The sequence below is a fragment of the Plectropomus leopardus genome, chromosome 3 (assembly GCF_026936395.1).
Source record: "Plectropomus leopardus strain MGB_pleo_1.0 chromosome 3, ASM2693639v1, whole genome shotgun sequence".
Classification (NCBI taxonomy): Eukaryota; Metazoa; Chordata; class Actinopteri; order Perciformes; family Serranidae; genus Plectropomus; species Plectropomus leopardus.
Genome location: NC_142178.1, coordinates 2404418 through 2526313, shown reverse-complemented (window position 1 = coordinate 2526313; position 121896 = coordinate 2404418). Strand labels below are relative to the sequence as shown.

The window sequence follows — 121896 nt, the reverse complement described above, 5'->3', positions numbered from 1 at the left end:
AAGATTACTTGTTAAATATGTCTACACCATTCCACACTAAAACATAAGAGACTTCTGATCAAATGAAATATGTGACTGTTTATTGTACGGTATGTCGTCACAAATGAAATTTGCTTTGATTTTGTTGAAAGATCATATTATATTTTTGTAAATTATTGTATATTTTTGTAAATTATTGTATTTTTTTTTTTTTACGAATGTGTCTATTATAACATTTCTTGCCAAATATGTCTACAACATTCCGAGATTTTTTTCTCACTAAAACATAAGAGACTTCTGATAAAATGGATTATGTGAGTGTTGTGCGGCGTGACGTCACAAGTTAAATTCGCCTGAACCCGCAGAGAGCAGCCTGTCCTGACCCGGGGGTCCTTGACTGTCCCACATGGAAACACACAGGACATAGAGCTCTTTAAACCCATCTGTCGCGGAGTCACTACGGCCCTTCAGCATGAATACAAACCATAGCTGTTACCGTGTGGTGAGAACGGAGCCGTCCACACACACACACACACACACACACACACACACACACACACACACACACACACACACACAGACAGAGACAGAGACAGAGCAAACTGTCACTCGGCAGCCAGCTAACGTCAAGTTTCTGCCCGTTAAGCGGAGTTGTTGAGCGGCGGGGCGGGAGGAAGAGTTTGACGGTGAGTGAGCTGACACACATTAGCCAGCATTAGCCGCACGCTTAACTGTGTTTCATTTCTGACAGTTTGTTTTTCTCACAGCGCTAACTTAGCCAGCTAATGTTGGCGCTGTTCAGTTTCTGTTTCTCTTCACTTTGCCTCTTGTGTGCGACGTAATCTCTAAAATGACGGCTCCTGGGACGTGACCAACAGAACAGAATTTATTAGCCAGCTCGGCATGCTAATGTCAGAAACTTTATGTACCGTAAATGATGCAGCAGCTGGCCAGTGAGTCGTTGATGAGATCAGCAAAGAGCGAAGGTACGTGACTTCATCTTTCTCTTGTCTGACATTTGTCTGCATATTTTAGCAAACAGCAAGCCAACTGTGGGATCATATTTAGGTTCATTAATGAGCTGTTTCCACAAGCAAACAGACTTTTTGACTACACACTGAAGCTACGCTGGATAGCCAGTGAGTGCATTTAATAGCTAGACTGGATATATATGCTATCTGTATGATATCTATAATTCAGTTATTCTTACTCAAAAAGGACACTAGAAATTAGGTGTTGACTGATACTGGTTTTCCAGGGCCGATTTTCAGTAGTTAATGAGGCCGATAACCAAAAATTGGAATCGATATATTCTAAATTCTAAATATTGACAGAAAGGTTTTCATTTAATTGTAAATGCAGAACAAACTCCAACAAAAAACTATGTTTGAATGCCTTTAGCAAATGTTTTTATTAGAAACTGAAAAAATCAACATTATATACAGAAAGTTCTAGCAACTTTTTTTTTAAATTAAGTCAAATGGAAATTAGAAAAAAAAGAATAAATAGAAATAGCTCCCTGAGGGTTTACAAAGTAAAAGTTAATTCTTTGCTGACACTTTCTCTGCACTTTTTAATTAATAAATTTTATTGGTGATCATTAAAATAAAATGCAGATTCAGATAATTGGCAAAATGCCAAATATCGGCCCCAATAATTGACCAGGCCAATGTAATGTAATGTGATATGTTAACAGTACAAAAAACATTTTTTTGTGTTTATAGAGAATTGTTATCCTAACTTTAAGAAAAATGTTCTGGGAACTAAAAGAATACTTGGAAGTGAAAACATTATAACCCAAAAATTGATAGCCTGGATCACTTTTGACTATCAGAAGTAATGGACATTTAATTTTAGATAACCACACTGTCATTTTGGATTTCCAGAATGAACATTCTGGATTTCTGCAAGAGAATTCTTACTTCACTTATCTATCGTCCAATTTATCAGCTCTGGTTCTTGAACTGGGTCCGTTCAGGATTCTTTGAACCTTGGTGCTATTTGGTGAACCAGCCTGCGTTCCACCAGTTGTGAGTGGAGCCATTGTAATCATGGATGTGTCATCGATTGAGGGCACTGCACAATATTCAAAGACAGTAAACATTAGTGAGAAAATGGCCGATAACATTGATCACTTGCGAGCTTTTGTTCTGTTATTACAGATATTTGCTACTTCCCCAAAAACAAGCATGGATCAACCATAAATAAGACCACTGTATGCTGTCTTGACGATTTCTCACTTGACTTCTCCATCGTTGCATTCTCCATTCTTTCTGCCCAACCTGTAGAATGTGACACAACCATAGTTTGTGGTTCCGTCTCAGAACAAACGCCACCGGCCGCCTCGCCTCGGCTGTAAATTACACACGACCTGTTGGATACTTGTGGCTCTGTTTGTGCATTTATAAAACAATACCACACTGTTGTATTGCTTATTAGCCATGCAGTTCGCCTTGGATTTAGTGCTGTGCTAGGCTACTCTTAAAAATGCCAGAATGTGTCATATTGAAAAATGCTGGTTTAGCTGGTTTGCATAAAATCAAACTGCTCGTACACCAGACTGGCAAAATCGGAAATCAGCTCAACTCTACTTAAATGCTCATTGGGCCAAACATGAACATTTTCTGATCCAATTGTAGTTTCCAAGATGACTCTTGCCAAGGCTGTAGATGTTATCCGTACATTAACGTGTTGGTGTTGTCAGAGAAAAGTTTGTACAAGACAGTTTGCCGCCATTTTTCCACCACACTGAAGCATCTAAATTTTGGGGTTTGGGAACTGCAGAGAATTGCTACACAACTTCATTAATATTGTAGAACATTGTAGATTTGTAGTGGAACTTGCCCATGAGTGTGTGTGTGTGTGTGTATGGACTGGGAGAATGTGAGGTAAATCCAGTGCTTCATGCTTGACAGTTATTTGCCCGTTGTGTCATCATTGTGTCTGTCTGCATGTGAGTGTTGGTAAAGGGCAGGGCACAAGGCATGGCGTTGTATCTTTACCAACAGCCCCAGTTACTTGGAACAAAAGCGCTGTTGTTGAAAGATCATGTGACTCTCTCTCTGTGTGTGTGTGTGTGTGTGTGTGTTCCACCCTTGTCATGTGATCTGAGCTCAGGGCAGGGTCTGAGAAGTGCTGACTTGCTCTGAGAGGTTCCTTCCACACAGGGAACAGGCAGACAGTGAGCATGCAGCCATACAGAGGAGATGGATGGCCAGATAGATGGACGGATGGAGGACAGAGAGGATTTGTGGGAAAAAATCATAGACGGGCAGAAAGAGAGAGAGAGAGAGAGAGAAAGAGAGAGAGAGAGAGAGAGAAAGGTGCAGAAAAAGTCCTGTTTCTTTCTCTTACCCCGACATAAAGCACCATAACTCCTTCATTCTCTTCATCTCTCTGTGGATTTTTAAAGTGCAAGATGCAAGCCTGCATTTTGCCTGACATCAACTTTTCTTCGGCAAGGCAAGTTTTGAATTTTCCCTTTTTAGTTTGGATGCGTTTGTTGGGATTACGTAGTGGGAAAGTTGGCCTGTGAGGATGACTCTGCTGTATTTTGTTAAGTCTTGACTTGAGACTGCAACTGACTCATCGTGAAGCAGAACATTTGGGGAAGAATCAAGCTACTTGTTTGCTTCAAAGGTTAAAAGTGACCAAAATTTGACAATTTTACATGGAGCTGTAGCTTTTATCCAAAATGACTTGTGAAATATTTTTAATTCATTAAATACCAGCAGTAAGACTAGCAGCTAACACTATGCGAAAGTCACACTAACTGCTTTGAAATGATTAAATACATTTCCTTGTAATGTGCTAGGTATCTGCTTTTAGTTTTTAAATTAAATAGCTTGCAGTGCAATAATCATGCAGCCTCTTGACTCATGTACGTTTGAGCTGAGAAACCACAAGGCAGCCACGTGTTTGCAGCAGTTAAGCAGGTTCTGCACTTATTTAAACCAATTCAACCTGCAAGTCCTGCTTGAGAGACTCAACTCCTGACAGATCTTGGGTGTGTGCGGGTGTGTGGGTGTGTGTGCGCACGCATGTGATTAACCCATTTTGGAAGTCTGCCTGCTGTTTGCATGTTTCACATTCCATATGAGCCTGCACATTGTGTTGTGCAGTTATGTTGGAGGGTCTGTATTTGTCCACTTAGTTGGATGTTCTCAGAATATTTGGGTGGAAATAAAGTACAGATAGAAAGGAAACAAAAAGGAATAGCATTGAAGAGAGACAGCATACACGGTGCTGCAGTGAGAGGTTATTGCCATACCGACTTATGCTGTCATTTCAGTGCCAGATCATTCTGTTGACCAAGTGAAAACATAAAGGACCCTGCACTTTGACCCCCTTTTCACTCAATCTCTCTCTGACTTAGATGGGCCTCACAGATTACAAAACCCAGTGTGTTACAATCTCCAACTCTTTCATGAGCTTACATAATAACGTCTGTCAGTTTAATGGCAAAATAACGGCACACAGTGCAGCACATGCTCACACCTTTCTTGGTTAGTCTGTTTCTGTGCCAGTGAGCAAAGGGCTTGAATGAAATATTTAAATAAATTAGGACTGAAGAATGAGAAGAAGAAGAGAGGGAGGAGCTAGTTTACTTAATACTCAGAAAATGTGACTGGTAGCATAAAGTTCTCTGTCCTGATTTCCTAGGATTTTATCTTTGAAAAGTGGGATTGTTTTATAAGGCTAAGTGATATGAAGAAAATAAAATATCCCAATATTTTTCACCAGATATCTCAATATCGATGTTGTGACAATATTGTCTTGTTGACTGTTGGTGCTTTCCAGGGCTGCCCCTTGAAAGCCAGAGATTCAAATCATCGGTCGGAGACCCCTTAGTCAACTGAGATTGCTTCAAGTTGAACAGTCTTGTCTTTTTTTTTTTTATTTATTTTTTTTTTTTGGCTACTCGGTGTGCTGTGCAATGTAGTTCTGGGGACGTTTTGGTCTCCAGATTTTGCTGTGGAGTGAGTGCTCTTGACTGTCACATTACTCTTTGGTAGAGGCTGCAGCGTAGGTGATGCAGCGGCACAGAGAAGAAGAGACTCTGCACTGAGATAATATTATCTACTCTGCTCTGCTTAAAAATGGTGAACTTACAGCTTACACCAGCAAAATAAGATAAAGTTGAATATTTATATTTAACAGGCAAATTTGATTAGACTTTCATAGAATATTTACAATAACATTACAATAACATTTTTGTTTCATTATCATCAGCACTGTGGATGTAATGAGTAAGTAATACATGGGTAAAGGCAAATAATAGAACAGCTAGAACAGTCTGCTAAGTTCAGAAATCACTTTACTGTAATGCAGACTTTTAATCCAGGAAGAGACAACACAGGATATTACGATATCCAAATCTAAGAAGATATCTAGTCTCATATCACATTATCGATATAATATTAATAAATTGACAAGTCCTGGGGTCATAGAGATTTACAGTTGGAGTTTCACACATTCTTTTATTTGTGGCAGCCCGCTATAATATCGGCATTCAGTGCCCAGATTCTATATATTTTTTGAACGCACCCCGCCTGCTCTCTGTCAATTCAATTCAATTCAGTTTGCTTTATTAGCACGAACATTTGTAAAACAATATTGCCGAAGCCTCAGATACAATTATATGATGATATAAATAAATACAAGAAAACAAATCAAATAATGATATTCAAATCAACAGCAATCCATTGGATAAAGAATAAATTCATAAATAAAAAAGAGCAAGAACTTTTTGTTGTGTGTGTGTGTGTGTATGTGTGTGTGTGTGGTATGTCTACTGTATATAGACATAACAAAAAAAAATTAAAACAAAAAATGAGACGTGCAGGAGAAATGAAGTATAAATGCCATATCAGGTTGCTGTTCAGGCTGTCCCGTAGACTGTGACATGCACCAACATACCTGACTGCCTCTGTGACACAGACACTGTTTTCCCCCAGTAGATACTGAGTTTTTATCTGCTCAGTGAGAGCATAAAATCTTGGCATTTACATTTAATTTGTGTGAAGAACTTTGTTCCAATATAATATGTGCTATAGTGTAGCAGGAAATGTGTGTCTGTCTCCACCTCTCCCTGTGGACAGAGAAGACACAGCCTGTCTTCACGAGGCAGCCAGGTCTGTGTCTGCTGCTCTCTATAGCCAAGCTGTGACCACTGAGTCTGTACATAGTCAATGTCTTTCTCAGTTTCTGATCAGTCACGCTGCTCAGACAGTCGGCCACCGTGTATTGTCTGTTTAGAGCCAAATAGCACTGAAGTTTGCTTTGAGTATTTGGGATGGATGTCCAATAGTTAATGTAATGTTCTCTAATTTGGTAGGGCCAGACTGTGTGAGGGCTGTCCTGAGGCCGTGTGCCGTTAGAGGAGGTGAGCCTCAGCATTAGCTAGCTGAGGAGACTCTTCTCTATGTTCTCCTCTTGGCAATGAAGGGCTTTGTAGTGGGAGGAGTTGAGCTCGCTTGCTTTAAGGTGTTTGTAGAATTTGATGGCTCTTTTTTGAATCTTAATTAAAAGGGGAGATTGTCCTAGTTCAGCCCTGCAGCCATTGTTGGGCATATCCCTGTGGACATTGAGGATGCTCTTACAGAACTCTGTGTGTAGGGTTTCAGTTGGGTGTTTTGATTTACAAGAGTACCTCATACTTCACTACCATACAGAATTATTGGTTCAATAATGGATTGGAATATTTTGAGCCATATTCTGATGGGTACATTAATGTTTGAAGACTTTTTATAGCATAGAAGGCTCTTCTCCCCTTGTCTCTGAGATCATTCAGGGCCAGATTGAAATGTCCTGTAGAGGTAATGTTTAGCCCCAAATATGTGTAGTTGTGTGTGTGTTCGATGTCGGTTGAGCCCAGAAAAAAACCTATTTGGGTTTCCCTGACGTCTGGGTCGTTTCTGGAAGACCATAACCCTAGACTTCTCCAGGTGAACTGTCAGGGCCCAGGACTGACAGAAGTTTTGCATATTATCCAGTTGCTATTGTAAGGCCTCTTTAGATGGAGCCAGCAACATGAGATCATCTGCAAAGAGCAGGCATTTAATCTGTGAGTCAGAAAGGGTGAGGCCGGGGATATCTGATTGTTCTACTGATTTTGCCAGATCATCAATATAAATAACAAACAGGGTGGGGCCGAGACTGCAGCCCTGTTTCACCCCTCTACTTTGGAGAAAGAAATCTGTTTCCATATTACCACATATTATTATTTTCACAGCACATTTATTATTTCTATATGTTGTTTTAATTATATCATAGATTCCTCCCCACACCTTTTCCAATTAATTTCAGGAACAGACCATGATGCCAAATTGAGTCAAATGCTTTTTTGAAATATCTCTCTCCCTCTCTTTCAGCCATGTGTAAACAGTCACTTCAAGTGCCAAAGTGCACTTTGGCACAAACTAGACCATTTGTTAATTCAGAACACTGTTTCAGGTTTCAAACAAATTCATTTAGTTGTGGGGATCCGGCACAATATCAGCATTTGCCACCACATATTTATTTTCTATTTAGGAGCACTGTTGCAATATTTACATACCATTTGGTTATTCAGAGCATTGCACTCTCGGAGTGCAGAGCATAGTCAGGGCACAGATGGAGCAGCAGGACCGCAGGAGAAGTAAAACTTAACCAAACCCTCTATATCTTAGAACAGCGTTCTCACCTAGTGTTGTCTCTGTTTTCACAAACTGCTTTAGATGAATAATGAGGATATAAGGAGTTTGGATGGGGTCGCCACACAAATCTATGAAAGAGCAAGACAGAGCTAATGTTACACAGCTCATTTCTGACAAAGCATCAAGGATCAGCTCTCATACAGTGGATGTACTAATCATGAACAGCCTTTTTGTTATGCCTCTGCGTCTGTGAAAGCCGAAGCCGGAGGCATTATGTTCTCAGGTTGTCTATACATACGTATGCACATCTGGTGCATTCTAGTCATACAAAGTGCAAGGTAGATATATTAGATATTATTAAAATTTGTCCTTAAATCCTGCTACATCTTCAAGGGAGTCGAGGGAGTAGTTAATGAGTCTCACATACTGTAGCTGCTCTGTGGTCTGGTGGTTCTGCAGCGGATACCTCTGTATCTTTTTCCAGATGGCAGCAGGGTGAACAGACTGTAGCTGGGGTGGCTGCTGTCTTTCAGTATCCTTTGGGCTCTGTGCAGACACCTCACTTCACCGAGGTCACTGATGCTCTGTAGATGGGAACCAGTGATGTTCTGGGCAGTTTTAATCACTGCTGTAGAGCCTTCCTGTCCTGGACCATGCACAAACCACGACAGTTTGTGATGTTTCTGGTCAGTATGCTTTCTATTGCTCCTCTGTTGAAATTAAGCAGGATCTCGCTCTGGAATTTAGCCTTCCTAAGTTTCCGTAGGAAGTCGAGCCTTTTCTGTGCTTTTTTAACCTCGGTGGTGATGTGTGATGACCAAGACAGGTTCTCACTGATAGTGATTCCAAGGAACCTATAGCTGTTCACCTGCTCCACCTCAGCTCCACTGATGTAGACAGGGGTGTGTGTCTTTGCCTCCTTCTTTCTAAAATCAACAATCAGCTCCTTGGTTTTATTGACGTTGAGCAGTAGGTTGTTCTCTGTGCACCACTCTGCAAGATTGGTGATTTCCTCCTGGTATGAACCCTCATCGTTGTTTGTAATACAGCCGATGATGGTGGTGTCGTCCGCATACTTCACAATAGAGTGCTCCTGATGTCTGGGAGTGCAGTCATGGGTGTATAGTGTGAACAGGAGGGGTCATAGGTCAAAGGCCAAGGTGAGCTCAGCTGTCTCATTCTTCTGAAGGCAATATCTTAAGAACACTTTGATGGAATTTCTTCGAAATTCACTTGGACTCAAGAATTACCTGAGCAAAATCTGGTGGTCAAAGGTCAAGACGACTTCATAAAACATGTTTTTGGCCGTAACTGAAGAATTCATACTCTCAAATTTAACACTTAAGCAAAAAAAAAAAAAAAAAGGTACAGCACCCAGTCCACTGTCACAGGGAGAGCTGCAGCAAGTCAAGTCAAGTCAGTTTTATTTATATAGCCCATTATCACAAAACAAGGTTTGCCTCAGAGGGCTTTACAGTGTACGACATCCCTCTGCCCTTAGACCCTCACATCACCCAAGGAAAAACTCCCCAAAAAGAACCCCTGTAACGGGGAAAAAAAAAAGAGGAAGAAACCTCAGGAAGAGCGGTAGAGGATAGTGAGGGATCCCTCTTCCAGGACGGACAGACGAGCAATAGATGCCGTAAATAGCAAGTGAAATACAATCATGGCAAAAAAGGAAAGAGAAAGAGAGGGGGAGAGGGGGGGATGGGCGGGGCACAGAACAATAGAAACAGATGCATGTCATATTACAATAATGGTAGGTGTGAAATTAGTAATTGCTCTCTATGATGATGTTGATAGAGATGATAACAGTCTCATGCATATGTGAAAGGGAGTTGTCCAAAGGCAAGATCACAGCATCGGCGCAACCAGGACCAGACTACGATCAGGGCGGCGGGGGCACAGAATCCGTACAGCCACAGCACGAGCACAACCAAAGGCAGGGTCGCAGCATCAGCACAGCTATCACCACGGTCAGGCACAGTCAAGGTTACGGCCAGGATCCAGGGAAACTAGGAAACAAGGGAGCAGGAACGCTCCCGAGAGGCAATGGGAATAGCGTAGTGCAGTTCAACAGACCCAGGCTCCGTAATCGCGAGCCCCAGGTGGTGAGAGTACCACATGGCTATCACAGAGCTAAGTTAAGCTTGCACATGGCAATGCAGTAAACAGACATGCATGATTTCTGATGGCAGCATTGAGAGAAGGAAAGGAGCTCAGCATATCAGAGGAAGTCCCCCGGCAGGTTAAACCTATGTCAGCCTAACTATGGGCTGGACCAGGCAACCTGAGCCAGCCCTAATTATAAGCTTTATCAAAGAGGAAGGTCTTAAGTCTACCCTTAAAAGTTGAAACGGTGTCTGCCTCCCTGACCGAAAATGGAAGATGGTTCCATAGGAGAGGAGCATGGTAACTGAAGGCTCTGGTTCCTAACCTACTTTTGGAAATTTTGGGAATCACAAGTAACCCTGCGTTTTCAGAGCGCAGTGATCTTGAGGGTTGGTAAGGAACTATGAGCTGTGACAGATAGGATGGAGCCTGACCATTTAGAGCTTTATAAGTAAGGAGGAGGATTTTAAATTCAATCCTGGATTTCACAGGGAGCCAGTGCAAAGAAGCTCTGATGTAAAGATCCACCAGCGTAAAAATATTTAAATTCCCAGAAGATCATTGGCCAATTCATCCCTTAAAAAACACAGTAAAGTCAGAGTAGTTGGAGCGTCATGCAGTTTGTGAATAACTCCCTCCCTGTGAGGCTGCAGTCCCTTTGTCTTATATCCTGTCGTCCCCCTGCAGAGCAGTGCAGAACAGGGACTGAGGGACCTTTGGCTCTCAGCAGCTGTTACCATGGCTCCAGCCTGTCCCACCCAGATCCTCCATTGTACACACACTGTGTGCATGTTTGAGCCACTGACTTGGCTTCCTGTAATAGCAGACAAGCACTTCCTGCAGGCCAAAGCTAGAGGGAAGGAGATGGACGAGATACCAGAAATCCCAGACTTTTCTGAGAATCCGAGTCTATAATTGGGACAGATGAAAGAAGGTGTTGTTGCATTGTTTATTTTGTAAATAATTGTTTAGGGTGTTGAGCATGAGCTGTGAAGATTTGTCAGTGTTCCAATAAAACTTTTATGTAAGTAAAGCAGCTGGACTTCATTGTTTGACATTGTGGAAAATTATTCTTCTTAGCTTTCTTGCCAAAAGTTAGGTGAGAAAATTTATGTCACTCTCACTTCCGAACACTAAATACAAAGGCACAGCCAATAACCAGTTAGTTTAGCCCTTACCTCTGAAGCTCATGTATCATCGGCAAGAAAGCAAATGAGCATATTTTTCCAAAGGTCCATTATTTTTAATAATCCCCGCAGCAACATTTTCTGCAGGAGAGAATTAAAGCTCTATAGTCACAGCTTGATAACAGAAGCTCTGGAAGTGTCAGATACTTATTGCCTTCATCACAGACATGACACAGGGCAAACAGTGGGACATAGCTGGACTTCTGTTGACATAACACTCACCCTTGACAAAATTAAATAAAATCACAGTTTTGTTTACTGAGTGTGTCTTGCCTCTCCAGGTGCCCTCATTCACCAAACTGGTGGAGTCCCTCAGACGGAGGTGCTGTGTGGTGTATCACCGGCTGTGACCGCTGATCCCTGAGGAGCATGAGTTATGACCTCAGTGGTGCTGGTCGACAGTGGCGGGACGGCGGTGGAGTATGTCACAGCTGAGGAGGAGCCACAGCAGGTGAGTCTGACACAGTCTACATGTTCACGGTCCTTTTTCAAAAAGAGGTTTGATGCCTCTGCTGGTGACAGCTGTAGCTGGAACCATTATGTTTTCGAGTTGTCCGTCTGTCTGTCCGTCCATCTGTCCTCTTCTCATGAACGCCTTAGGAGAATTTCTCCAAATTTGAGACTCAGCGATGAACTGATTATATTTTGGTGGTCATAGATCAAAGGACAAGGTCAGTGTGACCTTGTCGGACTGTCATTTAAACATGAGACAGTTCACCACAGTTTCAAAAATAAATAAATGTCAAATCAGCGAGAACCTGACCTTATTCAAGCCCCGAGGGAATAGTGAGAACCTACAGGCCGGCCCGTAATCAGAGCTCTAGACTTCTCTTTTTACCCTCTTTGATCCGGAGCTCATTCTTACACCTCTGCTCCTCAGCATAGTGGAGCATTAACTGTACATTTATGTGTAAACATGAGGAAAGTCCTGTCAGCAGGTTAGAGCAACACTGTTGTTTTCTGCCACTGCAAGAATTGCCGTCTCATTTGTCACGCTTCACAGAGGAGATAACGGCGAACAGTCTGACGTCTCAAGCAAAAGTCCGTTTTCCCCTGTCTTCACATCAACACTGAAAATGCACTTTTTAAAAATCTTTATCCTGGACAGTGTTTTACAATGGTTCGTTTTCAATGACCTAAAATTCAGTTTGCGCTGGACAAAAGGCCAAAACGCAAAGAAAAAGCTTTGTTTTCAAATGTCCTTGTGTACATGTGGACTGGGCCTCAGACCAAGCACAAGAACCACCAACTGCAGCTCACTACAGAATCGGGCCGTTTTATTATCCATATCTGTCTTATTCTCTTATGGAAAACTGCTCTTTTTCATCCCCCAATCACTTTTCCTTGCAGGAGAGAGAGTGTGAGGAGGAGCAGGAGTTTGAAGTAGAGGAAGAAGGGGAGTGTGAAGCTGAGGAGGCCTGTGAGGACGTACAAGATGGAAACGAGGCTGAGGACTACCCAGCAGTCATAGTGGAGGAGGTGCCCGGTGCCTGCCTGGCCGAGGAGCAGGGATACTCAGCCCAGGTGTTTGTGTATGATGACGAGGCCTACCTGGTGCAGGAAATGGGCGATGAGCTGGAGGTGCAGACAGTAGGAGAGGCAGGTGAGATCTAAATATTTCCAGTATTTGACAGAAATTGTGCTACCTCATAATCTTCCTTTTGGAGCTGTAGGTAAGTGCATCAAATGACTATCATAAATCATCTTTTTTTCACTAAATATTTCACATTCACCCCACTCCCGAACCTGTTTTGCCCTTTTAACCAAAGGAGCCAACAACTCTTCTCCAGTGTTTCTTTTCTGCAATACAGTATATACTGTAATTACTGCTGAGCACAGTTCCTCAGGGTTTATACAAGGCACTTGAGGTATATGAAGTACTTGATTTTGACACTTAAAATTTAAGTGTTGGAATACCTTAAAAAACCTTTTTATACTTATACTATACTTTTATACTTGGATATGAATAAGAGGAGAAGAGAGATATTAATTATTTTATGAAATGTATTAGATCAATCTTTTTAACTAGGAGGCTAAAAATGTCCGAGCTTGCAATGATTTTCTAATGCTGTATGAGTGGATAATGGGGTCAGTGTGTTACGGAAGCATACAACCATTATCAGGTAATAACATGTAGTTTCTTATTTTTTATTTATTTATCTATTTGTTTGTTTATTTATTTATTGGTGCTTTATTTGATTTCACAGAAATAGAAAGATTATAGTTCATTATACAAAAATGAGTGCTTGAAAATGAGTTCTTGAAAAGGTACTTGAAAGTCCTTGGATTTGGCTTGCTCCTGTCTGTATGAACCGTGGTTACTGTTTTCTGTGGCTCTCTAAGTTTTCATATTATTAGGAAAAGAGGATATTTAGCTGCTGTTTGTATATTAATATTGTTATATAAACAAATTGGTTCTGGACTTTTATGTCAGTTTTGCTTTGATATTTTGCTTACCATGAAGAGCCATTCACACAGGTGTAAAGATTTATGCACTGACATATTTTCAGCTGGTGCTGTGGCCAGAGCTCTCAGTCAGAGGGCTTCATCTTTAAACTTGCTGCCTCTTACTACTGACTTCAGCAAGTCAAAGGCCACTCATTCTTTGTATCAGGCCGTCACCTTTAAATGGTTTTGTGGTGTGTCTGTAGTCTGTGGTGCCATTTTTTACCTAATGTTTTCCAGGTATATTACAGCCATTACGGCATATAGTTAAGCCTTAGGGCCTTGCTTTATATCATACGCACTCACACAAAATGCGATTTTGAAATCAAGCTTTAAAAAATATAACACATTAATATTATTTTCTACTTAAACTGAGTCAATTTTTAACCAATATAGGTCCTCAGAATTCAGAATTCTAACCCTTTAAATGCCAGGATTTTATCATGATGCCACTATGTTTTTAGATTTAAAAAAAACACCAAAAAAATTATTTTCAATATACCACATGTAAAGTAGATCTTTTTTTAAAAATTATTATTACAGCCTAGGATATGTCAATGAATATTAGCAACATTAATTTTTATACATTATCTTTTGTGCAGTGTCAAATATTTACACTCACACCTCTGCACACAAAATGCGCTTTTCAGAATCAGGCTATAAAAAATATACAATAATTTGATTTTCTACTTTCACTTTTTTAAAACCAACAGTTAGGTTAGGTAACATCAGGTTTAAATGTCTTTTTGTTTTTGTTTTTATGATGACAGTCTGGGATATATCAATAATTAGCAGCAACATTGATTGTGTCAGTGTAGCTAGTGGAAATAGCATGTATTTTCTCCATATGCCAAATATGGTAAAAATGACATCATCAGGTAGAAAACAGTAAAATTGACAAATTCCAAGGCAAAAGCCCAGAATGACACCCAGAAATAATACGATGCATGTTTTTATGCTCTGATGGCTGTGGGATCAAAAATGTCCGTCTGAATGGGTTTCAATGGAGCTTTTTCTGACCTTAACAGTCTGAATGTAACAGTTTAGTTTCCACAGTGTATTTTAGACGTATTGTAGGAGCTGAGCTGGAAATTCACAGATTAAACAAAAATACACAGTCTGGTCAAAACATATGCCATATGCATGAACACAGCCAAAATTATCAAAAAAATGAAGAATGAAAAGCACTTAAAGTGTGCCAAACAGGCCCTAAGGGTTAAAAGTGTGTGAGTTCATTTGAATTTAGATCCAAGATCTATTTATCCGTTTCATAAACTCATCTTAAAAAGTGCTGCTGTGATTTGCTGTGAATGGGCCGACTATGATTCTGCAGCCACAGTCTGACTCACAAAGCTGTGAGGGTTACTGGCCTCTGTGCTCAAACACTGCCACCCTGTGGGTATTTTTTCAGACAGTAACTGCTACATGAAGAGCTGAGGTTTCCAGTGTTAACTCCCTTATCATCCATTAATGCTGTAGTTATGGTGACTAGTTTCTAATCCAGCACAGTGATCAGAAGTCTGAAACACAATAAGAGACTGAGACAATATTGTCATGAACCGATGAAAGCTGCATTCACTCACACTGTCCCAAATTACATCCCCACACACCATTTTCACATCATCTAACTTAAAAGTATCTGCTTAATATACAGTGTATATAATATATGTCCCACTATAAAAGCATGTGTCGTCTTTTTATGTAATCTATTGCATTCAATTAATTCATGAATTCATGTCTGTTTGTCATAGAGACAAAAACACGACACCAAATATTCACAGATTGAAAAGGCTTTAGATGTAGAAACCTCACTACAGCAAGAAGCATTTCCACTGTTCAAGTGCTGACTGTGTGAAGCTCAGCAGGAGGTCAAAATTCTGCCCACTGTCCGTCAGTCAAACAAGAGTTGGGTCGGGTCATGACTTAACGTTTCTGATTCAGTTTAGGAAACACACTAATGTTGCCTCAGAACATCAGTTATATTTCACACAAAGTTATAGCTAACCTAAACAATATTCTCTAAAATATATTCTCTTTAGTGGTTATTTAGTTAAAATCGATCAGTAATCTTTTAAAGGAATTCTTCACCTGCCAAGTGATCATCTGTAAATCAGTGAGTCATGCTGTGTTACAGTGAATTTGCCTCCATGGAAAGCGGCGCACATATTGATTTATTGATTTATTGAGGACCCGTTCGACAACAGCAAACTATATCAAGACATCGGTTCACAAACGGTCACACAACTCGGACAATGTCATCAAAGTGTCATTTACCTAATTGTATACTCAGTAATTTAGGAAAGCATGCGTTTTCACTTAAACATCACAATTTAAACTGAACAGAAAGTGAATGATATCTCTGCTCTCTTAAAAACCAGGCTCTAATACTTCAGGTTTTTTTTTTTGTTTTTTTTATCCAAAATGCATGTGTCTGTGAAGTACTCAGCATCTGACTGGATAAAGGAGACTTGGATTACAGTGCATGAGCTGTGTGACAGTTTGTAAATTGGTGTTTTGATTTAGTTTGCTGTTATTAAATGTGAATCTCAATAATTCAGTAAATCAGTGCTTACCATTTTCCGTGGAAGCATACAAGAAAAACAAAGTTTGAATTAAAGGTAACACACATTTTTTGCAGGTGATGTATTCCTTTAATCACATATCTAAACTTAGCCCTTAATAGTTTATGGTATATTTCTCACAGGTAAAAAGTCATGCATGATGAGCCATTTTATGACATATACTGTAATAGGTTCGTTTATTAATTTGGAGAGTACTGTCTGTGTACCCATTTCCTATTTGTTTTGATTTTTACTTTCCCTTTTTGTGCTGATTTTCAGGTAATTGTCCTATACTTTTTAACTAATTTTTTGCACATCTTTCTTATTTACAATATTGTTACTACCCTTAAAGAATTTTTCAGGTCATATTTTAACTTTACTTTTTAAAAAAAAAAAAAAATCAAAAAATCCCGGGTAAAACTCTCGTACATTTGACTAATATCTTGTACATTTTTGGATCATTTCTTACGAAGTTGCTCATTGCCTTCTCCCCTTTCCTGATTTTAAAATAAAAAGGCAAATAAGCTGAGGTTTCAATGGCATAAACAGAGCAACAATAAGTCGATACGTTGCGAAAAACGCAGTTTTGTTGTGTAATATTCTCTTTAACGTTGAGTTTACGGTAGTTGAAAAGACTGTTATATCAGTCCATGTTTCTTGACGTCGTTGCTACGTCAGTGAGGGAGGGCGAAGGAAGGATTTCCTGTGCTCGGCTGCGGAGTGATACCTTCCTGCTGCTGTAGTGTGTCTCGTTGAATTCGAAGAGATTTCCCATTAGCGGCGGAGTGATCTGTGCTAGTGGCTTCCTATACAATTCAGTGAAAAGTCAATGTGAATCTGCAGCAAGGGGAAAACATGGCGACTTCGCAGCATGAGGGACACGCAAACCTCGATCTTCTCATCCGAGCCGGTAACGTATCTCTATGTGATTGTAACCTCGAGCCGGGAGCTCACTTAAACTCGCGGCTCGCGTTTTTAACCTCGACCGCTGCGCTCAGTGCTCTCTGTAGTGTGCCGAAGTAATGGGAGGGCAACCAGGAAGTGATCACCTTGGACGCAACCTGCATGGCGTTGCTACACGGTTTACCAAACCCGATTTAAGAGGGGGAAATCGTTGGCAGGGATCGCCAGTCTGCACGAATAGATAGATATGTGCAAGAATTGTGTTGTGCATGTCGGAGTGGGTTGTTTCCTCCCACAGTGTGCGGGAGAATAACGGTTTACAGATCGGCTCTGCATAACCAGGAAGTGTGAAGATGTTTTCTCTCCTACGTATTTGCCACGCTGTCTGAGTAGGAAGGACATGTGGGTTTATTTTTACTGGCGTACATTTGTTGCGCTCTGTCAGACATCGCTTCAGTTAGTATCATGACTGTAGTATGTTGTGGTTTTAAACTGCGTCTGACTTGAGTTTGTTCCGTTAGTGGGAATAGTGCAGGAACAAGTCTGCACACATTAGCCCTCAGTACCACCTTGTTAGACCTAAAAAGTCATGCCTGCCATAGTGTTACATTTTGGTGAGTTTTACATGTTGTGAACACATTTGTCACATGTCCACAGTCATAGGTGTGTGTATTTGTGTGTCTTTGTGCTTCCGTTGTGGTGTTGTGCAGCGGCTGCTTCACGCGTGGGACGGCCTAGCTCTCACCGTGCTGAAGTTCGATTCCGATTTGTAGCTGCATTAGTTAAGGGGGGCGTAGTTTGCAAGGCTTTCTGCACCTCCCACCGAGCTGAAAGCATGGTAAAAGTTTTAATTAAATTCTCACCGCTGTCTGCAACACACTTTCACGTTTGTGGAAATAGGAAAATTTCACTGCTCTTTATTTATTTATTTATTTTTTAAACGTGTAGACCACATGGAACTAGGTCTAGATGTAAAATCTCTGTAAAAGCCCCAGACCTGTCTGATTGTCTGACAGCCCCAAAGGAAAGAGACCTAAGTGGCATGATTATTTTTATTTTTTGTTGTTTTGTTTCTATCTCTTTCTAACTGATGTATTTTTTATTTACTTCTATTCTTCAATGTAAAGTGATGAGATTTATCTTGGGTCTACTGGTTTATTTTATGAATAATGAAATTATTGCTTTGTACAGTTTTGTAATACCAAAAGACATGTTTTAAGAAAAAAACTGTTGGAAAATAATAATTTTAAAGGGATCAAATATGAAGTAGATTATCAAATAGAGGCTGAAGATCATTATCATAATACGTTTTTAGTTTCGCAAAACTTTATCCCATCTGAAAAAGCATAATAAGGACATTTCACTGCATTCTTCACATGTCCAGATCAAAACTCTCAATACTTATTTTAAAGGTTTATGATTTCTGGATCAGAATATTTATAAGAAGTTGAATATTACTTAAAACACAGTACCAGATTTGTGAAAATGCAAAAGAGACATTTCACTGCTTTTTTCACTTGTATATCACACTGAACCACATACAGAGCAAAACCCACTATACTGAGATGCACTGGATTATCCCTGACATGCCAAAGATTGGTTAAAAAAAATGGTTTCAAATTTTCTTAAGATTTATTTTGTATGTAAAATTGCAATAAAGGGACAGTGCAGTGCTTTTCCCAAACACACGTAGACCACATTTAACCACTGAAAACACATGGATATGGGTCATATCTGGAGATTGTGGAAAGATGCAGTGAAATCTCACTTTTTTGTATTTTCACAAGTGGATTAAGGTTCCACGAATACAAAGCAGTGTTTTAAATAATCATTAGCCTTTTAGGAATATTACAGTCCAGATTTTATAAGCCTGAGTAAAGTGGGTTTTGGCCTGGACTTCAGCGTTGTCTACATGTGAAAATGCATTGAAATCTCCTATTTTTGCATTTTCACAAATAGAAAAAGATATTTCTCAAATGTGAAAGTGGGGTTCAGACGACGTCGAGGCTTTATTTTAAACGTCCAACATGTTCTCACTACAGTAGGAGGTGCAAAAAGCGGGAGGATCAGTCAATTAAACAATGCAAGCTACGTCCCTCTTAACTTTCCCCTTAACTGATGAATCTGAGGCGAACTTCAGCTCCGTCTCGCTCTCTCGCTTTCTTCTCTCAGTTGTTTCATGTGCGGCCTCAGCCTTCGACCACACCGACCCCCAGATTTACTCTCTTGGTGACTTGACTCGCGTTTTAGTAGTTTCTGAACAACATATTGTGATAACAACGCGTCGTTCTCATCTCTGTCCCTCTGTTCGTTAATTTCTAAGTATTTAGAGATGTTTCGATGGCGGAAGCATTGTGTATGGAGAGGGCGCGGTGTGTTGGTGATTGACAGGCCCGTCAGTCCAATCAGCGTGCGTGCTGGATAATAGCAGCAGCGGCAGTCCAACCAGATTTTAACGGGGGCGGGGTTTTGCTCTGAGAATGAGCCAATGGGAGGCGAGGCGGGTGTTGAGTGACGAGGACTTGTGAGCTTCTTCGAAGAGAACTGGAGGGAAAGGATGAGGACTGTAAACACGGAAGTCATCAGAGGCGGCACTACTTTTTGTCGGACTTGCTGCTATTCTTGGCGCCGTTGCAGAGAAGTTTAGATTTATAAAGACATTATCCTAACTTGTGAAAATATTATATTGTAATACTTTTATATATGCAAACTTATTTTCTTTGTTTGCACTTATGCATTATTTAATAACTAAGAATGGATGAAAATATTTAATAAGAATGAATGGATGAAAATCCTAACAATTTTGGACAGACGAGATATATGCAAAGTGTCTCTTTGTTGTTATGTAGGTGAAGCCCAGCTGCAGCTCTTTGACCTCACACCTTTTGTTCCAGCACTGCTGCCTGTTTCAAGGGCAGCCTGTGGTCGAGCTGTCCTTTCCTGTGTGACGGCTCCCAGCAGGTCCTGTGTGTTTGTGAGGCGGATTGAATGAATGGGACAATCTAAAGATAGCCGTTTCTCCCCTACACCAGGCCTGTTGACTCAGTGAGATAGCCAAACATGGACAGGACGGGGTGCAACGGGATCCTGTGATTCCCACCAGTGATTGACAGAGACAGCAGGTGCCCTGGGTTCCTTCTCAGGGTCCCACATGGGGCCGCATACCATTTTCCCTGAGGCTGAATCCCATTTTTTATCTACAGATCATAATATCTTTATTGTGCAGTGCCTTGCTGTACTTGATGCAGTAAATAAGGACGACATTCCTCATGTCACTTTAGAGTGTCCACAACCAGTCTTGTAATTTCAAACAGAATCCAGTGCAGTGTTAAAACTGTCCTGATAACCACTTAACCCTTTGAAACATAAGCAAATTGGCTAGATTTATTTCAGAAACATGGGAAACAAGGCAATCAGCAACAAATTAAGAAGTGACCCAGAAACTAACTTAAAATTATTTTTTAAAAAAAACAACAAGAAAGTTACCTGAAAATTAGCACAAAAAAGTTTAAAATAAATAAACACATAAGAAAGGAGAAGAAAGACACAAAAAAGAATACGTATTTTGTTTTGGGGGTTTTTAAACATGCAAACAAGACTTGGAAAAAGTGCCAAAACTATTGTAATAACTCTGTAATATAGTTTTAAGTAAATAAATCAAAATAAAAATAGCTTGATATATATGTCACCTTTAAAAACAGAGTTTACAATGTGCTTTGAAACCCCCCCTTTGCTTCTGTTTTGGCCTGTTTGGCCAAAGCAGAAGCAAAAAGGGGACTTCTTGCAGAGGCAAAGTATCCGTAAGAGCAAAATAATATTGTCGAATTTTGGCGAGACAAAAGAGTGAAAAATTACAAAACAAAAATCATATTAACAACTCATACCAATAAGAGTGAATGCAGTTCAAAGAATGTAAGCAGTAAGCATTCTTGTAAGCAGTGAGTTAAAAGAAGTTACTGATTCTGCCAACCTCATCTCCTTGGGCAGATATGTAGTTCTTACCTTTCTTTTTTCTTTTTCCCTTGACATTTTCCCCTAGCTTTTAAAAAAAAAATTCTAAATGTACTAATTTCTTGCAATTTGTTGATCATTTCTTACCAGTTTGCTCATTACCTTTTCCCCCATGTTTTTTAAAGAAATTGCACCATTTTGCTGCAGCATTAAAGGGTTAAATGTCTGTGAAAATTGATGTTGCTCCAGGTTTCAAAAAGAGGCATTTACTGCTTAAGTTGTACCTTACCGCACGTTGCACCGTGTTTACTGAAATCACCATTTTATTTTGGGAATTTGTCTTTCTGCAGGGGCACCATGTAGTTGTGTAGCTGCAGTGTGTTAATAGTGTGATAGAGTTGCTAACAGTTGGTAGCAATATTTTATTATTTTTCTTGGGGATAATATTTAAGTTGACCATTAATATGCAGTATGTCCTTAACCAAGGTGATGTAATGTTGAAGTGCTCTTGAGCAGCATGCTGGTTTTCCATGTGGGGATTATTGACGTGTAGCTTATGTATTTTGGTAAGACAAGTTCCAAAGGGTGCAAGCCCTCTAACTTAATGTTTCTTTCACTTTCTGTGTGTGTGTGTGTGTTTCAGTGGAGGCGTCTGTCCATGGCACCAGTATTCACTGCTCTGATAAGACCATTGAGGCTGCAGAGGCTCTGCTCCGCATGGATTCACCTTCCAGCCTTAGAGAGGACCGCAGCCCAGGTAACACACACCAACCAATAATCCCCCAAAACACAGATGAGAATCACTTACACTTGTTTAATCGAGTGGAATGGGTTGTAATAGATTGTATTATTACAAAATATAACTCAAAATGTCATTGTGTTCCTCTGAAACAACCTGCTCTGCTGTAAATGCATCCCCTCTGTGTTAGTCTTAGTTTTATTTGATTTAACTCAATGAAATGTATACTTTCATATATTGTTTCATTTTTATGTTGTCCTTTTTTGTCTTCTAAAAATGAAATTAAATAATAGTATTAATAATAATAATAATAATTATTATTATTATATATTTTTAAATGGACAAGAAAGACAACACTAAAATTAAACAACAACAACAATGATGATTATTATTAATAATAAGCAATTATTATCATTATTACATTTTGTAAGAGACCCTGTGTCAGGGAATGTTCTTTTATTTTGGAAAAAAGGAAACACTAAATAAAATGTAAAGAAAAAAAATGCTTGAAACTCATATGTGTTATGTTAAGAAATAGCTAAACATAATTGTATTCATTTGTATGATGGTGTGTGATGTGGTTGGGGTGTTATTTTTGGTGCAGTTTGAACATGCAGAAAGTATCTAGTTTTAATATTTTTCTTAAAGCTCCAAAAAGAGTGTTGAGGAGGTTTGGTAACCTTTACAGATGGTTTTCTAACCTTCTTGATTAATCCATATCAATAAGCACCATATAACCAACGAGATGCTTGTTGGTACTGTAGCCCGCACCTGCCTAATAAAGGGCCAAACATATGAAATAAAAATTTTAAACTTGTTATTAAAACTTGAAAATGCAGCCTCAGAGCAAAATTCTAACTCTTTTCTCTTCATTTCCTTCGTCCAGAGACCTATGTCCCGCCCTGTATAGTGACGCCAGATTTCCTTCATGCTGCCATGCGTCCCGACATGATTGCAGAGACGGAGGTGGAGATCTCGACAGAGGAGTGCTGTGAGGAAGAGGATGAGGAGATGGTCAGCCTGCTGGAAGAACCAGATCCAGGCCAAGAGCCTGTCAGGAAGAGGAAAGGTACTCACAAGAAGCTTGCAGTTTGTGTTTGTTTCACAGAATTTGTCTATAATTAGGAAAGTTACCCCCTGCAAGTCCAAAGCTGTGGAATAGCACACAGGATTATTTAAAACTCTTTCTCTATTCTGTGCAGTAGGCCTGCTGTCAGCATCATATTGTGCAGTGTGGGGAGCTGAGCTTTGGAAAAAGGCTAAATCTGACAGCTCTGTAATGAACCTCACACAACAGGCCACATATCTCAATCCAAAACCCTGAGTAACTCTGTTATTTACAGTTGTTTATGTATGAGCACCATCTAGTGGTGGACTCTTCACCGTTGAAATTCAATCTCACAAGTCAGTGATTTAGTGATCAAAGCGTATGAAGTTGTCTTTTTGGAAATGTTTCCATGTTACAGCAGGAAGGAAGCCAAAGACGCATCAGTCAGCTATTTCCAACGGCTCACTGGACCTCGGCATCAAGAAGAAGCCCAGAGAGGGGAAAGGTAGCTCATGTTACTGCAGCTAACAGACACAGAGAGAACATAGATGCTATTATCATGTATGCAGCACAGAGTGGGGTTACTCTTCAGCATTGCATGACGGATTCTTGGTTTCCAGCAGGCAGCACCACCTACCTGTGGGAGTTCCTGTTGGACCTCCTCCAGGACAAGAACACCTGTCCCAGGTACATTAAGTGGACCCAGAGAGAGAAGGGCATCTTCAAACTGGTCGACTCGAAGGCCGTGTCCAAATTGTGGGGCAAACACAAGAACAAGCCAGACATGAACTATGAGACCATGGGACGGGCACTCAGGTGAGCTGTGTGTCTGTGTGTGTGTCTGTGTCTGTGTGTGTGTGTGTGTGTGTGTGTGTGTGTGTGTGTGTGTGTGTGTGTGAGAGAGAGAGAGAGAGAGAGAGAGAGAGAGAGAGAGAGAGAGAGAGAGAGAGAGTGTGTGTGAGATTCCTGTTTATTTTCATGCCTCCGTGGCGCGGACAGCCATGGTCCCAGGAGTTATTTTTGCAGGTTGTCCGTCCATCCATCAAAAATGCCATATTTTAAGAACACTTTTGAGGAATTTCTACACAGTTAGGGCAGACCTCCACTTGATCTCAAGGATGAACTGATAAGATTTTGGTGGTTAAAGGTCAAGGTTATTGTGACCGAATCCCTTTATCCATCTTTTTTTTTTTTTTTTTTTTAATTTGGCACAAACAGTCATGGACTCAGCTATGAGCTGATTAAATTTTGGTGGTTGAAGGTCACTGTAACCTTGCATCCATTTCATTCTCATGAACATGAAAGAAGGCCTTGAGGGAGTTTCCTTAAATTTGCCCCAAAACTCACAAACATTTTTGGCCATAATTCAAGAATTCGTAAGCTAATTATGACAAACTTTCACACAGAATATAATGATGAAGTGATGGCATTTTATATCCAAAAGGTCAAATGTCTGTGACATCAGAATATTCTGCAAAAATACTTTTCTGTCCATTACTCAAGATTGTAACTCAAAAACAGAAGCCAAGACATTGATGATATTCAGTGATATTCTGAATTGGTGACAGTAATCAGTAAACTGTGCTGATTGTAGAGATCTGTGCTGTCGGGGGAAGATGTGTGTGAAGCATCCATGTTTTCACTGACATTGATGTGAAGTGTAACTGCACCCTTGACTGGTTTATGGAGACAACTGTCAGGTGGTAATTCTAGTGTCATATTTGTATTTTGTAGTAACGATTGTCCTTTTTCCTCAGATATTACTACCAGCGCGGCATCCTTGCTAAGGTGGAGGGCCAGCGGCTGGTGTACCAGTTCAAAGAGATGCCCAAAAACATCGTCATCATCGATGATGACAAAGCAGACATGCCCTCCCCCGAGGATCTGATCGCCACTGAGACTGTATCCTATGAGCGAGTTCCGCCTCCATCAGACATGCTGCTGCAGGCAAGCGGGCTGTCATCCTCAAAGAAGCCGAACATCCTGAGGGGTGGGAACAGGGCCAATGTGGTCCATGCCTCGGTCCCCAGCAAGACAGCAGCAGGAGGAGGCGCAGCGATGATGGCAGGGGCACAGAGAGTCGTGTCATCGGATGGAAGTCAGACTCAGCAGTCTCACACGGCCATCATCCCCACTGCCACCGGGCCCAGGTCAGACCCCTGCAGACCAGGACCTCCATTTAAAGGCTCCGTCTTCTGTTAAACTGTCCCTCCAGGATTTTAAGATGGCAATAATTAATGTATATTCAGCCAGTTCCTGTGAGTTCTGTGGGACCTTTCAACTTTGTCCAATCTCTGGAACGTTACTGCAAATTAGACAGTTTAAAAAGAGTACTGTGTCATTTCACTGTAGAGCTGCTGCAGTGTATTGATTCACTAAGCCCCTCTCTCTGTTTATCATGAAACTACTGCTGCAGGCCGGAGGTCTGTGACTGGAGTCACAAGGCGGGTTGAAAAATACTCCCATTTATCACAAAAAGTTTTTATACTCACATTTTAAGCGATTTGAAAAAGCCAGATTTCACAAAACTGCAATGGAAACACTTTTTTGGCTTTTCTAGGTCACATGATGCTATGTCTATGTGCCTGTCAGTAGGAACTGGCTCCCTCATGATGCAGCAGGAGCTACAAGAGCTGTTACTGCATCACATAACTCTTCAAAAGTTGAGCGGATCATTCACAAGTTTTGAATCTATAATTCCTCTGTGAAATCGTGGACTATCACCTCCCAGAAATCCCTCATATGTGGCTCTCATGAATGAAGGGCTCGCCTTTCCATTATCGCTCCATAACACGCCTATGTGGCCTTGGATTGTAAATAATGACGTTTGTGAGGTGGCTGCAATAGAAATAAAGCTGCTAATGTTTTAGCATCCATCACCATGCTTCTTAGAATGTTATCACCAGAGGAGTCACAGAACATCACTCAGTGGAAATGCAGTCATCTGCCACTGACACTCAGTGGCATTTATTTACAGGTTAAACGACAGTTGAGCTGTTTTCCTGTCAGTGTGAGATTAACGGCTCATTGGCAGATGTGAACTGCTGCTGTGGGGCCAAGCAGTAAAATTTGACGAGTAGCGATGAGGTCAGGTCGCGTTGTGTTAGCTTGTGCTGAGAGGGGCAGAGAGAGCAGGAGGGGAGCACAGAGGAGTTGGCTCTGTTGAACAGCTGATCATTTGTAACAATGTGCTCCAAATCCGAGACAGCATCCAAACTGTTTTTACAATTTCCCCTATCCTCGACAATTTCATTGCAAAAAAACACCTATAAACATCGAAACATGCGTCACAGTTTTTTAGAAAAGCTGCAGTGAAATTGGGTATTTCAAGCAGCAACAATCTCAAAAAACAGCCCACAAAATCCTGGAGGGACTGATTCAAAATGCTGATTCAAATATTGACGTTTTCATACAGTAAATATTGACCTTTGACTCAGTCTTACCTCTTGCTACAGGACAGTGCGGGTGGCGATGCAGGTGCCTGTTGTCATGACGACATCACTGGGTCAGAAGATCTCCACTGTTGCTGTGCAGCAGCCGACAGGAACAATGGGGGCAGCTGGCCACACCTCCCTCCTCACCAACACCTCAGCTGGTAACACCAACTCCCAACAGAAGGTGTGTAGTGTAAACCGACTCACTGACAGGCAGCTTCACGTCACAGCAGAGGATTTGTACTAATACTAACTCCAGCAGCTGTAGATGAAGCCGCCTGCAGTTTCCCCATCATACCAAAGACTTTTTAATCGGTTCCATCGTCAGTTCCCTGTCATTGGGAGACTGACCCCCTTTAAAAGGTCTTAAAATGAGTCTCCGATCGACTTCAGACCGCTCTGAAACGAACCAAAGTTTGGTTGGGTGCGGTTCGCTTTATTAGTGCAATGTGAACACAAAGCACTCTGGGTTTGTTTTGCTCTTTGCCGTCGTGTGTCAACCTTCTAGCCTTCTCATCACATGCCATGGCACTGGGACGCTCGAAAAAACAAACAGACAGACCCATGCTGACTAGTAGCGCCAGCAAGGAGGCGGACGAGCAGGAGTTTGATCTGCGGGTGATTCTGCAGATATAATGAGGAGCACATAAGGTGGCAACAGGCGACAACGCACCTCTAATCTTCAGTTAAGATGAAAGAGAGGGGCTTCATAAACACAGAGCGCAGAAAAACGATGTCAACGTACTTTATGACACACCCCTATTAGGGTCGCCAAAGCTTCACAGGAGGTCGTGAGGCCTTCTTGAGTTTAAGAAGTGTAAGAAAATTTGATGGATGGATGGATAGATGGATGCAGATCGATTGATGCAGATAGATGTATATAGTGTGAACAGAAAGGGGACTGAGGCCCCATCAGAGCTCAGGTGGACCAAAGTGAGAACTAGGTCTTCTTTCCAATGACTTGACAATGTGAACACACAAGAAAAAGTCCCTTTCTGTCAGTCCCCTTTTTGGTCCACTTTTTGGTCCACTTTAAGAGGACTGAGTTTGGTTCTTTGAAAGAGGACTCAATGTATGAGCAGCCTTAGATTGGACTTAGTGAATTCCTGTCCAGGCTTACAGAACAATCAAGGAAACTGTTCACATGCACCATTCTTGGTTTGTCGTCTTTCTTTGTTAACCTTCATGAACTCTTTAACGTATTTTTTTGCGCAGGTTGTGATCCAGACCATCCCCACCATGGTCCCAGCCACAGCGGAGAACGGAGACAAGATCACTGTCCAGCTGGCCAAGATCATTACCATCCCGGCCCACCAGTTAACTCAGTGTCAGCTCCAGACCTCTACGGGCTCAAACAAGTCCAGCGTCGGGGGGTCCCCAGCGGGCATCAGCCTCCTTGGGAGCCCCCTGACGGTCCGGACCCTGGCACCAGTCAATGTCGCCCCGGGAACACAAGTGATGAGGCTCACTGTGCCGACGCAGACACAACAACAGACTCTGGTGGTGTCTCAGCCTGGTAGCGGGGCGGGAGTAGTAACGGTATCGACAGCCAATCATCCGGTGACAGCACAGCCTCGGATAATCAGCGGCATCATTAACGCTTCCGAGCTGGTGATCGGAGCACCAGCAGCCGGGGGGGTCACCGTGGAGAAGCTGAAGGCTGCAGGAGTACCGGTCCAAAGTGTGCCGGTACCAGTGGCAGTCCAGCAAAACCAGATGAACCCAAAACCTGCCAAGAGTGTCCAGACAGAGGCCGTTGATGCTGAGGTGGTGATCAAACTGGAAACACCCGGCGTGACGATAAAGACTGAAGAGCCCGAGTGTTAAAACGCTCCTCCCTCTCTGCCAGAGACAGTTACTTTGTACATGTCTGACATCTTTTTTTACTCTTGTAATAACCAGCAGCAGTCTGTGAGACTTTAAAGACTCCTGAAGGCCTATTTCTTAGTCCTGAACCGTCTTCTTCTGATCACAGCCAGTCCTCAGAACCACACTGAAACCTCTGCGAGCGACGTGGATGGAGGTCAGAGCGCTCCTGCTTCACAGACTGCAAGGGGACTTGTTGGGAAAAGGTAAAGGGACCAACCCTGATCACTACAGTTTCTGCCTTCTAAAACAGATCACTCCACTCACTGAACTCCACCTGGGAAAAAGAAAAGAAAAGTCCCTCGAAAATCCACAAAAAAGCTGAAACACTACAACACAAAGGCAAATAATTACAACTACCTGCATCTTCAACTCAACTCAAAAAAATCAGTGATGGATGTACTGAAGCTTTTGTAGAGACCATTTGTTTATAATTTTGCCTCTATAGATGTGAAAACCAGCAACTTATTTTTTTTTTTTTACTTATATCACTGTGCAGATCAAGAGTGTGAGGTGCTACATGAGTGCTCAAAGAGTGAGAGAGACAGAAAGCTGAGCTGGGAGAAGCTCTGACAAGTTATCAGACAGGAAACAGTCATATATATATATATAAATATATATCGACGATATATACAGTTTACGGAGCTAAAGTTAACAGAACAGCCTTAGATTTTAATTTTGACTTTGTTTTTTTGTGTATTATCTGAACAGTAAGCTGATATTTCTTTGTGTTTTGATACCTTGTACCAAGCACAGTATTATTGAAACTAGATAACAAATTTTTGTATTCTTACGAGTTCCTGTGTCTCTCTGAGGCTGTTAAAGGCTCCTGTAGACGAAGACAGCAGCATGATGCAGATCAGTGGGCTGACGGTGTGTTTGTACTCCAGCGTCAAGGCTTAAGATCGAGCCTTAATGGACTAAATGATCTCGGCTATTGCTCAATTCTTTTTTTTTTTTTTTTTTTTAAATGAAAGAAGTTTGTTCTTTTCACAACCCAACACAGAAGAAACGTGACTCGGAGCTGGTGCATGCTGCCGTGTCGTGATAAAAAGAATCCAAATAGGAATGTGCGTGTATGTGTGTCAGGTCGACAATTCAATGAAGCAATTATTTTAATAATTAAAAGAGAGGCATTAAAAATTATACGTTTTTGCTAAATGTATGCAAAAAAAAAAGAAACCCACTTTGGATCCCAGGTCACTTTAGTTTAAACAAAGGGTCAATTTGCCAGCAGACTTTTTTTCCCCTGCCTTTTTGGCCCTGCCCAAACATTTCATTCTTATTTTTATCTAAAGAGGGAAGATGGAGAGAAAGGTTCTTGTGTTCAGACTGAACTGTTTGTATATTCAACATTTGAACTATATTCTATTTTGTTGTACTCTTGTTTCAAAGTGTATTAAAGTAGATTTTACTGAAATATAAAAAGACATTTGAAACATGAGACATTTCACATCTTTTTTTATGTCTCAGATTTATTCTTGTTTTTCTCTGGTGTGTGTGTGAGTGTGTGTGCTTCTGATTTTACTTACTTTGGCCATCTTGGGAATGTCATTCAGTTACTTAAAACCAGTACTGATTTATGTTGTCCAACTCCAAATGTCAGCAGTTGTTAAAGTTAAAACCTGATTGGGAGTATCAGTAACATTTTCCCAACATACCAGAAACACACTAAAGTGCAGACAGTTGCTGTGGTTACTCTGCACAATGTGCTTTTCTGCTGCTTCAGTTCCAGCAGCTGTTGTTTGATTGGTAAGGCAGACAAAGATAAATCAGGGTGCCAATCAGCAGGGCGTCCTGCAGCTCAAAAGATGCTCATGAACACACGAGGAAAGAACAATTGCACAATCCTCAAAATCAGAAATGTTTCACAAGTCTGAAAAGAGTCTTTTTGTGTGTGACACTGTGACACTGTATACTGTACACAGTGCAAATGAGAAGAGGAATGTGAGCTGACCCATGAGGCAGTGTGGTGCTCTGATGCTGTGAGGGACAGCCTAACAGCAGCAGCTGTGCCACTGTCGGAGTCCTCTGCACAGTCTGTGCTGTTAAACACACCTGAAGACAACTTCCACAGTTCAGCAGTGACTAGATCACCTAAAATGATCACAAACACATCTGTTGCACATTGACCTTGCACGCTGTGTGTGTGTGTGTGTGTGTGTGTGTGTGTGTGTGTGTGTGTGTGTGTGTGTGTGTGTGTGTTTGCATGTTTGTCACAGCAGTTGGTGGCGCTGCAGATCAGACTGTAATGTTGATACCAGTGTTCACACAGCAGCTGATTAAACTTAACTCCAAACCAAATATTTGAGCTGTCAGCCTGAGCTGGAGTGCAGTGGGATTCCTAACAGCAGTTTTTAGGAATGGCAGTTCCATTTTGACTCATATAAGAACACTAACTGCGCTTCACCTTAATTACAAACACACACTTCCTGGATAACTGGGATTTTGACTGTGTTGATCAAAGATTAAAAAAAAAAAAAGATCTGGAAAATTCAACAACCAGGTGTCAGCCACCCCACTTGTAATTTATCTTTATTATATTTTTAACTATTTATTGCTTTTGTATTGCACAGTGTTCTTGTACATTTGTAAAGCCAATTAAGTATTTAGTATTTCTTTATATTTTTCTAAGAATTTAGGCCTTCCTTCCACAAAACTCACATCTACTGTCACCTGAGCGAAGGCTGGAAAACCCCACAAGAGCTGGCTGTGCAAAGTGGACTGAGCCGCCTGGGACTGTTGGAGGGGTTTGTCAGGGGCAGTGTTGGGAGTAACGCATTACTAAAGTAACGCCATTACAGTAATGCATTACTTCTTGCAGTCACGCTGTAATAATTTTTAATTCTTTTGAGAATTAGAAGAGTATTCCCTGTTGCTGGAATTCGATGGTTGAGATGACCGCAGAGACGGAATCCACATCTGTCAGATGGACATATTCACTATTTTCAGTTTGTCAGAGTAAATAATGCGGAATCGTTCCGTAGTTTAAGGTGAAATGTGATCAATACAGGACGCAATATGTCCCGTATTTCTGTACACATCCTTCTCTAACTCACAAACTATGTTTTCACGTGCTTGGAAAGACATGAGAATTATAAAACCAAAATAGTTTCACGCGACATTGCGGAGAACTATTAAATCAGAAGCTGCAGGAGAGACTGACACTGAATAACAGGCCTATCACCAGCCGCATCGTTGCCATGGTTACGGAGACTCAGACGCCCGGTTTTTAAAAATGTCATCGAGTGCGCCCATAAAAAAGATGCTGTCCGTCAACGGAACAGAAAGACAAACGGACTACACCCCGGTCAGAGGAAAAGAGTACAAGGTAAACTAATGTGACTGAGCAGGAGCACCGGGAGCGCGCGCTCTGACCCGCAGACTGCCGCTGGATCAAGTTATACGAGGGTCCATTTGCGCTGTTAAAATGCTGTTGGTATTTGTGTCCGTTTCACGCTCTTCAGACCTGTCGATGAGAAACAGCTGTTCTGTTGGAGATTTGTAAACCTGAAGTTTGTTTTTGCCGTACGCCTGTCATTACGCGCGACCATTACGCACGGAGGAGCACATCACATGTGGCTGTAAACCATCTTTAAGGTGAGACCACAATCATCATTAAAGAACGTCAGACAGATTATTGACTATTGACAGCTCTCATATTGACAGACTTCCAAAATTGATGCACACTTCAGGATAAAATCAAAAGATCATTAATATGGAAATAATGGCTCAAATGTGAGCTAAATTAAAATAATGATAATAACATTCATCACACATAGGCTCAATGATTATTTAGGTTAGCCTGAGTAAGTTTATGATGGCATCTCCAAGTAATAGTTAAGTCACGGCAGTGTAAACTGAAAAAAAAATCAGTGATATTAGGTTCACCAACATCTGATTAGGTTCACAACACACTGATTGTGCGCGTGTGCGTGCGTGAGCGTGTGTGTTGGTTTTTATGAAGTTGATTGGAGAGGCACTTTTTCTGTTGGTTTTGTTCTGAAGAGCGTGAATAGTCTTTCTTTCTTTATTTCTATCTTTTGGACGATATACTATAGTATGGTGTTTTTTATGCCATTTTAGTCGACATGTTATTTTGAACAACATATTATACTGTGACTTTTTTATGCTTTTTTGGATGGCATACAATACTATAATGTGTTTTTGATATTTTGGACAAAATGCAATACTGTGATGTATTTATGCAATTTTGGATGACATACTATAGTATGGCGTTTTTATGCCATTTGAGACGACAGCGTGTTTGTCCTCCAGCGTCAAGGCTCGGGATTCAGACTTAATGGACTAAATGATCTCGGCTATTGTTCAATTCTTTTTTTTTTTTTTTTTTAAGAAGTTCGTCCGTTTCACAACCCAACACAGAAATCGTGACTCGGAGCTGATGCCTGCTGCCGTGTCGTGATAAAAAGAATCCAAATAGGAATGTGTGTGAATATGTGTGAGGTCAACACTTAATTGAAGCATTTATTTTAATAATTAAAAGAGAGGCATTGAAAATTATAAGTTTTTGCAAAAGGATGCAAAAAGGTCAATTTGCTAGCATTGTATGTCTTTTTCGGAAAACATACAATACGAAGATGATTTTGTGTTATTTTGGAGAAATTACACTACTATGACGTTTTTATCCAATTTTGGACGACATACGACATGTTGTATGACGTTTAAATGCTATTTTCGATGAAAAACTATACTATGACGTTTTTATGCCATTTTGGACATTCTATGACATTTTTTCTGCTATTTTGGACGACATACCATGCTATGATATTTTTATACAACAGTTAGTTCCGACCACATCACTGGGACTGATAACTTTTAACTCTGTATCACTCCGCTTCACGGCCGTTCAAAGTTCAAAATCTGTTACTTAGTGTGAGAGTGAAAGTGGGATCTGTTCATAGGATGGTGTTAGCATAGGTTCAAACAGCTAGTTGGCACAGTTCACGTAGCTGTCAGTTGGTCAGGTTGAGGGAGGAGAGAAGAAGAGAGGAGAGAGAAAGGAGTGGAGCAAGAAAGGACGGGAATTTTAAAGTGTCTTGAGCTGACTGTACATGCATTGAAGTTACTTAAAGTTATGAGGAAGCCCGGGAGGGGGCAGCTGTGACAGACGGGTTTTGGTAAACTTTCGTTAACTGTGAGTAAGCCGGATGTTACAGATGTTACAAAGATGTGCAGTGAGACAGGGACACACTCGTCTGACACTATCCACAGCGTAAGAGACACTTACACGCACACACGCACACACACACACACACACACACACACACACACACACACGCTGTCTGATACGAGGTGACGGCGATCACGGCAGTGAGTGGACACACGCTGGAGCGACGAACTGTCTGATCAAACTAGTTCATCTGAATCTCACAGGCCGCCAAAGTGTCTGTTATCAGACTCTGATTTCACTGAAAACACAGAGATAAATGTTCATGATACAAAGCCGCTGCTCTGTGCAGAACATGAAGACCGAGCTAACACAGATTACCAAGCAGCGTGCAGAAAAATGTTTATGCGTTGCTGAGCAACAGCTGGCACGTCCAGTAGCCGCGGAACTATTTGTGTCGTTGAGGCCAAAAAAGATCATTAAATAAACAAACAAATCTTCATTTGTTGTTGCTTTTTACTATTAACAAATAAAATACGCTTGTAGAACTGTTGTATACGTTTCTATCCAGTTTTGGACGACATATTATAGTATGATGTTTTTATACCATTTTGGACAACATACTATAGTACACTGTTTCTCAGATGGGGCTACGCGTACCCCTGGGGGTACGTGGAGGTACTCCAGGGGGTACGTGAGATTAAAAAATCTATATTTTCAAAAATAGCAGTCATGCATAACCTGAATTTTGTACCCAATAATTAATTTAAATATCTTCTAAAAAACAGACACTCCCCAAACAAGGATCGTTTGACAAAACCTGTCAAATGCCATCACCTGTCAATCAATCACTTGCTGCCGTCAAGATAAAAAAAAAGGGAGTCGTGATTGAAATGTAGCAGCAATGAAAACACAGAGACAAGTGACAAAGAAGGCGAAACCAGAACTGACGAAATACCGTCAGTATGCAGATGATTACGTTTTAATGGGATTCATGAGTTCATTCATTCAGTCATTTTCTGTAACCGCTTGTCCTCGTAAGGGTCGCGGGGGGGCTGGAGCCAATCCCAGCTGTCATCGGGCAGAAGGCGGGGTACACCCTGGACAGGTTGCCAGACTATCGCAGGACTGACGGATTCATGAGTTGCAACCTCCAAATTTGAAAGTGTTTTTCAGTGACAATGTTGATTATTAAACCAGACACTGATGGCACAGTGCTGTGTTGTACCTCTTTCTTTTCTACCAAAAATGTTTTGCGCTGGTCAGGGGGTGCTTGGCTGAAAAAAATAATTCAAAGGGGGTACATTACAGAAAAAAGTTTGAGAAACATTGCTATAGTATGGTGTTTTTATACTATTTTGGACAACAAACTACACTTTGATGTTTTTTTTTAGACTACATTGAGTATGATGTTTTTATTCCATTTTGGACAAAATACTAAGGTATTTCACTTTTATGCTGTTTTGGACAACATACAATACTATGATGCTTTTATACCATTTTGGATGACATAATATACTATGATGTTTTTATATAATTCTGGACAGCCTGCCATACTATGACATTTTCATGGTATTTGGACAACACATGATACACGTTTTTTTGCTAAAGTTTTTGCAAAAGGATGCAAAAAGGTCAATTTGCTAGCATTGTATGTCTTTTTCGGAAAACATACAATACGAAGATGATTTTGTGTTATTTTGGAGAAATTACACTACTATGACGTTTTTATCCAATTTTGGACGACATACGACATGTTGTATGACGTTTAAATGCTATTTTCGATGAAAAACTATACTATGACGTTTTTATGCCATTTTGGACATTCTATGACATTTTTTCTGCTATTTTGGACGACATACCATGCTATGATATTTTTATACAACAGTTAGTTCCGACCACATCACTGGGACTGATAACTTTTAACTCTGTATCACTCCGCTTCACGGCCGTTCAAAGTTCAAAATCTGTTACTTAGTGTGAGAGTGAAAGTGGGATCTGTTCATAGGATGGTGTTAGCATAGGTTCAAACAGCTAGTTGGCACAGTTCACGTAGCTGTCAGTTGGTCAGGTTGAGGGAGGAGAGAAGAAGAGAGGAGAGAGAAAGGAGTGGAGCAAGAAAGGACGGGAATTTTAAAGTGTCTTGAGCTGACTGTACATGCATTGAAGTTACTAAAAGTTATGAGGAAGTCCAGGAGGGGGCAGCTGTGACAGACGGGTTTTGGTAAACTTTCGTTAACTGTGAGTAAGCCGGATGTTACAGATGTTACAAAGATGTGCAGTGAGACAGGGACACACTCGTCTGACACTATCCACAGCGTAAGAGACACTTACACGCACACACGCACACACACACACACACACACACACACACACACACACGCTGTCTGATACGAGGTGACGGCGATCACGGCAGTGAGTGGACACACGCTGGAGCGACGAACTGTCTGATCAAACTAGTTCATCTGAATCTCACAGGCCGCCAAAGTGTCTGTTATCAGACTCTGATTTCACTGAAAACACAGAGATAAATGTTCATGATACAAAGCCGCTGCTCTGTGCAGAACATGAAGACCGAGCTAACACAGATTACCAAGCAGCGTGCAGAAAAATGTTTATGCGTTGCTGAGCAACAGCTGGCACGTCCAGTAGCCGCGGAACTATTTGTGTCGTTGAGGCCAAAAAAGATCATTAAATAAACAAACAAATCTTCATTTGTTGTTGCTTTTTACTATTAACAAATAAAATACGCTTGTAGAACTGTTGTATACGTTTCTATCCAGTTTTGGACGACATATTATAGTATGATGTTTTTATACCATTTTGGACAACATACTATAGTACACTGTTTCTCAGATGGGGCTACGCGTACCCCTGGGGATACGTGGAGGTACTCCAGGGGGTACGTGAGATTAAAAAATCTATATTTTCAAAAATAGCAGTCATGCATAACCTGAATTTTGTACCCAATAATTAATTTAAATATCTTCTAAAAAACAGACACTCACCAAACAAGGATCGTTTGACAAAACCTGTCAAATGCCATCACCTGTCAATCAATCACTTGCTGCCGTCAAGATAAAAAAAAAGGGAGTCGTGATTGAAATGTAGCAGCAATGAAAACACAGAGACAAGTGACAAAGAAGGCGAAACCAGAACTGACGAAATACCGTCAGTATGCAGATGATTACGTTTTAATGGGATTCATGAGTTCATTCATTCAGTCATTTTCTGTAACCGCTTGTCCTCGTAAGGGTCGCGGGGGGGCTGGAGCCAATCCCAGCTGTCATCGGGCAGAAGGCGGGGTACACCCTGGACAGGTTGCCAGACTATCGCAGGACTGACGGATTCATGAGTTGCAACCTCCAAATTTGAAAGTGTTTTTCAGTGACAATGTTGATTATTAAACCAGACACTGATGGCACAGTGCTGTGTTGTACCTCTTTCTTTTCTACCAAAAATGTTTTGCGCTGGTCAGGGGATGCTTGGCTGAAAAAAATAATTCAAAGGGGGTACATTACAGAAAAAAGTTTGAGAAACATTGCTATAGTATGGTGTTTTTATACTATTTTGGACAACAAACTACACTTTGATGTTTTTTTTAGACTACATTGAGTATGATGTTTTTATTCCATTTTGGACAAAATACTAAGGTATTTCACTTTTATGCTGTTTTGGACAACATACAATACTATGATGCTTTTATACCATTTTGGATGACATAATATACTATGATGTTTTTATATAATTCTGGACAGCCTGCCATACTATGACATTTTCATGGTATTTGGACAACACATGATACACGTTTTTTTGCTATTTTGGATGACATACTATTCTATGATGTTTTTATGCTATTTTGGAAGACATGGTATTCTGTGACATTTTATACAGTTTTGGACGATACACTAAACTATGACACTTTAATGTATTTCGATGACATACTATAGTATGACCTTTTATGCAATTTTTGACAAAATACTGTACTATGACGTTTTTATGTCATTTTGGATGAGGTACTACAAACTTATGGATGACAAGCTAAACTTCGTCATTTTTATGATTTTTGGACACTATGTCACTTTATGGCTGATTTTGCCAACATACTACACTATGACACTTTTCACATAGCAGCACTATTTGTGTAGAAATTAAGAGACATGGGATGGATTCCAGATCTTGATGGAATTTAAAGTCAGTATAAATGCAGTCATGTGATGCACGTCATGTTTATGAAAGAAAATTCATATAACATCAGCAGATAGTGATGACTACCATGAATAACTTTTAAAGAAACTCAAGAGTTTTGCTTCTTTTTACTTAAAATGAACAAGCATTCATGCTTGCATTCTGCTTGGAGCCCGTTCAATGCTGTTTGCTGCTTTAATTTTTAGCAGGACTATTTCCCTCCACAAATGTGTTCCAATGCTAACGAACAAAAAAAGTCACAATCACCTCCATTAGGTTATTAGAATTTTGACAGCTGGACAAATTAAACCCAAAATGTCTGTATTGCTGGATACTACTGGTTAATTTTGGTGAACAAGCCTAAATTCTAAACCAGGTAATTAACAAACCAAAGAGAGCATAATCAGAGATTAAAAAGATTAAAAAGTAGCGTATATTTACTTAACACTTTCCTGCAAGTTAAATAGAAACAACACGTGAACAGCAAAACAACTTAAAAACACTTTATTCTTATACTTTTCTTGTTTTTATATACAGTATATATGTGTATACACACGCGCGCGCACACACACACACACACACACACACACACATTCATTAGTTTGACTGTACAATTAGCGTTTGAGTTAAGATGAAGGTACAGATCAGTGACAGAGTGCAGAAAACACACACGCATGGCAGGTTTCCATTAATCCTCAAATTGTGCAAATTGAAATCGCAAATATAAAATATGCCTGATGGAAACACATCAATTTTGCAAAAACGCTCACATGAGGTGGTATTACAGGCGATTTGAAAAAGCCATATTTCCCAAAACTGCAATAGAAACACTGTTTTTGCTTTTCTAGGTCACATGGTGCTATGGCTATGTGCTTGTCAGCAGGAACTGGTTCCCTCATGATGCAGCAGGAGCTACAAGAGGTGTTATTGCATCACATAACTAACTTTTTAATCCACTATTCCTCTGTGAAAATCGTGGATTATTACCTCCTAGAAATCCCTTATACGTGGCCGCTCCCACGTATAAGGGGCTTGCCTTTCCGTTATTGTTTCATAACACGCCTACGTGGCCTTAGATTGTAAATAGTGACGTTAGTGTGGTGGCTACAATAGAAGTAAACCTGCTAATGTTTCAAACATCCATCGCCATGCTTCTTGGAATGTTATCGCCAGAGGAGAAGACACAGAACATCACTCGGTGGAAACACAGTCATCTTGCTATTGTGTTTTATCGACATTTTTAAAATATCGCTTTTGAGCAAATCTGTAATGGAAACCTGCCCACTGTTAGACTCGGGGAGGTAGACTATGTTGTTGCAGCGTGGTTTCCTGCTCCTTCTACGTTACAAGTTAACTGACTTTTCCATCCAGTCAGAAGGCGGCTTCTGTCCCTTGGCATCTCATCTGCACGGCTTCTTGTTGACCGAAGCCAATCAGGAGCCAGTCTCGACTTCTGAGCATCATCTGTTCGCTGTGTGCTGCATCATTACTTTCCTGTCACTCTCACTTGAAGCTAAAGTCACAAACCAGAGAGAGATGATCAGATGGATAGCTAAAGGATGGAAGCCTGTTTGGCCCAATCTGTTCCTCAGTGGGCATGTCCAAAACTGCGTCCACTCTCAGTGTGTCGTGACTGTACCAGATGTAGTCCAGAGTGCTGCAACATTCTCCTGTGGGTCGAATCTTCCATGTTGTGTACTCGGGTTCAGTCAATCCATCAGGACTGAGTTTCTTATAGGCTGAGTCCAAACCCAGAGGCGATGCGGTGAAACGGTGGTACACCTCCTCAGTCGGGACAGCGTTGAAATCCCCACATATGATCAGAGGAATGTTGGAGCCGGGGGCAGCCGCAGGATCGTCGCTGTGTTTCTGGACCAGATTCTGAAGGTGTCGCAGGAGGTCGGAGCCCTGCGTGCTACGGAGCCACTCCCAGCCAGAACGAGCCTTCAGGTGGGTCACAGCCACACACACACACTTCCCTGTACTCCGACAATGCAGCATCATCACCACGGCAACCTGTTGGGAGACAGCCACATGTTAGAGATGCATATAAGTAGCTCTTTATGCGTCCATGTGTGGCTTTACAGATTCTACCCACCTGATTGGTTGGAATCCTCATGGCAGAGAGCCGGATGTTCACGCTGTCCAGGCACTCGTACCGTGACTGATCGACGAACAGCGCGCAGCCGTCAGGACCGTTGTTGCCCTCCACATCCAGGCACGGCGACCACGGTTTAGGGCAAAAGCTGCTTCTGTAACCCAGGCCGGCCAGAACTGGCTGCAGGGTGTCATAGTAGTGGTCAACTTCCTGTAGACACAGGATATGAGGTCGGTATGTGAGGATCTCCTCTAAGATGAGGTACTTCCTGCGGGACCAGCTGAGGGCCTCCGGGGGACACTGGACAAAACTGTCAAGTCCCTCGCCCAAAGCTGAAGGACAGGAGAGAGAAGGAGACATGATTTCAGTACAGAGTTAACTTCGAGTAACTGACAGGGTTCATATACATTTTTACCAAAACATTTGCAGGACTTCATGGCAAATTTAAAAGACCATACATTCTCTGAGTTTACTATTAATACTCCTTATTGGCTCTTCTTAAAATGTTTGGGCATTTATTGAAAATGTGAAAATGCAGTTTTTTCTTTTTTCTTGTTTTGGAAAGCTTGTTTCTTTTGGGTGATTTTCTTTTCTTTCTATAACCCCCCCCCCCAAAAAAAGTCAATTTTATTTATTTAGTGAATGAGTACGGCCCCTTTTCGTGCAATGAATTTCATCTCTCAGCTTCTTTAGGTTATACAGTTCAGCTTTCTCCTCTGCCAGTTTTACAACTCAGTTTCCAGGTTTTTCAGCAGTGCCGTGTGACTTACACTTTAAGACTGCTGCACATTCAGCAATGCACTGCAATTCCAGCTGTCAGCATTCACATGCATTTTTTTGTTGAATATATCAGAGCCTTTAGTTCAGTGTAACAAGACTTCAGACAGGACAGAAGCAGTCTACCTTGAGCCAGAATATTCCACTGCATCACCCTGATGGGGCTGCTGGGGGCGCTGGCTCCATCATTCAAGCGGGTGAACTTCCTGTGGAGGCGAGGCTGTCGGTCCCTGAGGGCCTCCTCACACTGTCGAAGCAACTCTTCTGGATCGAGGGGACATACGGGGGACGCTTCCTGCTCCTGTTAGACAGACATGACAGCATTAATTTCACCCCAGCAGGAAAATCACTTCACATATCTGCTGCTTTTTGGATCAGTGCTGTGAACAGCAGAGGAGGAGTCACCTGGCTGAAAGCTGGATCCAGGTTTGTGTCGACAGGCTGGTGGGATGAAGGGAGGGGGAGAGGAGAGCTGCTGCTGAGGGCCCGAGTCAAGGCGTTGTACAGCCTGGTGGCTCCTCCACCCATCGGACACACTGATTGGAAGAAAAAGACAGAGATGGTGAGGTGTGTGTGTGTGTGTGTGTGTGAGGATGGAGAACAACAAAACATTAGGGCTGTGCAATATGACAAAAAATATCATCTGATGATAAATTTAAAAAATATAGTGTTTTATATTATGCTATATCATTTATTTCTTTATGTCATGTGATGACACTTTGCGTCCATCTGCGCCACCAAGGGGGCGTCTACACAATGCACAGCACCAAAACGAACAAACATGGAGGAGCTGGAAAGCGATGCTGAAGGTAGTGATTCAGCACAAGACAGGTTTTTCCCTCTTTCCTACGACTCTCTCTCTCTCTCTCTCTCACACACACACACACACACACACACACACACACACAAAGAAGAGCTCCAGACTGTGACTATTTTGTGACAACGGAGCACAATAATGACTTGTAAATACTATTAGTATAAATGATTACAGTATAATATATTTCTACAATATAAATATAAATATATTATATTATTAATATAATATGAATGAATCGTCATACCTCTGTTACAGTTAAAATGTCTGCTAACACTGACACAAGCTTCAAGTCCACAGCAAAAACACTTCTGGCCTCAGATGAGCAGGGTCCTTCAAAATAAAAGCTACATTGGTTCCACTTTGATTTATTTAATTATGACAGTACTCTATTTAACTTTACTATAACAGTACTTTATTTAACTTAATACTTTACATTATTTAACATTATAACAGTATTTTATTTAACTTTTAGCAGTAGTTTATGTTACTTTACTTTATGGCAGTAGCTGCTTGATTTGTAAATGTGGATCATTTAATATTTCTTTGTATTTTATTAGTTTACAGTGGCTGAGAGGAGATTTCAATATCGTGATATATATTATGTATCGTGACATATAGCCTAAAAAATTCTTGATATATCCCTCAGCCCTATTAGGCATATTTGAAATTTTAGTGCCACATCTGCGGTGCAGCAACTGAAGTTGAGAGTTCTTTTTTTAATTTCGGGCATATAAATGGCCAATAATAATTGTGATAAGCAGATGGTGCTGTTTTCTATTTTCTGTGTTTGTGGACCGTCAACTCAGATAATGAGACAAGGGAGTCGGCCAAGTCATCTGGAGCAGCCTGAGAGTGACAAATCCCTGTATTTTAATCCATTAATGTCCTTAGTGGAAGTTCAAAATGTCCTTCACAGCATTTAAAATACTAGCTGACCTAAGAACTTATCAGTTGGAATTTTTTAAATCGGTGAAAGTATGAGGCTACAGCGCCCGTTTTTTGTAACATACTTTTTTTTTTGGTATTTATACTTTTCGTTGTTTGATTTTCCATGAAAACACACCCAAAACATAAGGTTAGGAGTATCAGATCTTATTAATTGTTCATACACACATTGTCCAGACTCTTAAAATACAAATTTAAAAAGAAAAATGATAATCATTGATTTTTCTTGCTCCAATGTGACAGCTGCATTTCAGAGACCAAAGATGTTTGTCAACTAGCGTCTGACTTTGGGTTTCATTCTGTGTGTGTGTGTATGTATGTGTGTGTGTGTGTGTGTGTGAGTTAGTGATATTAAGTAGGTATAGAAGATTGAGAGTCTAAACAAACATTTCATTCCCATTTAAATCCCTATAGAAATTCAATATAAAATGCCTCTATACCGTGCACAATGTCACACTGAATTATCATTAATTCATTATCATTTTTCCTTTTAAATCTGTATTATAAGAGTCTGAACGATGTATGTATGAAAAATTATTAAGATCTGATACTCCTAATCTATAGGGCTGTTACTTACTATACTAAATATAGTATAAGGACGTTAATGGGTTAATTCACATGACGGCTCAAGTGATTCTTCCTCATGGGTGCAGCTCAGCTCATTATTGGTCCCCTTTAACATGTGTCCATTTACACGTGAACTAAATCATGACTGCAGCCTGAGATTAAGACTGCTGCTCAGACTAACTCTGAGTTTTATAAGTTTTCAAGTTTCTAATAAGCTGATTATGAATATAAATTATTATTATTATTAAATTATTCATAAATCTTGAATCATGAATTGTACACATGCACTAGCTACACTTACATTGTACTAGTTTCATTTCCAAGCCAGCTTATCAATAATTTTGATGAGCAGAAATTCGAAGTAAAGATAATAACAATTCACTTCGCATTAGTCAAAATGTTCCTGATATCAAACAGCTCACTTCTTGCAAGAGGAAATGTTCATGGCAGATATCTGTAACTTAATTACAACTAGTCCGTTTTTGCTATTGACTTCTAACCCAACTCAATTACAGGCAATTCAATTTTGGTTCATTATTCCAAGTAATTTCCATAATGGAATTTTGATTAGTTGCAGTACTAATTTATGATAAATATAACTTAATTCTCAACAGTCAGAATGTTAATTTGTGATATCTACACAGTTTTTACTAGTGGAGTTGTTCATTGTAGATGTCTACAGTGTCACAAGTCACAAATTCTGAATATCTTACTTTTAATTTGGATTACATAATGGATATACTGGCTTGGAATTGGAGTTAAAAGGCAACAGACCCTTCCTAAGTCCTTCCTACGGTGGCCCTGAGAGCTCACTGCCTTTTCAAAAAAACACATGCAACTGAACAAACATCCTCACTAACTTGCAGCATTTAGAAAGCATTCACCAACTGGACGACAAGAAACCTTAATTTGATGACACATAAAAACCTCCATCTGAGCACGTGCAGCATTTAGACAACAACTTGGTGACACTGAAACATCAACTTCACAACAGACTGATTCATTCATTTGACACCACAGTAAAACATCAATATCAACAGTACTCTAAAAACTCCTGCACAGCAAACTGAAACATCAACTTCACAACACAATAAAACATCAACTGGACAACAGAAGACAACAAAACATAAACTTCACGAGACACTAAAACATAAACTTCATAACTTATTGAAACATCAGTTTGGCAACACGTGTTGAAGCATTTAGAAAAAATGCCGTAGGAAGTTCAAAACACAGTGGAAACTGTTTCAAGAGGACACTAAAGTGTGACACAGCTGAGGCACGCCGTCCACTCTGCTGGGAGAATGCTGCAGAGACAGCTTTCTGTCAGAAAGGAATTTCTTGGGTAAGGTAAGGTAGTTCCTGCTAGAGCTAGAGCTGGTGTCACCAGGACCACATTTTGCCATAATGACACACACACACACACACACACACACACACACACACACACACACAGACAGACAGACACAGACACACACATACATACATACATACACACACACAAACAAGGTGACAGCAATAACAGTACTAAACAAACTAAAAGGTGGCTGTAGGTGTTCACAAGCTATTGATTAGAAGCACCGTCACGTGCGCACATGCAAACACACACACACACACACACACACACACACACACACACACACACACACACACACACACACACACACACACCATCTGTTCATGCCTGCATGAGTGCTTAACATAGTGGCCGTTTGTTTGTGAGAAAAAAAGTGGGTCAGATTGCCTAGTTTGCCAGGAGGCATCAGGCTCCTTGCTCAATTCCAACTGTTGCACACAGTAAACAATAATATCAGCATAGTAATTTCATCTCTTATTTTCAATGATCTAGTCCAGTGTGTAATATTGTTCAGCTTTGTGCTTTAATTTTCTACAAACATATATTTCACCCCATTTATGTTTTTGCACAGACACCATTGTACAGAAGAATGGAAGGCCAAACAACTGGGAAAAAAGCGTAAAAATTTAAATTATTTTGTAAATAAATTTAAAATATTCCATTATAACAGTTAAAACTATAATTCACTGGACATTCTACCCCAGCTTAAAAAAAAAAACCTACATCTACTAAAATCTTGCCTTTTCCCTCCCAAAGCTTTTGAACAAAATCATACAAATTAGCTCAAGGGTTCAAAGTTTTAAATACTTGTGAGTAGTGTCTGAATGCAGCACAAAAAAAACAACTCCATGTTTCAAAGGGTTAAATCCACCATCAAATAACACACAACCTGTACCTTCAAAATGACACCAGTCATATCTCTACACTAGATACTATAAACATGAGCTCATCTACAGTAAAATGAAGAGGAGCTGCGTCTTACCCATAGTGTCCATCACTGTCCACAGCTATGTCCACACTGCACTTTCGAGTAAATTGTCCTTAAAGCTTCCCTTTAATGCTGCAGTCACCCTAACAGATCCTGTATGCTGCTGTCAGCTGATTTAAGCTCCCGGACTGAACTTTAAGAGTCTTCACTGCAACTAGAGACAGTGACAGGTGTGCTTTTGTGACTGCGAGGCACAAATCTGACTTTTCACTGAGCTCCGCTGCCTATAAAAGCTCGGAGAGGGAGAGAGAGACATGGAGACAGAGATTAGGAAATGCAGACGTCACCACGCCGTATGGAGTATTACAGGTCATGTGACGGTAAGGGAGAGAGATATACGCACAAGCGCACACACAGAAGCTTGAGTGTGGCAGATATATTTCTGATATATACTGCAGAGTTATCTGTTGGTTGTCACACCCTTGCCCCAAACAAAACATAAAAGAAGAGTAACATGGAGGCATACCCTCACCACACACACACACACACACACGCACATGTCAGGACAGAATGAACAATAACTACATTTCTATGGTTCACAGTTCAACTGCTTTAACTGCCGTGCGACTGCACAACAATGACTGCATGACTCAACTAAGTGCTGAGCATGTGTGTGTGTGTGTGTTTTGCAATAATAACTTCCTCAGTTTGCATGTGACACAACAGCCCCTGGGTCCATCTGATCACAGCTTACCGTCACTAATGTTACCTCACCGTTATTTTCCATGTATAGGAGCACACTGTACTTTTCCAAACTGATACGACTAAAGGTAATCACATTTTGGGCTTGAATCTAAATAGACTATAGTGTGAAGCAGCAGTTCCCAACCTGTGATCTGTGGCTTCCCTTAGGGGTCACAGCAGAAATGTGAGTGAGGGGTCATGAGGTTTAACAAAATACACATCTGCAGCACATCATTTTACTAATTTTTTTTCAGCTACTTCTCCTGTCTTATCTGTGAAATGTTGGATCATTTCTAGCCTGGTGAGACCATCCTGATGACGTGAGCTCAGCATTCTGTTTCACTGTCTGTACGATTCTGGACTTGCTGCCGCCCCGCCTCAATTCCAGAAATTAAAATCCAATCTGGGCCAATCAGAGGGCCGCAACTGTAGCCAATCAGAGCCTGTGCTGTAGTTGATGATGTAAAATGCAGGCTGCCTACAGCAAGTTTTAACTTATTAACTGGAGCAGCTGCATGACTCACCCTGCATATCGACACATCAGTCCATGATCAGCACCGTTCGCTCTTTGGCCCAGAAGTGGATATCCTGATGAACTTGCTAATGCAGCAATTAGCTATCTATGAAGTGTTTTGTCACAATCATAAATTTTAAAAAAGGGAGGTGGTTATGGTTAGGGTAATGGGAAGGCTACATCTTGCTCCTGATAAAGTCAATCATATCTTCAGTGGTGGGCGCGGACTGTAGGGGCATGACCCTACATGTCACATTCACTCATTGGTGGCGAAGGCTAATGTACAAGGTGCCACCTGCTACTCAGTATCCATTCTCACACACTGATGGAACAACCATCGGGAGCAATTTTGGGTTCAGTATCTTGCCCAAGAATACTTAACATGCGGACTGGAGGAGCTGGGGATCGAACAACTGATATAGCGAGTGGTGGACGACCCACGATAACTCTGAGCCACACGCCGACAGTCTTCTGCGGTAGTTTCTGCTACAATAGGTGTCACCAGGACTGCATCTGGCCATGATGACAAACACACAGACACAGGAGGGGAAAGAAATACCAGCCATCGGGATGTTGTGTAAGCTGGTAATTACTCTCTATCTGGATCCCCTAATCCAGCAGATTGGAGTCAAGGAGCGAATGTTTCATATTCCACAGTGCTGCTTTGACGTCACACAGAGAGTACACAGCAGGGTGATGGAGAACTAAAAGCTCTGTTAACCTGTGAGCTGTGACTCATGTCTGTTGACAGAACACTCAACACGCATCATCTCTAAACATTTACCACAAGTAACCACATATGATGACGGCTGCTGGCCTGAGGCTGCTTACATCGTTTTTACAGAAAAGTGTTTTTAAGCAGCGGAAAAAAAAATCTGAAGTTGAAACAGGGTGAATGAGCATAAATTGCTGATGTACTGTATGTCTGAAAAAGACTGTATACAAATAATGGATGCTGCCTCCGTGACATCACCCCAGCACTATCAGTGCAAACATTTACCTCCATTATATCGGTGAGAAGGCAGACAGCAGACTGCGGCCCATAGCTGACATCAGAACAATCCACACTGATAAATAGCACTGCAGGTGAGAGGAACAACATGTTGGTTTGATTTTGGGCTGAACTGTCCCTTTAAAAGTGTTAAAATTTGTTGTACACTGCAAGTGGAGTCTGGAAGTGAAACCATAAACGGAGTCACTTAGAAATCCATTGAAACGCACTGTAACTGTAAAGAACCCTTGTTAGCCCTGTAACAGGTCCCCTAACCACACGGGGGACATTTTTTGTGATCAATACTGTATTAAAAACTCTGTAAAAATGTTTTGCTGTTTGTCTGTATTCCCCTCATTCATCAGAGTGAGTTATGATGGTTATATCCACTGGGTGACGATGTTATCAAAAGATATGGATGTCTGATAGCTGAGGAGAAAGAGGAAGTTGTTTGCTGGAAAGTTGCTTTTCTTATCTGGACTTTTAATGACACTGAAAGTTGAGGCAAGAAAAAGAAGAAAAAATCTTATCCTATTTCATGTTTTAGACCTATTGATGATGATATTTTTGTTAACTGGCACAAACATGACAATACAATGTATCCTGATTTTACAGGGGAAAAGGTGTGTGACCGCTCATTTGAGTAGCCCAATTATGATAAACTGAAGCTGATGCTATCTTTAGCTCAGTATAAACACTGCATGAGACCATAATGTAACTTTAATAACAAATTTCCCTTTTAGACTTATATTTAGAATTATATTTATATATGACTTGCCTATATAAAGACATGATCATTACCTAAAGGGACAGCTTGGTTTTGTTTAGCACAGTAAACATGACTTACACTGACTATTTGTTTTTTACCATGCTATACAGATTTTGTTACTAGATTTATTATTATATGTATTTATCTAGTGTTGTAAATTTATTCATTTTATTGAGTTACTTTTATGTTTATATTTCTATAACATTACATGAACTATCGTGATTTTAAAAAGGCATTATACCAAGAACATGTTTTTTTTTCTAGATAAATTTATGCATTTAGTTAACACACTTATGTCACGTTGTAACTCTGGTTCCACAAATGACAAAAAAAAATATGCCTAATGCTTGTTAGCTCATGGTAGAATAACCCTAACTGTGCTGGTCAACTGGCTGGTAGAGTTGCATATACTCTGCCTGAATGGGTCATCTAAAAAGAAAAAAAAAAACAAGAAGTTGCTAAATGTGGAGTCAGAAATAGTTTTAACATTTTTTTTTTGTTGTTGTTGTGCAAATGTATTTCTTTCTGTGCCTGTTAAAAGGTTAAAAACAGTCTTACAAGATTCTCATCTCATTTTAATACTTTCTTAAATCTTGCACTAACGAATGTCCATATGCATGTCTGAGAACGTGTGTGTGTGATATCTGCAGACCCTTAAGTTGGCATCATGTGTGTTATTTTGTTTGTGGTATTAAATTGCTTCTTTAGTCTCTGACCTTTAGACAGGCAGCCTCCTCCACTGCACAGCTGAGTGATCACACCACAACACAGAGAGCCACTCCAAACACATACACATGTTGCATTAGTGACATTAACCCCTTGTGCACCTTCTCATGGTACACTATGAGACAATATGAGTTACAATGAGATCATCACTTTAGATATAAGCATTCTGAGTCCTTAGTCACATAATGCTAAGTATATGTCGAGGTCACTTCTATGATGGAAACATACTTATCATCACATATCACAGCTGTAGACTGGGGACTTTTCCTAACCTATATTTCACATGTAAACAAAAGCATCGCTCCACAACCACAAACCAAAACACAGAATGGAAACCTGCTGTCACTCCAAAAGTGAAGTGCTTCAATATCCACAGCCCTGCTTATAGTTTACTGACTTCTGAACATGTAGAAGTACTGCAAGCACCAGCTTCAGCTCTGCTTTTAGTCTGTCTGGCCTGGCAGCATCAGTGTCAATATTACTGTCTGTTCCCAATCGTTTTCCAAAATTTAGTACTTCAAGGAAATTACAGAAAAATACTGCCACAGGCAACAGCTTCTCAATTATCTGAGATATAACAACTACAAGCTACGAGGACTTAAATACAAAAAACAAAGCAGTGACACACATTCCTCTAGATGAGAAAATAAATGAAATGCTGAACCACAGGCTGTATAAATAACGGACGCAGCTACTGTGATGTTATACATTGTGGACTGAAACCTCGAGTTTGGCATTTTGGCCGTCGCCATCTTGGTCTTTTGACTTTTCAGAAAAGACCATATTTGGATGAGATCCACTTTTTGAGCCAAGTAGACATCCAAGGAACTAGTTTTTAAAAATTCTGCATTTTTGTTTTGCAGCCTCTCGTAGCAGCTGTAGACTGAGAATAAATTGTTTCATTTACTAGGCTGACTGACAGCAACTTTTACTATAGACTGTTGACTTGTTATGTAACTTGATGCACGAGCTGACGATATGAATCTATTGACACACCTTAAATTTCAACATGATAACTGAGCACTCCACCTGTTTTTATTGTCTCTCTTGGATTACACTTTATGTGAGAATGGCTCTGTAAGTGTTAAAAAAAATGTATACTGATTATGACTGGATTATGTAAACTGCATATATTCTAACTTCTCTTCAAGAAAAAAACATGTCGGAGTGTTGTTGTACTGGTGCACTAGGGCACTGGTGCTGTTGTGATCGTTTTTATTTTAAGTTTGGTCACAAGTAATGCTATAAATGGTGCGGCTCACGACTGGTCTTTGGGTGGGAACTTGAAACTGGTAGAGATCACTACAGCGCACACTCTGGCTCCAAAGGAGGAGGAAATAATAAGTTTAGACCTTCTCCTACTCCTTTTCAAAACATGAAATACCCCTTCCTCACTAAAATTAGCATGTGCATGCAGGTTTTTTAAACACGGGTAAACCCACTAAATATCAACGATTGGCTTCATTCCCGCTGCCACTGAACTCACCACTGGAAGACCAGTCTGCCATTTCTGTCAGCTGGCGTATGAGTATTTGTGTGCGGGTTGTTTTGTTGGTTTGTCCGTGCACTGTCACAGACAGGCAGGAGAACAGGTAAACATCAGACAGCAGCAGGAACAGAGGTCTGTGAAAACTCTTCAGTGGTTTCTTCTCTTTATCGTATCTTACTTATTCAGTCTCTCTTTCAAACTCACTGCAGATGTATCTGGATCTGTGTTTTAGCTGCTTAGAAGGAAACAGAGGGTAATTAGTGACGAAGCGTCACTGCATCTCACCTGTTAAGTAAATGAAATTACCGCGTTCACCCGGGTGTTGCCTGAGGCGATAAAAACCTGTGTCTACTGCAGTCATGTGACGCAGTTGTGAATGCTGATCGTATGCATCCTCATTGCATTAATAAGCCAGATGTTAGCGGGTGTTCGTGTTTTTTTTTTGTGCAGAGGGAATGAAGCTTAAGGTTTAATTTCTTGCTGCTTATTTGAATTTATTCATTGAGTTTTTTGTATAGGTTATCATTCATTTTGTTTAATTTGTATCTTTCTCTGTTTTTTGCTGTACATGTTTGAAATAAAAAATATCCTTCCATCTATCCATCTATCCATCCATCCCTTTAAACTTTACAATACATGAGTGGAGATAAAAACTTCCTCCAGTGACAAGCTCATGTCTTCTAAATGTCAACTTTTTGGATAAGGGTGCATAATACAAAACATTACATAATGAAGAGATTTTTCAGCTTTACAGCAGCATGTGCTCTTCACCTGAAGATAACGAGTGGAAATAATCCAGAAAGATGAACTACTGCATTTGGCGCAAAATCTCCTTAGAAAAAGAGCTGTGTTATAGCAAAGACCAGGCTGATACTGCAGAGCAGACGGACAGACATAGCCTGACAGAGAGGACATACTTCAGCTGATTCAAAGTCGCCTACAAGCAAATGCCAGTTTCAAACAGATTGTAGGAAACAGAGAGACTGTGAGATCACATGGCACAGAGGAGTTCAGAGCAAGTTTACTTCATGCTGATGTGAAAACTTACCTTCTTTATTGGAGTCAACTGTTGATTTCCCTCCAGATCCTCTTGTGCGACTGCTGCTTTGTTTTTCTGCTTGCGTCCTAATAACAGGTGACACAGTCAAGGGAATGCACCTCTCTCTGCATATGTCTGCCTGTTGTTGTCTGCGTGTTCCTGCTCAGTGGGAAATGGGTGGTTGCTTGACCCTTTGGCAGCAGGGGAAGGTCACAGCGGAGAGAGACGGTGCCTCTCTGCCATCTGCTGGTAGGAGCCTGACAGGGACAGCTCAAACGTCACAAAGTCTAAGAATATAAAAAAAAAAAAAAAGATTAGATTTACACACTGAAAATAAATATGGCAGCTGATGGGTGGAACAGGCAGTAGTTAAAAAAGTGACATTTTCTTATTTTCTTTCTTCAGATTTGTCAATCTTCAATATTTAAACTGATCGTTTGGTTTAGTTTAATACACTAAAAGATAAAATCATTATTAAACAAATATATTCTTTATAGGAAAAAGCAGGAGCAATACACAGTAGGTGACAGCTGATTCTCACAATTAGCGGACATGAGTTACTGTGCTTTCAAGGTTAATTTATGAGTTATCTTTTAAACATAGTTTTTTAAAAAATGAAATTACATTTGATCCTGCTACATCTTTGGAGTTGAAGGATGAGTTGATTAAAATCAGCAGTACTACTTTGAAAATTCCATCAGGTTGCTTAGGCACGTTGCTGCTAATGGCATCATACAATTCTGGCAGTGCATTTTTGAATTTGAATCAGAGTCTTGTGTCCTGCCGTCTCTGAACAAGGTCCACCCATCCAGATCAACAGCTTGATCCAGGATGTTAGGGGTTAACCATGTCTCTGTGAAGATGTGTGCTGAGCAGCCTCTGATTCATTGCTGAGTGAGCCTCAATCACATCTCATTTACTTTATTCTCCTGTGACCGGACAGAAGAAGGCTTGGTAGAGGAACAGCTCTCCGTCCAAGTTGGGTCAGCCTCGCCATGATGCCGGCTCTTCACCCTCTCTTCATCCGGCACTTTCGGTTTCATTTTTCCCCTCTGGTCTGACTGGCTGTGGTATGATTGAAATGAAATTCAACCTGAAACAGTTCTGTCCGCTTTTAAATAAACCATGTTAGAGTTTTAAACAGGGTAGCTTTATTCAAATAGCACATTTCAAACATAGAGGTTATTCAAAGTGTTTTAGAGCTCTGAAACTGTACAGGTTACATGAGTGGTTCAACAGCAGACACTTTGACTTGTCAATGCAGGAAAAGCACAAGAGGAAGTCATAACATCGACAACAGCTCTGCTCTGGCATTTAAGTAAAAAAAAAAAAAGAAAGAAAAAGAAATTAATCATGTTATTGTCGACACATGTTGAACAAGTCAAAATGTCATAAAAAATGTCTATACTGGAGGTATGTACTAAAACTAATATAACATCTGCTCTGGTGTATATGTACATCTTTACGCAAAAAATGTCAACATGAGTGGAAATTCAAAGAGTGGATATGTTCTAGTCTGGATTCTTTTTACTGAGGTCTACCCAGGATATATGTCTTCAAAAATTATATTGGATTTTTATGAGCCTGCATTAAAAATCAACTTTAAAGTCAAATATGGAGGCACACAGAAGTTCCAGTATATTTGCAAACTACAAACTCACTGCTAGATGCCACTTAATACAATAAACCAGACAAGTACTGCTCTATTTTCCAAATCACAATACACACAGGGATATTTTTTGTCCTTTTAGTATACCTACATAAGGTGCCAGAGTGCATAAAGCAGCATCAAAACAGAGCTGGTTTATAAAAGAAAGTGCCAGTGGAGGATCCCCTGCACCCCCTGATGGAGGTCCTAGAAATGTCCTAAAATCTTACAAACATCTTCAATTCTAAAAATGTCCTAAAATCCTAGACGCATCCTAAAATCCGATAAACATCCTTAAATCTGAGAAACATCTTGAAGTCATAGAAATGTCTTAAAATCCAAGAAACAACCTTAAATCTGAGAAACGTCCTAAAAAAATTCTGAGAAATGTCATTAAATCCTATAAATGTCCCAAAATACTAAAAAAAATCCCAAAACTCTTGAAAAATAAAATAAAATCCTAAAACTTTCTAAAATCCTACAACCATCCTAAAATTTGAGAAACACTCTTAAATCCGAGAAACATCTTTGAGTGCTAGAAACGTTCTAAAAGCCAAGAAATGTCCTAAAAGCCAAGAAATGTCCCAAAAGCCTACCTTTCTTAAATCCTAGAGGCACCCAAAAATCCCAGAAATGTCCTAAAACCCTACAAACATGTATGGGGCTGCAACTGGCCCCTGGCCTTCTGTCATTTAGCAAAAGTGGCCCCAAAGCAAAGAAAGTTAAATATCCCTGTCCTTGACCCTTACTAGACACGTCTTCATTCCTTCTTCTAGTTGCTGTGAGCTTCTTTTAAAAACTTTTATTCTTATAAATTCACGTAAACCGTGAGCACTCTGTGCTCGTCATATTCACACAGACAGCTCAGCTCTGCTGTTCTACAGCTGCTTGATCTCCCAGTCGTTTGCTGAAGTTTAACATTTGCTGGTGCAGCAGTGAGCTGATGTTCACTAGCTGCTGTCTCCTGGTCTTCAGGTGGTTCAGCATGTTGCTCATCTGCACCAGCAGAACACCATCCCTGCTCCCACAGTCCTCGGTCACCAGTATGTCCTCTCTCCATGCTTCATGTAAGCTCTCCAGCAAAGCTTCTGTGTCCTGTTTGAACTGCTGGAACTCCTGCCAGTACCTGTTTTTGTTTTCCCTGGCTCTGCTGATGTCCTCTGTCATCTGTGTGATGCAGAGACGCAGCCGGCTGTTCTCCACGCTCACCTGCTCCACTTTCATGCTGCTGTCATAGATGCTCACCTCCACAGCTCTCAGCTCGGACGCCTGTCTGCCGAGCACATCCATGTAACTTCCCCTCACCTCCTCCAGCTCAGCCTTCTTCTCCTCTCTGGGCTGCAGCACAGAGTCGGTTTTCTCCTTCAGCCTCTGAACGGAACGCTCCAGGTGGTTCCTCCTGCTCCTCAGCTCATGACTCAGCGTTTTCAGTCTCTGGTGCCTCAACTGCTCTTCATTCCACTTTGCCTCTACCTCCTTCAGCATCTCCTCCTTCTCCTCCACCTCCCTCTGCTTCTCCTTGTAGCTCCTCATGATGCTCTCGGTCTCAGTGGTGCACTGCTGCATTTCCTCCAGCTGTTTGGTTTCTTTCCGTCTGTACTCCGCCTCGCACTGGCTCACATGGCTCATCAGCAGGTCGGCACTTGTGCTCTTGGGCTGACGCTTGTGGAGAGCAAACTCCTCTTGTCGAAGTTTCTGGTACCTCCTCCAGGTGTTGCTGATATCAGAGGTCATCTTCATCATGTGCTCCTCCTGCTTCTTCTTGTCCTCCTCCAGAAGCTTTGTTAGCCGCCTCACCTCCTCTTCAAAATGACTGATGTTCTTCCTCTCCGTGTCCACATTGTCGCACAGCTCCTCCTGATTCCTCTGAAACACTCGCTGGGTGATGGTGTCTGCCTCCAGCAGCTCCCTGATCTGCTTCTCCATCTCTTTGACCTCCTTGCTGTGTTTGACAATGGAGGCGATGCGCTCCTCCAGCTGCAGCTTGGAGCACTCCAGCTGCTGCGACGCATGGAAATGCCCTGACCTGACCTCATCCTCTTCTTTGTGCTGATGTTTGAAGATCTCATAAATCTGAGCCAGGGCGTCCTGACAGAGCAGTCTCGATGCTCGACCCTCGTCCATTTTTCCTTCCACTGTGGCGACCTCGTCTTTGAGATGCTGGACGGACGCGCTGAAGGCTTCCACCAACTCACGCAACTCCTTCTTCAGGGTCTCTCTCTGTTGCCTCAGTTCTTGGTGCTTTTGGTTCTCTCCCTGCAGCTGTTTCTCACTCTGGCCCCGAGCTGCTGCTAGTTTCTGTATACTGCTCTCCAGCTTAGCTGTGACAACCATGAGCTCGCCCAGACGGTCACAGCTGTCTTGTTTTTTGTCAGTGAGTCTGTCTAACTCTTTCCTGCTCCTCCTGATGGCATGCTTCTGCTGCTGGATTTTCTCCTCGGCCTGCTCCACCTCTCTGCACAGATCGTCTTTTTTCACCATAAAAGCCTCTTTCTGCAGCACCATCTTCTCCTGCACTGTTATTTTGTCCTGTTGGACAGCAGCAATGCAGGATCTCAGTTCCTCTGTCTGGTCCAGTGTATGATCCAGCTGTGTCTGTAAGCCGTACTTCAAGGCGATTTGATCACTCTGAGCAGCAATGAGCTCTTCATGTTCAGCCGTCACCTGTTCCCGCTCTGGGTCCAGTTCTTTGTTCTGGCTCAGGAGGGCTTCCTGTCTCTTCACTGTGGCTTGTTGAAGCTGAGACACAGTGCTGAGGTCATTATGCAGCTGCCGTATCTCCTCAGCATTAGATGCCCGCGCTGCTGCCACATCAGCCACGATGTCCTGGCTCATCCTGTCTCTTATGTTGTTAATTTGGTGTCTCAGCTTGCTGTTTTCTATCGTTTCCACCTCTAAATGTTCGTGAGCAGCGCGGCGGTCCGCCTCCAGCTCACTGATGGAGGTGGTGATCTGGGTCAGGTGCAGGCTGGCCTCAGCTGAGAACGGGACCCCCTCCTCTCTCAGCTGCTTGTCCAGCTCCTTCAAATGCTCCAGGGCCACCAGGACAGCCGGGAAGTCGGGGACCAGACAGGAAGCCATGTTTATCCGCGTGTTTCTCTTTTAACTTTAACTTCTAACTTAACTCTAGTTTTAAGTTGCTGCTACCGCCGACAAATTGTAGGTGGGGTCACCATGGCAACAACTACCCCACCACAAAGAAGACAGCATGCTACGGCAAGCCCGTGAGCTCAATGTTTACAGCAGCGGCTCACTAGAAGCTAAAGTCAGTACGTAAGACCAAAAGGTTGTAACTAACCGCAAGAAACATAAAACCCAGTTTAAACACAGCAACACCTCGTGTGTCCTGCGTACTGAAAAATGACAGGATGTTTCAGCGCGCAGAATATGATCCTCCGGGAGAGCCCACTGCGACCTCTGTCCTGTAGAATACCGCGATATTTATGTGCAGTGTGAGGTTTAGTGCTTACCTGAAATATGTGGCAACACCTGAGCAGACCCTCGGGAACAACCTCGGCTTCCAAAGACGAGTGTAGCGCTGAAAACACACTCAGCCGGCGAGACAGCTTACGGCAGACTATGAGCAGCAGCAGGAAGCACGAGCCCGGGGTTGCCAGATTTGATAAAATAAAAAAGTAAAAAAGTGGGTCTACTATAGTGCAAGTTAGCAGCCAATAGGGTGCCGGGTGGTCCCTTAACCATTATCTAATTCACAATAAAAATAATTCACACTAGGAATTGTTTTTGTATTTATAGTATAGTCTGCTTAGGGTATACCTACTAGTCTTCAGGTACCAGAGTGTATAAAACAGCATCAAAATCCGAGAAAGGTCCTAAAAATAGAAGAAAAATGTCCCCAAATCCTTGTAATTTCCTAAAATATTAGAAACGTCCTAAAATACAAGAAATGTCCAAAAATCGGAGGAATGTCCTGCAGTCCCTGCACTTTCCTAAAATCTTACAAATGTCCTCAAATCCTAGAAATTTCCTAAAATCTGAAAGGTCCTAAAATCACAGAAATGCCTTAACACACTAGAAACGTCCTAAAATCAAAGATATATTCTTAAATCCGAAAAATGTCCAAAAACCCCTGCAATTTTCTAAAATCCTAGAATTATGCCAAAATCCCAGCAATGTCCTAAAATCATTGGAACGTCCTCAAATCCTAGAAATGTCTTTAACACAGAGAAATGTCCCAAAATCCTAGCCATATCCCAAAATTGTAGTAGCATACTAAAATCCTAGAAATGTCCAAAAAACCAAGAAATGTCCTTAAATTTAAAAAACAAAAGAAAAAAAGAGAAAGTCCTAAAATCCTTGACATAACTCATGGCTATACATAATATTACGTCCCAGAAACAAAAGGCTAGTAGATTGAAATAATGCCTCACATGTCCAAGGTAAGCTGTTTAACAGTTAGTTTGTGGTACTTTCATTGATGTGGATTTTGGAATAGGCCTACAGCATGCAGCACTGACATCAACATATATAATAAAGACGTTTGAATTAGATATTGACACAGGGCTCCTATGCAAGACAGTGCCTCGTGATGAGATAAAAATGCAGGGGCCACCAAAAAGGACTTTACTGTTACGATTTACATTTAATGGCCCATAGTCCCAAACAACTGTGCAAATAATTACATTATTTAAAAAAAAATAGACAGGCCGAGTTGGGACTTTAAGTTTGGACCTGGCAACCCTAATCTGTCGCAGGATGTTTTCGTTGGTCCAAGAATAAAGACGTAACAGCATAGAAATAGAGCCATTAGAAGGTACACTGTCAACAATTTACTGTCATCCTTGTATTTTTTAAACTGTTGTTGTTTTTGTTGTTTATAAAAGCCCCTTCACATGAATGTACTTATTGTTAAAGGCCAATATTGAAGCGTGTCATAAAACAGAATGTGAAAATTTTATATTTTTCTATTATACACACTATTTAATTATGTTCACCACGTGCTCTGGTCATGATGGAAAGAACGAGGGCTTCGTGTTTTTTCCATGCAGAAAGTTCTCATCATCTTTCACAAACATTAAAAAATAATATAAAAATAGTGCATCAAAATAATTAGGCTAGTGTAGTTTCCATGTGTTATCCTATCTATCCAGCCTAGGTCTGTGGGCCGTGTTGCAGCCAGCGGAAAGCCTGCAGAAAAGCACCGAGGCTACCCACAAACATGGATCTAATCAGTAAACCAAGAAGCAAATCTATCGTTTGGATGTATTTCGGCTTGAAAGCAGATGAAAAGGGACAACCTCTGAACTCCGGCGAGGCCGTCTGTCGGCTATGCCGAAAAATAGTACTCGCTAAAGGAGGGAATACCACCAATTTAAGAAGTCATCTGAGACGTCGACATCGTGCTGATTTTTTCGAGACTGCTTTTTCCACGACCTCTGGAACTTCGGCTGATACCCAAGGTAAACCACCGCGAAATTCTGCGCGTTCACTGCAAGAAATGTGCATATTACGAGTGCGTCGACGCGGAATCTTGTTCCATTGGCCGATTTTGCCTCAAATACACTCACCCCCTTAAAACTGACAATACATGTGCAGTTGCTGATTTTCTAAGGTTGCATTTCGATGGGGGCGGTTAAAGGTGAAAAAATAGTCCCCGGGAGTCCTGCTGCTCTTGTTCTCTCGTGCACACTCTGTAACCCACGTGGATGTATAGACCCCATGGTGTGGCATTAGATGATATACTTAATGTTAGCAGGATATATATACAATACGTACAATACGACGTGAATGTACGTAATGTGTCTTAAACCTGTAATTCCAAATATGCGATAGGATTTTGTCAAAGAGTCCATACAAGACAATAATTCACACTAGAGCGTTGTAACAGCAACACCGACCAGTGAAACTCTTTTTTTCTTTCAAACAAGCTATCTAATTTCTACTTTGTTGACATATAAATTAATTTCCATGCCACATTTAGGGACACTAGTGTGAATTTTCGCCATATTCCAGCACTCTTACAAAAGCTTTACCTGAAGATGCTTGGACGCATGCGCAGAAGTAACACGACAGGCGCGCTGCAACAGTGTTTTACGGCAGTCTCATATCCTTGTTGTTGCCATGGAATCACCTAAACAGTATTTCTCGTAGCCATTTGTAAGTACCTCGTCACAACACAGATAACATATTGGAACATTTTCTTAGTTAAAATATAATTTGTGCAGTTATATGCTGATATAGTCCCGCTGTTGTGGTATGTTGTCATAAATAACAGTCCTGCGGTTGCTGCAGTGAGGGGCCAGTCACAGCCGCCATCTTTACCGTTTAAAAAGCTATTACCGAACCGACTGACCCCGTCTCCTCCACGTAGGCTGAGAGTGGCTGTGGTATAATCGCCGTATAGCACCAGAGCCTGACTACTCGGGCGGTATCACTCCGCTTTGTTTACATGCTCATATCGGAACGCTCGTGCTCGCCCCATTTTCAACACATAGCAGCTCTGCTGACCACCTGCACGAGCTAACAGCTAACATCATGACTGAACACGTGAAGGAGTCTGGTGATAAACAGTTTGATATGAAAGAGGAGCTCATTCTGAAAGAAGAGGAAGAAGATGATATCCCCACTGATATCTCCAGACATGCGCTGGTGTCAGACCTGGAGCTGGATGAACTTGAAGAAAGTAAGAGTGGGATCAGTAAGGTGACGAAGAAGCAGACCAACTGGGCGGTCAACTGTTTCCTGGGCTGGTTGGAGGCCCAGAGGCTGCAGGTGGACCTGAGCACGGTGGAGAAGGCTGAGCTTAACAGCATGCTGAGACACTTCTACGGATCAGTCCGGAACAGCAAAGGAGAGCTGTACGGGATTGCCAGTTACATTGCGCTGAGAGCTGGACTCAACCGTTTCTTCAAGGAGCCCCCTGTCTGTCGTCCCGTGTGCCTGATGAGAGACGTGGAGTTCACCTCAGCCAACAAGGTGTTCCTGGGAGTGCTCAAGAAAATCAGGAAGTCCGGTCGAGACCGCACGTTACACCATCCGGCACTGTCTCTGGATGATATCCGCATCCTCAGACACTCACGCGCGATGGACACCAGCACCCCAAGGGGACTTCTCAACAAAGTCTGGTTCGATATTCAGGTCCATTTCGGCCGCAGAGGGAAGCAGGGAAACCGAAATCTGAAGCCGGATTCATTTGTGATCAGAAAGGACGACAGAGGACTGAGATACTGCACCTTAGCCTTCGGTGGCGAGAAGGACAAGTTCTCCATGTCAGAGAGGCTTGGCAGCGATATCTGTCCCATCACCTCTCTGCTGAAATATCTTAGCAAGCTGCCGCCCAACGCAGCCGCCCTCTACCTGCAGCCCAAGAGGGATCCAACTGACGACATTTGGTACAACCACATCCCCCTTGGAGTCAATCATCTGGCCTCCATGCTGTCTCGCATATGCAAAGAAGCCAAAACATCCGTCATCTACACCAATCACTGCATCAGGAGTACGCCCTTCCACCGGCTGTGTGACGCTGGACAGGAGGAGAGAGACATTTTCTCTGCCAGCGTGCAAAGGTAGGAATGTTTTCTCTTTTGCCATCTTATCCCACTGAAAACTTAGCACGTTGGCTTGATTTCTTTCAAAAACTTGAGAAGAAGGCAATGAGCAAAAATGAGCAAAAAAAAAATGAAAAAAGAAATGCCCCAAAAAATGAGCAAGACATCAGTGAAAAGTAAACAAGTCATTTAAAGCGTTTATAAAATGTTAAATACGTAATTTTGGATAATAATAATGATGGACTATACTTGTAAAGCGCTGTTCTAGTCTTATTGACCACTCAAAGCGCTTTAACACTACATGTCACATTCACCCATTCACATATTCACACACTGGTGGCCGAGGCTACCGGACAAGGTCCCACCTGCTACTCAGTAATCGTTCACACACACTCACACTCCGATGACGCAGCATCGGGAGCAATTTGGGGTTCAGTATCTTGCCCAAGGATACTTCGACATGCTGCCAGGAAGAGCTGGGGATTGAACCGCTGACCTTCTGATTAGAGGACGACCCACTCTACCTCTGAGCCACAGCCGGTGGTAAGGCAATGAGCAACAAAAGAAGAAACAACGCTAAAATAAGCAAGAAATTAGTGAAAAGTACAAAACTAATCATCAACAAAAAAAAAAAAACTAGAAAAAGACATTAAGAGAATGGTTTGAAAAAGAGAGATGAAAAATATTTTTTTTCTTTCTGTAACAATTTTATATACAGAATTATATGAATATAATGTATCAATTTTTTTTTATAATATCCATCAATAAAAAAAGCTAAACAAAACAAAGAAGCAAGGAAATTACCTAGAAAAATTGCTTAAAAATAGTTTTAGTAATAGTTTTATAATAGTTTTCCCTAACTTTTTTCTTTTTTTCCTAAACATTTGCCTTATTTCTTTTAAAAAATTATTTTTCTAAATTTCTTGCAACTGGTGGTACATTGCTTACCAAGTTGCTCATTGCCTTTTTTCCAATGTTTTTTAAAGGTGCATTTTGTGAGATCAGGACATAATTATTACTCAAAACACTCGAGAAATAAAGTCACACCTTCAACGTTATGTCCAAGATGCCTGTGTATTGTACTGCAGAGATATCTACTGCTAAGCAGCCATTGATGGACTGTCCCTTCTATGATAACACATCCTGGCCTAAGAGGCGACAGTGAGTCACTGTAGCCTCTAATGAGCCGCAGGAGAGGATGAAGAAGTTCAGCTGGCCGGACAGTGATGCCAGATGTACGACAATTATCATATTTGTACCATAATTTTGCCCTCTGTACAAACAGTAATTCCAAAATTGCCACAATGTATTATAATTTGACCACTGTGACACTTAAAATAAGCAGTTTAGTTTACACGTCTCATTTTAACTAATTTCCTGGCTCCTACGTCTGTGTTAACGCATCACCTCTCACATGACCTCGTTACAGCCAATTGCGTTTGGTGTAGGCCATGTTTGGGTCACGTTCGTCAAGCACGCACCGCTATTGTTTGTTTTCGAAAACATTCGGCCACCTGCTGAAAAAAAACCAAAACTGATGTCAGCTGTTGGCTGAGCCGTGTGGACTGAGAACTAGCTTCTCTCTGAGGCAGTGTTGTTTACCAAAGTTCTAAAATTACCTATTTGTTTGTGTGATTGTGACTGGCATACAATAATTTTTCACAAAATACGATAATTTTTAGCCTTTTGTACGACACTTTCAAATTTCCAATCTGGCAACACTGCAGCTGGAGCATTAAGTCAGTGGATACAGCGTAGATGTTACAGTGTCATTGACTTAGCGTGTTAGAAACACAGTGATGGCAGAAGCTCCAGGAACATGACTGTTATCTCCATCACAAGCAGCTCTTGGAAAGAAGCAATGTAAAAAACTAGAGGGGATATCTGTGTGGCTTTGCAACGCTGGAGACAGCTCTTGAAGATTGAACGTTTCTTAAACACCCTTTTCCCACCAGAATAAGCACATGCACGCAGGTTTTTCACACATGGGTAAAGCTGCTAAATATGAGCAATTGACTCCATTCCCACTACCAGTAAACACACCACTGAAGCACACGAGTCTGCCTTTCTGTCAGCTGTTGTGTGTGTGTTTGTGTTGTTTTGGTGGCGTGTCTGTGCAACGTCACAGACAGGTAGGAGAACAGGTAAACAGTTGACAGCAGCAGGAACAGAGATCTTTGGAAACTTTAGTGTTTTCTTCTTTTTAAATATCTCACTGATTCAGTCTCTTTTTCAAACACGATGCAGATGTATTTGGATCAAAAGAGAGCAGCTTAGGAGGAGACGGAGGGTAACTACTGACAGCGCATCATTGCATTTTGCCAGTTAAGGAGCTAACGCATTCACCCAGGTGTTGCTTTCATCAATGCTGATCAGAGCTGGAGGTGATAAAAATTTGTGTCTTCTGCAGAGTCACGTTACTGAGGTGTGAATGCCAATTGTACGTATTCTCTCTCTTTTTTTTTTTTTTTTAAAAAAACTCTTTGTTTATAAACATTTTTTTTTAAAACATTTTTTACAGTACAAAGCTAGATAACAACATAAAGAACACCATGAAAAAAAAACAAATAAGAGGTCTTGGGGTGATGTATAATTTAAGGCAAGTTGCCTAATTCAAACCTAAATACCCAACATAATAATACATGCAATAATTATGAGTAATATGTCTCATGGGCTAAATAAGCACACCATTTTTGCCACAGTTTTTCTCCCAAATCATTTTGGAATTGTGTGGAATAAGTCATTTGTCTAACACATGTAAATGTTTAACAACATTAACAGAAGTGCCTATAGTGGGGTAGTTTTTCTGGAGCCAGTGTTTTATGATGGCCTTTTTGCTTGCTGCCAGCAAGGTCTTAGGAAGATAAGTGTCACCTCTACTCAGACCGTCAGGGATGTTTCCAAGATAAAGGGTTGTGAATGACAAACAGATATTGAGGCACAGAACCTTTGAAATTATTTTCACCACTCCTTTCCAGAAAATCTGGATGGAAGGGCAAGACCAGAAGACATGAGCAGATCAACCATAGCCTTTCCACATTCCCTCCAACAGCACAGTTGAGTGCCAGTCTGTTTAGATTCCTGCTTTGCAGTAATGAAGAAGTGGATTACATTTTTCCAACAGAAGTATCTCCAGGTCCTGAAATTGGTAGAGGATGACTGTTTCCCAGGCATTCAGCCACATGTGTACTGATATTTCAATGTTCTCTTTTTCCCATCGTTGTTAACATAGTCTGTGGTGTCCTCAGTCAGTCCTTTATTGCTTCCAGAATTATAAGCATCCACAAATATATGAATAACCATTGAAGGTTCTGTTGGATTACAGCCCTTTATCTTTTTACAAAAATAATCCCAAAGCTGTAGGTACCTGTAGAAGTCCTGTCCACCCAACCCGTATGTCTGACACAGATCATTAAAACTATTCAGCTCCCATTTTTTAACAGTGTTGCACATTGAAGTGACACCATAGTAAACCCATTGTTTATATCTATCATCCTGTGATTCTGGTGGGAAGTCAGGGTCATATGCTGGCCATCTAAGTAGTTTAACCTCTGTTTGGAGTTGGAAGGGTTTGACCACTTCCCTCCATACCTTCAGCGAGAAATCAACCCATTGAGTCGCCATCTGTATTTCCTTCCCCTTTCCCACATAGCCAAGTAATGATTGTATTGGTATATCTGTTAAAGATAACACCATAGTCTTCCATTCGGCCACATAAGATGGGTTACACCAGAATACCAGAAGGCTCATCTGAGCGGATAAGTAATAATCCCTCAAAGATGGGAGGGCCATGCCATCTCTCTTTTCCGGCAGCTGAAGGGTAGAGAATTTTACCCGTGGTCTCTTTTTATCCCCAATGAATCTTGAAATGTGTTTATTCCATTCTCTAAATTGTTTCTGAGGAATTTCTACTGGCAATGATAAGAAAAGATACAATAATCCGCGAAGAATATTCATTTTAACTATTCTGATTCTGCTGCCAACGTCAAAAGGGAGCAGGCCCCACCAATTTAGATCCTCATATATTTTTTTGTTTATGCAGTTGTAGTTAATATTAAATAACTGTGTCAGGTCTTTTGGTATACTTACTCCCAAGTACTTAATATGAGGTGAATAACAGTTGAAATTATACATTGCTGTAAATTCTAATGTGGGGGTATAAGTGAATACCATTTTTGTGACCAGTACGTCATCCGCGTACAAGCTTATTTTGTACTCAACTCCTCCTATGGAAATACATGTATCATTTAATCCTACCTCCTGGCGGACTGCTTGTAGGCATTCTCATTGCATTAAAAAGCCAAATGTTAGCAGGTGTTAGTGGGTTTTTTGTGCAGTGGGAATGAAGCTTTGGACTGGTAAGTAACATCTAATGTCATCTATTTACGGAAACATATCTATAGTGTAACTTATAATAGTAGGCTTATGGTCAGTTAAAGGGTTAAATACTGCCCCTATTCGGTTGGACTGGATGGCTGGATCTTACAAAATGCACCTTTACAGAAATCGCACTAACATGCTCATGGTTCAAGGGTTTAAATATTTGTGAAAAACATCTGAAAGCAGCTTAAGAAAGTGACGTGGCTCCAGGTTTTAAAGGGTTATTAATTCACATTTATCCCATTACAGCTGCTGAAATGACTTCAATCTTGTTTTAATAACAGGTCTGAAAACTCACTCCAGAGTCCCCAGACACCGTGCGACGGGAGCAAGAAGCTGCGGAAGATATTGCCAAAGAGCGATTCAGCTGGCCCAGCAGGTCTGCCAACATACGAGTGGGCACCCGTAACAGAAGTTCATTCGAGCACACACATGCTGCACCACGGCGGCCACGGATTCACTGATCTTAGTGATTACAGTCTGAGGGACATGTCCACATTAATGCAGACACAGAGGCTGAATGCTGGCTACAAGACACGATACAAACACTTTTCCTGCTGGGGGAACAAAATAAAATAAATCAAAACCAACTCAAAGCTTCTGTGTTTGCTATGAATAAAGTGTGAAATGTTGAGTACTTATACTTATAATGTAATCTGTCCAATGAAGGACAGAAACAGTCACATGATAAAGCTGCAACATTCTGCAAAGGTCTCTTCTCTATCTCCTGTGACGCTAAACCCTTCGAAACCTGAGCTAATCGGCTTAATTTTTTTTCTCAGAAGCACAGGAAGAAAGCAAAAAGCAACTTGGGAACAAATTACCTGAAAATTAATAAGAAATTAGTAAAGACAAAAAAAGGAGAAGACAATTACCTGAAAATTGGCAAAGACATTTTTAATATGTAATAAAGGTTATTATAAGTAGAGTTAAAGTTATAATTTTTCTTCACTTTTTTCTTTGTTCCCTTGACATTTTTATTCCTTTTAAAAATATATATCTTTTCATAAATCTTTTTTTTTTTTTTGCAATTCTTGGAGCTTCTCTTACCAAGTTGCTCTTTGCCCATTTAAATTGAGCCAGTTTGCTCAGGCTTCAAAGGTTTCAATTCTTGTTAAACATGTCTGTACGCAGCACAAGAAAAGTGATGTCAATCCAGAATTCAAAGGGTTAATTCCACTGTCACTATTGTGTCCCTCAAAACAACCAACAGTAAATATGCTCCAGTGTATTCCACTAGATTGTCAATAATCATCTCTCACCTTAACTCCATAAATGACGAATTTCATCTCTGTTTTTTGCCTTTGCAGGTTTGGATTTAAATCACGACGAATTCTTCGAGGACTTCCCGTTCCTCCAGACCGCCTCGAACCAGAACTATGTCCCAGACGCCGTGCTGCCACCTGGAGAGCCGTGGCTTCACGGGGGCCCCTCCCGGGCAGTGCTGTCCCTGCCCTCCTGCCTGTGCCTGTGCGGTGACATTGGGTCCGGGATGTCTGGTCCTGGATCTTCAGGCGAAGAGGACATGAAAGTTTACGCCAAGTGTCAGCTGCAGAAGGGCGTCATGTTTGGGCCATTTTTAGGAGAACTGTGCCGAGGACAAATGCCGAGCAACCTCAAATATGCCTGGGCTGTAAGTAGACAGGTCAAAGTCAGCGTAAAGAGGATGTTTAAAAAATGTGCTTTTTGTGCTGCAATCACATTTAAAATCTTTAAACTCTTTGAAACTTGAGCAAATTGGCTTCAGTTTTTCTAAAAGCGTGGGAAGAAGGTGATGAATGACAAAAGACGAAATAACCCAAAAATGAGCAAAATGAATAAAAAGTACATGAAAATTAGTGTAAAAAAATAAAACAAAACAAAGAAATGACCTGGATAAAGTTCTGTAATAAAATTTTAAGTATGTAGTTTTGGGTATCGTAAATATAGTTCTTCCCTAGCTTTTATTCCCTAGACATTTTGCCTTTTTAAAAAAAATAATTTTCTTAATCTACTCATTTCGTGCAATTTGTGGAACATTTATCACCAAGTTGCTCATTTCCTTCTTTTTTCTGACGTTTACCTCAAAACAACAAATAAAAAAATGATCTTAAGAAAGTGATAGAAAAAGAGAAGAAAAGAAAAAAATCATGTCCAAAAGTTTTCTTTCTGCAACATATTTTTAATAAATATATGTAAACATATGTTATTGAAATATATTTATGATAAGAATATAATAAATCTAGTTTTCTGGACATTTTTACCCTTAAATTTTTTTTTTTTATATCCAATAACAACCCATCTCCCACCCCTATTTTTTATTTTTATTTTCTTTATTTTTTCAAGATGTAGACTTTTCTTGACAAGTTGCAAATTGCATTTTCTTCCCATGTATCTAAGAAATTAGACCAATTTTCTCAAGTCCAGTGCTTTTGAATGAATGCAGCAAAATAAAATTGATGCTGATCCAGGTGTTAAAGAGTTAATCCGTTAAATAATTTCGTGACTTGTATTTATAACAAGCAGCAATTCCATATACAGTAGATATTTCAAAAAGTTGGCATACACTTTGCTCTCTCTGACAGATCCGAGACGATGCTGCTTTTGTGTATGTCGATGCTTCTGATGAAAACAAGTCAAACTGGATGAGGTGAGCACTTGCAACGATTCAGCTCATGTGTCTCTCACAGCAGTTTCCTCTCTCCCTTCTGTTAATGTAAAAAATAATGCAGTCACTTAGATTATTTGTCTGACGGTCACATACTGTACACGTTTGCCCTGTATTTCAGGTATGTCACATACACCAGCAGTGAGGACGAACACAACCTGGTCATCTTCCAGTTTTACCGCCACATCTACTACAGGGTTTCCCAGCCCATCTCAGAGGGAGCAGAGCTCAGGGTCTGGATCGGAAAGGATTACGCCAGCCTGCTGGGCCTGGGGATGGGTGAGTTCACGCACTGAAGCATGGAATGACCAGTGGGGGAAGCAGACTTACACGCTGTTGAATTTCCCATAATTTTCCCATAACAGTGGACTTCAAGGGTAGCTTTGCTATTTTCAACCTTGGATCCTAATTTTACATGATTTTGTGTCCAAGTGACTAATGGGAACAACTAAAACAGTATTGAGTGAGAGCGCTGCAGCTGCCAGTCATGAAAAAAGGTTTCAATTAACCACATGGGGCATTTGTACACAGTCAATTTATGTCGACTAAAGTCTTAATTTGTCACTGACAGGCTCAGATTCTGATCCAAGTGTCTGACAACATTATGAAAAGGATCCCTACAGAGAGAGGGAGAGAGACCAGAGTTAGCAACAGCATCAAAGTGGGTCTGCACAAAACCTAAAGCCGGAAACATGTGACCATGGGCAGTACGGGTTTTATGTTGCAATGACGTGTTTATGTTTGTGACCCACTGCGGGAGCTTTAGAAACCAGCTGTTAACATAGCAGACTACTCAAATCAGAAGAACAGCACTGATAAATGTCCACCAACTGGGAAAACAATGATATTAAAGAGCTCCTTACCGCATTAATTATTTGTCACGATATATATATATATATATATATATATATATATATATATATATATATGTGTGTGTGTGTGTGTGTATAATTATAGAGAGAGAGAGAGAAAACAAAATGAAATTACCTGGAAAAGGTTCTTAAGAATTATAAGAAATCTGTGACATGATTTTAAATATGTAATTATAATAAAATGCTATAAATGTAATATTCCCAAGCTTTTTTTTCCCTAAATGTTTTTACCCTAGCTTTCTAAAAATAATTTTCTAAATCCATTAATTATATTAATTTGCTCAGGGCTCAAAGGTTTAAATACTTGTGAAAGGCGTCTCAGAGCAGCACAAGAAAAGTGATAGTTGCCCCATGTTTCAAAGGGTTGTGTGGATGTAAATTGATTGTGCATAAATGCCCAGAGGGGTTACACTGAAGCCTGTTTCATGACTGGCAGCTGCAGTGCTGTCACTCAATACTGGACCGGTTTTAGTTGCTGTTGTTCTGATTAGTCACTTGGACACAAAATCATGTAAGAATAGTATAAGTGTAAGTATAATAAGTTGAAAAATGCCATAGTTACCCTACAAATCAAATTCTAACTATTAATCTGAAAGCTTTTTAACTGTAAATGTAGTTTACTAAAATGGGCCAACATCCTATGCATCTGTTTTTATGTTGGTGATGCAGGTGACAATGTTAAATGTGAATTTGGAGACAAAGAGACAGTTCTGCGCCTTCTGCAAGACATCCAGTTGGTCACCCTCCCGGAGCCCAGCAGCTCCTCCCTTTGGTCCGACCACAGCCAATCACAGAGCCCCATGCCTGTCATCAGTGATGTGACAACAGTGTCAAACCCAGACATGGGTAGTGATTCAGGCATGTTTTCTGGCTCCGCCTTTCCCCCCTCCCTGATGTCCTTCCCGTCCCCAAGTGCCCAGCCAATGGAAAAGTATGATTTTATGCCTGGAACTGAGAAGCTGCTGAGTAACCCAAGTGCGACACAGAATAGCCCGTGGTACTTTTTTGGGTACGAGCCGGACCCAACAGGTCGACCTCTGGACCGAAGCACCCTAGTGTGTAAGCTGTGTGGGGAACATGTGAGCTGTGGAGGAGGAGGAGCAGCGGATCTCCAAAACCATCTGAGCAACAAGCACCACATCAGAATACGTGAAAAGGATCGGAGTCCTCTGACAATAGGTAACTATCACTGTTTACTAGGGGTGTCACGATTTCAATTCAAAATCCAAAATTGTTCAAAATGAGCTTTTGTTCCAGTCTCAGTAATCAGCCTGGGGGCCGATCAGGTCATTTTTTGATGATCGAGATTGGCTATATTGAGCATATAGAGAGATTTGATCCTTTGTTTTTGTCAGCTGTCACACAGGTGTTTTTACTTTAATGCACATCAATGCAAAGTGCACCATTCGTCAACTCTCCTACACTTAGCTGCCTCTGTCTCTCCACTCTGCTGAGCTCCTGTGCGTGTGTGTAAGAGCAGCAGCTGAGCCCCGCCCACAGCGAAACCCCACACACCATAAACAAAACCGCAGTATGAGACCGTCTATTTAACAAAGTTGTGAGCATTTGTTTCATTTCAGCTCAGTTTGGGAGTTGCAAGATTTGCCCTCAACTAAAGTGAACGGCGTATCTCCGCCCTGCTCGGAGGAGAGGAGAGTAGTGCACGGTTTACTACAACCACACTCACCACGCCACTGCAATACCAATTAAAGCCATGCATGTAAAAAGCCAACATGGTTTTGTATTACTGAAGCGAAATTTGCCCAAAAGATGTAATGACACCAAACAAAAAAAAAAACAGTGGAGTGGAATACAGTTCATTCAGGGGACCCAGACACAGGCTGCACCTAACAAGAAACACCAAAGAATACTCTCTTAAAGGGACAGGGACATTGACGAGGCCAAAAAGATTGAAGGAAGGTTTTGTCATTTTGTTCTTTTTATTGTAAAATACATAAATGAATAGGAGTATTAGGCTAATGCATTGCAGAAGTATTCATTTATTTATATTGTCAAGCATAGGCCATGCATTGGATTGACTTTAACAACGTTAAAGAAGCCTAAAGAAGCCTAAATAAAGCATGCGCTATACAGCCGTATTATCTAGTAAAATAAGTGTCTGTTCGGGAACTGTGATCGGTAGATAAATGACTAAATGACTCAGACTGAACATGATCATGACAGAAAGAGCTTGATTGGGACATCCCTAATGAATCATCTTTTAATGAAGAAAAGAGAGCTTGGGGGATTTAATAATGGTGTAATTGCATAATTTGTCCAGCAGAGAGCGCGTTGACAGTGTTGTGTACAATTTTCTCAACACCCTACATGTAACGTTTGCAGAGTGCAGGGTTTCCCACACATTTATTTGTGGTGGACCACTACTATTAAATTATCTGCTGCCACATATAGATTTTTTTTAATGCTGTACATCATGAGGTCATTGGGAGCACTGTTGAAACAGATATACCGTTTGGTAATTCACTGCACCACGCTTTTGGAGCACAGAGCGCACTCTGGGCACAGAAGGAGCAGAAGAATGTTAAGCACAGCAAAAGGGAAACTTAACTGTTTCTGCAGCGTTTGCTTTCACTTGCCTCTGCAGCAGCTGCTCTTCTAATCCATCGATTTGATCAGCTCTGAACGGATTGACTTATTAATTACCCACACCGCGACTGAATGAATAAACGAATGATACAAAGGGACACGAATGCATTTAAAGGAGAAAAAAAGATTTAAGTTTGCTGTTGTCCCCCGAGACAGATAAATGATTTGGAAAAAAAAAACAGATTATTGATTTCTAATGCCACCTTTTGGTATTTCTATTATGTGCTACAATAATGTAATGTTTTTGAGTCAAAATTTGAGTTCATTTGCTTTTCCAAGCAAATGTTGAAATATGTGATTGTTTGCGATTAAATCAGCATATATTTATATATATATACTTGTACCACCCCTTAAAGTCTCCATGCTACCCTCTTGCCACCCCATGAATATTTCTGTAGATCCGCCCCTGGTCGGAGATGATGGAGAAACAACAGAACTGGAAAATCCTCCTGCTTCCCTGAGGTCACCTGTGTGGCAACATTTTGCCTTCTCCGTGAGTTATGTAAACAACGAACGCGTCGTTGACAGAACAACTACAGTTTGTAGGCTATGCTACACGCGGATACCATACGCCACCTCAGGCAACACCACGAATATGGCAGCACACATTCGCAGGCATCATAAACACATAGATTTGACTGGGACAAGAACGACAGACAGCAGGATCTGGTGTGGTTTTGCAGGTGAGGAAAATCAAGCTGTTGTTCTAAAATACCTTCTGCCAATCTAGTGGCTCTGTTTTTTTGTGTGTTGAAAACTTTGTTCCAAATTCAGTGGGAAAGCAAGTTGCTTTAATCACATATGGCTTAGTGCAGTACAGTACAGTTGCGTATCTTTATAAAGAATGGTAAACTGACCTGCACTTGTATAGAGCTTTTCTAGCTAGTCATTTGACCACTCAAAGCGCTTTCACACTATGAATCACACTCACATTCACACACTGGTGGCAGAGGCTACCGTACAAGGTGCCACCTGCTACCCAGTTCTTTTATACTTACGTGCACTCACACATCAGGAGCAATTTGGGGTTTAGCATCTTGCTCAAGGATACTTCGACATGTTGACTGGAGGACAGGGGATCAAACCACCAACCTTCCAATTAGCAGCAACTCACTCTACCTTGTGAGTCACAGCCACCCCAAATTTAATAATGTAAATGACAGTTGTCAAGGCATAAATCCAATAATACATGATCTTTGGAAATGTAACAATGGCACAGCATTAGTTCTGCAAAAATGTTTTTTAATGTAATCGAACTGTGATGGGGTATTTTTGTTATTTATTTTTTAAATGCTTCACTCAATATAATTCAATGCAAAGATGGAAAGATGTTAGGGCTTTTATTATAGAATCAAGTAGAAATTGTTGCCATCTGTTTCAAGAAAAACAAAGCCACTGTAAGAAACCTTCTGTTGCTGCAGTTGCAGGGTTTAGTCCAAGCCCACTGTGACCCAGCAACAGGTCTCTGCTTGCTGAATTTAAGTCGCTCACTACTGAAGGCCTCTCTCTGGAGTTTCTGCCTGCTCTCCCCCCAGGAAATAGTAGCAGCGTGAAGTGAAGCGGTTGGAGCAAGGGGTGCACTAATGTTAGCTACTAGCTAGTTCTTTTGTCAGATATTGTCTCATTAGGTCTCTTTTACTGAGAAAATTGGCATGTTTTTTACACAGCACTACAATGAAATAACATTTTATCCATTTTAAATATTGAAAGATTAAAGAAAATTAATATGTGGCAGTCCATTTTGACATCGTGGCAGACATCACAAACATGTCAATGTACGGGAACCACTGCAGTCATTTTGTGAGCGGCGACAACTAAACGTAGCAGTTCTTAAAATTTAAAAAAAGTATTCAGTTGTACATTTGCATTTCAGTAATTACGGGAATTTTTTTTTCATATAGTAGTACTTTTAGCAGAACAAGGTCACAACGTGTTTTACAGGGATCAAATATTTAAAAAGACCATCAAATATTAGTTTATTGAGCATTTTTCTATGCAGTATATGATGCTGAAATAACAAAAGACTGGCTGACAATTGATGTATGTTGTTTTTCAAAATATGCCTCATTATTTTTTAGAAGTGTATGATTCAGCTTTTTCCTCTGGTCTTGTGTTAAAAAAGTAAAAAGAAACTACACTTTATTGTAATACCAAATTGCTGTACTTTTATAATTGCAATACATATCAAAACGGCACCCAAGTATTGTAATAATATGAAGTTGGCCGATGAGCATATTGTAACTGTCTCTTAACAGTGATCTTAAAATCCAATTAAATTTTGGATTTGTAGAATTGTGACACCCCTACTGTTTTAACAAAAAGTACATGGCAACATAAGGGAGATGGGAATGTCATTTATCTAAAGTTTTTGGCGTGATGAGACTAAAGTTAATGTCAGAGAATCACCAGCTTTAGAGGGATTCATCCTGTGAGGGACATGAATATAGTAATGTATGTCATATGTATGTAATGATTCATTTACAGCTCCATTTGGCTTTGTATGAATGTGTTAACTTATTAAAACTTTTCGGTGCTATACTGTCTCTAATCTAATCTGAGCGGCTTCCTCATTACTTCAGTTCAGAACTGAAGAAGCTACTTAGAGAGAGGCAAAATGTCTTCAAGAAATTCAAGCAAGTCCAGTTGCTGATGATCTATCTCCTTGACTTACCATGATCTGAGGATCTTCACCAATGTTTTGTCAAACTTTGAAGCCTTTTGCTCATTAAATATTTGTTCTTTTTCACAATAGGTCAACAACGCACACAACCAGTGATGGTTAACAGCGGTTTGGTCAGTACACTCCCCATGGTATTGTCCGCTCATTTGACAGATGCCATTGCCAACTTTCTCATCATGGATCTCCAGCCCCCAGCTCTGGTAGAAGGGCACGGCTTCAAACAGCTGATCCACACCCTCCTCCCTTCCCACAAGCAGCTGCCTTCACCTTGTCAGCTGGAGAACCTCCTGAAAGAAAATCATGCCAAAGGCAAGTCGAACCTTGCGCAGATGCTGAGGAGGAAAATGGGAAGTATTGAAAATGAGGAGATATCTGACCACACCGCTCCCATTGAGTTTGAGCCCAGGAGACGTGGGCGACCTCCTAGCCATCACAAAGAAGTTCCTCACTTTGTCACTTTAAGTGTGGATGTATGGCTCCACAACTGGCAGGGCAACACTGAGAGGTACCTCACTCTGTGGGCACATTACATAGACTGTAATTTTAATTTTCAGAACCTGGCTCTGGCAACCCAAAGACTGATGGGGAGTGAAGTGAAAGATTACAGTTTTCGAGCAATGGAGGCTCAAGTTAAGGTGATGGCCCAGGAGTGGGGAATCTCCCAGCCTAATCTGGTCCTGCTGGGAGGGGAGGGAAGGACCAAGATGAGGTTGGGGCCAATGAAGAGCGAGAAAGGTGGAGACGCTGCAGGAAGCGTTCCTCACCCAAACTCAACAACATTTCTTGAGAGGGAGGACTGTTTGTCCCCTGAGGAGCCACATGGCTCAGAGCCTGGTCATTCCAGTGAAGGACCACCGTCTGTACCGTGTTTTTTCAGTGCGGTGCAAGGCTGCATTGAGGAAGTAATGTCACACTCCGTCATCTGCAAGACTCTCAGCCAGTTCCAGAGTATTCTTGCAACCCTGTTCCTGCCATCTGCTCAGAACAAAGGCACGAACCAGCATCATGCCCAGAGACTGCTGCAGACCCTGACAAAACAAGAAAAGGCAGAGCTTAAGTCATGGGCTCACAGCTGGCCGACATGGAACAAGCTGTACCCTCTACTGAGCATGCTCATCAAATACAAAAGCCTTTTCTGTGATCTGATAAAAGAGATCAAAGGTGAGGGCTTGTCTAAAGAAGACATGGCTTCAGAATCCAGTTTATCTGCCAGCTACCACGCAAACTCCACCTCCAGCGCATCCTCAACAAGCGGCACAACTCTGCGATCTGAATGGAAGGTTCTGGAGGAGTTGTGTTTGGTCCTCAAGCCTCTGGATGTGGCATGTCGAACTCTTGCCAAGGAGGCGTTCCCTCGTCTGTCCCTCATCAAACCCATTCTCACTGGCCTCCTGTCCCGCCACCTCATGTCCCGACCAGGAGATTCGTCATCCATCATGAAGGAAGTGAAGAGGATGATGAGGCGGAAGTTGGCCGGCTGTTACGACAATCCTGTCGTCAACAGGGTTCTGAGTGTGGCATGTTCCCTCGACCCACAGTTCCACGGCCTGGGCTTCATGGAGGACAAGGTGAGTCATTAAGTAAAAATGCTTTGAGACTTTTGGATAAAACCGACCCTTCTTATTTACAGTTGCTGCTTCTATCAAGCTTTCTGTTCTTACACAGCACTTATGCATTTTACATAAAAAACAGTGGCACACTGGATGTTCTTCACTTGTTATAATCACAGCAGTTACAGTGACAATAGTCGTTGGCAATATCGTTCTTTGTTCTCAAGCTCTCTAAACAGTACTCATACAATATGTATAAAAAGGTCTAAGACTTAAAGGGATACTTAACTGATTTTCAACTGGCTTTCTATCAAAACAATGTGGGTAGTATGTGTAGATGAATTGTGGTAAACTTCCCTTCATCTAACCAGTGACCAGAAACTCAAAGTGGATGACTAATGGATGACTCAAAGCAGTAGAAAAGATGTAACCTGTCAGAGTATTTCTGGCTCTCAGGCTGTTGCTGGAACTACGGGCTGTACATCTGCATTTTCGTATTGCCCACTGCCCATGCCGCCACCCTGGACACAAAGAGTACAGAGTTGGATAAAGACACAGACCCCCCCCCCCCGGTCTTTCAAACTAAGACATAGATTCAACCAGGCAATAAAACTAGGCTGTGCTGACCAAGATTATTTTACAGCACTGCCTAGATGTCTTTTAAAACAGATTTTAGTGCCCTGTTTAGCTGCCATGCTTATTCCTGCACAGTGAACATGAGGTATGAAGAAACAGAGATCAAATGGTAAAACTAAGCAGCACTGATCTAATATAAGCTAAGATTCTGTTACTGACTTGCCTATTTCTCTCCTAAAATGTTTCAGAAACATGTTTAGCTTACTGTTAAACTGTATTAAATGACTGAACAAGATCATTACATTGTTTTACATGTGCAAGTTTGCATTAAGTCACCTACCACTGGGAGTGTTAGTCAAGCTAGTGCAGCGCAGTGCATTCTGGTTGATGTAGGTTTTCCATCTTTTGAGCAAAAGCATTCTTTTTCTGTTTTCTCTGGTCATGTTGCAACAATTTCAAAAGTATTTGTGTTTGTACAGATGTACAAAGGCTATGTCCTTGCTTCAGTGGCCACAGGTTTGATTCCAACCTCTGCCTTTTGCTGCATACCATCTCCTCTCTCTCCCATTTTCATGCTATAACTGTCCTGTTATTTAAAGGCAAAAAGCCAATCTTAAAAAAGTATACTTGCATCTTTGAGACATCCTAGTTTTATAAAAAGGCCATTTTTTCAGCAGCATATATGTTAATACACGTTAATACAAGTTAAGACAAAGACATAAAATATACATGGAATAAAATAAAGTAGAAATCTAGTGCTCTTGTAGACTGGTAAACAGTTTGTCGAAATGAATAAACTGCTAAAAACTTCAAAAACCTGTGAAGGACACATGCTAAAACATTCATATGTTACTTGGCGTGTACTTTGAGTTTTTAGTTTGGCTTATGTCCCATTCACCAACATGGGGGGTGGACTCTATGACCCATACTGCAGTCAGACACCAGGGGGCAATCCAGACTGAAAAGCTACACTGTGGGGGAGCTGTCATATTGTCCATCTTTATTTACACTCTATGTTCCAAATCCTTTCTGCTACGTGACTAATCCCTTCAGGTCTGTTTGAATGTGTGAAGTGAAGGCTTCTGTGGGACACAAATCAAATACTTCTGTTGTGATTGTCCCTCAGGAGCAGACAGCCACTTTTGATTGGCTGAAAAAAGACGCTGTCAGGATTGTGAAGGAGGACATGAGGAGAAGCCAGGCTAAGAAGCAAAGTCAGAGCAAGAGAAGTCCCTCGCCCGGGTCCCCAGAGTCAGAGAGCGAGTTCCTGCGGAGGAGCAAGCGCCTCAAGGAATCCCGCCCCATCAACTTCCGAGAGATGGAGTGTGAAGAGGAAGATGAGGAGAGTGACGCAGGGGATGCTGATGAGAGTGATGTGGCAGATCCAGGCTCTCAGGCCGGACTCTCTGGTATGGAGTTCCTCCTGGGAGACCTGTTCTGCTCTGCCCCCAAGAGCAGGCAGAGCTCAGTGGAGGAGTCCATAGACATGGAGATGTCTGTCTTCAGAGCCGACAAGGGGGCTTCGCTGGGGGTGGAGCCCCTGCAGTGGTGGAGGACCAAAGCAGTGCAGTTTCCTCTGCTGGCCACAGTGGCTCGTGCCTACCTGGCTGCCCCTGCAGTGGCAGGGAGCGTCGCACAGGACTTTGTGCAGGAAGGAGCAGGAGCAACACACAGGAAGAGAGGCAACATTCCACCAGAAAGTTTAGACTCAATTTTGTTTCTGCACCACAACCACATGGCCACCTCTGAGAGTGGGCAAACAGCTGTGAGGAGTGATCTCAAGAACAGTGGGATTGAAAAAGTTCCATGAACACATGAAAAACATTCATTCTTTTCTCAGCATCTCTGGATTGAACCCCCTACACTACTCCTCTTTGTGTAGCTACTTTAAGGTTTGGAATGGAAAATGGAACTTTAAAGAGTAACTAAACCCCAGACTTTGGCTTGAGTGTTTGAGGGCTATCAGCATTAACACCTTAATTGCAATGCAATTAAGGTCCATAATTAATGTGTTCGCTTTTTTAAAATGCGTTAACTGCCAATCAACATTTCTGCCTTTAAGACGCTGTACCGGGCTGAGTTATAAAGCTACATCAGTGATACTGTTATCACATGAAACTAACTAACTACCAACCATGTCATGTTAGCTTCTCAGTACGGGGACAGAATAATGCTCTAAAGTAAGGCTACATTTTGGCGACAGAAAAATGGCATGGCCATTTCACAGGAGTCCTTTGACCTCTGACCTCCAGATATCTGAATGAAAATGGGTTCTGTGTGTACCCATGAATCATTCCTTCACAGACATGCCCACTTTATGCTAGTCCCATGCATCTTTTTTTTTTATTTTTTTTTTTATTTTTGTTGACTTTTTTTTGCTGTCATTTGATTCCTAATGAAGACAATCTGGAAAGAATTGCTTTACATTGTCATTATGGAACGCATAACTTTTTGTAATGCACAAAAATGGAATTGAAAACATGTAATTAAAAAATGTAATTAATTGCAATTAACAAAAATTCAGGGATCAATCATGATTAAAAAAATTAATTGTTTAACAGCCCTAGAAAAAAGTATTAAAAATGGGCGGGGCTGGGAGGGGGGGACACACCCAGTCATCACCTGATCGTGTAGCCTCTCAATACACAGCACCTCCCTGCTGTATGCTGTGCCTCCACCTTTAGAGGGCAGTCACTATGCACGTTTAAACACAATATATAGAATTTAAATATGGTACTTTGCACTCAAATGTCAGGAGTTGGACCTGAATCAGTCAACAACACTGCTAAATACCCATATATATTGTTTTCAGCTGGAAAAAGTGGTTTAGTTACTCATTAAGATGCCATTTTCCACAAAAGTAAAAGTGGTTTGATGCTTTCATTCTGATTAACTGGAGACTAAAGAGAAGACAGACAAAACAGTTTCGACTGCTAATACTTCTAATCTACATTTAACTTGTACTAAGTTCCTTGTAGCGCCTAGTGCCTTACCTCTTTGGATACAAATACATCCCTACTGCTAATTTCTAACTAATATAACTGTGATTAGAAGTGTGTAGACTGTCAACAAATAGATGAAACCTTTCCATGGTAGCATTATGTAAACTGCAACCATGTGCCTTCGGCTCTGCATTAATACTTTTTTGTTTTACAAAATCAGTATATTATAAATGATGACTCCAAAGACTGAATATTAGCTTCCTAAATGCAGTTTCTGTGTTTTTCTTTCTTTCTTTTTTTTTTTTTTTTTTAAAGTTTTTCAGCAAATTAGTGATAGAGCTTAAATTGTGTTCCAAGTGATCCTGTAAAAGATTTAAGAAGGAAAACATCTGAAAGATTTAAAAAAACAAACTGTCTCTTGTATCACTTTTATGGGACAGAAGTTTTCTATTGGCCTGCAGTTGAGTTTTAGAGAAAGATTGTTTACTCTGTTACTGCTGTATTTCTGAATGTATTTTGTTTTATGTTTAGTGAAACCTTATTTTTTTACACAACATTTATGTCATGATTTTTTCAGCAATGTGTACTGTTAACATTGGATGACGCTTTAGTAAAATGTATGTATTGTCTTTGCTGTTTTTCACATATTCACGTTTGTGCAGAATAACTGTTCTTTGGTTTTAGGTGTCTCACTGTAATGTTTGTTCTTTTGTAACAAAATATATTACTGTATGAATCATAAACAATACACTGTATAAACAGCACATAGTTCAGTTGTCCATTCATGCCATGCATTAAATTGTGTGTTACTACAAATTACAAAGAATTACAAATAATATATAAGTCGAGGAAAAACATTCATTTTTGTTGTTTCTATCCTATTGTGAATGTCTAAGAGCAACTGGAACCACCTGTCAGTAGGCAGGTTTCCATTAACCCTTAAACTGCGCAAATTTAACCCTTGTGCCCTCCTCAAATTTACTACCCTCTGGACACCATGGCAAAAATGTACACGAACAAAAAACTGCTATTAAATCATCATACATCAATATTTTTTCTGCTTTTTTTCACAAATCTTTGAAAAAACTTCAAACTTGCTCAAAACTACCAAACATTCAATCATTATCAGGGTTTTAACTCTTTAAATGCCAGTTTAATTATTTGAATTATTTATTTATTTAAAAAAAACACAAAGAGTTGATTATTTTCCATATAATACATAGTAGGGGAATGGGGCTTTGGTGGTGATTAGAGTCTTGGCTATGTGGAAGATTAGCAACAAAATTGATGTGATTGCATAGTAGTATTTTTTATGTATTGTCAGATTTATTAGGCACCTTCTGGACACCTTTTTGGCAAAAATGTTCCCGCATAAAATCTGCAATAAAATCCTCATACATCAATATTTTTTTCTTTTTTTTTTTTTGCTTGAATCCCTTAATCACCTTCAGCCCTGAGCAAAATGATCAAATATTCAATGATTTTCAGGATTTTAACTCTTTAAATGCCTGTTTAATTATTTGAATTATATATTTTTTAATTTAAAAAAAGACACAAAAACACACAAAACTGTTATTTTTCATATAATAATGATAATATATAATGTAGTATTTTTTATGTAGTGCCAGATACTCCCTCTGGACACCTTCATGGTCAAAAATGCCTCATAGACTTCCATTAAAACCACATTTTTTCAATCTCACTGCCATTACAGTTTAAAAAATGCTTTCTGGAATGTCAGCATTTCATTTTGAAGAAAAGTAGTGATGTTTGACATTTTTCCTGTTTTCCCATTGTAGGCCGGTGCATGAAATTCTTGTATTTTTGCCAGTTATATTATAGAGCCATGTAGTCACCAGGGGGCCCCAAGAGTGATTTGTTTGTGTGTGTGTGTGTGTGTGTGCGTGTAAAATAATTTTTAAATTAACATCTGATTCATCAATGTGAACATTTATTGTGCAATAACAACAAAAGAGAACACAACAGAACATATTAAATATGAACAAATTTGACACTGAAATACTCAGGCTCTGAATATGTGATGAATGTGTGTGTGTTTCACAGAAACAGATAAATGGATTGAGTGTGAGTGTGTGTGTGTGTGTGTGTGTGTGTGTGTGTGTGTGTGTGTGTGTGTGTGTTTGTGTGTGTTTAGTTAAGTTAATTTCCAGCAGCAGACCAGCAGGTCCTGCAGCATGTGACCTGGCGTTCTCTAAAAAAGCACCTGTTACACTTGCTGTCGGTGGTAGAAGACCTCTTTTTTAGGCCTGTGCACAACCAGCACACACCTCTCCTTCTGGTCGAGCTGGTATCAGTAGTGGCAATGACGGTGTCTGTGGTTTCTGCGAGGGCAGCAACAGTGGTCTGTAACTCCACCACCAAGGTAACAGCAGCTGCTGTACGCGGGGGGTGCTTTCTCCACATGATCTCTGAGGACACCACGGATTTCCCCAGCTCCTGTAAGAACTACCTCTGTCTGTATGTTCTTTGCTGGTTCCAGGAGGGATCCACAGCAGTGAACAGCACAAAAGCATTGAAGGCGGAAATAACGATGCAATTGAAGAAGAGGACAATAGGCCACCAAGGGGTCCACCTCCCACAGCTGTAGGTGCTGACCACCTACAAATGACCAAGAAAAAAAAAAGAATATGAATAAATAAATGTCCTTCCTCATCATTCATCCTCAAGTATTTTATATAATTCATTCTTTATATCAATGCAAGAAATAGGTCTAACGAATGATAAGCAATCATAATAAATACATATTCATCTCAAACAAACACATGAAATCAGTGAGAATAAATAGACTAAGTCTGGAATCAATTCATACAGTAATAAAAGCATACAATCACATACCTTGTCAAGGTTGTCCACGCCACCCTTGCAGCGATTGTAGTCAAAGATGATTTGTGGTTTCTGCTTCTCATCCTGATGTACAGCTGGCTCCCGGTGTTTGCTGCTCAGAAGGAGTACATTTCTTCCCCACCGCGGGATGTAGCTCACTGCTGTGGTGATGGTTGTGAATGCAAACAGAGATGAGAAGACAGCTCTCTCATTTGTCTGCTTCAGTTTGGGGAGAAGCTCAGGCTTGTTTGCCCTTATGGTCTTTACCAGAGCCACTTTCTTCCTCAGAAGTTCTTGGGGAAGTGAGTAGGAAGTGAAAAAATTGTCACAAGTGTGACACCCTTGAGCCCCTCAGTCATGTGCAGGGTGACTCGCTGGTGCCAGGTATATACTGGAAAAGCCACTGGTGGATGAGCTCCACCAGTGGCTTTTCCAGTATATACCTGGCACCTCCAGGCATATGATGTGGGGACATCTGCGGTGACCCAGATTTTCAGCCCGTACTTCGCTGGCTTGCTGGGAATGTACTACCGGAATTTGCAGCGGCGGGTACGAGCTGGCCATCAACAGGGATGTGATCCTTTGGATTAAACAGGAGTGGAAGACGCTGTGTCCACTTGTCCCACATATTCCCGAAAGAAGAAAGCTTGTCCTCCGTGTGGGTAGAAGGACAGGTAAGTTGGTCATTGAACCGGAGGCTGGCACTTATCATTTGTTTTGAGTACAGCAAAGGCAGGAGGCCATGTTTTTACTCAAGCACCTCTTCAAAGACACATGAAACACACCCCTCAAAAGATGCCTCTTCACCCCTGATGATCAGTGTGTGCTTACAGATTCACACACACTCCATCTCTCTCACATACGCACACACACGCACGCACGCATGCAAATATTGAGGTATGATGATTTAATAGCAGTTTTTTGTATGTGTACATTTTTGCTAGGAAGGTTTCCAGAGGGTGCAAAATGCATCAATAGAGTATAAAAGACATGCAGGAGTAAAAGACATTGTATTTAAAAAATTTTACTAAAAAGAAAAGTTCTTGCAAAAATCATGCCACAAGCTGAAACACAGCCAAAATGATCACCAAATCAAAAAAAAAAAAAAGAAAAAGAAATGTTGAGAAAATTGTACAGAAATGCCCGAGGGGGGCATAAGGGTTAAATTACAAATATAAAATATGCATAATGTAAACACATCAGTTTAAAAAAAAATGTTTTTACGCTCATGAAGTGGTATTTCAGGTGATTCAAGAGGTGTTAGTGCATCGCATTCAAAAGTTGAGAGGATCATTCGTAAATTTAGAATCTATAATTCCTCTGTGAAATTGTGGACTATCACCTCCCAGAAATCCCTCATACATGACTGCTACCATGTATAAGGAGCTCGCCTTTCCATCATGGATCCATAACACGCCTATGTGGCCTTGGTTTGGAAATAATGACGGCTAGTGAGGTGGCTGCAATAGAAATAAAGCTGCTAATGTTTTGAACATCCATCACCATGCTTGTTGGAACGTTATCACCAGAGGAGAAGTTGAAGAACATCACTCAGTGGAAATGCAGTCATCTCTCAATTGTGTTTTATCAACATTTAAAAAATATCGCTAAGTTTTTCGCAAATCTGTAATGGAAACCTGCCTAGTGTCTGACTTGATGCGTTTCCTGACGGAGCCATACTTACAAATAATAATAATAATGATCAGATTTTGCATTTCTTTAGGTGTTTGAATCACCATGTAGTTATCATCAATCCAAATTTAGCATGTTGGTTTGAGATGTATACTATACTACTAACCCTTTGAAACCTGAGAGAATTAACTTGATTTCTTTCAAAAAAATGAGAAGATGGCAATGAGCCGCAAAAGAAGAAATGACCCCAAATTTAGCAAGAAATGGGTTAAAAGTTCAAGAAAAATACCTGAAAAATAGAAAAAAACAAAAACAAATAAAAAACAAAGAAATTACCTGTAAAAAGTACTTGAAAATTTTAATTCTGTAACATTAAGTTCTTCCTTAGCTTTTTCCCTAGATATTTTCCCTAGCTTTTATTGTTATTTTTTTCTAAAACTAATTTCTTGCAATTTGTGGAACATTTTTACCAAGTCTCTCATTGCCTTTTCATTACTCATTGCCTTTTCATTGCTCTTTTCCCAAGATTTTGAAATAAATCACAACAGGTTTAAATACTTCTGAAAAGCGTATGAAGGCAGCACATCAAAGGTCTCTCAGCGATAGTTGTGGATTTTTGAAGTGGGGCTGTATGAGATACTTATGTGGATTACATGCAGAAGCTGGCGATGGGTGTGCTCCTAGTTTGTAGAAACTGACGTGGGGCACCGCACAGGGGTTGATATCAAAACGTATTTAGCCACTTTAAAAAAGGCCTATGTAAAAAATAAACATCAGTCCAAGTAGACGCTGTATTTAGAGTAATTTCACCACTTTATCTTGCTGTCACACAGCCTTTTACTTTAGTATTTTTTACCCACAGTCAATCAGTTGTTTGAGTCAGAAAGTGCTGTTAGCAGCTGTTACACGAGCTGACTGAAACAAAAGTTCATCTCGAAAACACAGCATCCACTTAAACTGACACTGTAATTTTTAGGCAGGCATTTTTTATGTGGCTGAACTTCAGCATGGTGATGCTGAGCTGTGGGGGTGCGCTTCATCTGTTTCTGCAAAGCGGGAGTGTTCTGACTGCCAGCTGCTGTTTGTAATACACTGACTATACGTATGCATCTCTTACACCCCTACTTGAAAAATGCCCAACTATCACTTATATATCTGTGAAGTCTGTTGTACTGAGGAAACACTGTTATTGTGAGTGATATTCAAACAAGCTCACGGTGGGAAATATTCAGCTTCAAAATGTTTTGGATATGGCCTGATGCTGGCAATAGAGCATTAACTTTCTAAGCTCTCAGTAACACTGATGCTCTGTTAGGGCTGCAGTGAGACTGTGCTTACCTAAATACTTACAACCAAAACCATTTAATTCTCATTAAACCATATTTCTTTATACTCAACAAAGACCAGGGTGTATGTGGAGGGTGTTTACTTAGCAAATGTATCAAAGATTTTTTTTTTTTTTACATACAACACATCAGACCTCATTTCATCCTTATTATCACAATTCACCAAAAACCTTTAGTGCATGAGTCAGTCCCTCCAGGATGTTGAAATCTCAACAGGTAACACAAATGAAGTCCCTGTGAGTTCTGCATGACCTCGCAATCTTGTCAAATCACCACAACTTTACCACAGATTTGACTGTTTAAAGAGGGTCAAATCTCATTTCATAGCAGAGCTGTCACTCAGCCCCTCATTGCCCTGCTCTCTCTATGTTTATAATGAGACTACTGCAGTGCCTGGGGTAACTGTCAGCATCACACTGCTAATGTTACCCAATGTTTATTAAGAGGCTTTATGACAGAGTCAGAGTTTGGATGTCATTGTGAGATTTTTGGGATCATTTACAGCTTGTGTTGGATGTTAGCACCTGCTGCATTGTTAGCTTGTGCTAGCTGGGTGGAGAGAGCATGAAGAGAGATGCTTATAGACACACTGCTTCCAAAATGCGAACAACAGCAACAGCTGATCGACCCTTGCCATCCAACCCTCCTACCATCAGATTTATATTTAATTCAGTGAGATACAGAATTATAATAATAGGCTCAGAATCTGAAACTTGTTGTGGCAGACCCAGAACACGCTGGAGGGATTATATACCCGAGACCCGGCCTCGGATAAGTGGACGACAATGGATGGATGGATGGATGGATGGATGGATGTCAGACAGCATTGCTACTGTTTTTACAGGTTTTCACTTGCTTCTGCAATTCAATCACAATAAAAATGTCTAAAAATATTGCAAGATGCATCACATTTTTTTTAAAAAGCTGCCATGAAACGAGGCAATTCTGGTGGGACTGATTAGTGTTAACAATTAGAGCATGTTGCCATTTAATCACCAGAGGACTTACACCATTGTTGTCTTATGGCTTTGGCCAAAATTTTAATATCATATCAACAAAAAGAGCAACATGCTCTAAACACACATGGCTGCATCAGTTTTTCACAGCATCATGACAGTCCGTGTTATCGAGGCTCTGGATCAATTGTGGCCGTTTTCCTTCGCTGTGACGCCAACATATTCAGCTGTTTAAAAAAACAAAACAGCATAACAGAAGAATAACGTCAGTGTTCAATCAGATAACAAAGGAACTGTAAAAATCTCTCATTGTAAGAATCAAGAGTCCCCGTACCTGTAGTGTCACAGTAGCTGTCTTTTGTTCAGCCTGGGTCAGTCGTCTCTGGAGGCGACTCGTCTTCTCCTGATACTCTGCTAGCTGCCTCTCATACTGAACACACACAGTAAGTCACACAGAGTCAAACAGAAAAATCACACATTAAAAGGATAGTTTGGTTTTCTTGAAGTGGGGTTGTGTTTATATTCATCCATATTCAATGTGTTACAAACAACAGATGTCAGCCAGCACGCCCCCAGTTTGAAGAGGCCCTCTGGAGTCTGACACAGAAGTTAAGTAACGTACTGCTGTGGAGGGGTCAGCAACAAACAACTGTCAGACTCTAGCCTGCTCATCCAAACTGGGGGCGTGCCGACATCGACTGTATGTAATACATTGTATATGGATAGGTACCCCATACAACCCATGCTGTCTGATGTGGGACTAAATGCTTATGTGTTGCTAGGCAAAAGTTGAGCTCCAGCTGTCATTAAATAAACAAATTATACAACAGTTAGTTCTGACCAAGCAATTTGATTGGTCGAGAGGCATTCCATGAGTGCTGATTTAGGAGTACAACATCACTGGGACTGTTAACTATTAACTCTGCATGTATCACTCCGCTTCACGGCCGTTCAAAATCTGTTAATTAGTGTGAGAGTGAAAGTGGGACATGTTCATAGGATGGTGTTAGCATAGGTTCAAACAGCTAGTTGGCACAGTTCACGTAGCTGTCACTTGGTCAGGTTGAGGGAGGAGAGAAGAAGAGAGGAGAGAGAAAGGAGTGGAGCAAGAAAGGACGGGAATTTTAAAGTGTCTTGAGCTGACTGTACATGCATTGAAGTTACTAAAAGTTATGAGGAAGCCCGGGAGGGGGCAGCTGTGACAGACGGGTTTTGGTAAACTTTCGTTCAGTGTGAGTAAGCCGGATGTTACAGATGTTACAAGGATGTGCAGTGAGACAGGGACACACTCGTCTGGCACTATCCACAGCCTGAGCGACACCTACACCCCCCATCTGGCTCCCCTGAGCCCCCCCCACCCCAACCCCCAACAGCACTCCCTCTCATGAAGTATTGATTAGATCTGACTGCTTTGCTACTGAACATAGCCTTATTTGTCTTGCATCATTGCACCCTCTCTAAATCTAAGACTGAGCATGAGACCCACAGTCTGTCTGTGCGTTTCCATCATTCTCATCATATAATTAGGGCTATACACAATACATACTGTTATCGTGACACGAGACTGCATACATGCTGACATTTTGGATATCCTGATATCATGATATGAAACAAGTGTTGTCTTCTCCTGATTTGAAAGGCTGCAGTAAAATGAGTCATTTTCTAAACTTATCAGACCTGTTCTTATACTTGCGTTCGCCCACTTAATTCAATCCACATTACTGATAATCAAAAATCTCATTGTGTTAATATTGTGTCCAAGTACAAATAGTCATCCCTAAAATATTTTCACAGTATCTGTATCTACATAAATCATACTGTGACATTTTATTTTGTTGACCAGTTCAACATTTATGAAGCTTTTGAGGAGATTTAAAATATTGTGATGTATACTGTGTACCGTGATATGGCCAAAAAACATCATATTATTTCAAGGCCATACCGCCCAGCCCTAATCACCATCATTTTAACCCCACATACAGTAGATACTACTTTGCATTTCAGCAGTAAATGTATAACTGTTTAGCATTCTGTTGAAGTCCGCAGGATTAACTGAGTAAATAAAAACATCCTACAGCTGTCTTTGTGGCGCTGCTTGGCACTTCTGATGCTACTATTGCAGGTTTCTTGTCTGTTGTGAACAGCTTTTATAAGCACACAGAGGAGGGCTGACATTCAAAGAGGCTAACAGCAGCTGAACAGCAGAGGGCAGCTCCTCTCTGCAGGTAGAGGACAGCGCTCTACAGTGTACAACAAACAGCGTACATTTCCCCTACAAGACTGGCACTTTCCATGAATTACTCACTGTTTCATCTCCCTTTCACAATATACTCTCTTGCCTGGGGAATCAAGCTGTAGGATTATGTGTGTGTGTGTGTCTATGTGTGTGTGTTACACAAACCTCAGAAATGGTATTATGGTTAGTTTCAAGCTGTATCTCCAGTTCATGTGTGCGCTGCTTCTGCTGATTCAGCTCCGCCCTGAAAAAAGACACACAAAAAAAAGCCCTAAGCCACTTCTCACTGAGACAAAACATTCAAAACATTTATTCAGCTTTCATCATGTTCAATGTTTCTTATTCATCTCGGTGTAGTGCAGCTTTCGCTGAGGGAAAAACAATTGGCGATGTTTTTTCCCTTTCCAATTTAATGATGATTCAACTGGCAAACTTTTAGTCCTGGGGCGTATTTTTGAGCACAACTTTTGTATTATTTTTTTCCTTTCTTAATTAATGTTAGATGACCCTTCCCCAGTTCTTACTTTAAGCCTGTGATTTTGGTCTCAAAGGCTGTTACAAGGTTCTGGGCCTCTTCTTTCCAACGCTGAGTACTTTTCTGTTGTGCTGTCAGGAGGCGCGTCAGATCATCACTGGAGCTGCGGCTGCTTTCCTCCAGCTCGTGCATGCGTGTGTGGAGTCCCTGCTCCTTCAGGCTGTACTCCTGCTCCATCTGGGATAGCTAGGTGGAGGGGGGAGGGGGTGTCACTTTACTGGTCGAAATCCACCAAAATAGATGATTGACATGACCTGTCTTATCAGAACTCATTCAAATGAATGCTGAAAAAATAATCATTGACAATATTATCACTAAGTAAGCATGACCTGTGTGCAAAGCAGGGGTGTGCTATATCATATTAGTCACTTAAATACCAGTTTTACCTGTGATGTATTAAAAATAATACCTGCGCCACTGAGATACAGCACAACAAAGACTGAAGTGGAAATGCAATTCTTCTAAGCCAGACTCATCCACAACGGATCACTGCCAGTTAACAAAAGCATCACACCACAGCATCTTTAGATTAACCCTTAGGGCCCACTTAAATACCAAACACAGTCCTATCGCTGTGCGCACAAAATGCGCTTCTCAAAAGGAGCTTTAAAAAATATTATACATTAATATTATTTTTTACATTCAATGACTTAATTTTTTCTAACATCAGTTCTAATTGTAATGATCAAATATTCATTAATTAATTTTCAGATTTTTAACCCTTTAAATGCCAGATATTTGTCATGATGCCCCCAAAAATGAATTATTCTCAATACACTACATGCTAAGCAGAAATTTAATTCTCACTGCCTAGGATATGTCAATGATTAGCAGCAACATTGATTTTTATGCTTTTTTTTGGTGGAGGGTCGATACTGCTCTACACATAAAATGCGCTCTTCAAAATCAGGCTTTAAAAAAATATTGTACATTAATATGATTTTCTACTTTCACTTTATTAATTTTTAACCAACATCAGTCCTAATCATGATAATCAAATCATTCGTTTTTAGATTTTTAGCCCTTTAGATGCCAGGATATTGTCATGATGCCACTATGTTTTTAGATTGAAAAAAAAATAAAAAAATAAAATTAAATATTTTACCCGCAGTTTATTTTTTGACTGCCTGCTGTTTCCGGCAGTGAAGATGAAACCGCCTGCTCCTGCAAGAAATCTGTTCTGAATGCAGTCCTCAAACCTAACCACCCAGATAACTGCATTTTCTCCCTGTTATACCGGTTACACCAGGCCAGCACTGAGAGGCTCAGGAAGAACTTGAGCCCTTACGCCACAAGGATCATAAATGAAGACACTGTCTATCTTGAATTGCCATGTACTTATTATGTGATAAGTTCCATCTGAATCCAAATTCAGCATGTTATTTTGAGAATGTTTTCGCACATAACAGTCACATAACATCACTCAGTGGAAATGCAGTCATCTGCCAATTGTGTTTATGCCATTTAAAAAAAATAACTTGGGCAAAACTGTAATGGAAACTCGCCTACTGTCTCCCTTCTTCTTCCATCTTTCCTGGTCATCATTTTAATGGGCCAGCACTCTGGCCTTACATAGTTGAACCATTTGCCGTGCAGTCACTTCCTTACTTCATCTACTACCAAAATACAATTTGACTCTGGTTTAAAGTAGTTGATTTTTTGCAGTTCTCATAGGGAGTCCTGATTTCTGCCGTTTCTGTCAATCATTAGCTTACCTGTTGCTTTGCCTTCTTTTGCACCAGCAGGGAGGCCTTTCGAAGCTCATCCATCTCCCTGCGGAGTTGCAGGTTCTCCTGCTGCAGCTGGAGCCGCTCCTCGCTGACGCTGACACAGTCATCCCGTGCTGCAGCCAGAGAGCCCTGCAGCTTCCGCACCTCCTCCTGGCACCGTGACAGCTCCTCACTGTAGCTACAGATGGATCAGGAAATGAAGGGACGAGAGAGAGATGAAGAAGAGGACAAATGTTATTTTTACACAACCATCATCATTGGCAGCAGACGGAGCCTCACAGGCACCTCCACCTGCTGTTCAGAGGAGGAATGGAGCAAAAGACAAGAGCTTAACTTCCTGCCAACAATGTACTGAGTTCTCCAACAAAGTAACACTTACTCCATCTCCATCTTTTTCAGTTTGTTGTGCGTGCTCTGCAGGGTGAGGCTCAGGTCCTCCTTCATCCTCTCTGCATCCAGACACCTCTGGTGAAGGGCATCAATCTTCCTGAACTCTGGCTCTGCCCTGCCCTCCTTATACACCTGACACAAACACAGTTATACAACTCTGCAATCGAACATCAGCAGCTGCGTGTTTTCTCTGATATTCTTATAGATACCTTCTCCAGCTCCTCCTCCAGAGATTTTCTCTCTCGTAAGCACCTTTCAATCTGAGACTCTTTATCTGCACACTCCTACAGACAAGTGGGGACAAGGAAAGTTAGAATGGAAAAACAACACACGAGTAGACAGGTGGAGCAGTGTAATGTCATGCTTTGTTCTTTAAAGGGCCTGGTTCTTACCAGCTGCAGAGCAGACAGCTCCTCGGCCATGCGCTGGATTTGAACGTTGCACTGCTTGCGCACGTTATCCACCTGTTAAGATGAAGTCACAGTTTAAAAACTGGTGATGGTAATGGTGGACGGCTGTGGCTCAGAGGTAGAGCAGATCAGGGGTTCGATCCACAGCTCCTCCAGTCAACATGTCGAAGTATCCTTTGGGCAAGTGTGTGAGGTTACTGAGTAGCAGGTGGCACCATGTATGGTAGCCTTAGCCACCAGTGTGTGAATGTGTTTGTGATTGGGTGAATGTGACAGTGTGAAAGCGCTCTGAAGACTAGAAAAGCACCATACAAGTGCAGGTCCATTGACCAGGATCTGAGTAGTGCAGTCGCATTGTATTCATTTGGATAAACAGTAACACTGATTGGACAGATCCCTTTAAGGTCTCTTCACACAGACTCTGTGTTTTCTGTCTGAAACTGTTGTACATTTAAAGATGCATTTTGTAAGATCTGGACATAATTTTAGTTTAAAGTATTAAAAAATGAACTCTTTCCTGTCCCTTCTGTAATAACACATCCTGGCCTGAGAGGCGATAGTGAGTCACTGCAGCCACTAATGAGCTGCAGGAGAGGATGAAGACGTTGAGCTGGTCGGAGCAGAGAGTCAGTGGGTACCGCATGAAGTTACAGTCTCAGTGGATTAGTTAGTTAGTGTGTTAGAAACACAGCAATGGCAGAAGCTCCAGAAAAAATGACCATTATCCCCATCACAAGCAGCTCCCAGAAAGAAGCAACGCTCCGATTTGCAAATTTGCACATTTGCCAAGCCAGGATGAGAAGGTACGACTATGTCAAGCAAGGTGTAAGTATTCTGGATAAATGCGCGTTCACGGCTGTCATGAGTAGACCATATATGTCGATCACAGATCGTCGTGATGCAGACATGGAGAAAATGCTGCTAAGTTTTCAGCGAATGATCAGCAGCTTCTTATGGAAATGTATGAGGAAGTATATAATGTGCAAAAAAGGGAATTATGGACGTTATAATCAAACAGAAAAAATGGTGAAGAAGATAGCAGACTGACTTTAATGCATAAATAATGAGACAGATACATCAGTGTAGCACAAGAAATTGTGGATAATGCAGCACAGAAGATAATCAAGTTTTCCACACGTGGGTCTTGGGTTTGAGTCCCTATTAATGCAACCTTTGTCTCTTTAGATTAAAACTTATATTAATTACTCATTACCTTTAACTCCAGCTGCACTGACACATCGTTATTACCACGCATGGAGATACTTGTTATTTTTACAAATCAGCTGGATATTTTGCCCTAAAAGTAAGCAGTGGAAATTAATAATTAATAAAATGTATTATGAAAACTAATTACTAACACTTATAAAAGGTGACAAGTATTTAGCAGACGGATTTAGCAGTATTTATCCTCCTCCACCACTGATCCATAACACCACACAGAGCATCTGAGGGAGGGTGAGAGTCTCATTACTGACTTCACTGAAACCACCTTTGCAGCTTATTTAGACATTTCTAATCATCCCAACAAATGTAGTAATAACCTACAGATATATGTTACATATTGACTGAACTTCTGACAGTAACATGATCAGGAGGACTGGTAGCGCTGCGGACAGAGTGCTGATTTTTAACTGTTTGGCCCTGGTTTAAATCTCCCTCAGTGTGCATGTTGCCTTTAACTTTACACTGAAAATGTGACCAAAGAATAATTATAAAACATATTTATTTCTGTTCAGAGTGACAGCTGCACGAACAAATGAGGCTCCAGGATGAAATAAGCCTGGCTGCACAGAATAAATCTCCATAGTAACTGATGTGCCTCTGATTTCATGCAACCGAGTCAAGGCTAAATTCAGCTTGGATACATGGAAAATCCTGGCTTAATCAAGAGGTTATGCCTTCATGCAGGGCTCATCAATCAAAAAATGCTGTGGCTTCGGTCGTTGTCACAGATATTATTTCTTTGAGAATGTAAAATGCAGAGTTGGCACCAAATATCTTGATATCCTCTAGTGCTTTTAAGTAATGATGCCATAAATCCAGATACTTATGAGTACACTCATCAGCCACTTTTTTCAGGTACACATGTTCAACTGCTTATTAACACAAATATCTAATCAGTCAATCACATGGCAGCAACTCATTGCATTTAGGCCTGTAGACATGGTCAAGACGATCCGCTGGAGTACAAACCGAGTATCATCACAAAAATGATTTAAGTGACTTTGAACGTGACATGGTTGTTGGTGCCACATGGGCTGGTCTGAGGATTTCAGCAACTCCTGATCTGCTGGAATTTTCAGGAACAACCATCTCTAGGGTTTACAGAGAACAGTCCGAAGAAGAGAAAACATGGAGTAAGTGGCAGTTGCCTGAGTGAAAATGCCTTGTTGATGCCAGAGGTCAGAGGAGAATGGCCAAACTGGTTCGAGGTGATAGAAAGGCAACGGTAACTCACGTAACCACTTGTTACAGCCGAGGTATGCAGAAGAGCATCTCTGAACGCACAACACGTGGAACCTTGAAGCAGACGGACTAGAGCAGTAGAAGACCACAGCGGGTGCCACTGCTTTTAGCTAAGAACAGGGAAACTAAGGCCACATTTCAGAAAGGCTCAATAAAACTGGACAATAGAAGATTGGAAAAACACTGCCTGGTCTGATGAGTCTCGATTTCTGCTGCAACATTTGGATGGCAGGGTCAGAATTTGACGTAAACAACAGGAAAGCATGGATCCATCCTGCCTTGTATCAACGGTTCAGGCTTCTGCTGGTGTAATGGTGTGGGGGATATTTTTTGGCACACTTTAGGCTCCTTAGTACCTACTGAGCATCGATAAATGCCACAGCCTGCCTGAGTATTGTTGCTGACCATGTCCATCCCTTTATGACCACAGTGTACTCATCTTCTGATGGCTACTTCCAGCAGGATAACACACAATGTCACAAAGCTCAAATAATCTCACACCGCTTTCCTGAACATGACAATAAACTCACTGGACTCAAACAGCCTCCACAGTAACCACATCTCAATCCAACAGAGCAGCTCGGGATGTGGTGGAATAGGAGATTTGCCTCATGGATGTGCAGCTGACAAATCTGCAGCAACTGCATGATGCTACCGTGTCAACATTGACCAAAATCTCTGAGCAATGTTTCTAGCAGCTTGTTGAATCTATTCCACTGAGAATTAATGCAGTTCTGAAGGCAAAAGAAGGTCCAAACCAGTACTAGCAAGATGTACCTAATAAAGTGGCTGGTGAGTGTAGACTTGAATCAAAAACACAGAGAAAATGGCATTGAGGTCATTTAGCAGAATCAGCTGTGATTCAAAGAAATCTTTTAGATTTGAAAGCCTCTTACAGACAGCATTTTTTCATGGAGTCTCAGAAGTGTTTCAGCTTCTACAGATACAGTCCATCACATGTTGCTCAGGGGGCCGCACAGTAACGCCATACCTCTTTTCTGGTGCGTGCTGCGGCATCCTGGATCAGCTGTTTGACTGCCTCCTTTGTCTTCTCCAACTCCTCTGTTTTCTGTTTCTCTCTTAACAAGGCCTGAATGAACAGGACAAAGAGCGACAGACAGACACAGACACACAGACACACACACACACACACGTTTCATCTGTCAGAGTCTAAAGTGCTGAAGGGGTGTGGACACAGACAACTGATTGTCAGCAGATTTTGTGGCTTAACAGACTGAGGGGAAAGCCAGGCCAGTGAAAAAGACAAAAAACTGAAAGGGACAGAGACAGAAAGGAGTGGACAAAGACAGTGAGTGCAATCACCTGGTCCTTCTGCAGCGCTGCCTCCTCCACCACCTGAACACTCTCTCGGACTTTAGCCAGGGCTTCATACTTCTCCTCCTCGAGGGTGGTGGAACGTGTCTGGAGTTCCCCCACCTTTCTCTCCCACACAGTTTGATCTCTGCGAACTACCTCAGCCTCCTGAGACGCAGTTTTTAGTCTGGTGGAGAAAAAGGAGTGAGAAGCAGCCGAGAGGAACTGCATCTTGGCTGCTTCCAGAAACTCAGTGACTGTTCTTTCTGAAACTGGTTATTGCTGTTGGGCTACTGCTGAATATTAAACTCTCTCTAAAAAACAGAGTGTGGTATAATCATGTCTGGTGAGTCATTTGTAAAACATGTTAAAATTCTTTATGTCTTTGAAATATTTTGTCCAATTTCCCCACCTCATAAGAATTTCCATCTCGGAGCTTCACAATGCAGCACACATTTAACTGTTAGGGACTATTTGGCACATTTTCATTCTTCCTTTTTGATAATTTTGGCTGTACTCATGCATATGGCGTAAATGTTGGCAAGTTTGTGTATTTATTTAATGTGTGAATTTCCAGCTCAGCTCCTATAATAAGCCAAAAATACACTGTGAAAACTAAATTGTTACATTCAGACAGTTAAGTGCAAAAAATGCACCATTGGAACGCATTCAAACTGACATTTTTAATCCCACAGTCATCAAGACATAAAAACATGCATTGTATTATTTCTGGGTGTCATTCTGGGATTTATGCCTTGGAATTTGTCATTTTTACTATTTTCCACCTGATGACATAATTTTTACCAAATTTGGCATATGGAGAAAATACATGCTATTTTCACTGTCACAATCAATGTTGCTGCTAATCACTGACACATCTCAAGATGTGATAAACAAAAAAAACTACTTTGCATGTAGTGTATTGAATTTTTTTTGTGTGTGTGTTTTTTCCATCTAAAAACAAAATGGGATCATGACAAAAAGCTGGCATTTAAAGGGTTAAAATTCTGCTAGTTAAAAAATAAACCCATTGAAAGCGCAATACTAAAGTGTCAAGTCAATTTTATTTTTAAAAGCCCATTATCCCAGATTAGTTTGCCTCAGAGGGCTTTACAGTGTACTACATCCCTCTGTCCTTTGATCCTCACACTGACTAAGGAAAAACTCCCCCAAAAAACCCTTTAATGGGGAAAAAGGGTAGTACAATTAGTACAATTAAATACAAATGGGACATAAGGGTTAATACATGATTTAAACTCTTCTACAGAAAGAAACATGATAAAAGGATTTACAGTTGAAGGAGTGGTTTTATTGGTGCTCACCTGGCCTCCATCTGGCTCAAGGCCGCCTGAAGCTGTTGAAGTCGTCTGTCTGCTGCGTCCTCTCGGCCCTGAGCCTCTGCCACATCTTCCTCCTAAATACATGTGCACACACCGTGTTTTTTTCTTTTATAACTCGATTAATCATTTTGTTGTTGACAAATGATGGCCCAAAAGCAGAAAAACCCAACACTTCCCCTCCACAAAACTAGAGACCATTGGTGTGAACGGTGCAATGGAACACATGAAAAGTTGGCGAAACAGGAGAACTGTGCCACCTTTATTAGCAATATTACTGGTGCTGATTTTACTTTTAGAGTGTGTGTGAGTGATCGTGGCAGAATGTGGTCCTTGAGATAACTGTTGTAGCAGGAATTTGTACAGCACATACACAGACCTAACTCCACCACACTCAGGCTGATCCTCTTGAAACCTGCTGGATATTTCCAACTTATTTTCTGAATCATTTCCTGAAAGTTCTACTCAAAATGAACACTGGGGGGCACTACAAATGCAAGAAATCGGTTTGGCATTGCACAATGCAGACTGTTAATCTGACATTTGTCCATACATTCCAAAATTTGCAGGACATGTTTCATAATAGTGTTGAACCACATGTATTAAGTCATTTTAAAACCGCTCCATCGGAGGCACCACCAGTTCCAAACAAGTACATTTGCCTGGTCCGAAATTTGGTCATGAATAAATAGGTGGGTTTCTATGAACCCTAAAACTGCACAAGCTGAAATAAGAATGAATAAAAAAAAACACCTATTAAAATTGTGAATTTCTAAAAAAAAAACTCCCCTCTAACAGAAAAAAAGTTTTTACACTCTCATGAGGTGGTATTTCCGCTGATTAAAAAAAAACTACACACATTTCACAAACAGCAATAAAAGACATTATTTGGCTTTTCTAGGTCACATGGTGCTATGGTTATGTGCTTGTCAGTAGGAACTGACTCCCTCATGATGCAGCAGGAGCTATAAGAGGTGTTATTGCATCACATAACTCTTCAAAAGTTGAGCAGATCATCTGGAAGTTTTGAATCCACAATTCCTCTGTGAAATCGTGGACTACTACCTCCGAGAAATCCCTCATACGTGGCCGCTCCCATGTATGAGGGGCTCGCCTTTCCATAAGGAGCCTATGTGGCCTTGGATTGGAAATAATGATGGCTAGTGAGGTGGCTGCCATAGAAATAAAGCTGCTGATGTTTGAGCATCCATCACCATGCTTGTTGGAATGTTATCACCAGAGGAGAAGTCACAGAACATTACTCAGTGGAAACACAGTCATCTTGCAATCGTGTTTTACTGATTTTTTAAAAATATCGCTTCAGTTTTGCACAAATGTGTAATGGAAACCTGCCTGCTGATATGCTCTAAGTGTGGCATTCAGCTTCTTTAACAGTCCTGTGGACAACCAGTTTGCTCCTGTAGTTTATTCTGTTTTTAAAGGCATTTAAAAAAAAAATCTTCTCTCACCCGTCTCTGCATCTGGTCTTGGACACTCTGCAACAACTTGGTCATCTCATCCACTTTAGCTGTGGCTGTCCTCAGCTCAGCCTTGGCCTGCCTGCACCCGGAGGACAGAGAGGGAACAATAACTCAAGCATATACCAACACAGAAACCTGGCTGCCATCTTAAATTCAGTCACCTTTTTGGTGATTGAAAAATTGTTCCACCATTTTGCGAACACACTTGCTTCACCTTATGTGAACACCTGTCTCACATCCTCTTTAATACAAGCAGTCCCACAAAACTTTCAAAGCTCATGTCAAGGTTTAAAAAACAGAACCTGTCTTCACTGCACCATGAACTGCATTGTTTTCTGGTCAGACTTCACAATCAAAGCTGGCTGAAAAAACATTATTCCCAACCTCAGTAGGGAGAAAAGGTAGTTCTCCAGGTGGCTGGGATCTTGTTAAAATCCTTTATGCAGGATAGAGCAGCATCTATAATGTGTTCAGCTGAACAAACAACTCTTTGCAGGCCCTGTGGTCCTGTTCAGTGATGTTTTCATGCCAGGCAGTCATGTTCCATCTCAGGATACTCTCATAGTTTTGAGGGGATACCTAAAATTTCCTCATGTGAGTCAGGTGAAACAGCCTTTGCCTTTCTCACCACTGAGTCAGTATGCAGCGCTGAGGTCAGGCCCTCAGTGATATGGCCACTAAGGTACTTGAAGCTGTCCACCCTCTCCACTGAGGAGCTGAATGTTGATTTTGGAAAGAGGGAGGCAAACCCACAGGCATGCCTGTCTACATCGGCAGAGCAGAGGTGGAGCAGGTGAACAGCTATAGGTTCCTTGGAATCACTATCAGTGAGAACCTGTCTTGGTCATCACACATCACCACCCAGGTTACAAAAGCACAGAAAAGGCTCGACTTCCTACGTAAACTTAGGAAGGCTAACCTGTTAACTTCGACAGAGGAGCGATAGAAAGCATACCGACTTGCATGGTCCAGGACCGGAAGGCTCTACAGCAGGTGATTAAAACTGCCCAGAACATCACTGGTTCCCATCTACAGAGCATCAGTGACCTCGGTGAAGTGTCTGCACAGAGCCCAAAGGATACTGAAAGACAGCAGCCACCCCAGCCACAGTCTGTTCACCCTGCTGCCATCTGGAAAAAGATACAGAGGTATCTGCTGCAGAACCACCAGACTGCAGAGCGGCTTCTTTCCCCAGACTGTGACTCCTCAACTCCTCTTTCAACGCCATAAGATGAAGCAGGATTTAGGGACAAATTTTAATTTCATTTTTAAAGTACATTTAAAAAATAACCAATAAATCTACCTTGTACCATGTACCCTTGTAGATATTAAGTAATGTGCAAATGCTTCGCAAAAATGACTCAAACTGGCCACATGGTGGCGCTGTACTCAATGCCCACAGATGCTATTTTCAGAGGTAGAAGGTAGATTCGTCTTTTTTTTAAGCGTAGTTTAAGAAAAATGAAATTAAACTTTGTCCCTAAATCTTGCCTTTTGTATCAACCTAATCAGATGTGAATAAAACTTGGTGGTTGCATTCAAGACTTTGTGCCGGATGTTTCTAGTGAGTCTGATCAGGATTGTTGAAACAAAAGGTGGGACTATAACTGCTGAATTATTAAAATGCTGTATACATTCTAATGATAATTGACGTTTGACCACTAGATTCTAATCACTTCATTCTTGAGTCCAAGCGTACATTTTTGCCAAATTTGAGGGAGCCCCATCTTCAGATATTGCATTCAGGAAAATGAGACAGATGCAAGGTCAGTGTGAGCTTGACCTTTGAACACCAAAATCTAATCAGCTCATCCTTGAGTCTGCTCAAACATTTGTGCAAAAGTTGAAGAAATTCCCTGACAGTGTTCTTGAGATATCACGTTCACAAGTATGGGACAGACGTACGAACAGATGGACGGACAACCTGAAAACATAAGGCCTCCAGCCATGACTGCCATGACACGCCACAGCAGAGACATACCAAGTATTGAAAAAAATCTTAGCTGTTCTAAAGTTTTCTCTTTCATATCAGTCAAAGCCAATATGCATATAAGTTTTCTCTTTCATATCAGTCAAAGCCAATATGCATATTGGCTTTGACTGATATGAAAGAGAAAACTTTAGAAACAGGCAGATGAAACAGGCAGAACCTGATTGTAAACACAGTGATCAACAGGAAGTATAGGTTACATCACAGATGAGGCAGACACAGATAAGCCAAACCCAGGAGCATCAGTGTCAGGTGAGAGAGAGACAGTGTGCACCCTGCAGCTCCACCCTCAGGTGAGGGAGAGCCCGGTGTTCCTCCGACAGCTTGACAGCAGTCGAGGCACTTTATAGTTTTTAAATTAAAAAGCTTCAACAGTTACTCAGCACAGTAATCTGTGTCCAGTGTTGTAAACTGTTTTAAACATTTTTGTTGAGTGTGTGATTTAATAGGTGCCGTCATTATGAAACATGTTAAATTTCACCTGCTCTGTCCTGCGGGGAAGGGTTCCACTCTGGGTAGGCTACTGGAGGGCCAATGTGTTTGCATTCAGTTGCTTGGTCATAATGACATAGTCATTAAAACCGGTTAGTAACTACTGGGTAAAATTAGCCTTGTGCTTCTATCATAATCCCCTTCACTGTGTATTTGGCAGAAGCAGCAGTAATCTCTTGATAAACTGAGAGAGAGAGAGAGAGAGAGAGAGAGAGAGAGAGAGAGAGAGAGAGAGAGAGAGAGAATGCTGAGCGGATCAATACCCCGTGCACAGCTGACATGACTCAAATACGGTAAAGTTGCAGCGACTGGACAAAGTTGCCAGGTTGTGCAGAATTCACAGGGATTGGCTGAATTTGTGTGAATTGTTGTGATCACAAAATTGCAAAATCCTGAAAGGAACTAAATACAAGTAACCTCACAGAGCACATTCACTGAGCAACACCTCTGGCAAATGCCATTCTGAGTCTCTGCTGTATTCATTTACCTGTACTGGCTTTGTAGCTCCTCCATCTCTGTGCTCTGCTCCGTCACTGTCTTCAGGAACTGCTGGTTGCACTGTGTGTGGCAAGAGAGACATGAATGCCATTTGTGTGGCATGACTCCAAACACACCGCTCAAACTTTATCCCAAAACCAACTTTTCCCTATAATGTATCTCTCAAAACTCCCTCTGTCAGTGTTCTCACATACAGCACATAAAGTGACCGCCTGCTTGTATGAGAAGTCAGAGAAGGGAAAGCCCGAGGCTCACCCTCTCATTTAAAATGCATCACTGAGATATAGTATTACACTCTCCTAACACACTGTATGGTGTCCTCAGTAAGCCCCAGGCATGCGTGTGTGTGTGTGCACCCATGGGTTTTGTATTACAGTAAATACATGCACAATATGCTGTAAGCCTAAAAGAAGTATTTCACCAATAAAACTGGTCTTTCTTTGCAGTACAGATTTAAAATTAGTGCTCCATGACCAGAGAAAAATGAAGAAAAGGGACTTTGGCTTTTATTCAAAAGGCAGAAAACTTACAACTACAAACAGCAAAACACTGCCAAATGATGTGAATTAGGTCATTTGTTTTGCCATGTGGGCAGTGGTTAGATGGGGGGAAGTTTACTACAGTTCATCTACACATGCTACCCACATTGTTTCGATACAAAGCTGGTTGAAAATTAGTAAAGTCCCCCTTTAATCTTGACGGAGCATTGAGCCTGTCAAATAATTATAGAACCAGAACCTAACAATTTTATGTGTGTACTTAGAGTGCATAAAGGTGTGACAGAGAGAGAGACAGAAAAAGAGAGAAGGACTAATGCGTAACAGCCTGTGCAGGTTGTTAGAGGAAATCCATGTGAGCTGAAAGTCCATTACACAACCAAGACAGTTCTGGCTGACTACCAGAGTGATTATTAAACTGATTCACTTCCTTACAGTTATTAGAACAGGGTTCATTTCAGAGAAGCATTTGATCCCATGGCTAATTAGCAGGCAATAATTTAACAGGCTTTTCATTGCCCATCACTCACCGATTCCAGTTTCAGATTGGCCACTTTAAGTTTGTGTGTGTGCTGCTGGAACTGAACCAGCTGATCCTGTCAAGGGAAAAGAAAGGAACTCAATCTACTGCTCGTAATCACATCGAGCTTATATCAAGCGTTAACCAAGACCAGACTTCTCTGATTCACCTTATCTATATGAAAATGGCTCCATCTAGTGGCCAAAGGCTGACGTGCTCACAATGTGCTGGTTCTTCACCCTTAAAAACCAGAGCAAATGGGCTTGGATTTCTTTAAAAAACATGGGAAGAAGGCAGTGAGCGAGTTAAAAGGAAATTACCCCCAAAATTTTGAAAGAAATTAAAAAATAAATAAAAAATTATCAGAAAATTAGCACAAAAATACAGAGTAAAGTTTAGAAATCTACAATAAATACATAAATAAATATAAATAAATAAAAAATACAGATATAACCTGGGAGGAAAGTGCTAAAAAGTAGTAATAATTCTGTAGCATAATTTTTTAAAGAGAAAATTTAATTAACTAGCTTCTCTTTAATTTGTGGGACATGTCTTGGAAAAATGCTGACTGCATTTTAACCACGTTTTTGAAAGAAATCAAATTTGCTCAGGGTTGAAAGGTTGGAATACTTGTGAAAGTTGTTTGAATGCAGCACAAGAAAAGTGATGTTGATCCAGATTTCAAAAGGTAAAGGTTTAAATACTGAACCTTAAGCTGCTGTCTCTGAGCATCCTGGACCTGTCCATCAGAGATGGTCCTCTGGTAGGTCTGCTGGAGGCGGTCCAGCTCCTGAGCTGCTGTCTGCCACAGTTCCATGGCCTGCACCCGCTCCTAAACAAACAAACAAACAAACAAACAAACAAACAAACAAACAAACAAAAACACACACACACACACACACACACACACACACACACACACACACACACACACACACACACACACTTTGGGTAAATACTACTGTATTACACACATTAATAAATACAGCTGTATGACACATTATTAATAAATACAGCCGTATAACACACATTATTGATAAATACAGCTGTATAATGCACATTATTGATAAATACAGCTGCATGACAATTAATAAATACAGCTGAATACACACATTATTAATAAATACTGCTGTATGACACATTATTAATAAATATAACTGTAGGACACATTATTAATAAATACTGCTGTATGACACATTATTAATAAATACAGCTGTATGATACATTATTAATAAATACTGCCGTATAATGCACATTATTGATAAATACAGCTGTATAATGCACATTATTGATAAATACAGCTGTATGACACATTATTAATAAATACAGCTGAATACACACATTATTAATAAATACTGCTGTATGACACATTATTAACAAATACTGCCGTATAATGCACAATAGTGATAAATCCTGCCGTATAATGCACATTATTGATAAATTCTGCTGTATAATGCACATTACTGCTAAATACAGCTGTATGACACATTATTAATAAATACTGCTGTATGACACATTATTAATAAATACTGCCGTATAATGCACAATAGTGATAAATCCTGCCGTATAATGCACATTATTGATAAATTCTGCTGTATAATGCACATTACTGCTAAATACAGCTGTATGACACATTATTGATAAATCCTGCTGTATAATGCACATTACTGCTAAATACAGCTGTATGACACATTATTGATAAATCCTGCTGTATAATGCACAATAGTGATAAATTCTGCCATATAACGCACATTATTGATACATACTGCTGTATAATGCACATTATTGATAAATTCAGCTGTATAACACATTATTGATAAATCCTGCTGTATAACGCACATAAATACAACCATATAATGCACATTATTGAGTCACTTTGCTGATTGTTTTTCACTTGTGCTACTGTAACATTTTATCATTTCACTAAAAGCTTATTAGTTGTATAGCTGCATATTCTAGTTTTTATCACACCTTGAAAGAACAAATATTGTCATCGTATGCACAAAGATAAAAAGATATTGATACTGTTTTTCTCATATAAAGCCCACTGAGACGGCAAACAAGATGTGGACCTATAGGGGAACTCTGTGATTTTCAACCAGCTTTGTACCAAAACAACAACCATTGGCTCTCAGGCTGTTCTTCTGCATTTTCATGTTCACCACCCATGCTGCCACCGCAGACACAAAGAGTATAGAGGTGGAGCAAGAGACAGATCTGTCCCTCTCTCTGTCTGTCAAACTCACACTATAGACTAAAAGTGGTGACTTTAGCTGTAATACAAGAGTTTGCAAACAGGAAGTGGGTGCCATACTGCTTCCTGCACTGTGAAAAAGAGGCTGACAAAATGGAGACCAAACAGTAAAACTGAGCAGCGCTGATCAAACATAAACCAAGATGCTGTTACAGAGTTGTCTATTCCTCACCTCACCTGTTTTAAGAAACATGCTTTAGCTGACTCTTAACTGGAATAAGGGATTGCCAGCCACCATCGTTTCCCCCTTGTTAATCTGGTTTAGGAGTAATCCAATCTGGTAGTTGTAGCTTTTTTACCTATTTACCAAAATCATTTTTTCTCTCTGTTTTCTCTGGTCATGTAGCAACAAGTTCAAAAGCATTTGCGTCTTTCTATTGCAGAGAGTTTCATGTGAGGAAACTTTTTATATCGGTCAAATACTTCTTAAATCTAGAAAGGTTTGGACCAAGGTTGGGAACCAAAACTCTGTTCCAAATAGGAACTGTATTCAGAATGTATCAGGCACCGATTTAAAAAATGAATTCAGATTCTGGTTCCTGGTGGTCATTCTACACTGGATGACGCTGCGAAAAGCAATGTATGTTTGTTTTGGTGCTTCAGTAAGATCCATTAGGGTTGCAAGCACATGAGTCTGGGTATCAGTGCGCGCCCAGGACTGCAGGTTTGAAGTTAACAAGGCCACCTGTTATGTGTTCTACTCACACCCCACACTGTGGGACAGGCCGGTGGCAATCAAAGACTGTGGGGAAGGGAGGCCCAGACAAAGAAGACCATCAGTACAGTGAAGGACAAAAGGATGATCATATTATTATTTGATCATATCATTTAAGATCAGAAACAAGAATGACACTGTTTTACAGGTTCCATAAAGAGTATTAAGTGATTTGTGAATATTAATATCAATAAATATGAAGTGTGTAAAATGTTTTTTTTCTTACTTTGCCCCTCAAAGAATTGAAATAAAAATTGTTGAGAATCAGAATCAGAATAGGCAACATTTTTTTAATTAACTAATTGCGCACATCCCTGGTTTAGACATCACATACAGACCTGTTCACATAGCTGGACATGTTCCCGGAGGTTTCTGATGACGGCGTCCTCCTCCAGTGTGCTGCTCTCCACTCCTGAAGACCCTGGCAGGGTGTGAAGCTGCTTCTCTACACACTCCCTCAGCTCTGCATGCAACCTGGCAAAGGTGGAGGCTTGTATTAATATACAAAATTAAAAACAAAAAAAGACAAAAACACTGCGTCCACAGACCCACAAAAAAAAATCAGAATTTAATGAGGGGACACAACATGATACAGAGGGACACACATTTAAAGATTTAAAGGATTTAAAGTATTATGCTTTTTGAGGTTTTACTTTTTCTTTGTTGTTTTGTGTAGCATTTTTGTGCATGTAGATAGATCGCAAATGCTACCTCAACAAGTTGTCTCTGACAAATGGGGACTGACCTCCGTGTGCTGTTAGTGAGTGGGTTGAAGATGTTAGCAAGTGGCCAAATATTCATTGGCCAGATATACTATATACATATTATGTGGAGAAACTGAGTGTGTGCACCAGAGAGAAAAAATGAGCCTACATGTCACTAGATGCTTATGACTACATTATCTGTGGTTACGTAAAAATTGTCAGATACCATGACATAAAACACTATTCCACCAAAATTAGCATGCAGCTTTTTCAGACACAGGTAAAACCCTTCAATACTGTATTCCCACTGCCAGCAAACACCGTACGAGCCAGCTTTTCTTTCAGCTGTTGTGTGTATGTGTGTTTGTGTAGTTTATTGGTGTTTGTTTGTCTGTGTGACATCACAGACAGGCAGGAGAACAGGTAAACAATACAGTAGACAGCAGCAGGAACAAAGGTCTTTGAAAACTTCTCAGTGGTTTCTTCTATTTCTATATCCCTTGCTTATTTAGACTCTTTCTAACTCGGTGCAGACTAATTTGGATCGGTGTTTTAGCGCTGCTTTTGGGGGAGACGGACAGTAATTAGTGACGGCCGTCATTGCGTCTCGCTGGTTAAAGAGCTGAAATTAGGGCACCCCCCTGGCTGTTGCATCCCCACGAATGCCGATCAGAGGTGGGGGTGATAAAAACCTGTGTCTACTGCGTGGCATTTGTACGGGTATGAATGCTGATCATATGCATTCCCATTGCATGACTAGCCAGATGTTAGTGGATGTTAGCAAGTTTTTTGTGCAGCAGGAATGAGGCTTTAGACTCAGAGTTTTGTGTCTTGAAATTAGAAATCTTACCCAGCCAAAGATAAGAACACAAAACCATGATGTGTGAGGCTTGGGTTTAATCATAGACTGAATACAAATATGGACAACATGACAGTTCCCCTAAAACTAACTTTTCAATCTGGATGGCCCCCTGGTGACTGCAGTATAGGTCATAAAGCCCGCCCCTCCATGTTAGCAAATGGACATATCTCAAACTAAAAACTCAAAGTACACGCCTGATTTTTTCCCAAAGATGGTTTCTGTCACCGAATGTAGTTGTCATCACCCTGATGTTTGCTCAAGTGTTTATTTTTAGGATAAATTTGTTTTTTATGAGTTATTCAATTCCATAAAAAGGGGATTTTCTGCCATTGATTGATTGTGCTTACCAATCCACATGTCGCATTCAGGCAGACTGTTGACGATTGGTTGGTGTTTTGGCGGAACTCTCCCACTGCGGATATCGCTACTGCGCAGAATCGAGCTCTCAATGACATCACCATCCCAAGATTGCAGTGGCTGTATCTTGGATATTTTAATCTCACTTAAGCATAGCGGGGGGAAGTGGGGACGTGTCGGCCATCTTTATTTACAGTCTGTGGTTAAAATCAACAAAGCTGAAAACTGCATCCTTACAGCCAATTGCAGCTGAATGGCGGGGTAAGTAGCCTGTTATTTTGTGGTGAGGGATTGTAGTTAAGAGCTTGTTAGTTGTAAAGCAGATGCATTTTTGATTGTGTCCTGAGTCCGGTCAACACGTTTACTAGCTTGCAGCCCCAGATGTTACTGGTTGCTCTGAAACAGTTGCAATCCTTTCGGAATCCTAGAGAACTCTAGTCCGCCGGTGGAATATCGATCTTACAACTGTGCAACAACCAGACATGTTGATGCTGGTTACAGTTTTAATTCAAGATGTAAAGCTTGGTCCCTCGTCTGAATCGGTCTGGATGGCTGGCAAACAACGCCACTTCTGCTGCCACAATGTGTGCGTGTGTTTTTGATGACACAGCCTGTAAAGGGATCTATAAGAATGCGTCTGAGGACAGAAAAACTTGGTCCATGTTGACTGATCTGACTGCTTCTGTCTCCTCTTATGTGACTACTCTCCATATTTTGACACCAGTGGAATTTATCTACCTTTCATTCTCCTGGACAACACCTTCCAGCTTCACTTTGACATCACTCATCTGTGCCTGTTTATTTCAACAAAAGACAAACACTGAGTGTTATTAAATACTTCATGCATACATTCTGATGAACGAGCACCTGTAACCACATTTATGTTTGGATTTGCAGAAAGGTAATACATGACTAAAAATTATAAACATATCAGTGTTTTTTATAAGAGCCAACAAAATTCAGTCACTTATTACAACAAAGTGATATTATCACAGCTCCATCTTTTGAGGTTGGATCTTTCTACATCAGAATTTAGCATATATTCAAATGTACACTTTCCATTACATTTGCATATTTCTACACTACATTTCTGTAGATTACCTAAAGAAACTGAGAAATTGAGGAACTGTGATCATTTGTCTCATTGTTTTTGTTTTGTATTGGGGGTTTTTCTTCACCTGGTATCTCTGCAGCTGTTCAGTCATTTCATCCATGTGCCGATCATACTCTGCTAACAGAGGAGCCATGATACTGGAACACAGATGAAGAATCATAAAATTTGTGCACTCCTACACAAACTTGTAGCAAGAACGTGTTGACTGTCGTACAAGAAAGACTTTTATTGCTCCTGACCTTCTGTCGGAGATCCAGGCTGTAGGAGAATCCTCCTGTCTTGCCTCCTCAGCCTGCTGAGCCGAGATGAAGGAGTTGAGGGTTAACATCATGGGCTGTCCAGTTTGGCTTCATTCAACTAAAAACTCTTCATTAATCAAAATTCCTGTCTGTGTTTGTTTATATAAGGGGTCAGCAACTTTGACTATCAAAAGAGCTACCTTTTGGTTTGTGCCTGATAATCAACAGTCTTTGAATTCAAAATTAGCCTATCAACAATACTAATGAGTAATAAATGAGTATTCATTCATTTGTGTTACCACAAAGTAGCTCCTTTATAGTGGGCTATTTATGATAATTTGGTACTTTAACTTTGCAGCTTTGGTGATAAATGTGAACAAATGTGTCCACTACCTACTAAATTCTCAATTTTTTTCAGATACTTTTCCTAGCAAAATTGTAATGCATGCTAGGCTGAACAGGTATAATATACCTTTTTTAATTTAGCGACACATTTTTACAGTTGGAAAATGTAAGCCTTAGGCTTACAACAATGAGAAATAAAATTAAGATGTTAAAAAATAAAAGTAATTCACTTCCGTACAATGTTTTTTTTTTTTTTGTCAAAGTTGAGGGGAGCTACTGGACAGCAGCTAAAGAGCCCCATGTGGCTCCAGAGCCACAGGTTGCTGAACCCCGGGTACATCTTGTTGAATAATTTCCTAACAAAGTCAACAGCATAAATAAAAAAAGTATACACATAAAAGTTACACTGAAGATACAGAATAATTATCTGAGTATGTGTCAGTTCATGCAGTTATTTCCAGATTTCATTGTACCTGGGATGATGTGGACTGAGTGCGGTGCCCGTACTGATACTGACTGAGAGCTGAATTCAATCTGTGGACTGAAAACCAACACACACACAGTCAAGCACACACACTCATGTTGCTCAGCTATCAGAGTTGTGAAGAACACAAATGTCAGAAGATGGCAAAAACGATAGAAGGATCAACATTAAACAAACAAAAAAAGTGAAACTGAAGAATAGGACAAAAAGTGATAAAATGATGAGAGAGACCAAGGTGCGTTTCATCAAGCTTTCAGTAAGTAAAACATCAGTGTGACTCTGAATTTAACCCAAAAATCTCAGTGTGAACATCTTTTCCTAGATGGTGTTGAAATTAACATACTAACAGTACTTCATACTACAACCCTGACTCCAAAAAATGATGCGACGCTATTTCAAACGGAAATAGAATTAGAATGAAACGACTTACAAATCATTTAATCAATGATGTCACTGACAGTATTTATTAAGAACTATAGGGCAGTAACATACCAGTCTCAGCACAGCCTCAGTCCTAAAACTGACTCAAACTCTTGATGAATAACAGCCACGCTGATGAGGCTCTATATGTTCTATGTAGTTAACTTAAAATGCATGTTCTACAACAGAGTGTGTGTGTGTGTGTGTGTGTGTGTGTGTGTGTGTATGTGAGTAGACATCATATACTAAGGTTAATGCGGGAGCAGTCAAGATGGCTTATTTTTACTGTACAGCCTATAGCCTGTCTCCATTTGAACGCTTGGGTCAAACTTCGCTAGGACAGCTTTAGAGACAGATTTGAGCTGATGGACATAACAACCTGCCCACATGTCCTTGCTGGTTTGTCCTTACCTTGATCCCGTAGGAACTCTACCTCTGCCTCCATGCTGAGGGGACAGTCTGGATAGAAGCACAACAGGTTGTGTTACCAAGACGTCTGAATGAAGGCACGTCAACGTTATAACCTATCCACTATCTGTCAACTCTTGTTTTCAAGACAACATTATAAACTGTCCCTCATAAAAACACACAGATTTCTCTCGAATGACGTTACAGAGCGGCTCATCGCACTAGAGCGGCTACGGTAGCTGGTTACCTGTGGTTACCGGTGCAGCTAGCGTTAGCCAGGGCGGCTAATCAATCTCAGCTCTGACGTTGTGTTAGTTAAAATGACCTAAATGACCCTTTGTCTGTTGAACAAATAACTAACAGTCATCACAAAACACTTTTAGAGAAAGCTGCGAAATCATAAGTTTTGTTTTGACGTTACCTTTCGGTTCCGCCGTCCGTTTTGAAGCAAACAAACAACAACCAATGGCAATGAAGACGTGCACCGCTGAAGTTGTACCGTCTGTGAAACAAGAACTGAAAAGGTTCCGCCCTGTGTCGGCAGGCTTCCGTCAGCTCTATTTTTCAAGGGTTATGTAAGTTCAAGAAATGCAACCTTTTTAGTCTTACTTCGAGTACTATGTATGACATGACATGACATGTATTCTTTTTATTTCGTCTTTTTTTTTTTTAAATTAATTTTACCATTTTAATTCCTGTTTTATAGGGTTTATTTCCTTTTATTTGGGGGTTTACCACTTTTATTGTTTCTGTTGATGTTTTTGGTCTGTTTCTTTGTATTATTTTATACTGACTTACTACTGATTATGTGTCCGTTGGTTAATGTTATCCTGACTCTACCCTAGTCCCTCGACTGTTTGGCTTTCTATTGTTTAATCACCATCCATGTATCCCAATTCTGCTTTGCTTTGTTTGTCAAAGGACTTTGTAAACTCTGTTTTTAAAGGTGCGATATAAATGAAGTTAATGATATAATTATTATCTTTCATGAGGTAATAATAATATAGTAATCTTTGTTTACAGCACATTTTAAGCTTAAGCACACAGTGCTTCCCAGATCAGAAGATCCTCAGAAACACATAAAAATTAAAAAATCTCATGTAGCATACATATCAAACAGCTCTGTGCCCACACAGATGGAGATGGAGGTGCAGGTGCAAAAATACAATTCTATTTATAAATAGGTATCATGTGAATAAGAGAATTAAGCTCATATAAGGAAGATAAAATGACAGTAAAATAAATAACCATGTGTATAAACAGATAAGACACAAATAAAAGAGATGATCTCATATAAAACAGGTAGAATGTCAGTAAAAGAGCAAATTCTTGAATTTAAAGCAGATAAAAGTGCATATAAAAATACAATTAGTGAGATGAGGACACTAAAACAAGACCACTATAAAATATAAAATATGATGACAATAAGGGGAAAATATAACACCACCAAAGGATAATATTTTGGGTAGGCCTTCTTGTAAACATGAGTTTTTAAGGAGGCGCTTGACCCAGTTGTTGAGTTGTGGGTCAAACTGTCCCATTTCAAAATACAGGAAAAATATTTGAAATAATTTTTCAAGCATGAAACCTTTCCCACTATGTCTAATTACTGCAATGACCACGCAAATTGGAAATTAATAAAATAACATGTTTAAATTTTAAAGGGTCACTTTGACACCTAACAGAAGAGATGTGTTGTTTGAATTCACCAGCATGTCTTCATAACAGTCTATCTCAAAAATGTTAAAAAAACAAATGTGGCGAATGTTTTTTTTCTATGTACAGAAAAAAGACGGTGTGAAAATTATTTTTTAATGGAAAATGAGTAAATTCTCATCCATAAACCATGATCTGTGAGAAGTGTGAAAACGTGATTACATTAAATATTAATTACACTGATATCAATTGAGCCAAAGACAATTTTTATAGAGATACTATTTTTAACCCTCCTGTTATATTCATTTGTCATTGACTCGGTTTATGTTTAATCATCCAAAAATTGTCAGAAACCAAAAAATCTGAATGCACATTGTTTGTACCTTATTACTATGCCTACTTGTTTAAACTTTTTTTAAAACAAAAATTAATTGGAATTATGTATATATAAAATACAGATTTACATAACTTTTTTTTCTTTTTTTTACATTATTAACCGTTTCCTTTTCTTTGGGATAGGAACTTTTGTCTCACCTTTGCAAAGAAACAAATGGTCTAAATTTGACACTTCTGACCCCAGTTTCGGTACCTCTGTGAAATGAAACATTCTAATGTTAAAAGTTGTTTACACTTATTAATTCCAGTAGAATAAGTTTCATATTGAAAACAAACGCTTCAAGATATTTTCAAATTTTCAAACCCAGTTTTAAAAAAGGTCAAATTGACCATTCATGAGGGGAAAAAGGTAATGCCTGCACACTTACTCCATGCCACATGAGTTTATTAAAGATGTTTCGGTCCTACTTGGATTCATATTGACCCTTCAACATAACAGGAGGGTTAAAACACTTGCAGTCATTTAAACATGCACCGGGTCAATTTGACCAGGGAACTATTGTTCCTTCAAGTTGAACATAACAGAAGGGTTAAAAGCTTCAATGAACCAGTCAAAGTGATGATTTTGTGTTTGATTTTGTTTGCTTGCTCTTGTTGTTCTTAGTCAGTGTATACTGTTTACTGACCCCATTCTTTTGAAACAGCCTTTTACATAGGCACCTCTCCTTCTCCCTTTCAATATCAAACCTGGCCTCCAGCTCATATAGCTTCTTTTTGGTCTTACTCCAGATATAGAGGACTCTCCTTTTATATTATATTTTATATTCCAGCTGTTGTTTGGGGTTTAGTGGAATGGGGAGGTTGGTCATTCGTTTTCATGCTGTGTTTTGTCTTGTGCATGCTTCGTATAGTTTTACACCTGTAGTACACAGTGTGTGAACTTGTTATAATTTAAAATGTAATAAAAATATTCTTGATAAAAGCTTCAATGGAGTCTGCCAATCTCACACTGAGGGGACGGCTTCCTCAAAGGCAAGGTGCCATTAAAACACAGTTTCCCCTGGTTTTCTACAGGTTAAGACCTTAGCTAGTTTTAATTTTCACCCTGTCGACCTTGTCTGGTTTATCATTAAAGTAACATTAACAAACATATTGATATAAAGTTAGCTGGCCAGCTCCTTACCAACATGATTTGCAAACAAAAGTAGAGTGAGTGACTCTCTTTTTTTTGACTCCATGGCAGTGATTTAAAGTGAACTTAAAAAAGGTAGCATTGAGTGCCTGTTGTAATAGATTCCATATTGTTTAAGTATTGCTTTTATGGTTCCCACCCTGCAAGTTTTTTTTATAACATTGTTATTGCAATCATAATTAAGGGATTTAGTCTGTATTATGCTACTTTAGGCAAATGTTCTAAAAGCTGAGATATGATTATGAATGTTGTCCAATGAGGTTGCAAAGACTACAGACTAGCCCTGTTTATGAGGCCATAACTGCGTTATCATTATTATAGTGACAGTAATTAATCCCTGTAACAAGGCAGAGTAATAACAATCCTTTTCAACTGACCTTAAGAAAGTTTGATTTTCAGTTAATTAGCCTCACATTTAACCTCATTAATGTTACTATTAGATAGGAAACCATACCTCATTAAAGAGAGGTAGATAATGAGCATGCTGCAATAGGGCTTCATGTCTTATTTGAGAATGTATGTATCTGTTATTTTTACATATAATTCAGCTGTAGCTTTAAAAATAAATTATTTAATAATAGTTATTTTTCTTATCTTGATTCAGTAATTTTTTTCTCGTCATCTCCTCACCTGTGGAGTCTTCCTTGATAGGGCTATAGAATATCATGTGGAAGTGGAGGTTTGTGTGTAAGAACAGTGCTAAGCTGTTATAACATCCATGTGATTGTGTGTTTTAAGACAATCTTGATTTTTCTCAGTTTCTCTTACATTTTCTCTTAATTTTCTGTTAAGAGAAAAATTATGAGAAGTCAGCTCCAGATGCATTAAACCATCCATAACCATCCAAATCTGCTCTGACCAGGTGAGCTCAATGATGATTCCCATTGATCGTAAGTCACCTGTTAGCACAGGTAACACGCCCTAAACACTACATAAGGGCAGGTTTTGTGCAAAGACTCTGGCACATTGTAATTGTAATTTTGACTTCTTTGTGAGACACACAACCTCCCACCGCCTCACCAAAATGTCAGAATTCAGTTCCTTTGCATTTCAATCACGTGAGACATCCTTCCCTTCCGTCTCCTCATCAAGATTCAAATTCGTTTGTATTCTGAACTGTGACGAGTTCAACTCACACCTGTGATAGGAGGCCGAGGGATGTGTTTCTCACACCTTAGGGAGTCGGTCCTTTGTATTTCAACCACGTGAGACATCCTTCCCTTCTGTCTCCTCATCAAGATTCAAATTCGTTCGTATTTTGAACTGTGATGAGTTTAACTCACACCTTTGATAAGAGACCGAGGGGTGTGTCTCTCCACAAGCATAAAATGTCCAGTTTTCCCCATGCTCGGGGTCTTTCTTCATCCTGACCGCTCACATGTTGATTGACCTTTTCTTTGCAAAGGAAATAAAACCTTGTCGGCCGACAGAAGTCTCTATTTCATTCTTCACCAGCAAAAGCAGCAGAAAATTTCCACCACAATTTGGTGTCAGAAGTGGGATCCCTCGAGTGATCGTCTGGGACGGAACGCGGACAGTGACAGGCCATCCTGGAAGAAAAAATCTTTCCAGTCTCCAACCTCAAATCCTCTTCTGAGAAGGGAGAACTGACCGCAGACGCCCCAGATCGTCACCGCTGGGATTCCAAGAACGCAAGTCAGAGAAATTCATCTGGTGAGCATTGAAATATTGACATTTAAATTCTATTTCTTTTAAATTTGGGTTTAATTCGGCAACATACTCTCTTTTCTTGGTCTATCCACAAGCTGTGTCTGAGTTAGGGTAACTTAGCTCAGGGGTCAAAGTTTAAAAACTTTGGATGCCTTTTATTGCTTGTGGCTTAACGAAGCAATCCTTATCAGAGACGTCTGTATTGTAACTGTCGTGCACGGGTACCACATTTTGTTGAAAAATGGGGGGTAATCTCTCCGGTGACATGCCTCCGGAGAGCCCAGTTGTGGATGTGATGAAAAAGAAGTATGGGGATAAAAGCATAGAATATTTAAATGTCTGGGCAGCAGAGTTTGGGTTCCCAATAGGGGGATCCCTCAGTTTAAAAAACATATCAATGTTAGAAGAAAAACTAAAAAAAAAAGAGCAAGAAATGAGAAAAAAAAGGAAAATTTCTGTTAAGAAATTAGAAACTATAGAGGGTCAAAAAGAGTGTTTAAAGATGTGGAAAGGGGAAGCAGAAAACCGAAATAGGAAAATGATGCAGAAGCAATTACCTCTTTCACGAGAAACATTTGAAACAAACGACACTTCACATTCACAAAGAACACATGACTCGCAGATTTCGCCTTCTTTGTACCCACAGTTGACAGCTTTGAAGTTGGACCCAGACCTCGACGGCAGCCCACCTTCTCATCCCTCTGCTCCACCACCATACAACTCCACAACGCCCAGCAGGGCAAGAGAAACCGACCCCTCCAGCCTGATGCAACAAAGGACAAGTCCAGGAACAGCTTCTTCTCCATCACAAGACACTACAGGCAAACCCTCCTCTCCAATTGCACATAGACTGCGCAACCCAAATCAAGATGCTACCTTCAACATGCCCATGATTGAAGTGTCCGGACCAGAAGGTGCAACATTGGTCTTCCGTGCATGGACCTCTGCTGACATCACAGCAGCCTCTCATCACCTACCTAACCCCACAGCATCAGGAAAAATATTTGCTGAGCAACTCCTCACGTTTTGCCAGGAGTTTAAACCAACCACAAATGAACTAAAAAGACTCCTAATTACCAAAATGAAACCCACAGACTGGCAGAAAATATCTGGAAAATTCCCAGATGTTGACATCCGTTGTAAACACATCACCTGGGAAGATGAGTCTAATGCTCAGTATAGAGATATTGTCCGTTGTCTCTGTAACGCATTTACTCAAGCTTTCCCTATAAAAGTCAACATGGCAAAAATTACCGCTTGCAAGCAAAAAGATGATGAAAATCCTGATGAATATCTCACTCGTCTGACAGAGGTATTCAACACATACAGTGGCCTGCAACTACCGGATGAATTGAGCAACACTCCAGATGTGCAAGAAATTCATCTTTGCAACTGTTTTTTAAATGGACTAAAACCAGACATTGCCTCAGCAGTTAAAAATTCCTGCATTGGATGGAATGATGCACGTCTGTCTGAACTTCGCAGACATGCCATACATGCCCATGACCAAATCCTCTCTAAGAAAAAGAAAAAGGAAGAAACAACACAAAAAGAACTTCACATGGCAGCAATAACCATGTATAATACGACTACCCGAGGACATGAAAAACCAGGTCGTGAAAATAAAGGCAGAGGACGTGGCCATGGAAAAAACAACGAAAGAAGACCAGATATCTCACTAATTTTGCCAGCGATGCCTGTTATCGCTGTGGAAAAATTGGACATTGGAAACGTGACTGTCCTACTACACCAACATCAGATCCAGAGAATACTTCAGACTGAGGAAGGTCGGGGGCTGTCGGAGAGGGAAGGACTCCTGCTGACAAGCCAAACCAACTTGTAAGGTCCAAAGAAGGTACTGCACCACACTCACACATACATACTGAACATATTAAAACACAATCTATCGAGACCACAGACAATAGACATGTAACTGCTTTAACATATGTTCAGTACGCGTCTGAGCATTTCAAGAACTTCCCACAACATACGTTGACCATTTCAGACCAAAATGTTGTGTTCTTAGTTGATTCAGGAGCCACACACTCTGTGCTAAAAGCTTTAGAACTCACTACAAAACCAGAACTAAGCGGAAATTACGTGCACTCTATTGGTTCATCAGGTCAAACAATTAAAGAGAACATTACTGTCCCACTCAAATGTGAGGATGAGTTAAACGCAAATTTCAAACATGCATTCTTACTCTCAAAGGTCTGCCCCATTAACCTGATGGGCAGAGACTTGATGTGCAAATTAGGCCTTTGCCTGATCTCAACACCAGAAGGTGTAAAAGTTCGCAGACTATCCGATCTGGAACCACACCTTTCACACTCCTTTGTTCACCATACATCAAATTTGCTCTATGAATACCAATGGAAATTACAACCATCCACTGCTTCTGAGCTTGTAAATGAAGCCAGAAAAACAGTGTCAACAGATGCAACAGACTTTATGATACCAGAGGATCTGCATTGTACCTCTCATGTATCACCAGGACCTGATGAACCATATGAGGAATGTTGGTTGAGAGACAGATTAGACAAACTTACTCTGACTCACATTTATTGGACACAACATAAATGTGCAGTATCAGTCTCTCTCACACCAACCCAATGTGATGTGTATACCATGGATCATTCTGTCCCACACATCACACTTGCAAAACACACATCAGATAACTGGGAAGATCTGGGCCCATTTTGTAAAGACATGTCAGCGCGCAGCCGATTGGCAAGAAACATCTGATCGATCAATTTTTTTTTCACCAACACTGCAGTGCTATTATAAGACTTTAACATCTGTTGTGCACACTCAAAGAACAACCCAGCTGGTACCACAAAGCACTTCTAAATTTTTTTCCTTTTTGACTGAAGAACAAGCTTCAGAAATTCCAGCCCTACAGGAGATCCCTAAGACACTGTGGGCTGTCAGCAAATATGATGTTGGCCTCATCAAAAATTGCGAACCTGTTGTCATCACTCCAAAATCTAATTTCAGACCTTGCAAGGCTCAATACCCACTTAAACAAGAAGCCATTGATGGCATAACACCGGTATTTGAGTCTTTCAAAGTCTTAAAGCAGCAGGAGTAATTGTTCCCTGTGATGACTCTCCAGTGCGCACACCTTTGTTCCCTGTCAAGAAAATCAGGGATAAAAATCAACCAACAGAATGGCGTTTTGTTCAGGATCTGCAAGCAGTGAATGCAGCAGTCCAACCTAGAGCCCCAAATGTTCCGAATCCTTACACCATCTTGTCTCAAGTCCCACCAAATGCGAAATTCTTTTCGGTGGTGGATCTTTCTAATGCTTTCTTCAGCGTTCCAGTTCATCCAGAAAGTCAATTCTGGTTTGCTTTCAACTTCAATGGACGGGGCTACACATTCACCCGTCTATGCCAAGGTTATTGTGAAAGTCCTACTATTTACAATGACGCTCTCAAAACAAGTCTTGAATCCCTTGTTCTCTCTCCAGGTACTGCTTTGCTACAGTACGTTGATGATCTAATGATCTGCAGCCCTACCAAAGAGCAGTGTGAAACCAATACAGTCAAACTCTTGAAACACCTCGCAAATACTGGTCACAAAGCCAGTTTGTCTAAACTTCAATTTGTCCAAGAAAAAGTTGTTTTCTTGGGTCACGTCATCACTTCTGAAGGAAAAACTCTTTCACCAAAAAGAGTAGATGCAATTCAAAATCTTCCAAAACCCATCACAAAAAAACAGATGATGTCCTTTCTTGGCATGTGCTCTTATTGTAGACAATTCATTTCAAACTATGCCATTCTTGAAGCTCCACTTTCTTCTCTCATTCATGGCAAAGGTCTACAATCGCAAAATAAGATCACATGGACTCCTGAAGCAGAACAATCTTTCACTGAACTAAAGCTTGCCTTACAGACCGCTCCAACCTTGGGACTACCTGACCCTACCAGACCTTTCACTCAAACAGTTGATGATAAAAATGGATGTATGACCTCTGTCTTGTTACAGTATCACGGAAATAAACTACGCCCTGTAGCTTATTTCTCTTCAAAACTAGATCCTGTGGCTGCAGGCCTCCCAAGATGTCTCAGAGCTGTGGCTGCCGCTGAAAAGGCAGTTATGGCCTCCAGAGACATTGTGGGCTACTCCGACATAACTCTCCTGGTCCCACATGCTGTGTCCATGATTCTGCTCGAGCAAAAAACTTCTCACCTCTCCACAGCACGATGGCTCCGCTATAACACAATACTTTTAGACATGCCTAACATCACTGTCAAAAGATGCAATGTTTTAAATCCTGCAACTCTCCTTCCCACACCACATGACGGAGAGGAACATAACTGTGTTGCTATCCTCCAACAAGTGTGCTCCCCAAGACCAGATCTACAGGAAACACCACTAATCAACTCAGATCTGGTTCTTTTTGTAGATGGATCTGCTTCTCGCAACCCACAAACTGGTCGCAACAGAGTTGGTTTTGCTGTGGTCACTAATCATGATACTCTCATCTCTGGTCCACTCCCCTCTCACTATTCTGCACAAGCAGCAGAACTAATAGCATTGACAGAGGCATGCAAACTGGCAAATAACAAAACTGTGACTATTTACACTGACTCAAGATATGCATTTGGTGTTGTGCATGATTTTGGCACACTGTGGAAACACAGACAATTCTTAAAATCTGACGGAAAACCTATTCTCCATCATGACAAAGTCGCAGCTCTCTTAGATGCCATTTTGCTCCCAAAATCAATCGCTGTTTGTAAATGCCTTGCTCATACTAACAACTCAGATTCTGTTTCTCTAGGAAATGCAAGAGCTGATGCCGCAGCAAAGAAAGCTGCACTCCAACTCATGCGCCCTAATGCTGTGTTTGTTTCACTACCTGCCTCTATTCCTAGCTCTCTTACAGCAATACAATCTTTTGCCACACCACAAGAGAAGATGCTGTGGAGACGCTGTGGTGCCACACAAACAGACGAAGTGTGGCGAGGACCAGATAACAAACCCTGCCTGCCCAAACATTTCTTCCCTCACTTTGCAAAATTGACACATGGGTTGGACCATGTGTCAAAACGGGGGATGTTAGATGCAGTAACTCAACACTGGTTCACCAAAGGTTTTTCTCTTCATGCGCAGAAGTTCTGTCACTCATGCATGGTTTGTGCAACACATAACGCAGGTAAAACCAAACCAATCACGCACGCCGCTCACCCACCACCAGAAAGACCATTTGAACATTTGATGATGGACTTCATAGAACTGTCACCAGCAGAAGGGAAGAAATACTGCTTAGTGATGGTTGATATGTGGTCAAAATGGGTTGAAGCTTTTCCAGCAAAACACCAAAGCAGCCAAGTGGTAGCAAAAGCCCTGTTAACGGAGATTATTCCCAGATGGGGAATACCAACCAAACTGAGTAGCGATAACGGCTCACACTTTATCAATTCTGCAATAACCCAAGTCAGTGAATTTCTTTCCATTGACCTCAGACAACATTGCGCATATCATCCGGCCAGTGGAGGTGCTGTCGAACGAGAAAATGGCACTCTAAAATCAAAATTAGCAAAGTGTTGTGAAGAAACGGGATTGTCATGGACAAAAGCTCTGCCGATCGTTTTAACGCATATGAGAATGAGAAAAAGGTCCAGAGTAAACATGAGTCCCTTTGAAATTCTTTTTGGCAGACCTCCATCCCTAGGAGTGGAACCTGTAACCAGGCCACTCCCCTCCACTGGCCTATGTGAGGATGACATGTTAGAATATTGCAAAAGCTTATCTTCCCTTCTCTCTCAAATCTCTCAACAGGTGAAATCCGCCCTTCCACCTCCAGCTTCCACATCGCTCCATAACTTCCAACCTGGCGACTGGGTGGTGATAAAGGATCTAAGAAGGAAGCACTGGCATTCCAGACGCTGGCGAGGTCCATTCCAGATACTCCTAACAACGCACACTGCCGTAAAGATCGCTGAGAGAGCAACGTGGGTCCACGCCAGCCACTGCAGAAAGGTCCCTGAGCCAACAGAGGAATTCAGCTGCCAACCTGAACGACGTGAGGACGGACAGCGCGACGACGAACGAGCAGCACGAAGAACGACACGAGGGACAACTCTAAGAAACTCAACAGACACCACCTAGATCAGACCACATCATGCACCACCTGATCCTGCTCCTATCATGTTCAACAATACTGATAGAGGCCTACACCTACAAACCTGCACAAAATGTCACTCTGACTAAAGGACAAAGTGCAACATTCACCTGCACTATTTATCCTGAAATTTGGCGATCAGGCCAAGTTCATGCGTATTATGCCAAATATGACAAATACATATGCAAAGACCCCTGTGGTCCACGTGACTGGCATTTGGTCATGGCTGCCACTGACGAGACCCTTGCCCCAAACAGGAATCCCCGCTTCACGATAACAAAAATTCCACATTCCAACGGAGCCCAAATCACCATCTCTGATGTCAAATTTGCAGATGCAGGCACATATTGGTGTGGAATTGAATATCCAAACTCGGATATGTACAGACAACTCAGAGTCGTAGTCAACAAACAACCAGACACGTACGACGCCCCACTTAACATACTGTCAAATGTTAAGACCACTATACCAATCTCTGAAATAGAAAACTACCACTCGGACAATTTGAGTATCACTGATCAGAAAGATGAAACAGTGCAACAAGCCCTCAGACAATGCAACGACAACAGTGCATGTGCCCTAGCTCTTTTACACAAAAAGGAGTTGAAAATTCCTGGTGACTGTTGGATTTGCCATGCTTTAACAGCTAGATGGCAAGCAAGACCCCTCACTGCAAATGTTGTGTTGCAGGGCCGCATGAAAGAATCGTGGCACAAAGAAGATCATGGAAAATGTACTGTCCCTTTTGGAATGATGACTTTACTAATTGCGGGCCAACAAATCAGAAACAATGTCCCAGTTACTCCACATCCCAAAATTGCCTGTACTGATTCTCATCCTACCCCTAATAACATGGCATTTGAAGTTCCTCTACAACATGCAAAATGCCATTCAACCCCCACCAGTTGCAGATGATTCATGGTTCTCTTGGTTAAAGTCTTGGGGCCAAGGGTGGTCGTCGTGGTTTTTAACAATGATTATCCCAATTGTAGTTATTTCCTTTTTGTTCTGCACCATAATTCCGTGTATGTTAAAATGGCTATCTGACATACTCACCAGAAAGATAACACAATCCTCTACATATGTTCATGTGAACATTAATGATCATCAAAATTCGACTTCATTTCACATCCCTGATCCCCATCATTATTCCAGCTCAGACCTCGATTCTGATGATGACACTTTGTAAATATTGTATTTTTTTTTTTTTTTTCCCTCTCCCTCTTTTTTGGCGCTATTTTATTATTATTATTATTTTTTTTATTCTTATGTTTGCTTTCCCCTTCTCCTTTTTTATCTAACGACTGCCATGATGATACATTTTAAAATCCATGTGAATTAATGTGTCGGATAATCAAGTTGTAGTAACTTTGGAGTTGTGTTTATTTTATTTTTCATTCATTTTTGTTTTATTGTTTTTCTTGTATGATTAATCAATAATCAAAAGGGAGGAATTGTAATTGTAATTTTGACTTCTTTGTGAGACACACAACCTCCCACCGCCTCACCAAAATGTCAGAATTCAGTTCCTTTGCATTTCAATCACGTGAGACATCCTTCCCTTCTGTCTCCTCATCAAGATTCAAATTCGTTCGTATTTTGAACTGTGATGAGTTTAACTCACACCTTTGATAAGAGACCGAGGGGTGTGTCTCTCCACAAGCATAAAATGTCCAGTTTTCCCCATGCTCGGGGTCTTTCTTCATCCTGACCGCTCACATGTTGATTGACCTTTTCTTTGCAAAGGAAATAAAACCTTGTCGGCCGACAGAAGTCTCTATTTCATTCTTCACCAGCAAAAGCAGCAGAAAATTTCCACCACACACATGAACAAGACTGGAGACAAGTCACAAAGAGAGGATGTAAGATGAACTTCTGCAACAGTGAAACTGATGCAGGCCTACTCTTAAATAAACTTAAACAAAGTAAATATGATTTCAGTATGATGCATTTAAGTATTAAAAGTAAAAGTACACATGC

At 40.7% G+C, this 121896-nt stretch overlaps 5 protein-coding genes across 17 annotated transcripts; 2 read left to right on the top strand and 3 right to left on the bottom strand.

Moving 5' to 3' along the window:
• Nucleotides 1-341: 341 nt before the first annotated feature.
• On the top strand, nt 342-29306 carry elf2b (E74-like factor 2b (ets domain transcription factor)). 8 transcript variants are annotated; one of them, XM_042484998.2, is made up of 10 exons: nt 342-481; nt 11197-11366; nt 12266-12518; nt 21419-21532; nt 22401-22583; nt 22981-23067; nt 23183-23378; nt 24320-24712; nt 26018-26180; nt 27212-29306. In XM_042484998.2, exons 2-10 carry the CDS (start codon nt 11292-11294, stop codon nt 27821-27823), a joined length of 2076 nt encoding a protein of 691 aa, XP_042340932.1. In that variant the 5' UTR covers nt 342-481; nt 11197-11291; the 3' UTR covers nt 27824-29306. The 8 variants fall into 8 exon arrangements, with proteins under 8 accessions (XP_042340932.1, XP_042340933.1, XP_042340930.1 ...); XM_042484999.2 differs by lacking the exon at nt 342-481 and adding an exon at nt 514-665 and having other exon boundaries at nt 23186-23378; XM_042484996.2 differs by lacking the exon at nt 342-481 and adding an exon at nt 514-665.
• An 8363-nt stretch (nt 29307-37669) lies between these two features.
• LOC121941963 (nocturnin) lies at nt 37670-57798 on the bottom strand. 3 transcript variants are annotated; one of them, XM_088075324.1, is made up of 7 exons: nt 56061-57798; nt 51863-52007; nt 50952-51229; nt 40462-40592; nt 40183-40357; nt 39280-39611; nt 37670-39197 (listed from the first exon to the last, which is right to left on the bottom strand). In XM_088075324.1, the coding sequence occupies exons 4-7, from the start codon at nt 40582-40584 to the stop codon at nt 38685-38687; spliced, it is 1143 nt and encodes a 380-aa protein (XP_087931450.1). In that variant the 5' UTR covers nt 40585-40592; nt 50952-51229; nt 51863-52007; nt 56061-57798; the 3' UTR covers nt 37670-38684. The 3 variants fall into 3 exon arrangements, with proteins under 3 accessions (XP_087931450.1, XP_042340946.1, XP_042340943.1); XM_042485012.2 differs by lacking the exon at nt 51863-52007; XM_042485009.2 differs by lacking the exons at nt 50952-51229; nt 51863-52007; nt 56061-57798 and adding an exon at nt 44725-44956.
• On the bottom strand, nt 52014-56049 carry ccdc175 (coiled-coil domain containing 175). The gene has a single exon (XM_042485008.2). It carries the CDS (start codon nt 55669-55671, stop codon nt 53455-53457), a length of 2217 nt encoding a protein of 738 aa, XP_042340942.2. The 5' UTR covers nt 55672-56049; the 3' UTR covers nt 52014-53454.
• LOC121941961 (uncharacterized) lies at nt 57732-79773 on the top strand. Of its 3 annotated transcripts, XM_088075323.1 has the most exons (9): nt 57869-60116; nt 64763-64857; nt 65789-66111; nt 67043-67107; nt 67247-67404; nt 68667-69176; nt 71003-71287; nt 73357-74852; nt 76537-79773. In XM_088075323.1, the coding sequence occupies exons 1-9, from the start codon at nt 59086-59088 to the stop codon at nt 77218-77220; spliced, it is 4647 nt and encodes a 1548-aa protein (XP_087931449.1). In that variant the 5' UTR covers nt 57869-59085; the 3' UTR covers nt 77221-79773. The 3 variants fall into 3 exon arrangements, with proteins under 3 accessions (XP_042340941.2, XP_087931449.1, XP_042340939.2); XM_042485007.2 differs by lacking the exon at nt 64763-64857 and having other exon boundaries at nt 57732-58010; XM_042485005.2 differs by lacking the exon at nt 71003-71287.
• A 4466-nt stretch (nt 79774-84239) lies between these two features.
• sclt1 (sodium channel and clathrin linker 1) lies at nt 84240-109477 on the bottom strand. 2 transcript variants are annotated; one of them, XM_042485331.2, is made up of 22 exons: nt 109350-109477; nt 108932-108979; nt 108090-108157; nt 107272-107327; nt 107097-107169; nt 106657-106712; nt 104334-104469; nt 101736-101858; nt 101037-101102; nt 99999-100069; nt 97018-97108; nt 95534-95625; nt 94221-94398; nt 93889-93987; nt 90414-90485; nt 90231-90305; nt 90011-90153; nt 89617-89809; nt 87891-88087; nt 87532-87610; nt 85465-85560; nt 84240-85357 (listed from the first exon to the last, which is right to left on the bottom strand). In XM_042485331.2, exons 2-22 carry the CDS (start codon nt 108963-108965, stop codon nt 85298-85300), a joined length of 2058 nt encoding a protein of 685 aa, XP_042341265.1. In that variant the 5' UTR covers nt 108966-108979; nt 109350-109477; the 3' UTR covers nt 84240-85297. The 2 variants fall into 2 exon arrangements, with proteins under 2 accessions (XP_042341265.1, XP_042341266.1); XM_042485332.2 differs by having other exon boundaries at nt 107272-107324.
• Between the last annotated feature and the right edge of the window lie 12419 nt (nt 109478-121896).

Excerpts from the sequence above, each read along its gene's own strand:
- elf2b (XM_042484998.2), top strand. The coding sequence starts at position 11,292 with ATGACCTCAGTGGTGCTGGTCGACAGTGGCGGGACGGCGGTGGAGTAT. Across the intron at positions 12,519-21,418 it reads GCAGACAGTAGGAGAGGCAG|TGGAGGCGTCTGTCCATGGC; the intron begins GTGAGATCTAAA and ends TGTGTGTTTCAG. Across the intron at positions 26,181-27,211 it reads ACACCAACTCCCAACAGAAG|GTTGTGATCCAGACCATCCC; the intron begins GTGTGTAGTGTA and ends TTTTTTGCGCAG.
- ccdc175 (XM_042485008.2), bottom strand. The coding sequence starts at position 55,671 with ATGGCTTCCTGTCTGGTCCCCGACTTCCCGGCTGTCCTGGTGGCCCTG.
- LOC121941961 (XM_088075323.1), top strand. The coding sequence starts at position 59,086 with ATGACTGAACACGTGAAGGAGTCTGGTGATAAACAGTTTGATATGAAA. Across the intron at positions 67,108-67,246 it reads AACAAGTCAAACTGGATGAG|GTATGTCACATACACCAGCA; the intron begins GTGAGCACTTGC and ends CCTGTATTTCAG. Across the intron at positions 74,853-76,536 it reads TGGGCTTCATGGAGGACAAG|GAGCAGACAGCCACTTTTGA; the intron begins GTGAGTCATTAA and ends ATTGTCCCTCAG.
- sclt1 (XM_042485331.2), bottom strand. The coding sequence starts at position 108,965 with ATGGAGGCAGAGGTAGAGTTCCTACGGGATCAAG. Across the intron at positions 101,859-104,333 it reads ATGTCCAGCTATGTGAACAG|GAGCGGGTGCAGGCCATGGA; the intron begins GTCTGTATGTGA and ends TTGTTTGTTTAG. Across the intron at positions 87,611-87,890 it reads ACCAAAATCACAGGCTTAAA|GGCGGAGCTGAATCAGCAGA; the intron begins GTAAGAACTGGG and ends GTCTTTTTTCAG.
- LOC121941963 (XM_042485009.2), bottom strand. Across the intron at positions 39,612-40,182 it reads GTGGAATATTCTGGCTCAAG|CTTTGGGCGAGGGACTTGAC; the intron begins GTAGACTGCTTC and ends CCTGTCCTTCAG. Across the intron at positions 39,198-39,279 it reads TGAGGATTCCAACCAATCAG|GTTGCCGTGGTGATGATGCT; the intron begins GTGGGTAGAATC and ends GTCTCCCAACAG.